Below are 120,345 nucleotides of genomic sequence, written 5' to 3'. Positions count from 1 at the left end.
AATGAGAAAATGGAGGCTCAGAGTTTAAGTAATATGTTAATCTCAGGGAGTCTGTCTTAAGTGTCTATGTTCTTTAATCACAATTATTAATGATGGCCTCAATATAATTTTCATAATCTGCTTGTTTAGATGCACACTATGGCAATTTTAAGTGGAATTGCATTAAATTATAGATTAGGTTGAGGCAAATTGACATCGTTAGAATATTGACTCTTACAATTCATGACAATGGAGTATCCTTCATTTAGATCCTCTTTAATTTATACCCACAGTGATTTATAGGTTTGCTTTGTTTTGGCTGTGCCTGTGGCATGAAGAAGTTCTCCAGGCCAGGGATTGAACCTGTACCACAGCAGCCACCTGAGCTACAGCATTGATGATACCTGGAATTGCTTAACCTGCTAAGCCACCAGATTCATACAGTTTTATATGAAGAGCTTGTCTATCTTTTGCTAGATTTCCAGGTAAGTAATTTTAAGTTTCCCTGTTGATCCTTAGCAATTGTTCTCAAAGTGTAGTTCCCCCTAGGAGTATTGGTATCACCTGGGAACTCATTAGAATACAAATTCTGTTTTGTTTTGTTTTGTTTTGTCTTTTTTTTTTTCCTTTTCTAGGGCCGCTCCCTAGGCATATGGAGGTTCCCAGGCTAGGGGTCTAATCAGAGCTGTAGCCACCGGCCTACACCAAAGCCACAGCAACGCGGGATCTGAGCCACGTCTACGACCTACACCACAGCTCACTGCAACGCTGGATCCTTAACCCACTGAGCAGGGCCAGGGATCAAACCCGCAACTTCATGGTTCCTAGTCGGATTCTTTAACCACTGAGCCACAACAGGTACTCCAGGATACAAATTCTTGAGACCCACCCCAGACCTACTGAATCAGAAACTGGAGAGATGGAATCAAGCAACCCAGGTTTTAAAATTTTTAACTAAAATTTTAGAGCAATCAATTGACAAATTGACATTTGTATTTAGCAGACATACCAAACATTCCTATTAATCCTAACTATCTATAGAAATTATTTTGATTTTGCATATATCATCTACAAATGATTTATTTCTTTATTTCTTCCTTTCCATTCCCTTCAACATTTTCTTTCTTTTTCATGCCTTCGGCACTGGTTAGGAATTCTAATAAAAGTTGAGTAGAAGCAATGTTCAGCTTTTTGCTGATCTCATTGAGAAAGTCCTCAATATTAGGTATGATGTTTGCTCAGGCATCTGGATCTTTTCCCAGGTTAAGGAAGCATGTTTCAATTCCCAAGGGATTTTTTTTCAAAAATCATGAAAGGATGCTGCATTTTATCATTTTTGTTTCTGTTTTGCATTTTACTAAGATGATCATATGGTTTTTATCATTTGGTGAGTCATATTGATTGTTATTTAGATATTAAACCAAGTTTACATTCCTAGAATGAGGCCAGCTTGATTGTGATGTATTATCTTTTTTAATGTATTGTTGGATTTTACTTACCAATATTTCATTTTGGATTTTTGCATCTATTTTCATCAGTGGGATTGGCCCATAAATTTGTTTTAAGGTCTGTTTCAGGTTTTGTTATCAAGGTTTTGGTGACCTCACAAGACAAGTAAGATTGGCGTTATTTCTTACTTAAAAAGTTTAATAGAATTTATCAGTGACCTTATTCTGATGTTTCTTTGAGGTATAGAGTTAATTTCTTTAATAGCTAGAAGAATATTCAGATTTTTTTATCTTACTATGTTTGTTTTAAAGAGTTGTGATATTCTAGGTATACATATATTTCATCTACCTTTTCAGATTTATTTTAATAAAGTAATCCATGTGTTGAGTTTATTAATCTTGAAGGATTAATAATGGTGTCCTCTTTTCAGTCTTGGTTTTGGTTACTACCTTCTCTGTTTTCTTAATTAGTCTCACTAGATGTTTTTTCAATTTTATTAGTCTTCAAAAGTCAGTTTTTGGCTTTTTTGATCCTCTGCTGTGTTTGTTTTCGTTTGTTTGTTTGCTTTTTAGGGCCACACCACGGCATATGGAGGTTCCCAGGCCAGGGGTCCAATCAGAGCTGTAGCTGCTGGCCTACACCACAGCCACAGCAATGCCAGATCTGAGCCGCGTATGTGACCTACACCACAGCTCAGGGCAATACTGGATCCTAACCCACTGAGGGAGGCCAGGGATTGAACCTGCATCCTCATGGATGCTAGTCAGATTCGTTTATGCTGAGCTACGACAGGAACTCCCCTGTTATATTTTTGTTTTCTACTCTCCTTATATCCTTATTATTTCCCTCCTTCTACTTCATTTGGATTTATTTTGCTGTTATTCTTCTTCTACAGCTTTGATACGATGGTTGCTTAGCTGATCAATTTTAGCCTTTATGATCATAATCTTTGACTTCTTAGGTTTGGATATAAATTATTTTCATCAGCATTCAATACGAAATAGTTTCTGGTTTCCATTTTGGTTTCTTTGTGACCCACTGGTTACTTAGAAGTATATTTATAAACTTCCAAATACACATGGATTTTCTCATCTTCTTGTTATTGGTTTCTAGATTGGATGGCATTCACAGAACACATCTGTATGAGTTCAGTTCTTTCAAATTTGTGGGAATTTTTTATGGCTCACAATATGATCATGTTTTTATAAATGTTTGGTGTGCATGTGAAAAACTCCCTATTTTGCAATTATTAGGTCAACTGTTTTACATATGTTCATTATATAAATTCTCCTGTGTTGTTTAAATTTATATATCTTTATTGAGTTTTTGCCCAGCATTTATGACAGATAAGTTAAAAATTTCTACTATGATTTGGATTCGCCTATTTTAGTTATGTCAATTTTTATTTTATAGAGTTTGAAGCAATATCATTAGGTGCATCCAAGTTTAGAGGTGATTTATGCCCCTGGTGGATTGAACCATTCAAAAAAATTGTTTTAAAGTGTTCTCTGTGTTTCTAATAATACATTTTGCCTTAATAGCTGCTTAATTGACAGCAATAGAGTGATGTATAGGTCAGTGTTTCGTGGTATGTTTTTTTCTTGCAACCTTTTGGAATCCTATAAATGTTTCTAATATAAATAGCATGCAGTGTTGTTTTAATCCACTCTGACAGTATTTACCTGTAATTGAAGCATTTAGTTAATTTACATTTAATGTAATTGTGAAATATATTTGCAGTTAAGTGAACCATCTTATTATAAAATTTTATTTTTCCTAGATTTTCTTTCTTTCTTTTTTTTCTGACTGTACCTACGACATGTGGAAGTTCCTGGGCCAGAGATCGAACCTGTGCCACAACAGTGACCCAAGCTGCTGCAGTGACAATGCTGGATCCTTAAGCCACTGCACTACAAGGGAACACCATAGATTTTCTTTGTTTATGTTCTTTTTTTTCCCATTATTTTCTTTCTGATTTTAATGGAATAGTGAAGTAACTTTTCCCATTAGGAGTTCCCTGGTGGCTCAGCAGGTTAAGGATTCTTAAATTGTGTTTAAGAACTCATTCACTTACGGTTGTCATTGCTGTGTCATGGGTTCAGTTCCTGGCCTGGGAACTTCTGCATGCTGAAGACATGGCCAAAAAAAAACTTTCCCCATTAATTTGGAAGTGTATACTCTTTTACCATTCTTTTATTGAATACACTAGATGACAACTTGCATAGTAAAGTTGTGCAGGTCTACTATGCATTGGTACTTTTATCATCTTCCCAGACAATGCAAGAATGTTTTGGACTCATTTTAAATCTGTCTACTTCTCTCCCAACCTATGTGCTAGTTGTTGGATTTTCATTATGTATCAATGTTAAATCTCACAGGAAAGTACTGTTTTACACAGCCACTGTTCATTTAAATATACAGTTAACCCTGTAGAACAACATGGGGATTAGGGGAGCCAACACCTCCACACTCAAAAATCTGGTTATAATTTTACAATCACTCTTCCCTATATGTGGTTCCATATTCATAGATTTAGTCAAAAGTGGATCATTTAGTACTGTAGTACATATTTATTGTAAACAAAAAGTTTATTATAAGTGGGCCTGCACAGTTCTAAACCATGTTTTCAAGGGTCAACTGTATAAACGTTTTTACCATTATCATTGCTTTTTGTCTTTTTTTCCTGCATTTTCAAGTTCTCATCTGGGATCATTTTTTTCTTAGACTAAAGAATATCCTTTCATACGTCTTTAAATTGTTCTACCCTTAATTACTTCAACTTTTGTTTGCCTGATTGAAAAATGGTAGTTTTGCTGGGTATGGAAATTTAGGTTGGTAGTTACTTATTTCAGCTCTTTGAAGGTGTTTTTCCATACCTCTTGTTTCTATCATTTCTGTTAAAAGGCCTTATTTTAATGTGTATTTTTTCTACTCACCATTTTTAAAGATTTTGTATTTGTCTTTGGTTTTTAGCCATTTTACTATGCTGTGTCAAGGGCTGGTCTTCTTTCTCTATTCTTCCTGCTTGATGTGTGCAGAGCTTTTTGATCTATATAGCTTGCTACCTTTCATCATTTGGAAAATTCTCTTCAAATCTGCTTTTGCAAATTCTCTCTCCTCTTGGAACTCCATTTATACATATTTGACCCTTAACTATGTAGTCTGTATTTATTGCTCTCTTCTCTACAATCTCTTTATATTTTTCTCCTAGATATTTTCTTACCTATTTTCTAGTTTATCATTTCTCTGACTTTATTAATTTCATTATTGCATTTTTCAGTTCCTATTTGATTCTTTTTAAATTCTGCTGTGTCTTCTTATATTTCTCTGTTCTCTATTAAATTTTCAGAGTTGTCCTTTTATTACCTTGAACATTTTAAACATATTTATGTTAAGCTTTACATCTAAGGGTTTTTTGTTTTTGTTTTTTGTTTGTTTGTTTGTTTGCTTTGGTCTTTTTAGGGCCACACCTGCAGCATATGAAAGTTCCCAGGCTAGGGGTTGAATCAGAGCTTCAGCTGCTAGCCACAGCCACAGCCACACCAGATCTGAGTCACATCTATGACCTACCTCTACAGCTCATAGCAATGCCAGATCCTTAACCCACTGGGTGGGGCCAGGGATCAAACTGTGTCCTATGGATACCAGTTGGGTTCATCACTGCTGAGCCACAACAGGAACTCCTTTTTTTTTTAATGAATTCTTAATCTGTAGACACTATATATATAGGTCTCTTTCTGTTGTTGGTTATTTCTGTTGATGCCCATTCATGTTGCTCTGTCTTGTTTGCTCAGTTATTTATTTATGCTGTATACTCACATCTAAGGTAATTCTCATTTTAAGAACAGATCAACTTTCTATTTGTTAAGTTATGGTCTTTGGTGTCCTAGCCCAAAAGGTGGGAGTTTTGTTAGAATCCTCCAAAATTGGCATTTCTGGACCCCAACCAAGTTCATCTCCCTAGCTCTGTGAGGCTGTCCAAAGTGTTGTTCAAACTTTTAACTTCCTGTTGTGGAATCAGTAAACATTCCTATGTGTTTAAATGGTTCTAAATGACCAGATCACTACTCCCGAGTTTCTGCCTCCTGCTACATTTTGACATAGAAATTCATCACTGCTTTTTTATTTTTCTGGTAACTTAAAGGAGATATGTTTTATATTTTGACCAATTTTTCAGTCATCATTACCAAGAGAATTGTCAGCATTAACCTTTTCCACCTTTATGCCTTTTTCTGATAACCCTTCACTCACTTTAATATGGCTTCTGCCTTATTTCATTGAGGCTTTTATTAATTTTGCCACCAACATCCTTGATGTTGCCAAATCTAATGGACCCTTTTCAGTTTTCATGGTTCTCATCTTCTCAGCAGCATTTGACATAATTCTTGTCTTACAGTACTTTCTATATCTTAAGGTTTGCCTTCTGTATCTTAAGATTTTCTACTATCTCAAAGACAGTCTTCAGTTTTACTAACACTTCTCTATCCAATCTGTATTTCCTCTGTGCATTTCTTATAAAAAATTTTACATAAATGTGATCATAATTGCTTCATTTTTACTAACACTTCTCTATCTAATCTGCTAAAACTTTTTTTCCCTTGAATTTGGTTGCCCCCACCCCATTGTCAACCTCATTCTCCACCCCCATTCATGTTAACCTGTTTGTAACCTTGCGTATTTCTCTCCATGCTTGTATAATCATATACAGAGAAAAAATATGTATAAAGACATAATACAGGTTACATAGAGTGTCTTTTTTTGTTTGTTTTTTTGCTTTAGCTTTTTTAAAAACAAAATTGGACTATTATGCCCATTCTTCTGCAACTTGCTTGTTTTCGTTGTTTTTTACTTTAAGTATTTTAATTTAAAAATACTTATGGACATCTATCTCTCCAGTTCATTCTTCTGAATGGTATATCATGGTATATAATAATTTATTCAGTCGTTTCTCTGTAGATGAGCATTCACAATTTCCAGGTTTCCCCCCACCCCACTATGCACAATGCTGCAGTAAACGTCTCTATAAAAATTTCCTTATGCTGATACTGATGGCTTTGTTTTTGTTTGTTTTGTCTTTTTAGGGCCATACCTGCAGCACATGGAGGTTCCCAGCCAGGGGTTGAATCGGAGCTGCAGCTGCCGGCCTATGCCACAGCCACAGCAATGCAGGATCTGAGCGGCATCTATGACCTACACCAGCACTCATGGCAGCACCAGATCCTTAACCTACTGAGCGAGGCCTGGGATCAAACCCACGTCCTCATGGATACTTGTCAGGTTTGGTACTGCTGAGCCATAGTGGAAACTCACCTGATGGCTTTGTTTTTATGGGACAGTTTCCCAGAGAGAAGAGTGTGGCATGGGTGTGGTTGTGTGTATGTGTGTGTGGGGGGGTGTTGCTTTTTAAAACTTTAAGTATGCTTTAAAATCTTGAGGAAAGTTAATCAGTCACACAGAATATAACATAAATATGTAAAAATCATATAGATATATAGCTTCATTAATTTTCAACCTCCAAAAGAGCATGCACATCAAATAGAAAGTTTCCAACATGGAAATTTCTCTCATGTTCCTAATTAATAACCCCCTCCAAAATGAACATTATGTGGACTTCTAAGACCACGTATTCGTGTCTGCCTATTTTTGAACTTATATAAATGGGATTTTTGATTTCATCAATGTCAAATGGCTATCCTAAGAACTTACATTACGTATTTTTATCACCGAAGTGTGAAAAGGTACCCTTTCTTCCACATCTCAGACAGTGCTGTCATTGCTCTTTTAAATCTTGTTTATGGTTTTCATTGCTAAGAAAAAAAATACCCTTTAACTATAAACTAATTTGAGCATTTAAAAAGTATATTTGTTGGCTATTTAGATTTCCTTTTCTGTAGGTAGGCTGTTCATATCCTCTTTCATTTTACAATTAGCCTGATTTTTCTTATCAATTTTAGGGTCTCTCTCTCTCTACACACACACACACACACACACACACACGCAATCTCCTTGGTCATCTATATTACAAGTCCTTTCCCCAAATCTATTGTTTGTATATTAGCTTTGCCCATGGTATCTTTTACCATACCACTTTACATTTCTAGATAGTCAAATATGTATGTCGTTTGTTCTATAGCTTTAGGATTTCCTAATTTAATGAAGATCTCCTTTGCTCAAACACTGTAGCCCTCTGGGGTTTAATCTTGGGCTCCCTTCTTCTTTTTTTTTTTTTTTTTTTTTTTTGTTCTCATCAACCTAGTTGATGTTATTCATTCCCATTGCATTGAATCTCCTCTAAACACTGATGATGCTCACATGTATATCCCATCCCAGACCTCTGCTTGGAGCTGTAGTTATACAAATCTCACCCCTTGCCATCTGTGAGGGCCATGCTAGGTCTTAGGGGATAGAGCAGTATGTGGTCCCTACCCTCAGAGCTGATTAGAGGAAGCAGATGCTATGTGACATGGAAGCAATGACTGGAAGCTTGCTGATGTAGTGCACATTTTGTACTGCTATCGGGGAAAGACTGCAGCCAAAGAATTACATATCTTTAGAAAATGAAAACATTTCAATGGAAAGATAGGCAAAAGATATGAAAAGGTTATTCTTGGAAAAGGAAACCTGAATAGCCAGTAAACATGTATGACACTCAACTAGTTAATTGGAGAAAATTAAAATGAGATAACCATTTTTAAAAAATGATTGTAATGGCAAAACTCTAAAATCTTAAATATCAAGTTTTAAAGATATGAAGGAAAGAATTCTGCTTGCTGATCAAAGTTTATAGTGGTACAACCACCTCTGAGAGCAATTTGGCAAAAAGGAGATGCACCTCCTTTTTCATTTAGAAGTTCCACTTCTGAGTATACCTAGACAGTGCTTCTCACTCAGTCTTTGATGCACATAAAAATCACCATGGGGTCTTGTTAAAACTCAGGTTATGATTCTGTAGGTTGGAAAGATCTGAGATTCTTAATTTCTAACAAGCTCCTAGGTGATATCATTGTTGCTGGTCCAGGGACACAGTTTAAATAGAAAGACAAGGCCTAAGAGAAACTGGAGCATATCCTCAGGGGACACACAGAGAGACACAAAGATGTTTATTACAGCTCTGATGGTATTAATGATCATCTGAAAACTACTGAGGTGAGTGGATGGCTAAATTCCTGCAGTTGAATGCAAGAGTTAAAAGGACCTGGAGTTGGGAGTTCCCCTCATGGCTCAGTGGTAACGGACCCAACTAGGATCCACGAGGATGTGGGTTCAATCCCTGACCTTGCTCAGTGGGTTAAGGACCCGGCGTTGTTGTGGTATAGGTCACAGATACAGCTTAAATCTGGCATTGCTGCAGCTGTGGCAGAGGTTGGCAGCTATAGCTCTGATTTGACCCCTAGCCTGGGAACCTTCCATGTGCCATATGGTTCCAAAAAGCAAAAAAAAAAAAAAAAAAAAAAAAGACCTGGAGTTACATGTATCAACCTGGATAAATCTCAAAACCAATATTGAATGGAAAAATAGCAAGTTGCTAGAAAACTCCATAGAATGCAACTTTTTTTTTCCCCATACCCAGGGCATGTGAAAGTTCCCAGGCCAAGGATCAAACCAGGGCCACTGCAGTTACCCAAGCTGCCGCAGTGACAATGTTGGATCCTTTACCAGCTGTGCCACAGGAGAACTCCTAGAATGTAACATTTAAAATTTAAAATAACTATTTTTCAGGGAAATATGTCTACATAGTGCATGGGAAAGATAAAAGAGTAAGTCCCTGATAGTGGTTACTTGGGCATGGGAGGGGTGTGGGAATAGGGGGGGCACATGATTCTTCAGCTGTAGGGCTTTAGTTATTAAACTGGGTGATAGGTATACCCAGCTAAAAAATACACCTTGTTATTTTCTGTTTTCTGTACATCTAAAATATCTCATTAACAAAACAAATAGCCGTATTTTTTAGGTTGGAGAAACTGAGGCTCAAGAACTTAACCTTGCATGCCAAACTTCAAACCTAGGCTGTACTCCTTCCTCATTACCATGCTGCTTTGAATGAACAAAACAAAAAACATGGGCTCACCAAGTCAAAGGCAAACTACGTTCCCAAGGCTGGATCTCCAAAAGACTTACTCAAACTGGATCCCCATGTTTGCTGAGGTACACAGTACATACTGCAAAGCACAGTTTTGACATGTAAAAGGGCCTAAAAGTAATTGCTTTGCTTGCAGACGTGGAACAAGACATTTTCGGCACCAGATAAAATATGGCCATTAAAAGAAGCCCTTTATTCAAGGAAAAAGAAAACCACAAAACCCAAACACTTGAAAGCAAACCCAAAAACAAGTTTAATAAGCCTCAGAAGAGTCCCTCTTAGTTCACTTCATGGCAGTGAAGGAAAATTTGTGGGTGGAGTTGGGAGATTAGGGGATAATTTTTGTAAAGGTGGCATGCTGACCTGCCAGTCATTAAGACTTCAGATAGGAGTTCCCATCGTGGCGCAGTGGTTAACAAATCCAACTAGGAACCATGAGGTTGCAGTTCGGTCCCTGCCCTTGCTCAGTGGGTTAACGATCTGGCGTTGCCGTGAGCTGTGGTGTAGGTTGCAGACACGGCTCGGGTCCCGTGTTGCTGTGGCTCTGGGGTAGGCTGGTGGCTACAGCTCTCATTAGACCCCTAGCCTGGGAACCTCCGTATGCTGCGGGAGCGGCCCAAAGAAATAGCAAAAAAAGACAAAAAAAAAAAAAAAAAAAGACTTCAGATAAGACAAATGCCACAGGAGGAAGTCAAAGACTTGTTTTATTTTATGTATTATGGTTGTACTCATGCGTATGGAAGCATGAGTTGAATCCGAGCTGCAGCTGTGACCTACAGCAGAGCTATGGCAACATCAAATCCTTTAACCTGTTGCTTGGGTCCTCTGCAGTGACCCAAGCTGCTGCAGTTAGATTCTTAATCCACTGCACCGCAGTAGGAACTCCCAAAGTTTGATTTTAACATGCTCACTCTGCCACCACGCCATGTTGCCTGCCTGGGCCACCTCCCCTCACTGCTCTCCTGCCACTTAGTTCCTCTGTCCTGATGTTAGAATATGGTTGTGCCTCTGATCTGTCCCAAATCTCTTAGAAATATGTGAGCAGCAGGGAGAGAGTAGTAAAGCTCATGGATTTAGTGTCAGAGAAACCTTAGTTTCAATCCTAGCTGTACCAGTACTAAACAGCTCACTAGACTTGAGACAGTGTCTCTAGGCCAGTGCGGTCCAACAGAACATGGTGTGATGATGGAAATGTTCTGTGTCTGTGCTGTCCAGGGTGGTAGCCACAGCCTCCTGTGACTGCTGAGGACCTGAAGTGAGGCTAGTATGATAGAGAAATTGATTTCTTAATTGTATTTTGTTTTAATTTAACTTGAATAGCAACATGGCTAATGGCTACCATAGTGGACAGAACAAGTCTACAAAATAGAGAATTCCTCCTCTTATGGAGGATCCCCCTGTGATAATGGACATGAAATACCCTGATAAAAGATGCTACCTTTGTGTGTGTGTGTGTGTGTGTGTGTGGCCACATCTGTGGCATGTAAAAGTTCCCAGGCCAGGGACTGAACCGGCATCACAGCGATAACAACCCTGGATCCTTTCACTGCTAGGTCACCAGGGAACTCCAGAAGGCTCTACTATTAAACTATATCCTGCCTTGAAAGACCTTCAGAGAAGAGCACCTTATATACCACCTGCTTTAAACTAGAGAGATAACCTATCTGCGTAGGTTAAAAATATACAAAGCCACCATTTTTAGAAACACTAATCAAGCCATACCAATTTTGTTTTATAGTATTTATTATAGTAAAAGTTGCTCTTGTAAAACATTAGTGATTTTGGTCCACAACTTATTTTCCATTTAACTTTAGAACATTTTACATTATTTATAAAATAAACTGCAATTCTTATGATACATAATTTTTTTTCCTGACCCTTGGAACACTACAGTTTCAAGTAATTAAAAAATAAAAACATGGCAACTAAATGTACTGAAAAGTACATACTGGACATATTTAATTACCACAGTAATTTAAAAGTCTTGATCTTTACTTCTTAAGATTAAAATTCATTAATGTGAAGTCATTAAGGAATTTCTGCGATTTCTCTATTATCCACAATGAGTGTATGAATAATCCCTTCTTTCCGCTTCCCACTACTGACGGCTTTTATGTAACAGTCATGGTTCCCAATACTGAAGTGAGTTTCAGTCCCATCATCTACAAACTCGCCCTAGGCAAACAAAAGAAGGAGGAGTTAGTGTTCCAGAAACATTTATCTCTGTCTAGAGCATTAACACCACCTAAAAAGGGTAGTATAATGAAGCACATACTAGTTCAATGTTAAGCTTTGCAAAATTAAAGTTAGATGCCTGTATTTAGATACTTTAATATCTGTGTTAAGAAATGAAAGTTTCTTACTTTGTATAACCTTCAAGAATCTTCAGTTTCAGAGGGGAAAAAAAGGACACATGGCTGTCTATAACATATTCTATGTAGACAATATAGACTTTTCAAAAGTAAAAATGATAAACCTGATAGCATTAACTGTGATTTATTCTATATGAAAATGATTTACATGCATTATTTCATTGTATCTTCATAATAAGCTGACTGCAGTATGGTTATTTATTTATTTATTTTTGCTTTTTAGGGCTGCACCCGCAGCATATGGAGGTTCCCAGGCTAGGGGTCAAATCAAAGCTGTTGCTGCCGGCCTACACCACAGCCACAGCAACACCAGATCCGAGCCGCATCTGTGACCTACACCACAGCTCACAGCAACACCGGATCCTTAACCCACTGAGCAAGGTCAGGGATCAATTCTGCAACCTAATGGTTCCCAATTGGATTCCTTTCTGCTGTTCCACAATGGGAACTCCTGACTGCAGTATGATTATTATCCACATTTTATATATGAGGAAATTGAGGCACAGAGTGGTTAAATAACTTGCTGAAGGCCCCCTTCAGTAAGGGATGTAACCATCCTGAAAATCTGATTCTCCAGGGTATAGGTTGCTTATAATAAATACCAAACACTACTAAGTCTAGACTTGCTCTGTCCAGTACAGTAGCTGCACATGGCAATTACGCATAAAACCTGGTGAATCTGAAGTGAGATATATTGTTTAAGTATAAAATAAACATTGGATTTGGAAGACTTAGAATGAAACAAAGTAAAACAAGGAGCTCCCTCTGTGGCACAGTGTGTTAAGAATCTGACTGCAGTGGCTTGGGTCACTGCAGAGGCACGGGTTTGATCCCCGGTTCTGCACAGTGGGTTAAAGATCCAACATTGCTGCAGCTGTGCTATAGGTGGCAGCTGCAGCTCGGATTCAATCCCTAGTCTGGGAACTTCCATATGCCGTGGGTGCAGCCATAAAAAAATTTTAAAGAGTGTAAATAACTAGAAACTTTATATTTATTACATGTTAAATACTATTATTACTGGTTTAAATCAAATTTTTATTAAGATAAACTTCACCTTAAAACTTTTAAAATCTGGCTACTAGAAAAGTTACATATGAAGCTCCCATCTGTGGCTCATATTATATTTCCATTGAACGATACTGATCTAAAGTAAAAAGACAGGCCAAGATAGTACAGAGAAGGAAGAACAGGAGGCTTAGATAGGGATAAAAAGAAATTATGCCAGAAAGCAAAGGAAGCACCTTCAGACCTACAACTTGGCTCTGAGCTTCCTGGCAGCCAAAGCAGACAGAGCAAGGCCTTGTAGGTAACATTTTCTAACCAAAGAAGGCACAGGAGGCGTCAGGCAAGGAATCTGGCCAACACTGAGGTGTACTGACCACCATAAGGACCGGGGGTGCTTTCCTAGAGTCCAGTGTGTTCTTTTCACCTTTTTTTTTACACTGAGCTTTGAAAAAGCCTTCAGATCATACTTCCGTCAAAATCAATTTAGAGGGGAGAGCGAGGGTTGAATAAGGCAATCCCTGTAAGTAGCTTCATAGCAATTTGACAGATATATAATCATCTTGGTCATGATGCTTTGAGATGAAAAGGAAATGGAGAAAATAAACAGTAATGCACAGGCACAATGAGCAGGTGTGCACTGTGCTGGGGAAGGCTGCCCAGATATGCAGCTGCCAAAACCACCCTGCAAACTAGGTTATAGTTACAATGAGGAGGCAACTGGCTGAGAAAGAGCTAGTGTCCAAACATTTGTGTTTCTTCATCAATTACCAAGGTGCAATGACCTTGTAAATGGATATTATTTTCAACTTATTTACAACTACATTCTTAAAATAACATTCTCTTTTCATTTGCACTGCAGAATTCCTGGAGGATGGGAAGGAATGTGATCCCAAACTGCTGAGTCTCCAGCTAGAGAATTTCAGGGTAGGAAAGAAAGCACGGGAAGGCCCACCAGGTGTGGCATTGGGCACACAGTAGGTACCCCATCCGTGTTAGTGGTAACTGAAACTGGTGAAAAGGGGCCATAAAATACTGAAGAGCTCTCCAAGCCTCTCTACATAAAAGTCTCCATGGGTGGATTTAACTCGGAGGGTGGCTTGAGCTCTGAGGATCAAGTTTGAGCAAGCCTTGGTTAAACTTCCTTTCAAAAATTAATACCAGGGAGTTCCCGTCATGGTTCAGTGGTTAATGAACCTGCTATCCCTGAGGACTCGGGTTCAATTCCTGGCCTCACTCAGTGGGTTAAGGATCCTGAATTGCCATGAGCTGCAGTGTAGGTTGCAGACACGCCTTGGATCTGGCACTGCTGTTGCTGTGGCTGTGGTGTAGGCCGGCAGCTAAAGCTCCAATTGGACTCCTAGCCTGGAAACCTCCATATGCCGTGGGTGCGGCCCTAAAAAGTCAAAAAAATTAATACAGGATTAAGAAACAGAAAAGCATTCATCTTTCTAACTTTGGATTTCTGGCTTGGGCACTTCCTTAGAAGCAGCTAGCTACAAGACCAAGAGGGTTCTCTCTAGTCTGCTGAAGAAATTCATCCTAGACCTTCCCTCCAAGCACATCTCCTGACCTTCCCAGACTCGTAACAGATAAGGGAGATTACGACAGCAACTACGTGCAAACTAGCTAAAACGTGCCAGGGAAAAAGAGCCTAGATCTCCAGCCCTGGAGTTCATGTCCAAAGCCAGCATGAGAGGAGATCCCAAGTGATGGTACACCCCCAGCTTGCCAGCTGACCTCATAAACAGGGGAGTTTCCACTCAGTGATTTCAGCTCCTAGTCCCACACCCCCTGCTGTCCAAGACTGTCTCTGCTTCACTTCCTCCCTATGCTGTGCTTCCTTCCCACTTGAAAAATTCACCCGTCTTCACCCCACCACAGTCATAGCAGTGCAAACAGTTGGCAGCTAAAGCCCAACACACTGGGGATTTCTTTGTGCTCAGCTACAGAGTGGGGGAGCCTCCTGGCACTGCTAGTCTACAAATTCCACTTGTCTTCTGGGGTTTGTGACAGTGCCCCTTCCTGTCTGTCTGGGTGTCATCTGATGTTGTGTGCATCACTTCTTTTCACCACTTTCGCTTTTAGAAAAGTACTATCTTCTTTGAGGGTATGCTGTAGAGGCTTTCTATTCAGAGGTGCAACCTGTAGACCCACAGCTCTGGCATCAGCCAAGGACATGTTAGTATATGCATTTTAACAAGATCCCAGCTGATTCTATGCAGGCAAGTTTGAGAAACAGTGGTGTATAAAGCACCACTTTCACATGGATAAACACAGGAGGATGCAACCTCTGGGGAGGAATTTTTTAAATGTGAGAACTCTTTGTAGGACAGAGCCCGGTCCAGGAGAGGAAAGGTAGAACGTGAGGTTGGTACCAGTCATGACAAACTCCCACCGCCCCAGGCACTGCCCAGGAAAGGTCTTCAGATTTTGGACAGTAACTTCATCTCTTCTTTGTTTTTAACCAAGAGGATCTTCATTAATTATAAAATCTCCATAATAAGGAAACACAGCAATGTTTCAACTCTTTTTTTTGCACGTGCGGAGAGTAAGTCAAAAGGTCAACTTACTGCCGTCTCCATTTTTTTACCATTGCACCAGACATCCATAGTGTCTTTTTCTGTAAAAGTAACAGATTGAAAAAATTACTATCTATGATTTAAAGATAAAGTTAACTCTATTATTTTAAAAGATTGAAAACTTGGATTTCGAAAATTCCATTAACTTTCATGGCTTTGAAACTCTTCTAACTTTGAAGCAATTGTGTTTATTCTTCATTCACAGACAAAATCAAAATGAAACCAGTCTTTTAAGAGAAAATTGTGATCCCAATAAAAATTTGGGTGTCATACGAGCTTTGGGTGTCATAATGGAGACAGAGAAGAGGGACCTGGGTATGCATGAGGGGTCCAGGGGTCAAATGTGCCTAGAGGTCAAGGCCGAGAAGCCTGTATGCTGACAAGCTGTCGACACCAGGAACAGGATTTTTTTCTCCCTGCACCTCGAGATGGGAGCATTATTTAGAAAGTTCAGGAGTTCCCGTCGTGGCGCAGTGGTTAACGAATCCGACTAGGAACCATGAGGTTGTGGGTTCGGTCCCTGCCCTTGTTCAGTGGGTTAATGATCCAGCGTTGCCGTGAGCTGTGGTGTAGGTTGCAGACAAGGCTCGGATCCTGCGCTGCTGTGGCTCTGGCGTAGGCCGGTGGCTACAGCTCCGATTCAACCCCTAGCCTGGGAACCTCCATATGCCGCGGGAGCGGCCCAAGAAATAGCAAAAAAGACAAAAAAAAAAAAAAAAAGTCCAGAGAGGACTTGGAGCTGAGCCAGAGGGGTCCACGTGATATGGGAGGGATCACCCCAATGGCATCCTGTCTAGGAAGCATCCTCGACCAGTTGATGGGAAACCCAGCTCATCCAGACACGATCAGGGCACACCAAGCTAAAATAAACCCCAATGGTGGTGACAAGTAGAATTCTGTTTAGTAGGCCTACTGAGCATGTATGTGCATGTACTCAGATTTTCTATAATAGCTATTATTTACATGCCTCTCAACATCATCACTAATCCAGAAGCCATAAATGAAACCACAGGCAACTGTGCAGAAGGAAGCAACAAAACAGACTAAAGAATCCCCAAACAGCAGCCCCAGTTCTAACCAAACATCTGCGGGGGGAGGGGGGGGCAGATGTGAAGAGCATCTGGACCAGAAGGGGGTTTTCCACATCCTGACAGTGGATGGAGTGTGGGAGAAGCATGGAGGGGTCTGAAAGGGCTACAGCAGTCTGGGCCCCAGGACCCCTCAGATGGAAGCAGCCAAAGCTCCCTTCCAATACATCTACATTCAACCAGTTCTGTAGAGTCAACTACCAATTTACAGGAAATATTAAAGTCAGAAAAACAGAGGAATGCAATCGATAAAATCCAGACCACAGCAAACTCAAGAAAAACTGACCCAGCTTCCTCAGTTAATAAACTATACGAGAGTTATTGGTTTCTTCTTTTTTCAACTATGTGCATTTAATACTTGATAAACATATTTCATTCTTTAAAAACATTTTTTTAAAGCTATTTGCTAGCATTCATTTAGACTGCAGACTGTCCCGACAGCCCCCAAGACTGTAGCCACTTTAAAGGCATCGGCAAAGTGTCTTTATCTGTGTATCCTCAGGTACATTAACTGCCGCTTAGGAGGCACTCAATATTATCCAAATAAATGAATCAATGAATCAACAAGATTATCTAAATAGTCTTAACTCAGTGATATGAGAAGCAGGAAATACAAGGAGTAAACCAGAAGAGAGAAAAGGTAGTAACTAGTAAATATTTGTCTTGCAAGTTTTGTAAACCCAATAGAAACAGAACACAGACCAATCTGTGACAACAGAACTTAGCCGAAAGACCAATGACCTACTTTTTATTTTATTTTATTTTTTATTTTTTTTTAGGACCACACCTGCAGAATATGGAGGTTCCCAGGCTAGGGGTTGAACTGCTGCCCACAGCCACAGCCACAGCAAGGCAGGACCCAAGCCACGTCTGTGACCTACACTGCAGCTACAGCAACACCGGATCCTTAACCCACTGAGCAAGGCCAGGGATCAAACCTGTATCCTCATGGTTATTAGTCAGATTCGTGTCCACTGCGCCACAATGGGAACTCCCTAATTTTTATTTTTGATTTACTTTATGTGGAATTTACTTTGATGATTATGATCTGCAAAGTCCTAAACCTACCGCCACCTAGAGAAAAATCCCCTTCCCAATGATGGATTTTAAATTTCCGATGGCCCTTAGACATGCTTTAAAAGAGAAATATCAAATAACAACAAATGTCTAGGTCACATTTCTTTTTTTTAACCATCCTCAAATCCACCACTATAAAAGCTGGCTTTCATATATTTTATATATTAATCAGTCGATTCAATGAATACTTCATTCCCACAGGACATATGAGAAATACACCTGCACTTACACTCTCTCCTATTCAAAGTTCCCATCAAAGGTCTGGACAGTTAGAGGAACTACTTAAATGGCCACCATAAAAAAAAGCCAATAAATTCTGCAGAAACTGCTCTTACTTACCCAACACAACTCTAAAGTCCTCATTATCCAACTGCAGTACCCAAGTGTTGGTGGTTTTTGATCTGCTCTCCATATACTTCTTGAGACTCTTCCCATTAATTTCCAGAGTATATTCATAAGCAAAACCACTGACAGCATCTATATTTATGGTTGCTTTTGTCTTTGCGGCTCCAACACAGAAGGTTTCTTTGCCCACTAATTTGAACATCCATTCTTTTCTTATCTCTTCCTAAGTAATAAAATACAAAAGTTAAAAATACACAAGTGGAAAAAATTTAATATTTAACTTTAGAAATAATATAATTAAAGGGAACAAATGATAATGCTATTTATATGTAATTTTATTACTTCATGATGCAAGGGTTTTAGAAAATAAAGGCATTTTCAAGTTTAAATATTATGTGTTACAGACTATAAATTCCATAACTATTATTAGTTTTCTTTGTACATCAAAGTGATATAGGCCAAAATATAAAAAAGATAACCACTGTAGGAGAAAAGCCTTAAATTCACATATGAAGAATCTACATTAGCAAAATCAGGCTTCTCTGTACATTACATTTACAAAGTAACATTTTTTCCCCTACCTTCCCATCTACATATACCACTCTTTTGCCTGATGTGGTCCCATGTTCAAATTCAATCTTATGAACTCCATCACTTAAAGCAACATCCCAAACGGCTACGAGATCTGTCATTTTTTCCAGGCTATAAGGAGGGCTAAGGAAATAAAATTAAGCAATTACAATAGGGCAATGCAGTAACAGAATAACCAATTAATCCTTCCAAGAAGAAAACATCAGATTTTTAAAATATTTAAGTGATATTACCTAAGAAAGTCTACTTACAATACATGTAACTATCTTCTCCATCTTACGCATTCTTCTTTTAAGATGAAATTACTATATATGGGTATGGTCGGATAATTCCAAACAAAGTCACCTTAATATTAATAGGATTAAGAATCAATTAGTTGATCCACAATAGTATTCTAAGCTAAGCCACAGAATAATGCTTGGAAAGGTCAGGAAAAGTTTCTAATTCTCCCTCCTGTCACTTATAAAATAAGTATTTAATTTTAGTTTCTCTTTTTCAGATCCAATCATTCTAAAGCAAGAATTTTCAAAACCTTTCATACTTAAACCAATAACTAGGGATTTGTTTTAACAAAAAAGGTTCTAATTTGTAATACAAAGACTGAGAAAAAGAAAAGTCATGGAAGAAATGTCCTATAATAGAGATTAAAATGTTATGGAAGATAATACACTTGTTATTATTACAAGAAATCTTATTTAAAATGTAAAGGATTTCTGTTTTGTCAAGTTTCTGGCACAATTTATATATATATAAATATATATATATATATATATATATATTTTTTTTTTTTTTCCTCCTTTTTAGGGCCGCACCTGCAGCATATGGAAGTTCCTGGGCTAGGGGTCGAATTAGAGCTGCATCTGCTGGCCTATACCACAGCCACAGCAACGCCAGATCCTAGCTGCATCTGCAAACCACACGACAGCTCATGGTGATGCTGGATCCTTAACCCACTGAGTGAAGCCAGGGATTGAACCTGCATCCTTATGGATACTAGTCAGTTTCATAACCTGCTGAGCCACAACAGGAAGTCCTAAACAATATTTTTATATGTATTTTTTTTTTTTTGGCTGCACCTTCAGCATGTAGAAGTTCCCAGAGCAGGGACTCAACCTGAATAGTAGGTGCGACCTGAGCCGTAGCTGCAGCAACACTGGATCCTTCCTTAATCCACCATATGGGAACTTCCTATATTGATATTTTCATATAAAATATATCATATATGTATCCTACATGACTCACCTATTATATATAATGCATATATAATATATAAGCAATATTTTGATATTGATAGAGATTTTTTGCTTTGGGAGAAGTAACATTTCTTACAGTAATGATCATAGCTAACGGTTATTCAGTCCTTACTGTGTGCCAGTCACTCTTCTAAGGGCTTGACACATTAACTCAAAGAATTCTCACCATGAGAGGGCTGCTATTATCATCTCTGTTTATAAATGAGGAAACTGAGGATCAGAGAGACTGTTTGTCTAAGGTCACAACGACAGTATGTGGCAGATGGGATTTACTTTATTTATTTATTTTTTTGCTTTTTAGGGCCACACCTGAGGCATATGGAAGTTCCCAGGCTAGGGGTTGAATTGGAGCTACAGCTGCCAGACTATACCACAGCCACAGCAACGCAGGTAATTGGGTTCGTTAACCAGTAAGCCATGAAAGGAACTCCAGGCAGGTGGGATTTAAACTTAGCACTCTTGGCTCCAGAGTCTGTTCTCTTCACTACATCCTACACTTCATTCACTTGAATCTCCCTTGTATGCTCTAAATCAGAGATGGGAAACAGGTTTTATATCATTTTAAAGTGACTGCCAAGAACTTTGTCCTGAGAGAGATCTGGAGACCTTATATCCAGTTCTGTGGGAAAGGATGCCAGGGTAGTGGTGACCACCAGCATGCCACCCTTGCTCAAAAATCACAGAAAAGCAAAACTATGCATTCTGCAATATTATAAAACATGTCCTTAAAAAGTAGCCAGGATAAATACTCTTCTGAAGGATTAAAACCATCTTGGAAGATTCATAAGCCAGTTTTATTGTAAAATAAAACATTTACCTTTCGTCATCTTCAAAGATAGGACTGTCATCTCCAGATGCCATGGCTGGCAAAATAGTCTTTAATCCAATTAGCGGCCAGGAAAGAAAAAAGCAGAATTGCAGCAAAGAAAGATTGAGAGCAACAAAGATGACATGTGCAAAGGATTTTTCTAACTTTGCAATCCTTTTCTTAAATTGCATGCAGTTTCTGATGAAACAGCTTTTACATACAATAGAATTGCAATCTCTAATTTTCAGGGAAAGAAGTTAAATCATGCAAATTAGCCACATTTTTCCTGTTATGGATTTATAATTTCCTAAAACTAGAGAGTAGACTCTAGTTTACTTCAAGGATCATACCACGTCAGAGCTGAAAGAGACCTAGAGCTCCTCTGGGTCCCGTGCTTCTCAAACTGAGAAGAAGCCCCAAGGGTATGAGGCAGTAGGTCAGGGAATACATAAAACTCCAAGATAAACAGAATGCATCCTCTGGAAGCATCAATGTTACAGGGTGATAACAAATTTAAAATGCAATCTTCATATTAAATTTTAGAAAGCTATATTATTGAGGAATATGTAAGTTTAAAAATTTTTTTAGGATAACTTCAGAGAAATGTTGAGCTTGCAGGAAGCAGCCAGGGATATGTTAGTTTGCTTTACGAAGCTAGTTAGCTAGAATAAACTTAATTTGCCCACTTACTCAAGCCCACTTATTTTACTATTGCCAATAATGAATCCACACAAGTTACATGGTTTGCTCAGGTCACTAGAGGTGCCCAACTAGAGTTCAAAACTCCTGTGTAATTAACTAAACAGAATCTGGGCTGTAATGCTGATTAAGTTTTACTGCAATTAGAAGCACACACAATACTCACATGCATAGGAAACCCTCCACATTTAAGAATTTGGGAGTAGCAGTTGTACCTCTGTCAAACCTATTGAAAAATAAAGTTCAAATATCTTTTGCTCCTAAGATCTACTCTCGTCTAGCCTTCGCCTTATAAATGTTCAAGGATGCTTTCTCCTTGTAAAAATGGGAGATTGTCAATTTTTTTAAACTGGAAACAGCTAGAAGCCACAAACTGCTTTTTCTTTTTGTTTTTGTTTTTTTTTAGGGCCATACCTGCAGCATATGGAAGTTCCCAGGCTGGGGGCAAACCGGAGCTGCAGCTGCCGACCTAAAGCACAGCCACAGCAATGTGGGATTCAAGCCTCGTCTGTGACCTACACCACAGCTCACAGCTATACAGCTGGCCTATGCCACAGCTACAGCAACACCAGGTCTGAGCTGTATTTGCGGCCTACACGGCAACTTGGAACAACACTGAATGTTTAACCCACTGAGCCAGACCAGGGATCAAACCCACATCCTCATGGATACTAGTCAGGTTCATAACCTGCTGAGCCACAATGGGAACTCCCACAAACTGTTTTTAAAAAGACATTAAAGAAGAGCTTAGCATCCATAAAAGCAATGCAATGGGCAAAGGAAAACTAACAATTTTAGAATTAAAACTAGGTTCAAAACACTTTGTATCTAAAATAAATCTCTTCTTTTTTTAATACCTTATATATCTGTGGATTTTTCTAGTTTTAAAAATATCTCCTAGGGTATCTCCCAGGAAAGTGGAGGGTATCCTGCAACTATAAAAGCAAAGAGAATAGACAGCAATAGAGGAAGCCAATAGCATAATATAAACTTGGATAAGCATCCTTTGCAAATCAGAGTAGACTTTGGATAATACTCAAATTTTGCTCTACAACTTTTAGAGACTCCAGGAAGTTCAGTATTTCAGCATTTAAACTTGAAAGAATTATCCAGTTTCACATTAAAAGGAACCTTAAATATTATCGTACTAAGATAAGGCATGGTACCATCTGTGTGGTTTGTTTTGTTTTGTTTTGTCTTTTTAGGACCACACTGGCGGCATATAGAGGTTCCCAGGCTAGGATTCGAATTGGAGCTGTAGCCGCTGGCCTATGACACAGCCATAGCAACACTAGATCTGAGCCATGTCTGCAACCTACGCCACAACTCATGGCAATGCCAGATCCTTAACCTACTGAGCAAGGCCAGTGACGGAACCTTCATTCTTATAGATAATAGTCAGATTTGTTTCTGCTAAGCCACGATAGGAACTCCCAGGCATGGTCCATCTTAATCATAATAATATTTCATATAAAGTATAAAACAAATTAGAAAGGAGGTTAGAAATCAAGATCATGTAAAAAAATTTTCCCCTCAACTATTAAACATTTATTCGTACATTCAACATTTATTTATGGAGTGTCAGTTTAAGGTGTTGCAAAAGTTTTGGAAATACTGGTGATTCCACATCATGAATGTACTTACTGCCACTGAATTTTACATTTAAGAATGGCAAATTTTGTCATTTATATTTTACAACTTAAACTAATATTGTAATACACAAAAACACCACAAACCACCATTAGATTGTACCCTTTAAATGGTGAATTGTATAGTATATGATTAATACCTAGACAGTTATTATTAAAAAAAAAAAAAAAAAAAAGACCCCGGTGCCGGGCTAGTAGTGTTTCCTGAAATATGATTAAACCTATAAGAGATGATCACAGCTGTCTCTGTCCCTGATTTCTACCTCAGTCATTTGAATAATGAGAAATATCTATCACACACAGATCCCCAAGTTACAAATTGGACTTAATAAACACATGTCATATTCTAGATGTATCCACCATGCTCATAGTCATCAGCTGCATACACGCCAGGCAGTGACCTGGGCACTAAGCTCAAAGTGAGAGACTCTGGAGAGACCAAAAGAAGATTACAGCACAGCCATGGGATTGTCCTTGGAAAGAGACACAGTTAAAAACACAATGGGCCCTCAGAGAAAGGATCCAAATGGGTGGGAAGGCCAGGGAAGGCCCTGCTTTACAGCTTGGGAGAAAGGAATTAAGCCACTGTCATTTTTAAACTCTTACATGTACATTTAATTATCAGGATCATGTGACCAAACTGGAAAATGATCATTACAAAGAAAAATTCCCTCTATTTCAACACGAACTTTGAAAAATGTAAATGAAAAGAATGGAAACACAAATGCCATTTATTTTCACTGATAAGGACTATGTCACTCACTTGAAACTTTGTTTCAAAGAAAGCTTTTGCTTTTTAGGTCTGCACCTGTGGCATATGGAGGTTCCCAGGCTAGGGGTCAAATCAGAGTGACAACTGCCAGCCTACACCACAGCCATAGCAATGCCAGCTCCAAGCCGTGTCTGCAAACTACACCACAGTTCACAGCAATGCCAGATCCTTAACCCATGGTTCCTAGTTGGATTAATTTCTGCTGCACCCTGACTGGAACTCCTCAAAGAAGCTTTCTGAGTGACATATCAGTGCAGTATCGAAATCCCTTCCCTAGCAACACAACATCCATGTTTCCGAGTATGACTTAAACATTAAAACATTTCCACTGTCTAACGCCAGCTTGAATTTTGCTTTAACTTAGGTTTAATCATATTGGAGACTGTAGTGGTTTATCCAAGTTAAACCTAAATCATTTTTAAAATTGCTAATGTACTCAGAGTTCCCTTCCCAGCAAAAGCTCTACATGAGGCCGCCGCAAGGCAAAACAAAGATGTGTTGAAGCTGTCCCCTTGATCCCTTGTGAGGCACTGTGAAGTCCAGCAAGGTGTGAACCACTATTCCCAAATGCAAGGCCCCCAAAGGAGAAAAACTTTTCTGAGCCACGGACAAGCATTACAAGGGATTCACTCTAAACAAATAATCATGCTCTAAACCCCTAGATGGAACTTTACTCAATGAACTGCTTTTCAAAATAGCTAAGAACTGAAAACCACCTGTATGTTGGCCATCAGGAAGATAATCCATTAAGTAAATCATGGTCCTGCCACTCGGGGCCGGGGCCAGGAGCGGTCAACCTGGCTCACACCAGGCTGTCTTGCGCGGCCAATAAAAAGGATGGAGGAAAACATTAAAAGCCACAGGCAGACGCATGGGATGTACTAGGACAAAGAAGCCTATCTGCAGCCCTTTATGATACAGGTTCTGCAAAAATACAGCCTGCTCATGTTTATAAGAGGAAAGGGACTGGAAAGAAATACACCTTAATGTTAACCCGGTGACTTCCAGGAGTGGGGACTTGGTTCCTGCACTTCCTTCCTTGTGCTTTTCGGCTCCACTTTCCCGACGGCAGGAAATATGAATTTATAGTCGGGAAGAGGCCGGAGTCGCGGTTCTCAAGGCCTGGCGAGGACCGGGCGCCCCGCCGCCTGCCCGGATCTCCCCGCCACCCACCGCGAGACGCCAGGGCCCGGGTCTCACCGCGGGATCGCACCGCCACGGAGACACCACCCACCGCTCGGCGCGCTGGCTCCCGCCGCCGCCTGGAGATGGCGACCGCCCGCGACGCAGCCGGGGCCGCGGGGGGTGCGCGCGGGGGCTTCCGGTCCGCCCGGGTCGCCCCACCTGGGCCGCGGGGCTCACCTGTGCTCCGAGGGCCGCGGGTACCCGTGGGTTTCTCCGACTCGGCCACTTAGGCCGCGGGGCTTTGTCCCTTCGCCAAGAACCCGACGCAGCCTCCGCAGAAGCGAGCGAGAGCTCGGCAGGCCAGAGTCCCGAGAGCGCCGACTCTGTCGCGCTTCAGGTCCCCGGGGGTGCCTCGCGCAGGCCGTTGCCCGCCTCCCCGCGCAGCGACCCAACCCCCGCCCGCTGGCCCCGCGGCCGGCTTAGCGCCCTCACCCTCTCCCGAGACTCAGCGGCAAGAACCAGCTGATAGCCGGCAATGGCCGGACGCTGGGGTTAGTTAACTAGGTGGGCAGAAAACAGACCCTGCCTGCTCTGAAGCCGCCGGGCTGGGAAATCTGATCATGGCATTCCCTCCTTGAAACTCAGTAAGGCTTCTGGTTACTCCTTTAAAGAGCAGAACTCCTGGCGGGTGGGGGGAATGAGGCCCTATATATGATCTTGCTCTTGCTTCACCTGGCTTCATTTAACCCCTAAATGATGCAAGGCCCTTCTCGTCCCAGGGCCTCTGCAGATGCTCTTTGCCCATTCTTGCCCGCTTCTTCCCTTAATTAACCTCCATTTTGTTGTTGAGATTGGTCTTCAAATATCGTTTCTTAAGGAAAATTGTCCTGGCCCCGAAGACTTGCAATACCTGTAATTCTCCTCAGTTCCCTTTGAGGTGTGCAAGTGTTTGTGTGATCTTTGCTAAAGGTGCAACTTAGACCTAGATCCCCGAAAGCAGGGACCATGGTCTCTCCAGCTCTTGTGCCTCCCCACATCTGCTAGAGAGTAGGCCCAGCAACAAAATAGGACATGTGAAAGGATTCTCCAGGGGTCCTGAGAGCCCTGAAGATTTGGAGGGCACAGCAGCATACAGGCCCCATTGTGTAATTTCTTCCTGCCCTTGATGTTAATGTAAAGAAGCCTAGTTTGACTTCTGGGATTGGTAGCACGGATGCTGAGCAAGTATGTCAGAGAAGAGGAGTTGAGAATAAGAAACAAATCTATTGCTTGGGTTAACTGGTCTGCAAAGTAGTAATGACTGAATTCCTGAATAGATTATGTTACAGGGATTCTGCTTACAGAGTGATTTCTTTTTTTTTTTCTTTCACTTTTTTAGGGCCACACCTGCGGCGTATGAAAGTTCCCAAGCTAGGTGGCAAATCAGAGCTGCAGCTGCCGGCCTGTGCCATAGCCACAGCATCTCGGGATCAGAACCACATCTGCAACCTATACCACAGCTCACAGAAATGCTGGATCCTTAACCCACTGAAGAAGGCTAAGGATTGAACCCTCATCCTTGTGGATACTAGTGGGGTTTGTAACCCCTCCGAGAGCACTGATTTCTTATTGGCTATCCTATGTTGAAAACTCCCCGAAGACCAAGACTTTTCATATATGTATTTTCTTCTGTGCCACTGTCCTGAAGGTTTTTCAATAAATGCTTGTCAGAAGAATGAATGAGGGGGGAAAGGTATAAGGCCTCAGAGTTGAAATTTCCAGATATGGGACAGAGCTAGTTAAAGACACCTCCCTAATTCCTTTTTCCTAGTCCTTGCTTCTTCTGAGAAACAGTTGTGAGTTTTGGGGCTAGGACCAGGAAACCCTGGTTGGGCAGCAACTCAAAATATTTTTTAATGAAGAATCATATTTTCTTGTAAAACTTTGGGACTCAGAATATCTTTTATAAGACCAATACATTGTAATTTACTGAATGCTTGCTTTTTGTTTCCTGTATCATTGCCTGTTGTTGTCGCAACAGTCCAGTGATTATACTTGCACTCTTTTTACAGGGAGACCCTAAGCCCTTCAGAAGTTACAGGGCCAGCATGCAGAGCCAGGCCTGTGGGATTTGCAAAGTTCATATTAACAGGGCCTGTTATTAGAAAAGTATTCAATATGTTTGAAGAAAAATATAGGTCCTGTCTTAAAGGCCTGGGGAGCCCCTCTGCCCAGGGGCCCCAGAGTGCAGTGGGGTTCAGCCCACTCATGAAGCGTGCCCAAGTCTGCCTCCAGAATAAGCAAGGCAGTCTGATTCCTCCACTGGCTGGTTCTGTGCCAATATATCCTCCTTGTGTATGGTTTCTGGGATTCCTGGAATTAAGGAACCTACCAATTTTGCCTATCTTTTCTGCCTACTCATTCCCTGGGCCCAGGGCACTGGAGGTAGGAATGGTCACTTGTTATCAAACAGGATTGTTATGGGAAGAAATAAAGTCTGAACAAAACATTGAAAGGTATTGAACTAAATGTAAAATGTACTCATCTGGGCTGACCCTGCTTTTGACTTTATTTCCACTCTCAGATTTTTTCCTTATTTCCCAGGAAGTACCTAGATGCTGCTCTAACCTCTTAAGCTGCCTCTCATCAACCTGCCTATAGACATTAGTGATTTATTTTAAGAAGGCAGCTAAAACTGCTTTCATTCACTATAGTTTATGGTTTCATTGGACTGTTGGAAAAGGCAATTGTTGATGAGTTGACTGATTTTCTGAACTTCTTATACATGAATGGGCATCAAAATAAAAGGGAAAAGTTACATAATCTGATACCTACCGGTTTAAAACTTTCCAGTGTCCTTCTAGCATGACCATTGGCTGTGTGTTAAAGGAAAAGGCACCAGTGCTTTTCAAATGAGCCAAGGGCCCAGGATTCTGGCTCAAAGGATTGTGTATCTGCACCAGTGCCAGAAACCACAGTCTCCTGCTGCCAGCTGGGCTACTGCTGCCTGGGCCTCTTTCCGTCAATACAGGGAGGCTCTGGCCCTAGCTACACAAACAGAAAGTGGTGAAGCAGCGAACCAAGGTGATTCTGTGGAACGTCAAATTAGAAAAGTTTGACCGTTTCAGGAGAAAACAGGTTTTGGTCTGAGTCCTCTGGAGAGTGGAGTTTGTAGATATATCCTGAATTAGAGCAGATCCTAAGGACCATTCCAAGGCACATATTCCAATTGGTTAAGACTTAAAATTTTGTATCTAGTTTATTTGGAGAAATTTTTAAAAGATGGAAAATACATAGAAAAATACCCATATTCTCACTACCCATAATTGACCATCAGTAGATACTGGCTCAATAAAAAAAAATCCCAGTAGAAGAAAACGTTGCAGATAAAGCCCTATTTGACTTTCATCCCCAACATTATTACTTTCTTTTCCTCCCCAAAAGGCCAACATTCTTATGAATTTGGTGTGTTTGCTTTCAAGTCCACCTTCTATAGCTATATAGAAACTATATATAGGAGTAAATGTTCTTGGGCTTGATATAGTTCTGCTTTTTTTTTGTCTTTTTAGGGCTGCACCCTTGGCATATGCAGGTTCCCTGGCTATGGGTTGAATCTGAGCTGCATCTGCTGGCCTACACTATAGCCACAGCCACAGCCACACCAGATCCGAGACGCGTCTGCAACCTACACCACAGCTCACGGCAATGCCAGATCCTTAACCCTCTGATCTAGGCCAGGGATTGAACGCGTGTTCTCGTGGATACTAGTCAGATTTGTTTCCACTGAGCCACAATGGGAACTCCTAGTTCTGGTTTTAGAAATTATTGGAATTCCTGTTGTGGTTCAGTGGGTTACAAAGCTGACGAGTATCCATGAGGAAGCGAGTTCGATCCCTGGCCTTGCTTAGTGGATTAAAGGATCTGGCATTGCCGTGAGCTCTGGTGTAGGTCACAGATATGGCTTGGATCTGGCATTGCTGTGGCTGTAGCGTAGGCTGGCAGCTGCAGCTGTGATTTGACCCCTAGCCTGGGAACTTCCATATGCTGCAGGTGCGGCCCTAAAAAGAAAAAAAAAATTTACACAGTACCGTAAGTGGCAACTGGGAATTTGTGTGAGAGAAGAAAGGATTCAAGGACACTCATCCTTTGGAATTCATATCACCATCATCATTACACCTATTCAGTCTTTATTTGTCATTTTTTATTTTTAAAAATTTTATGGCTGCATTCATGGCATACAGAAGTTCCCAGGCCAAGGAATGAATGTGACCTACACCGTAGCTGCATCAGTGCCTGATCCTTTAACCCACTGTGATGAGCTGGGATTGAGCCCTTGCTTCTGAGGTGACCCAAGCCACTGCAGCCGGATTCTTAACCCACTGTACCACAGCAGGAACACCTATTCAATCTTTATTGACAATCTTATATGGCATGCACAGTGTGAGGGGAGATAACAATGTTGTTTTTTTTTTTTTACATTCTAGCAGAGAAGGCAGTCACAAAAATGAGCATGGACTGAGGTAGGTTGCCTCCAAGATGGCTCCCTAAGAGCCCCACTTCCTAGTACTCAAATTCTTGCGTCATCCGAGCCCACCTTTTTGCAGGGTTGATGTGTGTGCTCAGTAGCATACAGCAGAAATAATGCTTCGTTACATCCAAGATCAGGTATAAAAAAGACCTCAGCTTCCGTCTTAGGTGCGCACACATTCTCTTTATCACTCCCCCTGTGGGAAGCTGCTGTGTGTGTGTGGAGACTCAGGCAGCCTGTGGAGAGGTCCGCTTGACAAGGAACAAATTGAGGGCTGGCCAACAACCTCATGAGTGAGTCTGGAAATGGATCCTTCAGTCCACTTGAAACTGGAGATGTCTATAGCCCTGGCAACAGGTTGACTGCATGAAAGATTCCGTCCAGACCATCCAGCTAAGCCATTCCTGTATTCCTCACCCACAGACACTTCGAGATAATAAATGTTTGCTTTAAGCTGCTGTGTGGGTAGAGGTAATTTGTTATGCATAAATAGGTAACTAATACACAGACAGATGAAATAATTGCAAATTGGAACATGTGCATATACTAGTCTTATGGTAGAGAGATGCCCATCATGAGAAGTAGTATGGGCAGTGGTTAATGGAGCCTGCATGCTGGTTTTAGATCCTGGATCCTGGCTCTGCCACATACTAGTGGTGTGACCTTAGCAAGTCTTTTTTTTTTTTTCTTAATTAAAAAAAATTTCTTTTTAGGGCTGCAACTGTGGTATATGGAAGTTCCCAGGCTAGGGATTGAATCAGAGCTGCAGCTGCCAGCTTATACCACAGTCACAGCAATGTCAGGTTCGAGCAGAGTCTGCAACCTACACCACAGCTCACAGCAACCCTGGATCTTTTAACCCACTGAGCGAGACCAGGGATGGAACCTGCATCCTTACGGATACTAGTTGGGTTTTAACTTGCTGAGCCACAACATTAACTCCAAAATGTCTATTTTCTAATTAGATCATTTGTCAAATAAAGATAATAACAGTACTTATGTTAAACTTGTGAAGAGTTGACAGGTTAGAAAATGAAAGTACTTAGCCCAGAGCCTGATAATTTTCTTTTTTAGTGGCCACACCCGTGGCATGTGGAAGTTCAATTGCTGGGGACTGAATCTGAGCCACAGCCGTGGCAATACCAGATCCTTTAACCCACTGCACCTTGCTGGGGATTGAACCCACATCTCCACAGTGACCCAAGCTACCACTGTCAGATTCTTAAGACACTGTGCCACATCAGGAACTCCCTGACACATGTTTAAGAGCTCAATGTGTATAACGATTGTTATACTGTGTGAATTATTATTATTATTATTTTTTTGTCTTTTAGGGCTGCACCCATAGCATATGGAGGTTCCCAGGCTAGGGGTCAAATCGGAGCTCTAGCCACCAGCCTACACCACAGCCACAGCAACGCCAGATCCGAGCCACGTCTGTGACTTACAGCATAGCTCACGGAAACGCCAGATCCTTAACCCACTGAGTGAGGCCAGGGATCCAATCTGCGTCCTCATGAATGCTAGTCAAATTCGTTTCCTCTGAGCCATGATGGGAACTCCCTGTATGGATTCTTAAGCATTTATTATTAATATATTTGAGCTATTGGCTTATCTTTCATACTGAAAAATGGCTACTAAAGTGAATTCCCCTATATACATCTGACTCAAATGGAGCAATACAATTCAACACTGTATTGAGCACCTATTATGTGCCACGGACTAAGCTAGGTGCTGGAAAAAGTTTAGTGAGGTATGATCCATGTCCTCCGGAGTTCAGATTCTTGTGGGAGAGGCAAAGTAAAGGTATTAGTGTAATAAAGGATTCTAAGTCTAAAAGACTTGTGAGGAGTTCCTGTTATAGTTCGGCAGTAACAAACCCAACTAGTATCGTGAGGACTCGGGTGTGATCTCTGGCCCTATTCAATGGATTAAGGATCTGGTGTTGCCGCAAGCTACAGTGTAGGTCATAGACGTGGCTCAGATTTGGTGTTGCTGTGTCTGTGGCGTGTAGGCTGACAGCTGCAGCTCTGATCGACCCCTAGCCTGGGAACTTCCATATGCCTTGGGTGTAGGCCTAAGTGGAAGAGTCTTCAAGAATTCATCACCAAATGCCATTGATATTTGGTATACTCCTTGTTGTGGGGAGACCTCAGAGTTGTATATACCCAAGAGGAAATTTGAGAATCAATTTAGAAGTTTAGAAATTAGAAGATCTGTTTTAATTGCTAAGGTAGGCTATAATTTATACTGGGAAGTCAAAACACAGAGGAAAGCAGTAAGCCAACATGAAGACAGGCTTCGGATCTCAACTTAAATGTCACTTCCTCATAGAGACTCCTGCACATACCCTGTTCTCTTCTAAGCGCTTATTGTAATTATTATTTATTTGTATTTATTCCATATTTCTCTCCTCAACTACATTATAAGCTCCATAAGGGCAGGAACCACAGCTGATTTACTCAGACTCTAAACAGTGTCTAGCTTAGTCCCTGGTTCATGACAGCTGAATAAATGTTTGTAAATGAATGACTAGTAAATGAGCGTTAGAACCATTAGAATCTTGGTGGGTAGATGAGGCCCATAGAAAACTCTTGAGACCAGTGTAGCAGGATGATGAGCTAAAGACTGAAATGTGCCTTTTTTTTTTTTTTTTTTTTTTTTTGGTGTCCTTTCGTTTTCAAGCAAAGAGAGGTGCTAGGAAGAACTTAGGGTTCATAATAAGGGACCCTTCGGAGGACAGCGCTATAAAGTTTGCTCTCTTGCTACATGCAAAACACAGGAGTGATGTCAAGGAGGCTCCATTGTTTAGAAATAGAGATAATCAGCCTTTTTGTACTTTAAGGATTGTGAAGGATACTGGATACTGGTGATTATCCATCCAGCATCCATTGTCCTCCTGCCCCTACAGGACTCCAATTTTATCCAAGTAGTCATGCTTCCACCTTGCAATCCATGTGACTCGAGTTGCACCCATCCCACCACTAATTCCAATTATGGTAACCCTTTCCATTCTGGAACCCAGGCTTAAGTCATCTGTACATCTTCCAGGCAGTTACTGACTGGAGGGAGAATATGTGCCTGTGTGACCTAATTGGCTCAAAAGAAAAACCAGAAGTAAAGATTTTAGATGGAAAGGAAAGCATGTGGTCCTGATTGCTCCTGGTAGACATCTAGAAAATCACCCTCATTTGAATTTGAAACCTACTATGTCACAGCAGAACAGAGAGAAAACTGGGTCCTTGATAACTTGTTGAGCCACTGCATCAACAAAGTCCAAAGCCTATCTTGCCTCTGGACTTATTATTATGTGAGATAATTTCCTTATTGTTTACAAAAACTTTTTTTTTTTGGTCTTTTTAGGGCTGCACCCGAAGCACATGGATATTCCCAGGCTAGGGGTCCAATTGAAGCTGTAGCTGCCTGCCTACACCATAGCTCACAGCAATGCCGGATCCTTAACCCACTGAGTGAGGCGAGGGATCAAACCTGCATCCTCAAGGATGCCAGTCAGGTTCGTTAACCACTGAGCCATGACAGGAACTCCCCAAATCATTTTGAATCTGGTTTTCTATTCTATTTGCCCCCTAAATAATTTTTTTCCCCTACACCCAAAGCATACAGAAGTTCCTGAGCGAGGGGTTGAGTCTGAGCCGCAGTAGTTACCTATGCCACAGTTGTGGCAATGCTGGATCCTTAACCCACTGCACTGGGCTGGGGATCCAACCCTTGCCTTGCAGTGACCTGAGCTGCTGCAGGGATAAGAGGGATTCTTAACCCACTGCACCACAGCAGGAACTCCAGTGAAAATAATCTTTTTTTTTTTTTTTTTTGCTTTTTAGGGCCGCACTCGCAGCATATGGAAGTTCCCCAGGCTAGGGGTCAAATTGGAGCTACAGACGCCAGCCTATGCCAGAACCACTGCAACACCAGATCCTTAACACACTGAGTGAGGCCAGGGATCGAACCTGCATTCTCATGGTTCCTAGTGGGTTCGTTAACCACTAAACCATGAAGGGAACTCCCAAAATAATCTTAATTGACCAGTGATGTTTAACCTCCAGGCCGTAATTAGGGCAGCTACACTCAGAAGAGTGAGCAAATCACTCTATTTTCCTAGAAAAGGCGAGCAGTGAGACTTTTTGTGTTCCAAGAGTTAAAAGTGAAAATCTGATAAAACTATCATATGACCCAGAAGTCCCACTTTTAGACATATATCCTGACAAAGCTTTCCTTAAAAAAAGATACATGCACCTGTATGTGCATTGTAGCACTATTCACAATAGCCAAGACATGGGAACAACCTAAATGTCCATCGACAGATGAATGGATTAAGAAGATGTGGTATATATACACAAAGGAATACTACTCAGCCATATAAAGGAACAAAATAATGCCATTTGCAGCAACCTGGATGGAAATGGAGACTTTCATACTAAGTGAAGTAAGTCAGAAAGAGAAAGACAAATGCCATATGATATCACTTATATCTGGAATCTCATTTATGGCACAAAGGAACCCTTCCCACAGAAAAGAAAATCATGGACTTGGAGAACAGACTTGTGGTTGCCAAGAGGGAGGCGGAGGGGGAGAGAGTGGGATGGACTGGGAGTTTGGGGTTAGTAGATGTAAACTATTGCATCTGGAGTGGATAAGCAATGAGATTCTGCTGTATAGCACAGGGAACTATATCTAGTCACTTGTGATGGAACATGATGTAGGATAAAGTGAGAAAAAGCGTATGTGTGACTGGGTCACTTTACTGTACAGTAGAAACGGACAGAACGCTATAAACCAACTATAATGGAAAAAATAAAAAGTATAACGATAGGAGTTCCCGTCGTGGCGAGCAGTTAACGAATCCGACTAGGAACCATGAGGTTGCGGGTTCGATCCCTGGCCTTGCTCAGTGGGTTAACGATCCCGCGTTGCCGTGAGCTGTGGTGTAGGTTGCAGACGCGGCTCGGATCCCGCGTTGCTGTGGCTCTGGCGTAGGCCAGTGGCTACAGCTCCGATTCAACCCCTAGCCTGGGAACCTCCATATGCCGCGGGAGCGGCCCAAGAAATGGCAAAAAGACAAAAAAAAAAAAAAAAAAAAAATCTAACAGCCATTGCTAGTGTGAATAACTATGGAAAAGGCAGGGGGTGGCAGTGGGGTAAGGACACATTTGCATGGGGCAAACAAACACAGGCATCAAATGCACAGTGGCTCCAGCTGCCTAGAAGCTGAGTATGGACTTGAAGTTGAATTGTAAAAGCTGCGGCCCCTAAGACCGCCTTGTAAGAGACACCTTAGCTAATGCCTTTTGTGTGAGATCCCTGTAGACCATTGTGCCACCTGCTATGCTGTAGACCTTCATCTTTTGACTATTTGGAAACTACGGGTTGTCAACAGCGACACCGTGTGGCTATAAGATGCAATGACAATGGCCGCCAGACCTTCGCCTTAGGTATGTGGCAGCTGGATTTTCCCCTGAGAATTTTTGGGTCACTTAACCAGCTATGAATTTTTGAAAATTTTGGGCAGGGGCCCTATTTGTAGATGATGAATTTATTAAAGTGATAAATAGAGGATTTAGTTGATTTCTTTTTGTGGGAAAAAAGATCAGTGATCATATTTGTGCACTGTGGAGACTTTTTTTTTTAAACCCAGTTTTGTAAATAGTTTTTACTGGTTTACTATATAACACATATATAGTTTTTACATATATATAAAACAAATTATGCATGAAAGCTGTGTTTGAAGATACCCAAATTAAACCCTTTCCATTTTATATTCCATTTGAAAATTGATCTATGTTTCCCCATCATCTCCAAGATAAAGTCCCAGCTCTTCAGCACATTTGCTAAGACCTTCCTCTTATTCTCCAATATGCAACACACTCCTCAGCTTCCTTAAGAAGCCCATTATATTTGCCAATGTTTTGGGAGCTAGGCTTTTGGGGAGGGCAGATATGACCTGTACCAAGGAGCTCAGGTTTAATTACAGAAAAAAAAAAAGTGAGATTTACTGAGCACTTGTGAGCTAGGCATTGTAATAAAGTGGTTTGGAGTTATTAATTTGCACATGAGGTTTCTCCAAATACCTTCTCCTATCTGTATTCCTGGGGAAATAATTCCAAATCATTCTTATGCATATTTCTAGGTTTGTAGTTTTCTGCCTTGGAAATCACCTATTGAAGCTGGGGTTCCGCCCTGCAGATTCTGATTTAATTTGTTTTGGGCTTGAGCATCATTTTCGAAGCTCCTCAGGTGATTCTAATATACAGCTGGGGTGAAGACTTTAGCGACGGATGTAAATAATCTTTCTTTCCCTTCCGTGCCCTGCATACCTTTCCTGATCATGTCTTATCACATTGCACCTTCTTTTCAGGGTGTATATCTAGCTCCCTAACTAGCCTCTGAATATCCCCAGTCAGCCACTTTTGCATTTCTGGAACGCGATTTATGGCCTGACATTTGGCGGAAATTTGGCAAATGCTGAATGGGAAGGTAAAATGTCCTCAAGACATACTTATTTCCGTGTGTGTGTGTGTGTGTGTGTAAAATGTCCTCAAGACATACTTATTTCCGTGTGTGTGTGTGTGTGTGTGTGTGTGTGTGTGTGTGTGGAGCGCGCCGACCGCCTCAAATATGGATTTCTGAAGTTTTCCTGGCAAACGAGGACCCAGGTAAGCGAACAGCAGTTGCGAGGAGAAGGGGTCCAGCAGCTGTGGAGCACAGACTGCAAAGCCGCAACAGCAAACCATCGCTCACTTTAATGGTAAGCCCCGCCCCCAGCAGCAGAGCCAACCAGAGGGCACGGAGCAATCCCAGCCTTCCTGGGCGGTCTGAGAAAGTCGCTAGGACTTTCAGAGCCGGAGCAGAATCGGGCTCGTCGATGAGCTCGGGCTCGATTGGCTGGCCTCCCACGGTGGAGTAACGGTCGTAGAGGCGGGGCGGGAGGCGGCGGAGCCGGCCGGGCTGGGCGAGCTGCTGTAGAGAGGCGGCAGCTGAGGAAGGTGAGCGGCCTTCGGGGTTCACAGAGGCTTTGCCTGGAACCCCTGCTTGAGCTTCCCCCGGAAATGGCCTCGTCTGCGCAATGCGAGTGGTCATACTGACCCTTACTGGGGTCCCCAGAGAGGAGCTGCCTGGGACGGGTTGGCGCCAGTTAAAAATCCCTGGATAAGGAGTTTGGGGGCGGGTGGGGGGAACCTGATCGACCTGGTCCTAGTGCTGGCTCCTCGCCCCTTGTGATCTTTGGCTCCTCATTTAACATCTCAGCGCATCAGTTTCTTCAGTTGTAGACGACAGCTGGTAAATCTTTCCTTACAAGGTGGTTGAGAAGGTTAATTGAGGTAGTGAGTGTGAAGCTTGGACGGATACCTGGCGCAGCCTGGATTCTGGATAGTTGTTGGTAGTTACTCCGTCCCCATGCGCTGGCCGGGGGGTCTCGCCCCACGTTTCAGAATCTAGGTGCCTGGGAAGGTAACTTGGCGAGTGAAGGCTCGTAGCAGAAGGTGGGGGATACACAAAGGGGTAGGTGAGTAATCCCTTCTCTGGTTTAAGTAATCTTTGCAGAGTTGGAGATTCTCTTTATGTGGAATCTAATATGATTTTATTAAGAAAATCAGTGAGATGGAAATGTTGAAATGTAGAAGGGTTTCTGTACCACTTTATTTTCTATACATAATAATGGTAAAGACTGTGCGGGCATTACCTCTTTTGGCCTCAATCTTCTTCTGCATGAGGTTTTGTTTTGTTTTTACTTTTGGTATTGTCAAGTAGACCCGGGCCTTCCCCACCTCACCTTGGGAAAAAGGTGGCTGGCTGGCTAGGGTTTTGCCCGCAGCTTCTGCTTAGTGGCCTATTCTAACCTTTTATGTAACCTCTCCTGGGGCAGGATGATTTAATCGAGGTAAGATCCGATCCTAATTCTGTTTCCTTAGATTCGCTTCTTAGGAACGTTAAACAGTGTATTGGTATATTTTTGGGATGGCGCTTTTGCATTTAACAGACAATAGAGACTTTGAAAGCATTGCACATTCCATTTATTGCAGTAAAGTGAAATATGTGCTTTTGAGAAAGCTAATTACAGGTTTTGAGGTGACTCAAAAAAGAACAGCTACCAGCCATGCTTTATTCCCAGCTTGTCCCCAAAAAAGTAGTGAAAAGCAACTACATTTTAATGTATGGGGCATGAGCCAGGGGCTCCAAACCTATAAGGGGTAAGTTACCAAAGGGCTCTTGGGAAACCTAGACAGTGCAAACAGAACTATGTTTGGCTTCTCTGTGCTTGGTTTTCTGTGGTGTGTATGAACCAACTCCTACCCCGCAACTCCTTTTCCCACAGTTTTACTTTAGGTATCTTATGACACTGCTTAAAGCAAGCCGCACCATCTGCTTTGGTCCTGGGAAGCACTGGGTCTCTTCTGGTGACTCACAGACCTGTGTCCTGGCATAGCCCGTAGTGGGGAAAATGCTGCTGCAAACTATCTGTAGCATTAATTTCACAGCATAGACCTCTGAAAAGAAGGGCTTTGTCACAGGTGAAATTGTGATAGTTGTTCTCCTTGTCTTTGTGTTTCAGTACCAGTTGTCTGAGAGTACCCTTGCCAATGAGAATATTGTTTGAATACCTTTGAAGTCAGAATCAGATTTGATGCTAGATGATAATAGAGTTGGGCTCTCAGGTATATGTTTCAACAAAACAAGAAAGACAAGGGGAGAGAAGGCAAGGGTGAAGGCACGTGGTGGTGAGCACTGGAGTCCATTAGCAGTTGATTCAGTAGATGCAGCTCCCTGTAGTCAGTCATTAACACCAAGAATACCTGCTCTGGGGATAACACAAATCATTCTTAATAGGAGATGAATGTTTAAGATGTGGGCCTGTTTATCTTTTTGAAACCTAGATGAAGATGCAGTTTCAGACGTGAGGCTCACTGGGTGATCATTTCATTCTGATCAACTTGAATGACCAGGTGAAAAGTGTAAGAGGAACGTGCTATGACTGAGGTATGTCTGACGCAATAAATAACTCCCTCTGGATGTTGAGAGGCTGTGGAAAGGATCTACTAATTATGGAATACTATGTATTTATTTCCTTTTGACCTCTTCATAATCCTATCAGATATTTTAAACCCAATCAAGGAAACTGAAGAGGTTAAGTAACTATTTAAGATAGCACAAGTAGCTGGTCACCAACTCTGATCACCACCTGTCTTGCTGTGTGCCAGGCACTGTTCCTTTTGCTTTTATTGTTATTTAACAAAATGTTTTTATTAAAAAATGACTTTTTATTATGAAATCAAACAGAAAAGAACACATATACCAAATGTATAGCTTAATGAATTATTAAAATCTGATACCACCCAGGGTAGGGTGGAGAACTATGCTAGCTAGCCATGCCAAGAATTTGCTTATCCCAATCACAACTGCTTTTGTCCTCTCATTAGTAGCCATTTTTCTGACTTTTATACTAGTCGCTTCCTTGTGTTAGTTTTTTCATAAATCCATATTCTTTGACACTATAATGTAGTCTTGCTCACTAAAATTTTTAAAAAATCTCTTGTAGATTGTTTCCCTATTCCTTTCTTTTCCTTATAATTTATCTAATGAAGAACTTGGTCATTTGACCTATATGTCCTATAGTCTGGATTTTGCAGATCGCATACTCATCTACAGTTTGTTATGTTCCTCTGCCCTGGGTAATTAATTCCTATACAGTGGTATCTGGATCCAAGACTGGATCAAAATCACATTCAATCCCTTTGGTGATTCTCCCATCCAAGTACTAACCAGGCCCGACCCTAATGCTCACTTTACGTGATCAGAGGAGATCAGGCACTTGTTCAGGGTGATATGGCTGGAGAGGATAATTCTCTAGGTGATATTTGGCAAGACCATAGGAAGGGTGGAATGTCTCTTTGTTCCTCTTTATGTTTTCAGCACTTGTTGATACTTGATGCCTATTTATGTTTATTGAAGGTTGCATGGTATTCTAATTTGATAATGTCTTTTTTACTTATTAGTTGGAATATTAGTCCCTTATCTATCATTTGTATACACAGCAGTACAATTCCTTTAAGAAAGGCAGTTTCAATATTTGATTCTTTCCATCTATATACCAATTTTTGAGAAAGTGAATTGGTTCCTTCTGAAGACAACTATGTTTTAAAATCTAATATGAGCAAGAGGTTATGAATTTAAACATTTGATGGGTTTCATTTCATTGCAGTTGTTATTATCATTATTCAATCCTGTCCTTTTGTTATGACCCAACTAGTCCTTCATAGTTTTCTTGTTGTCTGATACCTTGAAAAAATTCTATTCCAAATCTGAAATTGTCATTTCTTCAAGAAACTCTGGTTTCTTTTAGAAGGAAATGGCACTTCAAGATCATCATCTATATACTAGGGATCCTGAGTCAGTCACTGTTTGTAGGCTTTTCAGTAGACAGCTAGACATAGATTGTGTGCCTTTCTATAGGCACACACATTATAGATAAAATATCTCATGAGTTCATACGAATGCTCTCAGTTCGAATTGGGACTCCGAGTTTTTACTTACTTTCTCTATTATACCTGTAATCTCTTTTTTCCTTGTCAAAAATATTGGTTTTTATGAATTTAGGAGATGATAGAATTAGAATGTCCCATAATTACTCATTTCACTTGGTGGTTCCCCCCCACCACCATTTTAACCCTTTTAAACTTACATTTCAGAGTTCCTGTTCTTGCTTAGCAGGTTTTGAACCTGACTAGTGGTATCCATGAGAATGCAGGTTTGCTTCCTGGCCTCACTCAGTGGGTTGAGCATCCAGCATTGCCGTGAGCTGCGGTGCAGGTTGAAGATGAGGTTCGGATCCTGGGCTGCTGTGGCTGTGACCAATTTTTTGTAGGCCAGCAGCTGTAGCTCCAATTGGACCCCTAGCCTGGGAACTTCCATATGCCGCAGGTGTGGCCCTAAAAACAAACAAACAAACAAACAAAAAAAACCATAACACTTTTATAATTTGGTGTCAGTAAGTACATTCATAGTGTTGTATAACCACCACCACTATATCCAGATTGTTTTATCTCATATTACACACATCACAGTATTAGACATAAATTACCGATGTCACCGCCAATATGATTACCGAAAACATTGAACTTTTTTTTGTTTTTCCCATTCTTTCCTCCTTTAAAGAAAATCATTTTATTAGATCTATATTGTCAGAGCATATAGTCATTATATACACTGCTTTTCCTCTTAGCCTTCATTTATCCATCCTTAGTTCAACAGGTGTATGTAATGTTTACCGCCAGTGTTTATGTTGATGTCTTTCTAGGCATTTTATTTACCTGATGTGTCTGTTAGATTCGTCTGAAAAAAATATTCCCTGAATTCTTGCATGTTAATAAAAGTTTGTGCCCTTTATACATGAAAGTCACATTTGCTTATATAAAATCTTTGCTCACACTTCTTTTCCTTGAGTTTCTTAAGTGTTTTATTTTTCTTTGGTATCAAAAGCCAGATGATAATCTAATTTTTTCTCTTTATAAGTCATTTTTTCCCTTTTTTTTATAGATGACCAATTTTTTCTTTTGGGCTTGCTATTGTGGCACAGTGGAAAGGAACCTAACTAGTATCCATGAGGATGTGGGTTCGACCCCTGGAATCGCTCAGTTGTTTAAGGATCTGGCATTGCCCTAAGCTGTGGTGTAGGTCGAAGATGTTGCTTGGATCCCATGTTGCTGTGGCTGTTGTGTAGGCCAGCAGCTACAGCTCTAATTCAACCCCTAGCTTGGGAACTTCCATATGCCATTGGTGTGGCCCTAAAAAAAATTTTTTTTTCTTTTATTAAAGTTCAGTAATTTTATTAGAATGTGTCTTGGTTGTTCTGGATCAGTATTCTCCAGTACTTGATATATTCTTTCAGTTTCAGGTCTTTTTTGTTTTTTTAATTTCAGTAAAACTTTATTTATTTATTTATTTATTTGTAAATGTTTTCCTTTTTTGGCTACCCCGTGACATATGGAGTTCCTGAGCCAGGAATCAAGATCCCAGCCACAGTTTTGACCTAAGCTACCTGTGGCAATGCTCGATCCTTAACCCACTGTGTATGGCTGGGGATTGAACCTGCTGTCCCAGCGCTCCCAAGATGCCACAAATTCCATTGCCACAGTGGGAACTCCAAAGAAAGCTTTATTTTTTAAACAACTTTTTTGAGCCTATATGTGATATACAATAAATTGAACATATTTAAAATGAACTATTTGATAATTTTGGTGTACATATATACTTGTGAAACTGTTACCATATTCAAGATTGTGAACATATTCAACACTACCCAAATTTCCTTGTTCTGCTTGGTAATCCATCATTCCAGCCTCCCATTCCCCAACCACTGATCTTTCTGTCACTGTAGATTTGTTTTTTGTTTTCTATAGTTTTATATAAATGGAGTCATATAGTATGTACTCTTTGGCTTCGTTTACTTGAGTGTTTTGAGGTTCATCCATGTTGCTACATGTGTATTCCTTTTTACTGCTGAGAAATATTCTATTGTATGTGTATACCACACTTTGTGTAGCCATTCACCCACTGATGGACATTTGAGTTGTTTCCAGTTTCTGGCTATTACAAATACAGCATTCAGGAACTTTATGTACAAGTTTTTGTGTGGACATATGCTTTTGTTACTCTTGAGAACCTAGGGATGGAATGACTAGATCTTATGGTAGGTGTATTTTAAACTTTTTAAGAAATTGCCGAAGTGTTTTCCACAGTGGCTGTCCTGTACTACATTCCCATCAGCAGTGTATCAGAGTTCCAGTTCCTTTACATCCTAGACCCTTGGTCCAAGACATTCAAATAAGCATCTTTTCATGTGCTTATTTGCCATCTGTATATCTTCTTTGGTGAAATGTCTATTCAAATTTGTGCCCATTTTTAAGTTGGGTTCTTTGATTTCTTATTGTGTTTTGAGAGTTCTTTATTTTGGATATGGGTTCTTTTGAATTGCAATATTTTCTCTGTAATTTTTCTTTTCCTGCTCATAATAGTATCTTTTAAAGAACAGTTCTTATTTTTATGAAGCCCAACTTAATTTTTGAAAATTGTTTTCCTTTAACTTCTGTTTCCCTTAAGACATTACCTGTGTGTTTATTCACTTTTGTGTTCCTTCTTGCTTACTCTTCATTTCTAAAATTATTTGTTCTTTCCTGGATTCTGTCAACCTTATTTCAAAGCTTTGCTTTGCTTTGCTTGCTTGCTTGCTTTCTTTTTCGTTCTTTCTTTTCTTTATTTCTTTCCTTTTGTCTTTTAGGGCTGCACCTGTGGCATATGGAGGTTTCCAGGCTAGAAGTCCAATTGGAGCTGGAGCTGCCAGCCTACGCCATTGCAACTCGGGATTCGAGCCTCATCTATGACCTACACCACAGTTCATGGCAACGCTGGATCCTTAACCCACTGAGCAAGGCCAGGGATCGAACCCGTGTCTTCATGGATGCTAGTTGGGTTTGCTAACCACTGAACCATGATGGGAACTCCTCATTTCCAAGCTTTTCTAATTTTGACTTATATTATTCTTTCATGTCTTTATAGACTTTTCCTAATTTTATAGCTTGCTTTAAAATAACAGGCTATAGTTTGATCTCTTTGCAGGCTTATGAATCATGTTCTTCTTGTCTGTAGGGATGTTACTCTCCTTTTTTATATTAACTTTTGATGGGATTAGAACTCAATGTTTTTCTTATTTCTGTGTAAAATTAATTTTCCTGAAATCGATAGAGCAATTATATCTTTTAAAGATGTAATTCACATAACGCAGAATTCACCCATTTAAATTCAGTGGTTTTTGGTATAGCCACACATTACCACAATCAATTTTAGAGTATTTTCTTAACTGTTAAAAGAAACCCTGTACCCATTAGCCATCATTCCCCATTTCTCTCTATTTTACTCCCCACCTCTCCCAGGAAAGTACTAATCTTTCATTTATAGATTTGAGGATGTGGCTATTTCTGTAGTTGATCTACTCACACATCTTGTAAAGGACTGATATGAAATATACTATACTATGAACAAGAGAATACTCGTCTCATTGAATAAATGATTTAAATTCTGCCTCTGGGAGTTCCCATTGTGGCACAGTGGAAATGAATCTGACTAGGAACCAAGAGGTTGTGGGTTCAATCCCTGGCCTCCCTCAGTGGGTTAAGGATCTGGCATTGCTGTGAGCTGTGGTGTAGGTCACAGACATGGCTCAGATCTGGCATTGCTGCAGCTGTGGTATAGGCCAGCAGCTGTAGCTCCAATCAGACCCCTAGCCTGGGAACCTCCATATGCCACAAATGCAGCCCTTTAAAAAAAAAAAATTCTACTTCTGGTACACCCTGAACTTTTATTTTCAATAGCCATCTTCTACCAGAACCTCAGTGGAGGGAACTTCTGTCATCGTAGGTTTCCCAGGCGTAGGCATTGGCTTCAACCACTTTAAATTTCATATAAAAGCTGAAGTAACTTGTAGGTTAAGAAAAGTTAAGCCATGTCTTTCTTTTTTCCATTTCTTTTCCCTCTGTTCTTCATTTCCAGATGGCACCAGGAGTGTTGAAATGTTGCAGGACAAAAATAAATGATACTGCAGTTCTTTTGTAGATCTGTGGGTTAAGGATCCAGTGTTGTCACTGTAGTGTCTCAGTTCACTGCTGTGACATGGGTTTGATCTCTGGCCTGAGAGCTTATTCATGCCATGGGGGTGGCAAAAAAAAAATACTGTCATGGTATTTCTATTCTAAGCAGAAGCAGAAAGTGCTAAGGAATCTCATGGAAGAACCTCTTTTCAGTGATTTCACCAGAATTTTTACAGGTTCATGAGTTGGGATAGTTAAACTTTGGGTGAATGCTGCTGGGTTTTTATTCATTTATTCACTAACCCTTCAATACTTTGATGTTAAACCATCAGCATCCCCCCCCCCAATTAAAAAAATTGTGGTAAAATATACACACTTTTTTTTTTTTTTTTTTTTTTAATTTTCCCACTGTACAGCAAGGGGGTCAGGTCATCCTTAGATGTATACATTGCAGTTACAGTTTTTTCCCCCACCCTTTCTTCTGTTGCGACATGAGTATCTAGACATAGTTCTCAATGCTATTTAGCAGGATCTCCTTATAAATCTATTCTAGGTTGTGTCTGATAAGCCCAAGCTCCCGATCCCTCCCACTCCCTCCCCCTCCCATCAGGCAACCACAAGTCTCTTCTCCAAGTCCATGAGTTTCTTTTCTGAGGAGATGTTCATTTGTGCTGGATATTAGATTCCAGTTATAAGTGATATCATATGGTATTTGTCTTTGTCTTTCTGGCTCATTTCACTCAGGATGAGATTCTCTAGTTCCATCCATGTTGCTGCAAATGGCATTATGTCATCCTTTTTTATGGCTGAGTAGTATTCCATTGTGTATATATACCACATCTTCCGAATCCAATCCTCTGTCGATGGACATTTGGATTGTTTCCATGTCCTGGCTATTGTGAATAGGGCTGCAATGAATATGCGGGTGCATGTGTCTCTTTTAAGTAGAGCTTTGTCCGGATAGATGCCCAAGAGTGGGATTGCAGGGTCATATGGAAGTTCTATGAAAATATACACACTTTTAATGTCTTAACCATTTTTAAGTGTTTATATAATTCAGTGGTGTTAAATACAATCATAATATGCTACCATCCCCGCCATTTATCTATAGAACTCTTCATCTTGTAAAGCTGAAACTCTATACTCATTAAACAGTAACTCACCATTCCCCCAAGGCAACCACGATGCTGCTTTTTGTACAAGTGGAATCATACAACATTTCTCTTTTGGGGACTGGCTAATGTCCTTAGTGTAGTATCTTTAATATAAACATTTCCTTTCTGTTTAAGGCTGAATAATATTCCATTGTATAGCTATACCATATTTTGCTTATCCATTCATCTGTTGATTTCTTTCATTAGCATCTTATATTTTTCAGAGTACAGGTCTTTTGTCTCTCTAGGTAGGTTTATTCCTAAGTATTTTATTTTTTTTGATGTAATAGTAAATGGGGTTGTTTTGTTAATTTCTCTTTCTGATCTTTTGTTGTCTGTATATAGAAATGCAGTCGATTTCTGTGTATTAATTTTGTATCCTACAACTTTGCCAAATTGATGAGCTCTAACAGTTTTCTGGTAGCGTCTAGGATTTTCTAGGTATAGTATCATGTCATCTGCAAATAGTGGTAGTTTTACTTCTTCCTTTCCAATTTGGAGTCCTTTTATTTCTTTTACTTCTCTGATTGCTGTGGCTAGGACTTCCAAAACTATGTTGAATAATAGCGGTGAGAGTGGACATCCTTGTCTTGTTCCTGATCTCAGGGGGAATTCTTTCAGCTTTTCACCATTGAGAACGATGTTAGCTGTGGGTTTGTCATATGTGGCCTTTATTATGTTGAGGTAGCTTCCTCCTATGCCCACTTTCTGGAGGGTTTTTAATCAGAAATGAGTGTTGGATTTTGTCAAAGGCTTTTTCCGCATCTATTGAGAGGATCATACTGTTTTTACTCTTGAGTTTGTTAATGTGGTGTATCATACTGATTGATTTGCAGATATAGAACAATCCTTGTATCCCTGGGATAAATCCCACTTGATCATGATGTACAATCCTTTTAATGTATTGTTGGATGTGGTTTGCTAGTATTTTGTTGAGTATTTCTGCATCGATGTTCATCAGTGAAATTGGCCTGTAATTTCCTTTTTTTTGTGGCGTCTTTGTCTGGTTTTGCTATCAGGGTGATGGTGGCCTCGTAGAATGAGTTTGGGAATGTTCCTTCCTCTGCAGTTTTTTGAAGAAGTTTCATAAGGATAGGTGTTACCTCTTCTCTAAATGTTTGATAGAATTCACTTGTGGGGCCATCTGGTCCTGGACTTTTATTTTTTGGAAGTTTTTTTTTGGTCTTTTTGCCATTTCTTGGGCTGCTCCCGCGGCATATGGAGGTTCCCAGGCTAGGGGTCGAATTGGAGCTGTAGCTGCCAGCCTATGCCAGAGCCACAGCAACGCGGGATCCAAGCCGCGTCTGCAACCTACACTACAGCTCATGGCAACGCTGGATCGTTAACCCACTGAGCAAGGCCAGGAATCGAACCCGCAACCTCATGGTTCCTAGTCGGATTCGTTAACCACTGCGCCACGACGGGAACTCCATGTTTTTTGGAGGGAACTCCATATTTTTTGGAAGTTTTTTTTTTTTTTTTTTTTTTTTTTTTGGTTTTTTTGCTATTTCTTGGGCCGCCCCTGCGGCATATGGAGGTTCCCAGGCTAGGGGTTGAATCGGAGCTGTAGCCACCGGCCTACGCCAGAGCCACAGCAACACGGGATCCGAGCCGCGTCTGCAACCTACACCACAGCTCACGGCAACGCCAGATCGTTAACCCACTGAGCAAGGGCAGGGACCGAACCCGCAACCTCATGGTTCCTAGTCGGATTCCTTAACCACTGCGCCACGACGGGAACTCCATGTTTTTTGGAGGGAACTCCATATTTTTTGGAAGTTTTTTAATCACAGTTCCAATTTTAGTACTTGTGATGGGTCCATTCATCTTTTCTATTTCATCTTGGTTTAGTCTTGCAAGATTGTACTTTTCTAAGAATTTGTCCATTGCTTCTAGGTTTTCTATTTTATTGGCTTAGAGTTGGCATGTAGTAGTCTCTTATAATCCTTTGTATCTGTGACATCCATTATAACTTCTCCTTTTTCATTTCTAATTTTATTGATTTGAGTCCTCTTTTTTTCTTGTTAAGTCTGGCTAAGGGTTTATCAATTTTGTTGATCTTTTCACAGAACCAGCTTTTCGTTTCATTGATCTTCTCTATGGTTTTCTTCATTTCTATTTCATTGATTTCTGCTCTGATCTTTAGGATTTCTTCCCTTCTGCTAACTTTAGGTCGTATCTGTTCTTCTCTCTCTACTGCTTTAGATGTAAAAGGTTGTTTATTTGAGTTTTTTCTTCTTTCCTGAAGTGGGCTTGTATTGCTATAAACTTTTCTCTTAGAACTGCTTTTGCTGCATCTCATAGGTTTTGGAGTGTCGTATCTTTGTTGTCATTTCCTTCTAGGTATTTTTTAATTTCCTCTTTGATTTCTTCAGTGATCCATTGGTTGTTTAGTAGCATGTTGTTTAGTCTCCATGTGTTTGTAATTCTTGCAGTTGTTTTCTTGGTGATTTCCAGTCCTATAGTGTTGTGGTCAGAAAAGATGCTTGATATGATTTCAGTTTTCTTAAAGTTACTGAGGCTTGATTTGTGGCCCAGAATGTGATCAATCCTAGAGAATGTTCTTTGTGCACTTGAGAAGAATGTGTATTCTGCTGCTTTTGAATGGAATGTCCTATAAATATCTATTAAATCCCTCTGGTCTAATGCATCATTTACGGCCTGTGTTTCCTTGTTGATTTTCTGTCTAGATGATCTGTCCATTGCTGTAAGAGGGGTGCTAAAGTCCCCCGCTATTATTGTGTTATTGTCAATTTCTCCTTTTAAGGTTGTTAGCAGTTGTCTTATACATTGAGGTGATCCTATGTTGGGTGCATGTATATTTATAATTGTTATATCTTCTTCTTGGATTTATCCCTTGATCATTATGTAATGTCCTTCTTTGTCTCTTATACTATTCTTTATTTTAAAGGTCTATTTTGTCCGATATGAGTATCGATACTCCAGCTTTCTTTAGATCCCTGTTTGCATGAAATATTTTCTTCCATCCTCTCACTTTTAATTTGTATGTGTCCTTAGAAGTGAAGTGGGCCTCTTGAAGACAGCATATATATGGGTCTTGGTTTTTTTTAATCCATTCAGCCAGTCTGTGTCTTTTGGTTGAGACATTTAGTCCATTAACATTTAAGGTAATTATAGATATGTATTTTCTTGTTGCCATTTTATTAACTGTTTTGGATTTGCTTTTGTTGCTCTTTTTTCTTCCCTTCTCTTGTTCTCTCCTCTTGTGGTTTGAAGACTATCTTTAGCATTGTATTTGAATTGATTTTTCTTATTTGTGTGTGTATCAATTGTAGATTTTTGGTTTGCAGTTACCCTGAAGTTTTGGTATAGGAATCTATATGTTTATGAGATTGTTTTAAGTTGTTGGTCTCTTAATTGCAAGTGCATCTCCAGTGACCTGCATGTGTACCCTCCTCTTCTCACAATTTCTGATTTTGGTGCATATTTGCGCATGGATGATTTCCTACCTTTACTGTATATATTCCTTTACTGTTGAGCCTTGTCATTTGTGGTATTTTTGTTTCTAGTCTTGGTCTTTTCTGCCTAGAGAAGTTCCTTTAGTATTTGTTGTAATGCTGGTTTAGTGCTGCTGAATTCTCTTAGCTTTTGCTTCTCTGTAAAGCTTTTGATTTCTCCTTCAAATCTGAATGAGTTCCTTGCTGGGTAAAGTAATGTTGGTTGGAGGTTTTTTCCTTTCATCACTTTAAGTATATTGTGCCACTCCCTTCTGGCCTGCAGTTTTTGCTAAAATGTCTACTGATAACCTTATTGGGGTTACTTTGCATGTTATTTGTTTCTTTTCCCCAGCTGCTTTCAGTGTTTTCTTTTTGTCTTTCATTTTGGTCATTTCAATTAATATGTGTCTTGTGCTGTTCCTGCTTGGGTTTTTTTTTTTTTTTTTTTTAATATAGTACTCATTGTCTTCCTGGATTTGATTGAGTGGTTCCTTTCCCATGTTAAGGAAATTTTTGGCTATTATCTCTTCAAATATTTTTTCTGTCCCTTTGTCTCTTCTCTTCTCCTCCTGGCACCCCAATAATATGGATGTTGGTGTGTTTAACGTTGTCCCAGAGTTCTCTGAGGCTGTCTTCATTTCTTTTCAGTCTTTTTTCTCTTTTCTGTTCCACATCAGTGGTTTCCATTAGTCTGTCCTCCACCTCACTTATTCGTTCTTCTGCCTCTTGTATTTGCTTGTTGGTTGCTTCTGATGAATTTTTAATTTTAGTTATTGTATTTTGCATCTCTGCTTGCTTAAGTTTTAAATCTTGTATTTCTTTGTCCAATGTTTGCTGTAAATTGTCGATCTTTTCCTCCAGTTTGTTCCCAGTGTCTTGCATCATCTTCTGCATCATCAGTCTAAAGTCTTTTTCCTGGAAGCTGATAACCTCCAGATCACTTAGCTGTTTTTCTGGAGTTTTTTCTTTCTTTCTTATTTGAGTTATAGTTTTCTCCCTTTTCATTTTTGTAGGTTTTTGGTGTGGTCTCCTTTTTGCAGACAATAGTGTTGTAGCCTCTCTTGCTTCTGATGTCTGCCCCTCTTGTGGCTGAATTCATTAGAGGGGCTTGCTGTAGGCTTCCTGATGAGAGGGACTGGTGCCTTCCCACTGGTAGGTGGGGCCGATTCCTAACCCTTTGGTGGGTGGGGCTTTGTCTCTGGGTAAGATCAGAGGTGGCTGTGTGCCTAGGGGGTCTTGAGACAGTCTGTTTACTGATGGGTGGGGCTGTGATCCCACCTGGATTATTGTTTGGCCTGGGGCTTTTCCCTGCTAGTGGATGGGGCCAGATTTTCCCCAAAATGGCCATGCCACATCTAGAGGAAGGCAAGCTGATGAATATTCCCTAGACCTTTTCTTCTGATGTCCTTCCTCCACAATGAGCCACAGTCACCCCCTGTTTTCCCAGGAGATCCCCAAGAACTGCAGTCAGGTCCGACCCAAATTCCTATGGAGTCTCTAGTTTGCCCTGGACCCAGTGCATGTAAAAGCCTGTGTGAGCCTTTCAAGAATGGGGTCTCTATTTCCCCCAGTCCTGTGGAACTCCTGTGCACAAGCCCCACTGGCCTTCAATACCAGATGCATTGTTTAAAACTATTTTCACCCATTCCGTATGTTGTCTTTTGTTTTCTTTTTATGGTTTCCTTGGCTGTGCAAAAGGTTGTCCATTTGATTAGGGCCCTTTGGTTTATTTTTACTTTTATTTCTGTTGCCTTGGGAGACTGACCTAAGAAAACATTTGTAAGGTTGATGTCAGAGAATGTTTTGCCTATGTTCTTTTCTAGGAGTGGGATGGTGTCTTGTCTTACGTTTAAGTCTTTAAGCCATTTTGAGTTTATTTATTTATTTATTTATTTGTTTTTTTTGCCTTTTCTGAGGCTGCTTCTGTGGCATATGGAGGTTCCCAGGCTAGGGGTCTAATCGGAGCTGTAGCCACAGGCCTACGCCAGAGCCACAGCAACGCAGGATCCAAGCTGTGTCTGCGACCTACACCACAGCTCACAGCAACGCCAGATTGTTAGCCCACTGAGCAAGGCCAGGGATTGAACCTGCAACCGCATGGTTCCTAGTTGGATTCGTTAACCACTCTGCCACGACGGGACCTCCCATTTTGAGTTTATTTTTGTGCATGGTGTGAGGGTGTGTTCTAGTTTCGTTAATTTACATGCAGCTGTACAGTTTTCCCAGCAATACTTGCTGAAAAGACTGCCTTTTCCCCATTTTATATTCTTGCCTTCTTTATCGAAGATTAATTGACTGTTAGGTGTCCGGGTTTATTTCTGGGTTCTCTGTTCCGTTCCACTGGTTTATATGTCTGTTTTGGTAACAGTACCACACTGTCTTGACTACTGCACTTTCTTTTGATTATTATTTTCGTAGAGAATCTTTTACCATCTTTTTCCTTTGCTTTTTAGGGCCACACCTGCAGCATATGGAGGTTCCCAGGATAGGGGTTCAATAGGAGCTACAGCTGCCAGCCTATGCCACAGCAATGCCAGATCCCAGCCAAGTCTGTGACCTACATCACAGCTCAAGGCAATGCCAGATCTGTAACACACTGAGCAAGGCAAGGGATTGAACCCGCAACCTTATGGTTTCAAGTGAGATTTGTTTCTGTTGTGCCACAGTGGGAATTCTGCCATCCTTTTATTTTCAATGTCTTTTTATCTTTGGATATAAAGTGGGTCTGTTTTAGACACATGTAGTCATATCATATTTTAAAAAAATTCATTTTGGCTATTTGTCAAGAGTTTAATCCATTTATATTTAAAGTGATTTCTGATGGATGGGGATTATTTCTGTCATTTTGCTATTTTCCATAACATCTTACGGCTTTTTTGTTCATTTCTTGTATTACTGTCATCTTTGGTTATTTTTTTGTGTGTGAAATGTTTATAAAAATTTTCATTTTTCTTCTTTCTTTCTTGCTTTAAGTGGGCCACACTCGTGGCATATGGAGTTTCCCAGGCTAGGGTTGAATTAGAGCCCTAGCCATAGGCCTCCACCACAGCCACAGCAACACCAGTTCCAAGCTGTATCCACAACCTACACCAAAGCTTGAGGTAATGCGGGATCCTTTAACCCATTGAACAGGGCCAGGGAATCGAAGCCAAATCTTCATGGATGCTCGTCAGATTCTTTACCCACTGAGCCACAATGGTAACTCCCTTCTTATTTCTTTTTGCATGTGTTGTCACTGTTTTCTGTTTTTCTTTCTTTTTTTTTATTACCAAATGAATTTATCACATCTGTAGTTGTATAATGATCATAACAATCTGATTTCACAGGATTTCCATCCCACAGCCCAAGCACGTCCCCTCACCCCCCAAACTGTCTCCTCCGGAGACCATAAGTTTTTCAATGGCTGTGAGTCACCATCTGTTCTGCAAAGAAGTTCAGTCAGTCCTTTTTTCAGATTCCACATGTCAGTGAAAGCATTTGATGCTGGTGCCTCATTGTATGACTGACTTAGCATGATAATTTCTAGGTCCATCTATGTTGCTAAAAATGCCGGTATTTCATTCTTTTTAATGGCTGAGTCATATTCCATTGTGTATATGTACCACATCTTCTTGATCCACGCCTCTGTCGATGGACATTTAGGTTGTTTCCATGTCTTGGCTATTGTAAATAGTGCTGCGATGAACATCAGAGTACATGTGTCTTTTCGAGGCATGGTTTTCTCTGGGTATATGCCCAGGAATGGGATTGCTGGATCAAATGGTAGTTCTATTTTGAGTTTTCTGAGGCATCTCAGTACTGTTTTCCACAGTGGTTGCACCAATGTACAATCCCACCAGCAGTGTAATAGGGTTCCTTTTTCTCCACACCCTCTCCAGCACTTTTTGTTTGTAGACTTTTGGATGATGGCCATTCTGGCTGGTGTAAGATGGTACCTCAGAGTGGTTTTGATTTGCATTTCTCTAATGATGAGTGATGTTGAACATCTTTTCGTGTGTTTCTCGGCCATCTGTATGTCTTCTTTGGAGAAGTGTCTGTTTAGATCTTCAGCCCATTTTTGGATGGGGTTGTTTGTTTTTTGGGTATGGAGCTGCAGAAGGTGTTTATAAATTTTGGAGCTGAATCCCTTGTCAGTGGATTCACTTGCAAAGATTTTCTCCCATTCTGTGGGTTGTCTTTTTGTGTTGTTTAGGGTTTCCTTTGCTGTGCAGAAACTTTGAAGTTTGATGAGGTCCCATTTGTTTGTTTTTGTTTTTACATATTACTCTAAGAGGTGGATCTGAGAAGATGTTGCTGTGGTTTATGTCAGAGGGTGTTTGGCCTCTGTTTTCCTCTAGGAGTTTGATAGTGTCTGGTCTTATATCTAGGTCTTTAATCCATTTGGAGTTTATTTTTGTGTATGGTGTTAGGGAGTGTTCTAATTTCATTCTTTTCCATGTGGCTGTCCAGTTTTCCCAGCACCACTTATTGAACAAGCTGTCCTTTCTCCATTGTATATCCTTGCCTCCTTTGTCATAGATGAGTTGGCTGTAGGTGCCTTCTATCCTGTTCCACTGATCTATATGTCTGTCTTTGTGCCAGCACCATGCAGTTTTGATGACTGTTGCTTTGTAGTATAGTGTGAAGTCTGGCAGCCTGATTCCTCCAGCTCCATTTTTCTTTTTCAGGATGTCTTTGGCTATTCTGGTTCTTTTGTGCTTCCAAACAAACTTTAAAATATTTTGTTTGAGTTCTGTGAAAAATGTCCTTGGTAATTTGATAGGGGTTGCATTGAATCTGTAGATTGCCTTAGGTAGTATAGTCATTTTGATAATATTAACTCTTCCAATCCATGAGCATGGTGTGTCTTTCCATCTATTTGTGTCATCTTTGATTTCTTTCATCAGTGTTTTGCAGTTTTCAGAGTACAGGTCTTTTGTCTCTTTAGGTAGGTTTACTCCTAGGTATTTTATTCTTTTGGATGTAATGGTAAACGGGATTGCTTCCCTAATTTCTTTTTCTGCTCTTTCATTGTTAGTGTGTAGAAATGCCGTTGATTTCTGTGTATTGTATTGATTTTGTATCCTGCAACTTTGCCAAATTCATGGATGGGCTCTAACAGTTTTCCAGTGGAGTCTTTAGGATTCTCTATGTAAAGTATCCTGTCATCTGCAAATAGTGATAGTTTTACTTCTTCTTTTCCAATTTAGATTCCTTTTATTTCTTTTACTTCTCTGATTGCTGTGGCTAGGACTTCCAAAACTATATTGAAGAGTCGTGGTGTGAGTGGGCATCCTTGTCTTGTTCCTGATCTCAGGGGGAATTCTTTCAGCTTTTCACCATTGAGAATGATGTTAGCTGTGGGTTTGTCATATATGGCCTTTATTATGTTGAGGTAGGTTCCTGCTATGCCCACTTTCTGGAGGGTTTTTAATCAGAAATTGGTGTTGGATTTTGTCAAAGGCTTTTTCTGCATCTATTGAGAGGATCGTATGGTTTTTAGTCTTCAGTTAGTTAATGTGGTATATCACACTGATTGATTTGTGGATATTGAAGAATCCTTGCATCCCTGGGATAAATCCCACTTGATCATGATGTACAATCCTTTTAATGTATTGTTGGATGCGGTTTGCTAGTGTTTTGTTGAGGATTTTTGCATCGATATTCATCAGTGAAATTGGCCTGTAGTTTTCTTTTTTTGTGGTATCTTTGGCTTTGGTATCAGGGTGTTGGTGGCCTCATAGAATGAGTTTGGGAGTATCTCTTCCTCTGCAACTTCTTGGAATAGTTTCATAAGGATAGGTGTTAGCTCGTCTCTAAATGTTTAATAGAATTCACCTGTGAAGCCATCTGGTCCTGGACTTGTGTTTGTTGGAAGTTTTTTTAATCACTGTTTCAATTTCAGTTCTTGTGATGGGTCCATTCATCTCTTCTGTTTCATCTTGGTTTACTCTTGGAAGATAGTACTTTTCTAAGAATTTGTCCATTTCTTCTAGGTTTTCCGTTTTATTGGCATATAGTTGCATACAGTAGTCTCTTATGATCCTTTGTATTTCTGTGATGTCTGTTGGTACTTCTCCTTTTTCATTTCTAATTTTATTGATTTGAGTCCTCTCTCTTTTTTGCTTGATTTTAAGTCTGGCTAGGGGTTTATCAATTTTGTTGATCTTTTCACAGAACCAGCTTTTCGTTTCATTGATCTTTTCTATGGTTTTCTTTGTTTCTATTTCATTGATTTCTGCTCTGATCTTTATGATTTCTTTCCTTCTACTAACTTTAGGTCTTGTCTGTTCTCTCTTGAGCCACTTTATATGTAGAGTTAGCTTGTTTATTTCAGCTTTTTCTTGTTTCCTGAGGTAGGCATGTATTGCTATAAACTTTCCTCTTAGGCTTTTGCTGCATCCCATAGGTTTTGGAGTGTTGTATCTTTGTTGTCATTTCCTTCTAGGTATTTTTTAATTTCCTCTTTGATTTCTTCAGTGATCCATTGGTTGTTTAGTAGCATGTTGTTTAGTCTCCACGTGTTTGTGTTTTTTGCAGTTTTTTTCTTGTTTATTTGTAGTTGTATAGTGTTGTGGTCGGAAAAGATGCTTGATATGATTTCAATTTTCTTAAAGTTACCGAGGTTGGATTTGTAGCCCAGGATGTGATCAAGAGAATGTTCCATGTGCACTTGAGAAGTATGTGTATTCTGCTGCTTTTGGATGGAATGTCCTATGAATTTCTATTAAGTCCATCTGGTTTAATGCATCATTCAGGACCTGTGTTTCCTTATTGATTTTCTGTCTGGTTGATCTGTCCATCGCTGCAAGTGGGGTGTTAAAGTCCCCCACTATGATTGTGTTATTGTCGATATGTCCTTTTAAGGTTGTTAGCAGTTGCCGTATATATTGTGGTGAACCTAAGTTGGCTGCGTAGATATTTACAATTGTTATATCTTTTTCTTGGATTGATCCTTTGATCATTATGTAATGTCCTTCTTTGTCCCTTATAATAGTCTTCATTTTAAAGTCTATTTTATCTGATATGAGTATTGCTACTCCAGCTTTCTTTTGATCCCCATTTGCATGAAATATTTTCTGCCATCCTCTCACTTTCATTTTGTATGTGTCCGTAGAAGTGAAGTGGGTCTCTTGAAGACAGCATATATATGGATCTTGTTTTTTTTTTTTTTTTTTTTTTTGTCTTTTGTCTTTTTGTCTTTTGTTGTTGTTGTTGTTGCTATTTCTTGGGCTGCTCCCGCCGCATATGGAGGTTCCCAGGCTAGGGGTTGAATCGGAGCTGTAGCCACCGGCCCACGCCAGAGCCACAGCAACGCGGGATCCGAGCTGCGTCTGCAACCTACACCACAGCTCACGGCAACGCCGGATCATTAACCCACTGAGCAAGGGCAGGGACCGAACCCGCAACCTCATGGTTCCCAGTTGGATCGTTAACCACTGCGCCACGACGGGAACTCCGGATCTTGTTTTTGTATCCATTCAGCCAGTCTGTGTCTTTTGGCTGGGGCGTTTAGTCCATTCACATTTAAGGTAAGTATGTATGTTCTTATTGCCATTTTATTAATTGCTTTGGATTCGTTTTTGCTGCTCTTTTTCCTTTCCTTCTTCTCTTGTTCTTTTCTGCCTGTAGAAGTTCCTTTAGTATTTGTTGTAAAGCTGGTTTAGTGTTGCTGAATTCTCTCAGCTTTTGCTTATCTCTGAAGGTTTTGATTTCTCCTTCAAATCTTTTTTTTTTTTTTTTTTTGTCTTTTGTCTTTTTGTCTTTTGTTGTTGTTGTTGTTGCTATTTCTTGGGCTGCTCCCGCGGCATATGGAGGTTCCCAGGCTAGGGGTCAGATTGGAGCTGTAGTCACCGGCCTACGCCAGAGGCACAGCAACGCAGGATCCGAGCCGCGTCTGCAACCTACACCACAGCTCATGGCAACGCCGGATCGTTAACCCACTGAGCAAGGGCAGGGACCGAACCCGCAACCTCATGGTTCCTAGTCGGATTCGTTAACTACTGTGCCACGATGGGAACTCCTCTCCTTCAGATCTTAATGAGTGCCTTGCTGGGTAAAGTAGTCTCGGTTGGAGGGTTTTTCCTTTCATCATGTTAAGTATATCATGCCACTCCCTTCAGGCCTGCAGTTTCTGCTGAAAAATCTGCTGATAATCTTATTGGGGTTCCGTTGTATGTTATTTGCTTCTTTGCCCTAGCTGCTTTCAAGATTTTCTCTTTGTCTTTAATTGCGGTCAGTTTGATTAATATGTGTCTTGGTGTATTCTTCTTTGGGTTTATTTTATATGGTACTCGTTGTGCTTCCTGGATTTGAGTGAGTGATTCCTTTCCCATATTAGGGAAGTTTTCAGCTATTATCTCTTGGAATATTTTTTCTATCTCCTCTCTCTCTTCTCCTTCTGGCACCCCTATAATATGGATATTGGTGCGTTTCACCTTGTCCCAGAGTTCTCTGAGACTCTTCTTCATTTGTTTTCAATTTTTTTTTCTCTTTTCTGTTCTGCATCCGTAATTTCCACTAATCTGTCCTCCCCCACCCCCGCTTATTTGTTCTTCTGCCTCCTGTATTCTGCTGTTAGCTGCTTCTAGTGAATTTTGTATTTCAGTTATTGTATTTTGCATCTCTTCTTGTTTAAGTTTTATATCTTGTATCTCTTTGCTCAGTGTTTCCTATAAATTGTCCATCTCTGCCTCCAGTTTATTTCCAATGTCTTGCATCATCTTCAGCATCAACAGTCTAAAGTTTTTTTCCTGGAGGCTGAGAATCTCCTCATCACTTAGCTGATTTTCTGGGGTTTTTCCTTTCTCCCTCATCTGAGTTATAGTTCTCTGTCTTTTCATTTTTATAGGTTTTTGGTGTGGTGACCTTTTTACAGATAAGAGAGTTGTAGCCTCTCTTACTTCTGGTATCTGCCCCCCTTGTGGCTGAGGTCAGTATGGGGGCTTGCTGTAGGCTTCCTCATGAGAGAGGCTGATGCCTGCCCCCTGGTAGGTGGAGCTGATTCTAATCCCTCTGGTGGGTGGGGCTTAGTCCCTGGATGGGATTAGAGGCAGCTGTGTGCCTGAGGGGTCTTTAGGTAGTCTGTTTACTGATGGGGGGGGCTTGTGATCCTACTTGGATTGTTGTTTGCCCTCAGGCTTCTCAGCACTGACTGACAGGTGGGGCCAAATTTTCCCAAAATGGCCCCCTCCAGAGAAAGGCACAGCCGCTGAATAGTCCCGAGAGCTTTGCTTCCAATGTCCTTCCCTCACAACAAGCTATGTTCACCTCTGTTTTCCCAGGATGTCCTCCAAGAACTGCAGTCAGGTTTGACCCAGAGTCCTACGGAGACTTTGCCCTGGGACCCAGTGCACATGAAAGTCTGTGTGCGCCTTTTAAGAAAGGGGTCTCTGTTTCTCCCAGTCCCGTGGAGCTCCTGTGCACAAGCCCCACTGGCCATCAATGCCGGATGCTCCAGGGGCTCTTTCTCCCTGTGCCAGATCCCCACATGTGGGAGTTTGATGTGGGGCTCAGAGCTCTCACTCCTGTAGGTGAGTCTCTGGGAACCCGTTAGTTTCCAGTCTGTGGGGCTTCCCACCCAGGAGGTATGGGGTTGTTTATATTGCACAGTCGCCCCTCCTACCTCTTGATGTGTCTTCCTCTTTTTCTTCTGGAGTAGGGTATCTTTTTTAAGGTTTCTGGTCCATTAGGGTGAAGAGCGCTCAGTCTTTAGTTGTGAATTTTGCTGTTTTTAGGGGAGAAGTTGAGCTCTAGTCCTTCTATTCTGCCATCTTAATCCCGTCTCAGGATTAACTCGTCACTGTTTTCTTTGTGGTTACCATGGGGATTACATTTAACATAAAATTGTAACACTATAATTTGAATTTATAACAGCTTAATTTAAATAACGTATAGAAACTCTGTTCCTTTATAGCTTCATCCTCACCTTTTTCAGTTGTTGATGTTACACAATTACATCCTTTTTTTTTTCTTTTTATAGCTGTATCTGTGGCACATGGAAATTCCTGGGGTAGCAGTCAAATCAGAGCTGCAGCTGCAGGCCTATGCCATAGCCATGGCAACATGCAGATCCAAGCTACATCTGAGACCTATCCTGCAGATTGTAGGAATGCATATGCTTAACCTGCTTAGTGAAGCCACAGATCGAATGTGCAGCCTCTTGGAGTTTGGGTACTTAACCTGCTGAGCCCCAACAGGAACTCCCACAATTATATCTTTATACATGTGTGCCTCCAAACATAAATTAGTAACTACTTTAAATGAATTTAGTTTTTTTTCCTTTTTTTTAATCTTTTTAGGGCCACACCTGCGGCATATGGAGGTTCCCAGGCTAGGGGCTGAATAGGAGCTATAGCCCTCAGCCTACCCCACAGCCATAGCACCTTGGGATCTGAGCCATGTTTGCAACCTACACTGCAGTTCACTCAATGCCAGATCATTAACCCACTGAGCGGGGCCAGGGATTGAACCTGCATCCTCATGGATACTAGTCAGATTCATTTTATGCTGAGCCACAATGGGTACTCCTGAATTTTCTTAAATTAGGTGGAAACTGAGATGTGAACTTACAAACCAAAGTTAGAGTAGTTTTGGTTTTTAGATTAATAATTGTTGTTTTCTAAATTGTTTATTAAATCATGTAGAAAACACAAAATTGAGTTATAGATCTTTAATAACAGAAGGTCATATAATTGCCCATGTATTTACCATACCGTTTACCTCTTCTTAGATCTTTAGTTTTTCATATCACTTTGATTTACTGTCTAGTGTCCATTCATTTTAAACTGCAGGACTCCCTTTAACATTTCTTGTTAAAGAAATGGTCTAATGGTAATGGACTCCTTCAGTTTTTGTTTATCTGCGAATGTCTTAGTTTTTTTCTCCCTTTTGAAAGACAGTTGTGCCAGATATGGATTTTTAAAAATCTTTTTTCATATATGGGATTTTTTTTTTTTTTTTTGGTCTTTTTGTCCTTTTTTAGGGCTGTACCCACAGCATAAAGAAGTTCCCAGGCTAGAGGTCAAATCAGAGCTGCAGCTACCGGCCTACACCACAGCCATAGCAACGTGGGATCTGAGCCGCTTCTGTAACCTACACCACAGTTCATGGCAATGCCAGATCCTTAACCCACTGAGCAAGGCCAGGGATCGAACCCGCAAACTCATGGTTCCTAGTCAGATCCGTTTCTGATGTGCCACAACGGGAATTCCACATATGGGATTCTTGATTGACAGTTTTTTTCTTTTAGCACTTAATCATTTGGGCACCTTCTGTTAGTTTCTGAAGAGAAACCTGCTGGTTAAGTGATATGTCACTTTTCACTTGCTATTTTTAAGATTCTCTCTTTGTCTGGGAAGATGACAGAATAGGAAGAACGAGGAATGAATCTCCCCTGTCTGTCATCTTCCCAGAATCTTTTCCTTCTGATCTTGAAGAAATGGATGATTTCAGATTTGGAATGTAACTGGCTCAAGATATCAGACAGCAAGGAAGCTACTAATGACTAGTAGGGTCATATCAAAAGGATAGGCTTGAAAAAGTTCCTCCCAGCAAAAGATGAGACCATATGAGCTTCAATAATAATAGTATGAATAGTAATTGCAATGAACTGAAATCTATTAAATGTTTAAATTCATGACCTTATACTGATAATAGATTTTTAAAATTAGTTTAAATTTTTGATTTTTTGCTTTTTAGGGCCACACCCGTGGCATATAAAAGTTCCCAGGTTAGGGGTCAAATTGGAGCTACAGCTGCTAGCCTATGCCACAGCACAGCAATGTGGGATCTGAGCCACATCTGCAACCTACACCACAGCTCACAGCAATGCCAGATCCCTGACCTGCTAAGCAAAGTGAGGGATTGAACCTGCATCCTCATGTATACTAGTCGGATTCATTTCTGCTATGCCACATCGGGAACTCCCAATAGATTTTTTAGAAAGAATTATCTTCAGAAGATATGGAGCCAATTCATTTTCTTGAAAATTGGTAAAAAATGGAAGCACTGTTAATTTGAGATCTTCTTGAGATACTGAAATGACCCAGAGGAGAGAAAGACAGGTTTCAGTTCATGGGAGAGTTCATCTACTTCTAGTTCACCCTTATCCTGAGTTATTGCCCTTCTAGGCAACAACTTTAAATAGGGGCATGATTTTGATTTTTAGCATTCATTTTCACAGCTTTGGATTTGCCATTATGGAAACAGTTTTCATCTTCTTGATTTTTTTTCTTCCCCTCTTGGTAATTCATCATTATTTGTTAGTTGTTTAAGCCTTGTAAGAAAGAAGCATCTTTAACACATTTTATTCAGCTTTCTTCGTTGTCTTTAGAGGCAGAGTTGCCTACACTATTACCAAAAAGTAGACTAGTTAGGTTATAGAATTTAGTCTTATGTGAATGTATTCTTGTAAAATAACTTATATCACATAATTAGTTCTGTGATTTGTAGGAAAAGTCCAAGATATATATATAATGGTATGATTAGGTAAGATATATTTCATTCAGTGTACTTGTATGTGTGCATATATATATGACAATGACTACCAGTTATCTCATAAGTTTCTATGTTCCAGGTAGTTATTCTAAATACTTTCTATATGTTTTTTAACTTAATCCTATATGTTGTCTACCTATGAGATACAGGTAGTACTCTGTTTTCTCTTTTACGAAGATAGAAATCAAAGCTCAAAGATGTTAATGAGTTTGGCCATATCACACAGTTTAATAAATGATTAAGGTAATAGTCACTCAAGCCATTGGACTGTGAAGTCTAAGCCTTTATACTTTACTCTTTATAGTGCTCTTGTAAGAGCATATAACAAGAGGACCCAATCTAGTCATGGGATCAGGGGGGATTTCCCTGAAGGAAATTTAAATCGAGATCTGAAGGTCAAGTATAAGTTAACCAAGTGAAGAGGATAAGAGCGCCTAGGGCTTTGAACCTAGAGGGGGCTGACACTTTGAAGATCTGAAAGAGATCTGGTGTGGCTGTTGGGAAGATTATCAGAATATGTAGCTCCTCACACTTTGGGGATTCTCTTACATTGATATTCGCCTCCCTTATGTCTGGTCTACAGACATATTCTTCCTACTTTAAAACTCGGTGAGTCCTGATGGTGGTGCAGTAGAAAGAACACAGCATTACCTCTGAGGCATTCTTGCCAAAAAATACTGAACCTAATATAATAAAACCTCTACATGTAACCATTTTACAAGAAACATATGGGATGAAGAAGTATGTTAAATGATATGGATACAACAAGCCCAATCTGAAATGTGGCTAATTGTGTAAGACAAATGGCGTATTTTTTCAACAAATATGGCAGGTTTTTTTAAAAAAAGAGAGAGTGGAAGAAGATGAGTGAGACTGTTACAGATAAAGAGAAAATTAGGAGTGCTGTATGTGGACTTGATTTGAAAAAACAAACAAACATCAAGACTTTTTAAGACATTTGGGGGGAAAATTGAACACGGAATAGATATTAAGTGATAGTAAGGAATTATTTTAATATAGTTGGTTGTGACAATGATATTATGTTTTAAAAGAGTATATTTATTAGAGATGTATATTGAACTATGAGTGAAGAAGAAATAAGTATGGAAGAATATTGGTTATCACTGAAGTTGGATTAATGAAATACTCTTATTTCATTAAGAGGTCATTGTACTCTTTCTCTACTCCTATGTATTTTTGAAAAGTTCTGATAAAAAGTTTAAAAACTAGCCAAAAGGTAGTAAGTTGGCTGATATTTTGCAAAAGTATATTTAAAACAAAGTTTGGGGAGTTCCCGTCATGGCTCAGTGGTTAACGAATCCAACTAGGAACCATGAGGTTGTAGGTTCGATCCCTGGCCTTGCTCAGTGGGTTAAGGATCTGGCATTGCCATGAGCTGTGGTGTAGGTCGCAGACGCGGCTCAGATCCCACGTTGCTGTGGCTCTGGCGTAGGCCGGTGGCTACAGCTCCGATTTGACCCCTAGCCTGGGAACCGCCATATGCCGCGGGAGTGGCCCAAGAAATAGCTAAAAAGACAAAGGATCCGGCACTGCCGTGAGCTGTGGTGTAGGCTGCAGACGCAGCACGGACCCCACATTGCTGTGGCTCTGGCGTAGGCTGGCAGCAACAACTCTGACTAGACCCCTAGCCTGGGAACCTCCATATGCCGTGGGTGCGGCCCTTGAAAAGGCTGAAAAAAAAAAAAAGTTTGGGGGGGTGGAGAATGAAAATAGTGGGTGATTGAGTTGTTGAAGGAAGCCACAGTTTAAGGAGAGAGAGTACTCTATGATGTCAAGCAGCAAAAATGGCAGAATTTGATAATTTGTAACATGTTACTAGGTTTAGCTTAAAATGAATTATTGGTGACTAGAAAATTGTTTAGTTGGATTTCAATATCTGAAGAAGTCATAGGAGTACAGAGGATGCTTTGCAAGAAATATGGAACTGAGGCAGGGAAGCCTACTTCTAGTGAGTCCTGGGAAGATCATTTTATTTCTCTCGGTCTCAGATAGTTAAAGCACCTGATATATTGGTACAGTTCTCCCAACACTCTGTCCTGCCAGCTATGTACAGCTAGAGATTTACCAAAGTTCTTTCAAACTCTTAAGATTCCATCATGCTAATGAATGCGTATGTGATTGTACCTTTGGAAAGGAGGAATTAGATATCAAAGAATCCAAAAAAACTTTTTCCTATAGAATGGCAGAGTCTTAGGCAGCAAGAGTACTGATGAGAGGGTAGACCGAGTATAAATTTTATGTGTGCCAAACAGCATCCTCTGTTGCTAGCTTTTGATCCACTTATAAAAAGAGACCACCTAAGAATGTGGCACTTCATTTGCCCTAGATTAATCTAGTGAATTGTTAGACTGGCCTGTAACCTTGGATCAGATACAGTTCTTTTAGTTTTTTGGGAAGCAGCTTCCAAAAAAATAAGTTTATTTGTTAGCATTGCTTGCTTTTCACATTATCTATTTAAAACAGTTTTCTTTGTGTGTATGTGTAAAACTCTATGTTTTATTTCTAGAAGAGAACATTATAAAATTACAAAATTCTCTCTCTTTTTTTTTTTTTTTAGGGCCACACCTGTGGCACATGGAAGTTCCCAGGCTGGGATCCAATTGGAGCTGCAGCTGCCAGCCATAGCCACAGCCACAGCCACAGCCATGCCAGATCTGAGCCATGTCTGTGATCTACATCACAGCTCATGGCAACACTGGATCCTTAACCCACTAAGCAAGACCAGGGATTGAACCCACATCCTCATGGATACTAGTTGGATTTGTTACCACTGAGCCGCAGTGGGAACTCCATTATAAAATTCTTAAAAATCAGGTTTCTTAGAAGTTATAAGAGTTTGACACGGGAATGCTTAAATTGCCTATGAGTAGTAGGTTCTTTTCAATACCTTTTTCTTTTAATGCCCTTTTTTCTTTTTTAATTTAGGCAACTCACAATTTTTTATTGCCAGTCTTTATGTCTTTTGATTCTACAAAAGAAACTGTATCTACAGCAGCCCCTAAAGCCCAGGAATCCAGCAAATCATCAACCAGTGTCATGACTGAAAAACAGGTAAACTTGAAATATTTGAAACCAGTGTTTTTCATAGTATATGTCAAAGAATCCCACATTTACAAATGTGAAAAAAACTTAATAAAGCCTTCTTTAATAAAATCATCTTGGGAAATGATGGGTTAAAGACTATTACATGATAGCAATATTCTAAGATTTCACAATACCATCAGTCTCCAAAAGCAGGCTTTAGTATATAGTATTTCCTACTTAACACTAATCTGATGAATATTTCTGTAGACTGATGTTATGTAGCACATACTTTGGAAAATGCCATTCTCAACTACTTTCAGAATTTGGCAACAGTTATGTTATTCTTTCTATTTAAAGAGCTATCAGGGAACAATATGTGTAATTTGGTCATTCACAGTGCACAACATTATTTATAGAACATTTTGTTCTTACGAGTCATAGTAGACATCTACTTGTATATCCACACAGAGCTTTTGGCTCCTAAACATATAGCAGCAGTAATTGTAGTTGTGTGTCATTAATCTTTATGATTAGAAGATATAAATAAGGGAAAAGGTTGTTTGGCACTGTGAGTCATAGTGCTATCAAAGAGTCATCAGAATAATTTTTTAAATTGAAGTATAGTTGATTTACAGTATTATGTTAGTTTCAGGTGTACAATGTAGTGAATCCGTTTTTTTTGTTTGTTTGTTTGTCTTTTAAGCTGTGTGCACGGCATATGGAAGTTCCCAGGCTAGAGGTCCTTAGAGCTGCAGCTGCCAGCCTACACCACAGCCATAGCAACTCCAGATCCGAGCCTCATCTGTGACCTACACCACAGCTCACGGCAATGCTGGATCCTTAACCCGCTAAGCGAGGCTGGGGATTGAACCTGCATCCTTGTGGATACTAGTCAGGTTCATTACCACTGAGCCACAACGGGAACTCATGAATTAGTGTTTTTATAGATTATACTTCATTAAAAGTTATTATAAGATAATAGCTATAATTCCATTGCTATATGATGTATCCTTGTTGCTTATCTATCTTGGTACACTTTTTAATGTCTGAGGGGCATATGGATGTGGAGAGTTGTAATACTTTTATTTGTACTTTCAAGAATTATCTAAATTTTTAAACTTAAAGCTATTGTAATATTTACATACTATACACTAGTAAAAGTGTATAAAATGTATCTTTAGGCATTTAAATAGATTGAAAATTCACTCAAATTACCTTTTCACAAATGTACTTATGTTATACCTATACTACATAAGATAGTTAAGGTATTTTAAAAAGCACACAAAATACCTCACACAGTGATTTCAAAATTGAGCTTTATACTTAAAGAGCCCATTATAAAAGTATTAATATCATGGATTTAAATGTGTCATTTTATTTTATTTTTATTTATTTATTTTTTGTCTTTTTGCCTTTTTCTAGGGTTGCTCCCGCGGCATATGGAGGTTCCCAGGCTAGGGGTCTAATCGGAGCTATAGCCGCTGGCCTACGCCAGAACCACAGCAACACCAGATCCTAGCCACATCTGCGCCCTACACCACAGCTCACAGCAATACCGGATCCTTAACCCACTGAGCAAGACCAGGAATCAAACCTGCAACCTCATGGTTCCTAGTTGGATTCATTAACCACTGAGCCATGACGGGAACTCCTAAGTGTGTCATTTTAAAAAGTCATTTCTGTTTCTGTTTTCAGCTGTATATCATATTCTTATTTTTTTTCCCCATTTTTAGGTTTTTATTTACTTAATCTAGAGAGTTAGAGTTCCCCTCTCAGGTTTATGGTATAAATACACATTTAGAATCAGAAATACAAATCTTGAGTGTCTTTCAGAATGATTCTACTATAATCATTACCTAGATGGTGAGGTTCCTTTTCATAAGTTAGACCTTGTCTACTCTACAAGGAACTGTTTAAATTATTGGCTCTGACCAGTCAGTTACAGTTTGATTTTCTTGGACCCTAGTCATTGTTGAGGTGACACTTGTTTCTGAGTGACTCACCCTTCCTTTACTATTCAGTTAAACTAAAACTGCAAATTAGATTGTATTATTTTGAGTGGGGCCTGGTCTGGTTCAGTTAAGTCAAAAACCTAAGGTCTGTTCGGTTCATTGAAATTACAAGTTTTTTTGTTTAATTTATCCACTAAAGCCTATATATAAGTATTCTGGAATTACATAATGTAATTATGTGTGCTTATTTGCATCCTTTTTGTTTGCCAATTTTGTTTTAATTTTAGTCATTATATGTGTATAAATGTTCATACTAAAGCTTTTGGAGAAAAAGTCTGTTATTCTGAAAACAAAGGAAATTGTATATAAGAGAGTATTTCTTCACTTTAAGGTTGATTCATTTCTCTCTCCTTGTAATTGTAGCGGGAAGAAGAAGAATGGGAAAGCATAAATGTGCTGTTGATGACACATGGCTTGAAACCGTTATCTCTAGTTAAAAGAACAGATATGAAAGGTAATCAGATCTTAACTGTTTTTTAAGATTAAAAACATTTCTCTTTGCTTTAAAAATTTTTGATCTTAAAATTTTTTTCCTCACCTTTATTTTTACTATGTGTATTACATTTCAAAAAATGTAGATCTCATCATTTTTGACAAACAGTCATCACAAAGGATGAGAGAGAATTTAAAAACTTTGATGGAAGAAACATCACGTCAACAGAACATGATCCGGGAGCTCATAGAAACTAATACGCAGCTTAAGTAAGAAAATGGAAAAAAAAAATCTCTTGAATTGTTTCTGTTCAAGTGGTATGCATTCTAAACCCTTGAAAAGAATCTTGAAATTTAATTTTCCACTTTGGTTAAATATTAAATTAAAAAGTATTTTTAAAAGGTAAGTAGGTCTTTTACTTAGCTTAGATATGTAATGGTTCCCTATATTTCTTCTGTTGGTTTGTGTTATAAGAAATTTTATAAACTCATTATGTTGTTAGATGGATATGTTTGTTGGAATGATTTATTTTTATTACTAAGAGAAGGAATTGTTTGTCTGTTATTAGAAATGAACTTCAGCTAGAACAGAGCCGAGCAGCAGATCAGGAACAACGAGCTAATGATTTGGAACAAATTATGGAGAGTGTGAAATCAAAAATTGGTGAAATGGAGGATGAATCTCTAAATAGGGTTTGCCAGCAACAGAATAAAATAGGAGAGCTTCAGAAGGAGCATAAAGCTTTGCAGGTACTGAGTTACGCATTTTCTTACAGGATTGTGTTGAAACAGCTTGTCAAGGTCATAGATGACTTCTATGTTGCTTAATTCAGTGGTCCTTATCTTACTTGACCTATCATTGTCGTTGCCTTGAAATTCTTTCTTTGCTTGGTTTCCAGAACATCCTCTCTTCTGGTTTTCGTCTAACCTCACTGGTTATTCTTCACCTTCTTTGCTGATTCTTCTCATCTTCCTAACCTCTTAGTGTTGAGATTTCACAATTCATTCCTTAGACCTTCTCTCTTTTCTATAAATTCTAACTCCTTTGGTGATGCTCAGTCTAACTCACAGCACCTTTAAATCTATAGCCCAGACTTCTTGTCTTAATTAGACTCACATCCTTCATCATATTTGATATCTCTATTGGATGTTTAACAGGCACCTAGAACTTACATGTCTGAAACCGAGTTCCTGAATTTCCTCCTCAAACTTTCCTCTTTTGGTCTCCACTCTGGTCCAAGTCACCTTCATTTTTCTCCTATTTTGGTCTTAATACGATTTGGCATCATGTTACCTTCTGACTTTAATACTGTACCTCTTGCTTATTCTGCTCCAACCACATTGACATTCTTGCTTTTTTTTTAGCATTCTCACCTCAGGGAATTTGTGGGGTGTTTTTTTGTTTTTGTTTTTGGCTTTTGTTTTTTGCTTTTTAGGGCAGTATATGGAAGTTCCCAGGCTAGGGGTCCAATTGGAGCTGCAGCTGCCAGCCTACACTACAGCCACAGCAATGCAGGATCTGAGCCTTGTCTGCGACCTACACCACAGCTCACGGCAACACCAGATCCTTAACCCGTTGAGCAAGGCCAGGGATCAAATCTGCATCCTCATGGATCCTAGTTGGGTTTGTTACCACTGAGCTACAGTGGGAACCCCAGTGTATGCTTTTTTAACAATTACTGCATGGTTTGTAATTTCTTACTGAGGTGTTAGATCACCATCTCTCAGGGATTCCTTTTTTGACTACTCTACTTACATTTGGCACTCATATCAGCTGCATCTGTGACCTACACCACAGCTTGTGGCAACACCAGATCCTTAACCCACTGAATGAGGCCAGGGATCAAACCTGAATACTCACAGACACTATGTCAGGCTCCTAACCCACTGAGTCACAATGGGAACTCTTTTGCAGACTACTCATGTATTCCGTTCTATACCAGTCAATCTGTGCTTTCTTGAAGATGAAAGTGCTCCTGGAAAACAATTATGGTACAGCTTGAAGCATATTCTCTTTCCTTTTTTTTTTGTTTTTGTTTTTTTTTTTTGCTTTTTAGGACCATATCAGCGGCATATGGGAGGTTCCCATGCTAGGGGTCTAATCGGAGCTGTAGTCACTGGCCTATGCCAGACCCACAGCAGTGCCAGATCTGAGCCTCGTTTGCGACTTACACCACAGGTCATGGTAACTCTGGATCCTTAACCCACTGAGCGAGGCCAGGGATCGAACCTCATGGTTCCTAGTCAGATTTGTTTCCACTGAGCCACGATGGGAACTCCATATTCTTCTTTTTTTTTTTTTTTTTGGCATATGCTTCTTCCAATTTTAGAGTGGTTTAGTGCTGCATATTTTGCAGTTGAGAGAAAGGAAACATTGATTTTTGTATATATGTGGCTAAGAGATCAAGAAAAATAACATGTTTGACCATAAAAAGATTGTTATTGAGAGATTGCTGGGAAAATGCAGAAACTAAAAGACAACTTGTATTTGCAGTTTCTATGTTCTGCAGTGCAGTTTTCCTTTTTCTGTACTTAGACCAATGTGTTAATTTCTTTGGATATAGTTTGATAAACTTTTGGGCCCTCTAAAGTTCTAAGCAGCTAATTTTAGTTTTAAGTCAGTGTAATCAGATCAGAATGTCTGTCTTTCTTCTTTCTTCATAGGGAATATATGGATCAGGAAACTGATTTTTACTGTTCTTTTAGTGTTTACCTCAAATATTAAAATAAGCATTCTTTTCTTGCCAAAATCTAATGCTACTTTATAATTTTAACCTTATCCATGGCAGTGTAACAATCATAAAGTAATTCAATTCCATGTTTATTTTTATTCTTTCTCTATATATTTATTTACTATTGAAAGTTGAAATAACACAAAATATTTCCTTATTATTAAAACTTTTAAAAAGCAGGAAAAAAATTCCAGTGCTATACTCTCTGCTCTAATTATTATGTGTTATCCAAATCACCCAGGGTAAAGCCACAAAGCTCTTTTATACACTTCTCCACAAATTCTTTAGCTTCAATTTTTTTTTTTTTTTTTACTTTGCGTTGAATTCTTCTCTTGACTTTAGCTTTCCAAAATACTTGTGGAAAGAGTTCCCATAGTGACACAGAGGAAACAAATCCCACTAGGAACCATGAGGTTGCGGGTTTGATCCCTGGCCTCACTCAGTGGGTTAAGGATCCAGTGTTGCCGTGAGCTGTGGTGTAGATCGCAGACACAGTTTGGATCCCTCATTGCTATAGCTGTGGTGTAGGCCGGCAGCTGTAGCTCCGATTACACCCCTAGCCTGGGAACCTCCTTATGCTGCGGGTGCAGCCCTAAAAAGACAAAAGACCAAAAAAAAAAAAAAAAAAACAAAACAAAACAAAAAAAAACTCATGGAAAAAATGAGACTGAGTTTCTTAGGACCAAATGAGAAAATAGATCTAAAGTATATTAAAGTAAGCAAGATATTCCTAATACATGACTATCTTAGAAATAATTGATACCTAGGTGTAGGAGGAAGGAAATACAGGAAGGATGATATAGCCTATTAAATTGTTACTGGGCCTTCTCCAGATTCTTGGACAATACTATCATAGAAATGAATATCGCTCCAACAAGATTCTTAGGCAAGCAGAGATTTTTATTGACAGGATAGCTTATACACAGGGAGAAGATAGAAAAGAGTACCAAATTCTAGAGGACTTTCAGAGAAGGGGTTTGAAAGGCAGTGTAAATGAGGGGGGTGCAGGGTGCCTGGTCAGCTCAATTCTCAGATTGATTGCCATCGAGGTGAAGTTTTGAGTCTGAGTATCATCAACATTCTAATTTCAGCCAGTTTAGGGTCTACATGCTTGCATTCAGCAGCTTACATCTGGTGGGGTTCTGCTTCCTGCAAAAACAACTTAGGAATGTGTGTTAGGCCTTATCTGTATCTTTCAGGGAACTGGGAGTTCGGTGATTTTACTTTGTGGTGGATTTATGGTTCTACTGTTGTCCTTTGGAAACTATGTTCATATATCAGTGGAACAGAGATAATCTTTTATTCTTCTGGGTCCCTGGGTATTGTCTCAGAGGCCCAAGCCTTGAGACATTTTCTTTTACCAGGTCTGTCAAAGCCATTTGCTCAAGGTTGTTTCCTCACAGTCCTTTTCCAAAATGGCTATATTCTTGTCTTCCTGTATCAAAATCATTGATCATCTTTTACTCAATGTAATTATTTCAAGATTCCTTCATGTTGCTGGATGTATTAACAGTTTATTCCATTGTATGGATATACTGTAGTTTATTGATTTACTTGTTGATGGACATTTGACGTTTCCAGTTTCTGTCTATTACAAATAAAGCTCTTACAACATTTCTGTTAGTCTTTCTGTGAACATGTGCTTTCATTTTTCTTTGGTAGACTAAGACTAGAGTTGCTGAGTTGTATGATAAGTATATGTTTAACTTTTTAAATTGCTGTCACTTCATTCTCTCAGTGTCTTTCAAGGAGTTCTTAAATTTGATGAAGTTCAACTTATTTTATTTAATAGATTGTTTTTTAGATTTGTGTCTAAAAAAAAACTTTGCGTAGCCCAAGGTTACCATGCCTATTATTCCACTACTATTTGTTAAAAAGACTATGCTTTCTCCACCAGATTATCTTTGTATCTTTGGTGGAAATCCAGTTATGTATGTGTGTGAGTCTATTTCTGGACTGTCTTGTTCCATTGATATACGTATCTGCTTTTACACCAGAACTATATTGCTTCGATTACTGTTAATGTTGAAATCAGGCACTCTAAGTCTTTTACTTTTGTTCTTTTTCAATATTGTGTTAGCTTTTTTTCTTTTTGGCAGTACCCATGCCATGCAAAAGTTCCCAGGACAGGGGTCAAACCTGTGCCAGAGCAGTGACCCAAGTTGCTGCAGTGATAGTGCTAGATCCTTAACTTGCTGTGCCACAGAGAACTCCCGCTTGTTGATTTCTACCAAAAAAAAGGAAAAAAAGCCTGCTGGGATTTTATTGTATATGTAGATCCATTTGGAAAGAATTGGCATCTCAATAATATCGAATGTTCTGGTCCATGAACATGATACGTCTCTCCATTTGTTTAGGTCTTCCTTAACTTTGCTCATCAGTGTTTAATAATTGGGAGTGTACTGGTCTTCTATATGTTTTACCAGATTTACCTCTTAAGGGTTTAACATTTTTGGATGGTAGTGTAAATGTTTGTATTTCCTGTTTCATTTCAGTGGTATTAAATATATTCGCATTGTTATACAACCATTCTCACCATTCATGCAGAACTTTCTTAATCTTCTCAACTAAAACTCCATACTCATTAAACAGTAACTCTCCGTTCCTCATTCCCTATAGCTTCTGGCAACCACCATTCTACTTTGTCTCTTTTAATTTGACTACTCTACCTCATAGAAGTAGAATCATACAATATTTGTCCTTTTATGACTGGCTTATTTCATTTAGCATAATGTGTTCAAGATTCATCCATGTTGTAGCATGTGTCAGAATTTTCTTCCTTTTTAAGGGTGGATAATATTCCCTTGTATGTACAGTTGACCCTTGAACAGCATGGGTTTGAACTGTGCACATCTACTTATATGCAGATTTTTTTTAAGTAATAAATACTGCAGTACTTCATAATTGCAGTTGGTTGAATCCACAGATGTGGAGGAACTGTGGATACTGAGGGTTGACTATAAGTTATACATGAATTTCCAACTGTACTGATTATTGGTGCCTCAACTCCCAAATTATTCAGAGGTCACCTGTTTATTTTGTATATTCATTAATTCACATGTTATTTTGTTTATTCATTATAGAATAATACTAGTTGTCAATAGACACTTGGGTTGTTTCCACCTTTTGGCTATGGTGAATGTTGCTTTCAATGTGGATGTATGGATATCTGCTCAAGTCCTTGCTTTCAATTCTTTTTTGGTGTATACCCAGAAGTGGGATTGCTGGGTCATATGGTAGTTTTGTGCTTAATTTTTGGAGGAACTGCCATGCTATTTTCCAGAGAGGCTATACCATTTATATTCCCAGCAGCAATGCACAAGGATTCTAATTTCTCCAAATACTTCTTACCCATACTTGCTATTTTCTGTTCTTGTTAATAGTGCTTGTCCTAATGGTTATGAAGTGGTATCTCATTGTGGATTTTTTTTGTTTTTTGCTTTTTAGGGCTGCACCTGGGGCATATGGAAGTTTCCAGGCTAGGGGTTGGATTGGAGCTGCAGCTGCCATCCTACCCCAAAGCCAAACAGCAACGCCAGATCTGAGCCCCATTTGCAACCTACACCACAACTTGTGGCAACTCTGGATCTTTAACCCACTGAGTGAGGCCAGGGATCAAACCTACATCCTCATGGATACTAGTCGAGTTTGTAACCTGCTGAGACTCAGTGGGAACTCCCCTCATTGTGATTTTAATTTGTATTTCCCTGATGGTTAGTGATGTGCTTATTGGCCATTGTGTATCTTTTTTTAAAGAAATGTCTATTCAATGCCCATTTTATTATTTATTTATTTATTGTCTTTTTAGGGCTGCACCACGGCATGTGGAAATTCCCAGGCTAGTGGTCGAATTAGAGCTGCAGCTGCCAACCTGCACCCCAGCCACAACAACGCTGGACCCTTAACCCACTGAGCGAGGCCAGGGACAGAACCTACGTCCTCATTCATACTAGTCGGGTTCCTTACAGCTGAGCCACAATGGGGACTCCTCTTTGCCCATTTTAAAATCAGACTTATGTTTTTATTGACTTGGAGTTCTTTGTTTATTCTGGATATTGATTCCTTATCACATATATTATTTGCAAATATTTTCTCTCATTCTGTTGATTGCCATTTTGCTCTGTTAATAACATCCTATTTATTTATTTATTATTTTTGCTGGCTGCACCCATGGTGTATGGAAGTTCCTGGGCCAGGGATCAAATCTGAGTCACAGCTGCAGCAATAGCAGATCCCTAACCCACTGTTCTGGGTCAGGGATCAAACCCACTCTGCTATAGAAACAAAGCAGGATATTTAACCTGCTATGCTGCATCGGGAACTCCAATAGTATCCTTTTGATTGCACAAAAGTTTTAAATTTTTATGAAGTCAAATTTACCTATTTTTTCTTCTGTTGCTTGTGCTTTTGGTGTCATAACTAAGATATGATTGCCCAATCCAGTGTCATGAAGCTTTTGCCTTATGTTTTCTTCTAAGAGTTTTATAGTTTTAGCCTGTACATTTAGACCTTTGGTCCATTTTGTTAATTTTTGTATATGGTGTAAGATAAGGGTCCAGTTTCATTTTTTACATGTAGATACCTAGTTTTCCCACCAGCAATTGTTGGGCAAATCCTGTTCTTTCTCACACTGAATGGTCTTGACCATATATCTGCCAGATTATTTTGGGGTCTCTGTTCTACCCCATTAGTTTTTTCTGCCAGTACTACATTGTTTTGATTACTTTGGCTTTGTAGTAAACTTTGAAATCAGGGAGTGTGAGAGCTTTAACTTTGTTCTTTTTCAAGATCGTTTTGGCTATGTGGGGTCCCTCGATAGTCCATATGGAATATTCCATATTCCATTCTTTAGAATGAATCACAGCACAGTGATTCAATAATCTTATCATCTGTGAACAGAGATAATTTTACTTCTTCCTTTCCAATTTGGATGCCTTTATTTATTTATTTATTTATTTATTTATTTATTTATTGCTCTGACTCTCTGGCTAGGACCTCCAGTACTATGTGGAATAGAAATGGTGAATGCAAGCATCTTTGTCTGCTTCCTGATATTAGAGGAAAGGCTTTCAGTTTTTTAGTGTTGAGTATGATGTTCAAATAGATGGCTAATGTTATGTTGAGGTAGTTTCCTACCTAGTTTGCTGACTGTTTTTATCATGAAAGGGTGTTGGATTTTGTTAAATGCTGCCTCTGCGTTAGTTGAGATGGCTTTTTTTTTTTCCTTTTATTTTGTTAATGTAGTGTATTACATTGGTTTTTTCATATGTTGAACCATTCCTGCATTCCAGGAATAAATCCCACTTGGACATGGCATATAATCCTTTTAATTATGCTGCTCAATTTGGTTTGCTATGCTGCTAAATTTGGTTTGCTAGTAACTTGTTGAGATTTTGCATCAACGTTTAAAGGATGTTGATTTGTGGTTCTCTTTTCTTGTGTTGTCTGATTTTGGTAGTAGGGAATACTGGCCTCATAGAATGACTCAGGAGAAATACAATTGATTCCTATATCTTTTACATCTCGAAACCTTGCAAAATTTACTTATTCTAGTTTCATGGCTAATTTGTAGATAGAGGTGGAACTGGGACCTATGTCACTTGGCTGTTGAGCTACTTCCTGGCTTTCAGGGTGGGGCTGAGGCTGAGGATCAGTTCTGGGTATAGCTGGTAGTTACTGGGAGATGGTATAGGACCTGAAGCTGAGTCTCCCCTCTACCCCCCAAAGTCTCCACAAACTTGACACTTGACACAGCAGATAAACTGTGCTTAGATATGGCATCCTCTTCTGAAAGTGGTATATCTTAGTATTATTCAGGCCAGATAGGGATAGAGTTTTCTCCTGAGCTTTATAAAAAGTGTATTAATAGTAACAGTGATTGTGCTGTTGATAATGAGCTTTCAAAAGACACTGAGGGATGAAAGCTATGGAATAAAGGAAAACCAGACCAGTGATATTTCACTGAAGACAAGAGAGTATTCCAGATTTATATTCCAGAGTGCCCGTTGTGACTTAGCAGTAACAAACCCAACTATTATCCATGAGGACGTGGCTTTGGTCCCTGCCTTGCTCAGTGGGTTGAGGATCTGATGTTGCTGTGAGCTGTGGTGCAGGTTGCAGACATGGCTTGGATCCTGTGTTGCTGTGGCTGTGGTATAAGATTCAACCTCTAGTCTGGGAATTTCCATATGCCATGAGTATGGCCCTAAAAAGACAAACAAATAAAATAAAATAAAATTTATATTCCCTCATATAAATCTTGGGGAACATATTATTTATTAATAAATTATTGGTTAGGGAGTTCCTGTTGTGGCTCAGCGGGTTAAGAATCCAACTAGTAAACATGAGGAAGTAGATTCTATCCCTGGTCTCACTTAGTGGGCTAAGGATCCCATTGCTGCAAAGCTTCAGTGTAGGTCACAGATGTGGCCTGGTTCCAGCATGGCTGTGGCTATGGTAGGCTGTCAGCTGCAGTTGCATTTCATCCACTAGCCTGGGAACTTCCATGTGCCACAAGTGTGGCCATTTAAAAAACAAAAATTACTGGTTAGGGACTTACTCTGAATTTTCAGCTTCCCATAATACATGAATCCCTAAGTTGATTAAAACACCTGAGATCCTGAATGATCATTTATCACTTAATTTTAATTTTTGATTCTTTTTAACATTCCTAATATTGATCCCTTCCTGATTATTATTTTCATCTAAACCTATATATAAAATTATATCAGTTTTAGAAGTTGAGTCCTTTTACTTATTATGAAACCTTGAATGCATGCAAGTATAAGCTGTATTTTCCCATTTTTACTCTGATTTTGTTACAATTTTTGCATTTATGACTTCTCAGTGTTCTTGGAGCTGGCATCCATTTGAAACAGCCTCAGTTCTGATGTTCTTAAATGAAGCAGCTTGATAGAAACTGTGAAGATAGGTGTATACAATATTGTTAAGATAGTATGTCCTAATTGTATCTAACCATAATTTATATTTTTTGAAAAATTTCTTACAGGCAAAATGTCAGCATTATAAGAAAAAACGAATGGAGCAACAAGAGACTATTGCTTCTTTGCAAAAGGATATCTATAGATTAACAAAGGAGGAAGAAGAGCGCATTGTCACTCAAAACAGAGTGTTTTCCTATCTCTGCAAAAGAGTTCCTCATACCATCTTGGATAGACAGTAATGTTTGCTACATAAATTGATATGTAGCTAGATTCATAATTTTTTAAAAACAGATTTCGTCTTGGATGTGGTTATATCTCTTTTAAACTGGAGAAGTCTTCCTCTCCCTCTTCTCTGCATTTTTTTTTTTTTTTCTTTTCTATGTCATTAACTTGTTGAAGAAAATGGTCATTTGTCTTTGGAGAAGTACATGCTAGATTTATCTATTGCTTTCTTGCCATGTGATTAATTTATCCTTCTATATCCTGTTTTTCCTCTAAATAGGAAGTTAGAACTAAATTCAGATGCAAGTATTTTTGATGAAATATTTAAGGTGGTGATGTATGCTTCTAATTATATCAGGAGGCACATAATTTTAGGGATGCTAAGATTGTTTTAGGGATGTTAAGATTGTTGAGGGGGTTCAAATAATAATCTGATCCTTCCACTGTAAAGTTTCCCATCATTCTTTCAACTAATTGTCTCACCCATTGATGATCTTGCAAGATTGTTTTCAATTCTGCTCTTTTTTTCTCTTTTCTTTTTTCCTGGAATTCTTCCATAAGAAATAATTTTTCCTGTTGAGTAGGGCTATTTAGTTGTATTAGTTGATTTGTTACAGGGAAGGTGAGAGCAATGCTCAGTTTTTTGTTTTTGTTTTTTTGTCTTTTGTCTTTTTAGGGCTGTACCTGCGGCATATGGAGGTTCCTAGGCTAGGGGTCAAATCGGAACTATAGCTGCTGGCCTACACCACAGCCACAGCAATGTGGGATCTGAGCCACGTCTGCAACCTACACCACAGCTCATGGCAATGCCGAATCCCCAACCCCCTGAACAAGGCCAGGGATTGAACCTGCATCCTCATGGATACTAGTCAAGTTCGTTAACCACCGAGCAATGCTCAGTTCTTTTATTTTAATTTTCACTTTTTAGAGTAAGGAATTGGTGTCCTAATGATCTCTAATGATAAGTGATAAGATTTTTTATTTGTTGATCTCTTTTTTTCAAATGTTATTAACTCATGGGATTTAATAATCAGATTATTCTGTCATTGTCCAGTGGGAACTTTTTCATGTTGGTACTATATCCTTTTGACCCAGCTCCGTTAATCTGGTTAGATTTCTTATTAGGCAGAATGCACATCCTGTACGTTTTTGCTCTAAGAGTTCTTTTGAGGAATGGAGTTATGTATTTGTTAAGACTAACACTAAACGTTTTAATATCAGCTAATTTAAAGTTAATTAATTCAATATTTCTCAAAAGAGCTCTGGTTCCTTTTAGTCAGGAATGGTTTTTAGATACCACAGTTTGGGTGTTTAGGTTGCTTACCTTTATTTGTGTTGTCATTGATTTTAGGACTTTTTAGTAGCAAGTACTAGGAACTTTTCTGGGGAAAAAAGACAAACCACTAATGATTTTTTTCCAATGGAAACTGACATTACAGGACTTTTATTTAAACTCTGATTTTACATTTGTAACTCTTTTCTTCTACACTGAAAATCCTTATTCCTAAGAGTACTATCATAATTATTTGCTTTATCCTATAATATATAAAATTAGTTTCAAAATAGTAATACCAGAATTGCTACTAACAATAAGCCTACTGAATGAAATTTAAATTTATTTGCAATTATCTTTGACATTAATAATATATTCTACAGTGTTCTAAAATATCTTGAAATATTTATTTTCCATATGTTTGTTACACCAAATTAATATATAGTTACATTTATTTGTCTCAGATTGTTTTCAGCTTTTAGGGTTGGCTTTTTAAATGTATATACTTTTGAATATGTGAGACATTTATACAGTTCTAAAGTCAAAACCCTAATTACTTATATTTGAAGAAATTGTGTTTTCATTCCTGTCCTATTAACCCTACTCCTTACTTCTCCCTATAGGAAATTTAAATGCTTAGTGTTATTTTTTTAGCAAATACAGGCAGTATGAATATTACATTCATACTTCTCCTTTTTTGTATAAATGTAGCACCACCACTTTCACGTAATAGTATATACTAATTACATTTTAATTAGTCTTAATGTGTTTACATAGTAGAATTGGTGATCTTTACTAATTAGATATTCCTATTTTACTATAAAAATAAGTGAGGTCACATATAAGTTAAAAACAAGTTAAAACTATAGATTGTTTTGATAATTATTTGAGAGATATGCAACATATATACACATATATATACAATTTTTATCTTTTTGAAGGAAGAACAGGGATAAAAATATAAATAATAACAAACTATAGTTGGAAGTAAGTGTGAATGAATAGAAAAGCAAAGAAAAGGTAGGAGTACGGAAGAACAAAAAGGAGAGAGATAATTACAGTGGGAGAATAAGCGTACTAAGAGAGAGGAAAAAGAATGAAAACAAAAACAAAATAATAGCCAATTTGAGTGAGTGAGAGGGCAAGAAAGAGAGAAGTACTGAAAGAACTTACCAAGTGCCAGATGAAGTCAAGCTAATTGAGGTATGAAATTAACGGCCTATAGATTATCCACTTTACTTGGTTTTTAATAAATTTTCAGTCTGAGTAAAGAACATAAGAATTGTGAATTTAACCTTATTAGTAATGCATGAGTTACAGCCACTGCAGCTCCTGTCACAGGTTTCAAAGGCATTGGGCAAAACCTTATAGGACATACACAGATGAGTAAAGTCATGTTTTCTGTGTTTATAGATCTGATAGTCTAGTTGGGTAGATAGACACATACTTATTAGGTAAGTGAAATAAAGGACAGATTGTGGTATGTTCTGTAACAAAAAGGCAAACAGGATCAGGATACTAACTGGATGTGGCATAAGGAGAGATTAGTTTCCATTGAGGAAGATAGGGATGACCAGAAAGGCTTCATGAAAGAGGCAACTTGTAATCTAGATTATTAGGAACTGTAGAATTTTAATAAGTATTAATGAGGAAAAGGGTGTTCTAGTTAGAGAAATATGGTGGCAGGAAAACTGCATTTGGGAGTGGCAAGTAGGCCAGGTAATCCAAGAGGTCTGGAACACAGGGTGCATGAGATGATGGTATCTTAGGAGACAATATGGAAGGAAAGGTGCTGGAACTTTGAGGGGCTTCAACTCCAGGCTGAAGAGTTTAGGTTCTCCTTTCTGTGTAGCAGGATAAAAAAACCTCAGGATTTCTGAGCAAGGAAATTAAACAATGAAGGAGTTCCCATTATGGCTCCACAGTAACGAATCCTTCTAGTATCCATGAGGATGCAGGACCGATCCCCGGCCTTGCTCAATGGGCTAAGGATCCAGCATTGCTGTGAGCTGTAGTGTAGGTCACAGACATGGCTCAGATCTGGAGTGGCTGTGGCTCTGGCGTAGGCTGGCAGCTGCAGCTCTGATTTGACTCCAAGCCTGGGAACATCCATATGCCATATGTGTGGCCCTAAAAAGCAAAAAAAAAAAAAAAAAAAAAAAAAAAAGAGAGAGAGAGAAATTAAGCAATGAGGTCCTGCTGTATAGCACAGGGAACTAGATGGATAATGTGAGAAAAAGAATGTGTGTGTGTGTGTATGTATATAAATAGCTGGGTCGCTTTGCTTTACAAAGGAAATTGACAAAATATTGTAAAAAGAAGTTAAACCCAGAGACAGTTAACTTAGTAATCAGTTTTAATAATCTAGTTGGGAGATAATGAAGGTTGGTTTTAGGGCCAAAAGAAAGGAGATGGGCAGGAATTGATAGGCTGTACATGATGAAAGAAGGAGAATATCAAAGATCGTCAGATTTCAAGGTAGGATTGGGGAATGGGAAAGGAGGATGATAGATTTCTTTTACAGACATGTGCTTAAGTACCTTCTATTAGCCACGTAGAGGTATCAGACCTGCAATTAGAAGGGCCAAGCTCCAGAGAACTTCTAAATTTTAGATAAAGAGGCAGAAGATGAGTTACATTTGTGTGTCTGGCTAACCAAGAAACAAGAGTGTTTCCAGAAGAAGGTAGTGAGAGGTGTTACATGGTGCCTTCCCACTCTCTTATTTGTTCAAAATTCATGGCCTGACATACATTAAGTCCTCTGTAAAAGTTTGCTGAAGGTAACAGTCTTTCAGAATGAATAAAGTTTGCCACAAAGGAAAAAGATAGAAATGGAATGGTAGCATAGGGAGAAATAAGGGGCTTATGAAGTATATAAAAGAAATTAAAGCATATTTGAGGGATAATATGAGAACTGCTATGTGTTGGGATGGGGAAAGTTTGAAGAGAAAGGATAATTCAGAAAGTTATGGTATTTTTAAAAAACAGTTGGTTGAATTAGCTCTGAAAAAGGAGACGGGTAAGTAATTTTCCCAAGATAGGAGTTAGAAAGCAATATAAATTCTTGCTTTAAAGATAATAATATGTGAAAGTATAGTGTTATTTTTCTTTGAGGATTTTTTCAAATTACGAAAGCAATAAATTCTTAGAAAAAATTCAAACAACATAGAAGTATGTAAAGTAAAATGTTATAGACCTGCTTACCCCTCCTGATTCTCACGTCCCAGAGATAACCACTTTTAACAGTTTGGTTTATGTCCTTTTGAGTGTTTCACAATGTGAGTGCTGTTGGCTTTTTGGGTGGGACCATTCTCCATCGCATAGGGCTCTCATGTTCATTGATGAGCTTTTAGCATCCTGCCTCCTTCCCAGCTATTCATTGTGACAACCAACACTCTTCCCTAGTTAAGAACCCATAAAAGTATATGTTCTTTTCAATATGTATACAGATTTATATAGTTATTTACTTAAAAAAAAGAGTAATACTATACATTTGGCTATGCAACATTAATTTTTTTCCCTTATCAGTTTTCATTAGGATATACAAATTTACATTCTCTCTTCTGATGCATCATCATTTTCTATAGTATGGACGTGCCATTATTTATTTATTTATTTTTAGGGCCACACACTTGTGGCACATGGAAGGTTCCAGGCTAGGGGTCAAATTAGAGCTGCAGCTGCCAGCCTGCACCACAACCACAGCAACATGGGATCTGAGCCACGTCTGTGACCTACATCACAGCTCAAGGCAATGCCAGATCCTTAACCCACTGAGCAGGGCCAGGTATCGAACCCGCATCCTCATGGATACTAGTCAGATTCTTAACCCACCAAGCCACAATGGAAACTCCTAGATATGCCATTATTTATTTAATTTTTCCCTTGTTGAAGAATATTTAGGTTGTTTCTGAGTTTTCACTCATAAGTAATGGTGCATTGAACAACTTTGTTCATCTTGGGTTACAGACTTGGAAAAATATTTCTGTGGGAGTGATTGCTAGAGGTAGAATTGTTTGGATAAGAAGACTATATGTTTAATATGTTGAGATTTAACAGTTGTGGTTATTATAAAATCTATATATTAAAGTAAAAATATGTGGCATAGTATGATACTTGCTTCCACAATCATCACTTAAATTTTTAGTGAATATGCTAGATAACCTGTATGTTTATCACTAATTTGAAATTGTGTAGAGAGAATAGTAAATGTTCCAATATAGCATTTTGAAAATAATTCAATTTATCTATTTTCTAGGTTGCTTTGCCTAATTGATTACTATGAATCTAAAATTAGAAAACTTCGTAGACAAAGGTATGACTAGTCCTATATTACAGTTATTAAAGTTACTGTATAGTAATGAATTATAACAAAAGATTTTATGACCTTTTGAAACATTAAATATGCTTTGGAAATCTACCTGATATATGAATAATCTACCTAATATGTAACTACAAATTTCTTTTTTGCTATTATGCTTTTAATGGAGGGAGGTACAAAATGCATCAATGCAAAAGAATGTTTTACATACTCATTAGCATAGTGATTAATGTAAATTAGAGATACACACTGTATTAAATCTACAAAGTTTTCTGTAACCTAAAATAATGGAAAAGGCTCCTTAAGTTTTTACCCACCACTTTTAAAGTTCTAAATGGTATCTGGGGGAACTGAAAAAATAGGGGGTTCGTTTCAGCTGTGGCGCAAGAATTCTAATGAAGCTATATGGCAGTGACACTGTGACTTTGCAGTTTCCCCAAAAGGGCTTCCTGGATGACATCATAGACTTGTATTTCCAATAACAAGCTGAATTGCTTAATAATTTAAAAGCCTGGAAAGCAGCTAAAATGTCTCAGAATTTTAAAACATGGTATAGATGCCATTTCTCTCCTACAGAGAAACTCTTTAAAGCATGGACATAACTTTAAGGATACTATGGAAGTATCAATATTCTTGATACTTTAGTTTTAATAAAGCTTCAGTAAACACCTAAGACACAAGTGGACAAAATAGCACTGCATTATACTTTTAGAGGTATAGGTATCCTATTCTTGCAGTGAAGACTTTTAATTTATGCCTAGTTAAAAGCACCTGGTATCAAATTCAGCTCCCATTTACACAGGATGCACCAATAACACTGAGGATAGTGAATAGTTCAAGTACTACATTTCCAACATGTCTTGCCTTTTGCTATCTGATTAGTCAGCACTGGGACTCTTGCCTGTAGTTCTTCAGAATATTTTGAAAGAGGCTAGGACAAGCCAGAATATAGTCCTCAAGCAATATGGAGCCCTTGTGAAAGAGGTCTCTAGATACTTCAATCATATTTAGAGAAGGGAATAAATACAACTTGCAGTAGCTGAGTTTATTTCAAAAGAATAAAAATAATGTAGATCTTGCATGTAAGCTAAAGTGGTTTTGTAATTAATGCCAAAAATTGCCATTAATACATGTTCAAATTTCTTTTTTATAAAGCTCTTCGAGATTTTTTTTTACTACTTATGTTAAAACATATTGTTGCAGAGTTCCTATCATGGCTCAGTGGTTAACGAACCCAACTAGTATCCATGAGGATGCGGGTTCGATTCCTGGCCTAGCTCAGTGGGTTAAGGATCCAGCGTTGCTGTGAGCTGTGGTACATGTTGCAGACATGGCTCGGATCCCATGTTGCTATGGCTGTGGTGTAGGTTGGCAGCTGCAGCTCTGATTCAACCCCTAGCCTGGGAACTTCCATATGCGTGGGTGTAGCCCTAATAAAAACAAAATTTAAAAAAAATGAATCAAGTGTTGGTCTTTGACTAACCAAAAATAGCTGAGAGATATCCAAGGCCAAATAATCTAAACTGCTTGAATATAAGGTCATTAAAACAGTGGCTGTTTGTTTTCATTGTTTATAAATGAAATGAAACAGTTCTTTGAAGAAATATTTATTTGAGCACCTATTTCCAGACATGTTCTTTTTAAGGTACTAAACAGATAGAATAGGTAAACTAGAATAAAGCAGATAAATTCTTTGCTTTTATCAAGCATACATTGTCTAGTACTCTTGCCCCAAGAATAATGACTTTCCACAAACCAGTAGGACTAATGGCAGATCTGTGCTGGTTGCTGATTCCTTCTAGAACCTTGGAGACCCTTAAAAAAAAAAAAAGCAGGATGGAGGGAAGAGGGGGAAGAAAGAAGTGAAAAAGGGAGGGAGGGAAGACAAGAAAAGAACAACTAATGATAGAGCAACTCCTTGCTTCTTTCTGTTCATAAAACGTTATATCAGATAACTCAGGGACCTTCTGATTTCCAAATGAAGCTGTCTATTAGATGGTAGGCATGGTGTTGGATTCTGCAGAGATAAGACCGTTTTGGACATGGTTCTTAACCTTCTAGGAACTTGCAGTCTAGTAAGGGAGATTAAATGTAAACATGTTAATAATTGAGAAAAATAGGAGACTTAAAAGCCTCTAATACATAATGTCACAATAGAGTAATTACTAAAAAACTATACAAATAGTAAGTAAGACAGGAGTTGATAACAGGAGTGAATTTGTTGTGGATGGTGTAGCCAGGGAAGCCTTTACAAAGCAGATGGGGTTTGTGCTTAAGCTTTGAAAATTAGTAAATTTTGGGAAAGCAGTAAGGCCAAAAAAGGTAAAGCAATTTTAGACTGCTTATCTGTGAGTAAAAGTTCATAGATACAAAAGAGTGGAATTTTTTATGGCACTGTAATTAAACCATTTTGGTTGGACTTCAAGGGATTTGTTAATTATGTTCATGGAGGTAGTAACTTATGGAGAGCAATCATTCAAGAGTAAGCTATAATAAATGACATCATTTGCCTTAGAAAGAATAAAGGTGCTTTTTCCTTTGATACAGAAAAGCTGGGCGATGGGGCTGTTGGTATGTATATTAGGGTTCTACAGAGAAACATAACCAATAGAATGTACATTTTTATATAGAGAGAGATTTAAAGGAATTGGTTCATGTGATTGTGAGGCTGGTGAGTCTGAAATCTGTGAGGCTGGCATGTAGGCCAGATACCCAGGGAAGAGTTAATTTTGAAGTGTTGGGGCTGAAGGCACTCTGGAGGCAGAAAACCTCACTTCTTGGATGTCTGTCTTTGCTCCTAAGACCTTTAACTAATTGCATGAGGCACATCTACCCACATTATGAAGGATGATATGCTTTACTAAAGTCTATTGATTTGAATGTTAGTCACATCTAAAAAAATACCTCATGGCAATATCTAGACTGGTGTTTGACCAAGTAGCTAGGCACCATAGCCTAACCAAGTTGACATTAAACAATCACAGTATATAAGGGTAAAGAGAAAGGCAATGAAGAATTACATGGCTTGAGAGGTTGCAAACTGTTATGCTTACAAAATCAGGAAAATAATGAAAATGAGTGAAGCAGATTAGATGGGAACTTGGGCAAACTGGAGAACTGTGTACCATCTGTCTTAAGGGGGCAACTACTGTACGCTTCAGCCAGGTGATGCCATTCAGGAATGTGAGCCTATTAAGGCTAAATCTGTTTTTTTTGAGAACCTAGAAGGTTAGATTTAGAAATAAAATCAGGTTTTTAATGTTTGTAATTAAAACTCAATGCTCTAAAAATATTTTATGGTCCAGATCTTTGGTCTGTTTCTTTAGTAATTGCTGACTAGGTTCAGGATTTGGTTGACTTTTTAAAGAGCCAGGGAGTATATATTTTAGGTATTTTAGTCTATGTAGTATTTTTGCAGCTACTCTTCTCTACTGTTGAGCACAAAATCAGCCATAGACTGTCAATGTCAATGAATTGATATGACTGTATTCCATAAAACATTAGTTGCAAAAACCCTGCTAGATGCTACCAGCAGTTTGCTGACAACTGATTTTGATGATGAAGAGAGAGAATTTGGGATTTGTAATAAGACTAGAGAAGATTTACCATAGCCGTCATTGAAAGTTTTCATGTAGAATATGCTGTGAGAAGTTCCCTCTGAGGTTGTGCAAACTGGGGTCCTCTGACTAAATGTAGTAAAAGGATTGAGGCTTTTGGGGGTGGTGGTATCGACTTTGTCATAAATTTGTAGTGAAAATCTGAGATTGGGGAGCAAGAATCTTGGGGGAAAGGAATTACTTTTTTGCTTAGCATTCCTGTTAGCACTGGTCTAGCTGAATTGAAATACTTTGGCCTGTACAAATTATGCTCAGGTCAGATACTTGGATTGACAGCCTCTCATTAAGGGAGGATGTAGGAAGAAAATAGGAGCTGCATTATACATAATGTTCCCATAGATGAGAAACTAGAAGGCATTTATACTTTGCAGTCTGTCCTAAGTAGGGAATTTTTCATGGTTCGTTGACTGAGCTGAGTTTATCCATCTCTAAGAGTAAATACTAACTTGATAGAGCAATTATAGCCACTTCAAGGTAAATTTTGAGATCTGCAAATTAGTATCACCTGAAGAAACAGTAGTACTTAAAAGAAGGGTGTAATAATTAACTGACACATATATTACTAAAAAAAAAAGGAGATGGAAGAGTTGAAAGATGAAAGAGGTGAAAGAGAAAAAGAAGGAAGATGGGCTACAATTTGGAGGCCTAAGTGTGATAAACAGGAAGCTCAGGAAAAGGACGTATGTACCCAAGGAGCTAGCAGAGCAAGACAGATGGGACATGGGCCTCTTGCAGAGGTAGAATCCCTCTACTTGACACCCATTTTTTAAGGGCAGCATTGTCCCAAGTTTATTTCATCATGAAACACAGGAAGTGATGTTTGTATACCACACTGGCTGAAAACCTCTGGCCAGTTGTCCTGAGGGCTGAGGGAGATGAATATCTTGGCACAGCACACCTGTGGCACACCATCTGGGGCCTGTATTTTAGGGTGCAGGCTTGAGAAATCCTTCAGAGAGACTTGTAAAGGGCAATTTCTCAATACTATGGACTGGTATTTCTTTTCTGTCTCTGTACATGAGAAAACTCAGGGAATGCAAAGGAAGCAGCAATCAAGGCAGTAGAAATTTGAATACAAGTCAAGCAATTGGAAGTCTTAGAAAACTGCAGACATGAGGGAAAGTAAGTTTTAAAATGATAGGCTCTCAGATGTGTTACTTTACCTACTTTTTCCCTTTACCCAGTGTTAGTATATCAGTATAGATTACATGGGATATATTGCTAGATTTTCTTATTAATATTTCCCTGGCTACCTTGATAGGTAGGATTAAGCAGCCAAGGAAAGTAACATAGGAATAAAACCTCCAAGGCTTGGATTGAATTTCTTCTGAGATGCCAGAGACATTTGGAGTTACCTCAGGGAAAGTATTTTTATAGTGAATTAGTAAAGGAAAGTCCCCTTGTCTAATTCCATCTTTCTCTTTAGATAGAAATTTTTAAAACCATCTTGGAAAATGGAAGCAGGTGGCTTTAAGGTTCACCTCTGATCAGACATGATTTGGACTAGGGAAGAAAATGAAACACGGGATTTCTCTATTTTTGCTCTTTTCTTTATTTTTACCCTTTTCTCTTTACTCCTAAAAAGCACGATCTTTAACACTTGGTCCCTCCTAAGGCTTCTGGAAGCCATTGGAGAAGGGGTGGGGAGGAATTTGACTGTGGGGATCCCAAGTTCAAATGAGAGTTTGTGGATGCTTAGAAATTTTTTACTTCAGGAAAACCACAAAATCTGTCAATGCTAAATAAAGGACTATATTCTTTACTGAAACTCATTTCCCTTTAGGTCTGCATACATTTAAAAGTGGTCTCTTCTACTATATTCATATATTAGGTTTCCCTTGAGAACTAGTATAGGCATAATGGCAGGTATTTTAGAGTATATATAGGGAATGATGTGAGTGCATAGGCTTTGAAGCCAGAGAGATTTTGAATAACTTCTCTAAGCATTGCTTCCTCACTTGTTAAGTGTGAAATAGTTTGTATAAAACATCTATCTTATTACTTGTTATAGAGAAGCTACTCAGTCATCCTCATCATTGTTGTCTTTCCTAAAATAGTCATTTAAAACTATCATGTGTTTTAGAAGATCTAAGCCTTATGTTAGTACAGCTCTCTCAAATAGAAATGTAATGCAAGCCACATATATAATTTCGCATTTCCCAGAGTTCCCGTCGTGGCTCAGCAGTTAACGAATTTGACTAGCATCCGTGAGGACGTAGGTTCAATCCCTAGCTTTGCTCAGTGGCTTAAGGATCCAGTGTTGCCGTGAGCTGTGGGGTAGGTTGCAGACATGGCTCAGATCCAGCGTTGCTGTGGCTGTGGTGTAGGCCAACAGCTACAGCTCTGATTTGACTCCTAGCCTGGGACCCTCCATATGCCATGCGTGCGGCCCTAAAAAGACAAAAAAAGATGACCAGTTTTATAAACATGAATACAAATATTAAAGGAAAAAAAATTTTAAAGGCTAGGGGTCAAATCGGAGCTGTAGCCTCTGGTCACAGACACAGCCACAGCAACACCAGATCCGAGCCACTTCTGCGACCCACACCACAGCTCATGACAACACCAGATCCTTAACCCACTGAGTGAGGCCAGGAATCAAACCCACATCCTCATGGATACTAGTCAGATGGACACAGTTTTTGCTGAGCCGTGATGGCAACTCTTCATCTTTTTTATTTATTTTATTTTTCTTTTTAGGCCTGCACCTGCAGCATATGGAAGTTTCTGGGCTAGAGGTTGAATTGGAGCTGCAGCTGCAGGCCTACTCCACAGCCATGGCAATGTCAGGTCCAAGCTGCATCTGCAACCTAGGCCTAAACTTGTGGCAGTGCTGGATCCTTAACCCACTGAGCAAGGCCGGGGATTGAACCTGCATCCTCAGAGACAATGTTGGGTCCTTATTAACCCACTGAGCCACAATGGGAACTCCCAGGTTTGAGATATTATATATAATTCTCTTTTTAAGGCCTCAAATTGTCAGCATTTCTTAGTAAATCTTAAAGTCCTCTGAGACAAAACCTCCATGTGTTAATTGGGCATATGATTCATCCAAAGATAAAGTACTTGCAATTTTTCAAATTAAATCAATTGACTTTTGATATTATAAGGTCTTATATTCTCCAGGCAGTTGTTTGTAGGCTTAATTGAAGATCTTAAACTTTTTATAAAATAATCTGTTTTTGTTGTTTCTCATAATTTCCCAACACAATTTCCATAACAATTTATTTTACCATCTTTACATGTAAGGATAGTTTCTGTTTTTGTGCAAGACTTCAAAATGATTTATAGCTTGTCAAAGCTAAAGGCTCAGATTCTACTAAAAATTTATTTTAAAAGTTTTTTTTTTTTTTTCTTTTGCAATATATGGAAGTTCCTGGGCTAGGGATTGAATCTGAGCCTCAGCTACTATCTGCAGTACAGCTGTGATAATGTGGGATCCTTTAACCCACTGCCCTGGGACAGGGATCAAATGCATGCCTCTGCAGTGACCTGAGCCGCTATACTTGGATTCTTAACCCAATGCAGCATAGCAGGAACTCCTAAAAGTTTTTGTTGTATGGATAATTTTTAGTTCAGTAACTACTTTTTTTTTTTTTTTTTGGACCATGTCTATGGCATGTGGAAGTTCCTGGCCAGGCATCATACCTGTGCCGCAGCAGTGACACTGCTGGATCCTTAACCCACTGAGCTGCAAGGGAACTCTGATTTCTATTCTTTCTTGACTGTTAAGAGGAAACATTATATTCCTTACGTATTTGCTGAAAATGCTTCTTTCATTACCTACTTTATTATCTTAAAAGATTTTTTTTATATAAGAATTTTTTTGGTAGTTCCCAGGCTAGGAGTCAAATCAGAGCTGTAGCTGCTGGCCTGTGACACAGCCACAGCAACCGTGGATCTTTAACCCACTGAGTGAGGCCAGGGATGGAACCCACATCCTCATGGATACTAGTCAGGTTCGTTATCACTGAGCCACAGTGGGAACCCCCTGTAACAACTTTTTAATAACAGCTTTATTGAGATATAATTCACTTGCCATAAAATTTACCATTTTAAACCACCATTCAGTGGTTTTAGGATATTTACAAAATTGTGTCACCGTCTTCAGTCAATTTTAGAACATACTTATCACCCCACCAGGAAACCTCATACCCATTAGCAGCCACTCTCTGTCTTGAGCCCCTACTCCACTGCAACCCAACATCACAAAACACACAATTCCATTTACACAGAATGTCCAGAATATGCAAATCCATAAAGACAGAAAGTAGATGAATGCTTACCTAGGGGTTGAATTGCAGTGGAGAAGGGGCTCAGAGCAGAGAGGAGGTCGGGAGTGATTGCTAATGGTTATGAGGTTTCTCAGTGGGGTGATGAGTGTGTTCTAAAATTGACAGTGGAGGAGTTCCTGTTGTGGCACATTGGAAACGAATCCAACTAGTATCCATGAGGATGTGGGTTCCATCCCTGGCCTTGCTTAGTGGGTCGGGGATCTGGCATTGGCATGAGCTGTGGTGTAGGTGGCAGACATGGCTCAGATGCCTCTTTGCTGTGGCTGTGGTGTAGGCCAGCAGCTGTAGCTCTGATTCGACCCCTAGCCTGGGAACCTCCATATGGCATGGGTACAGCCCTAAAGAGCAAAAAAAGAAAGTTGTGGGGGGAATAAAATTAACAGTGGAGGTGGTAACACAACTTTGTGAATACTGTAAAGTGGTATTTCATTGTAGTTTTGATTTGTGTTTCTTGAAGGACTAATGATGAGTATCTTTTTATTTGTTTATTGTCTATTTGCGTATCTGTTTTAGAGAACTACCTATTCAGGTCCTTCTCCCCCCACACCACCCCATTTTTTTTTGGCTTCATCCATGGCATATGGGAGTTCCCAGGACAGGGATCTGAATCTGAGCTCGAGATCCTTAACCCACTACAAGGGGCTGGGGATCAAACCTCTATGGTGCGGAGACAATGCCGGATCCTTGATCTCCTGTGCCAACAGGGGCGACTACCCTTTGCCCATTTTTAAATTGAGTTTTTTGTCTTTTTATTTTTGAATAATAGTTCTTTATTAATTCTGGATACAAGTTTTTCATCAGATTTGCAAATATTTTCTCCCATTGCATTCTGGGCGGTGAGATACAGTGGTGAACAAGACAGAGTTCTGTCTGTTTGGATCTTACATTCCAATTAAGGCATTAATGAACAAGTGTATACTGTAGTGCCAGCTAGTAAGTAGTATGTTCTAATACCATTTTCTGTGAGAATAAATAGGAAATTTGGCTCAAGTTTTAGCTCATGTTTAGGTTATCAGACTCTTATTGATTTAATTTTTGTAAGCTAGATTCTTTCTTTGAAGATAAAATTTTTCACGCATGTATCTTTTCATAGGCAATATAAAGATGATGAAAGTCAGTCAGAAGATGACTACATAAGTCTGAGTGCCTCACCCACTTATAAAGGTCTTCTAATGGTATGGGGACTATATGACTATACTATAGATGCCATATGGCTATATGACTATAATATACTCTATGGCTACTTACTTTTTTATAAAGTAAAATAATAATCTAAATAATCCCCTAGGGAAGTTAACTGTTTTTCTATGAAATATGTTGCAGTCGTTACAGAATCAACTCAGGGAATCGAAATGTAAGATAGATGCACTTTTAAGTGAAAAGCTGAATCTCCAGCAAGATTTAGAAACCAGGTGAGAGAAACTTTTCTTCTTCTTCTTCTTTTTTTTTTTTTTTCTTTTTACAGCCACACCTGTGGCATATGGAAGTTCCGGGCAAGGGGTTGAATTGGAGCTGCAGCTGCTGGCCTACACCACAGCCCCAGCAATATGGGATCTGAGCCACATCTGCAAGCTGTGCTACAGCTTTGTGGCAATGCTGGATCCTTAACCCATTGAGCGAGGCCAGGCTAGGGGTCTAATCGGAGCTGCAGCTGCTGGCCTACGCCAGAGCCACAGCAACGCCAGATCCGAGCCACGTTTTCCACCTGCACCACAGCCCACAGCAACACCAGATCTTTAACCCACTGAGCAAGGCCAGGAATCAAACCCACAACCTCATGGTTCCTAGTCGGATTAGTTAACTACTGCACCACAATGGAAACCCCTACATTGGGTTCTTAACCCACTGAACCACAATGGGAACTCCCTTTTTTTTCTCTTTATTTTAATTTAACTTTTATTTAAGCATGTACTGGAATTTTGAATGTTAAATCATTCTATCTCCATTTACTCTAAAACTAATGTTGGGAACCTCATACTCTTACACTTATTTTAGTCAATTGTCTCTCATGATGAAAATAACAAAAACACATATGTAGGTAGGTAAAGAAAGTGGTAAAATAGGAAGAAGGTAAAACTGGGCAGGAACTTGGAATAGATTGTCTTATGACAGCAGGTTTCCCATTCCTAAATCACTTTATTTTTTTTCCAAGCTACTTTAGAATGTCTTATTATTTTATCATATGCCTGTATTGTGGGAAGAGAGAAAAATTTTAAAGTTTAAATGGCGTACAACAGAAAGGTTATCTACATACAGAATACTACCACAAAGGGATGTCACTCTACACATTGACAGAAAGTAAGGAGAAATACACATTGTTGACACTTTTTACATTCAACACGTATTTGTTGAATATGTATTTTAAGTTAGAAACAGTCTAAAGTTCTGTGTGTAATATATTATATATACAATGACCAAATATATATATATAATGACCAAAACAAATACTTTGTTCTTTTAAAGCTTTTATTTTAATGGAGAGGAGACTGATTTATACAGTATAAACCATTTATGTAAAGTTTAAAAACCTTTAAAGAACAGTGAATTTAGGATGGTAATTACCTGTGGTATGGGAAGGAGAGCAATGACAGTAATAAGAGACACAGACACATGGAGTTTCAAGTACATGTATAATGTTTTAGTTAAAAGAAACAATTTGAAACAAATTACTTTCAACTTTGATAAAGCTTGAGGAGTGGACAGACCACTGTTTTATTGTTCTCTCTTCTTGTCTGTATTTTTGAGATAACTCATTATAAAAGCAAGTAATAGATTAATAACAATAAAAATGTTTAGAAAGTTTTGAACAGGGAATACACAGAAGAAGAAATCAAATGGCCAATAAATACATCATTAGTGGGAGTTCCTACTGTGGCACAGAGGGTTAAGGATCTGGCCTTGCTGCAGCTGTGGTGTAGGTCACAGCTCTGGCCTGGCAAGTCCCATAGGCCACAGGGACGGCCACAAAGTAAGTAAATAAATAAATACCTTGTTAGCAGTCATGAAATATTTTAAGAATTTTTAAGCTTATTTGTGACAAGTAGCAGGATATACTCTATTGTTTATTATTAAGCACATTTATAGTTAATAAATTGAATGCTTTCAACATGATTTATTTTCTACAGGCCCACACAGCATGAATTAAGACTTTATAAACAACAGGTGAAGAAGCTGGAGAAAGCTCTTAAGAAAAACATCAAGTAATTATAGTTTACTAAAGTTAAGAATTTATTAGTATTTTATGTCTTATAATTTATTCTTATTACCTGTCAGCTTATGTCAAGGTGGCCTTGGCTTAAAATTAATAGGGGGAAAATAACATTAAAAAGGGACATTTCTGGTTCCATAGTTTTAAAAGTTTCTACTGTATTGGATTTTACTATATATTCATCTTAAATAAGAACAAGGGAAATTTAATTGCCTGATATAATAAAAGCCAAAGATTTTAATTAGAAAACTATCTTTGGAAGTCATGGAGGAATTCTAAGAGAATCAGTGAAATTAGTATTAGTCATGACCTGAATAATACATAGCCTTATCATACTTTAAAACTAAAGGTACCAGGGTGGATACAGTGAGCCATTCATATCCCCTACTTTTATCTTTTATGACTTTGAAAGGCACGTACTCAGAGGAGTTTACAAAAGTTGGTCCTCAAATAGTAATAGTATTTTCTGAAGATTAGCTATGTGTATTCTTTGATTTGAGGAAATGGGACTTGAAGCAGTGAGGTAAGCATTGGGATGAAATATTTTTAAAATGGCATGAGTTAATATGTGCATTAAATGTATTAAATCAGTTAAATTAGCATATGTTGATTGAATTTTCAGTGACAGCTATGTTTTTTCCTTCTTATGGCAACACATGCCACAGAGAAAGGTAAGTATTCTGGCCATCCAGGGATTTTTGAGTTCATAGTAGGGTAGGGAAACTAAAAAAAGAAAGAGAAGTGGAAGGTTTGAAAATGTTGCATTCATTCATTCAATTACTGTTTTTGTCCTTCCTCCTATTGCTTGACATTTTGGATATCTATAGTACCTCTTCTCTCTGCTTGGCATTCTGGATACCGAAATTACAGTGGTAAAAATGTCCCTGCTCTCAGGGAGGTTACATGAAGGGGGAAAGGCAATGAAAAAAGAAGATAATTGTGATATAGCATAAGTACCAAAGGTAAAATAGCATGAGAGTTGCTATTGTGTGAGTTTGGACAAGAGGTGGTGGTAACATGGTCAAAGGTGGCAGTAGTGGATGTGGTAAGAAGTGTTTGGGATGTTGGAGGACATGGTGTTATGATAGGACTTGGTGATGGATTTGGGGATATAGGCAGCTGAGGGGGTGGAAAAGTCAAGATGCCTAAATTTTAGGCCCGAATAACTAGGTAATTATTGGAGTGTTAACTGAGATAGGAAAATTGTTCACAAGCAACTCAGAAAAGGAGGATGTAAGGGAGTTAAAAAGTCAGAGGAGAAGGTGTAGGAGGGGGAAACTTCTCAGCCCTCTTAGGATATCTGGTTGGACCTGAAAAACTGACAAGGACAGATTAATGTGAGAAAAGTTTATAAATTTATTTAATCTAAGTTTTACATGACATGAGAAGAAATGAAGACTCAAAGAAACAGTTAAGCCTGAGCATTTTAATACTAGATTTGATGAAGAGTGGAAAGTTTTGAGAAAATGTGATAGTACAAAAAGGTATAAGCTAAGGATAATAAACTGGGGAAAACTCGGATTCCTTTTGGTGCTCCTCTGTCTTCAGAGATAAAGATGCTTCTTTCCTCTGAGTACAGGAAGGGCTCCTGTCACGTGGTCTTACAGCCTACTTTAGGGGAGAAGAGGGAGGTCAGAGGCTCCTTCCTGCACCTGCCATTTCTCAAATTCTTTCAGTTTAAAATATTTCTTATGTCAAAGTGACATATTTTTAGAGTGGCATATCCTAATCCCCTTCAAAGGGATCTTATTGGCTTCAGTGTAAATGTGTCGGTGAAGATACACACATAAATACTTATTATATTCATAGAGATGTCTATTATATTATAGAGATGTCTAGTCATTCCTCATTATTGACAGATTGTGTATTTGTGAATTTGCCTACCTACTAAAATTTGTTTTTAATCTCCAAATCATTAGTTGTGGCACTTTAATAATCATTCTTGGACATGCACAATACACTATTTCCAGGTGTTGAATAAGATCATGCTCTGCTCTCCTGTTTCAGCTTTCATAATGTAAACAGTCATTCTTGTTGTCATATGCCACTTTTATTTTTTCATTTTATGCTTTTTGTTGATGATTTCTCCAAGATGGTCCCTAAGCATAATGTTGAAGTGCTAGTGTTCTGCACGTAAGAAGGCTGTGAGGTACCTTACAGAGAATATACATGTGTTAAAGAAACTTCGTTTAGGGAGTTCTTATTGTGGCGCAGTATAAACGAATTATACCAGTATCCATGAGGATGTGGGTTCAATCCATGGCCTCACTCAGTGGGTTGTGGATCCAGCATTACTGTGAGTTGGGGTATAGGTTGCAGACACAGTTTGGATCCTGAGTTGCTGTGGCTGTGGTGTAGGCCAGCAGCTGCAGCTCCAATTCAACCCCTAGCCTGGGAACTTCCATATGCCATGGATGAGGCCCTTAAAAAGCAAAAAGAAAAGAGAAAAAAAAGAAACTTCATTTAGGCATGTGATATGGTGCTGTTAGCCATAAGTCCAGTGTTAATGAAACAATGATATTAAATAAGATGTCTTAAAACATTATCACACATAAAACAAGGGTTATATGTTGATCAATTGAGGAAAATGTGACCAGAGGTGCACAGGAACCTGACCCTGTAGCAGTGGTTCAGTCTTTACTAATTCAGTGTATATGACCACTTTATAGAATATAACTATCATGAATAATGAGAATAATTAATGAATAATTGGCTGTATATATTTTTTATTGTTCAATTGGGCTCTGTGTTTTTTTTTTCTTGGGCCAGGGGTTGAATTGGAGCTGCAGCTGAGACCTCCACCATAGCTATGGCAACAGTGGATCTGAGCCAAATCTGCAGTGTACATCACAGCTTGTAGCAGTGCCATATACTTAAGCCACTGAGTGAGGCCAGGGATTGAACCCACATCCTCACGGAAAAAATGTTGGGTCCTTGATCCACTGAGCCACAGTGGGAACTCCTGGGCTTTGGTTTTTGGAGTGACTTTTCACTATTAGACTTTAAAATGTTGATTTAGAACCAATCCTTGATATGTTTTTCTGCTGAATTTTGAAGACATTATTTGTGTTTCGAAGAAATGATTTGTGTTTTTGGAAACTTACATTTGGAATTTATTTTTATTTATTTATTTTTTTTTATTATTATTTTTTTTGTCTTTTTGTCTTTTGTTGTTGTTGTTGTTGTTGTTGCTATTTCTTGGGCCGCTCCTGCGCATATGGAGGTTCCCAGGCTAGGGGTTGAATCGGAGCTGTAGCCACCGGCCTACGCCAGAGGCACAGCAACGCAGGATCCGAGCCGCAACCTACACCACAGCTCACGGCAACGCGGGATCGTTAACCCACTGAGCAAGGGCAGGGACCGAACCCGCAACCTCATGTTTCCTAGTCGGATTCGTTAACCACTGCGCCACGACGGGAACTCCTACATTTGGAATTTAGATGTAGAGCAAGTCTATCGTTAATTTGTTTTTAAGTTTGGAACTTTTGTAGTATTTTGATGTGAGACAGAGAATTAGGACTGTTAGATAACTTGCCCATATTGCACAGGTGGTACGTGGAAGATCTTGGAAAGAAATCAGAACCATACCCAAGCATTTGGACTCTCAAGTGCACACTCTTAACTACCACACTAATAATTAGAACCAAACAAAACACCCAGTGAAAAAAACTTTTTCAATATAATACTTTTCAAATTTTTATTTTCTGCAGAGGCAGAGGTAGAATATTTTTTTTCAAAGAACTACTGATGTTAGGGAAATAATCAAAGATAAAAATAAAATTCTGTCAACCCAGTGAGTCCTCTCCACATTCTAGGGAAAAAAAATTAACAGTTTTATGTAACAGTTGGAATAAACATCTAACTAGATTGCAGTGTTCATTAGAGTCAATCTGCTAAAGAGATTGAAAAGACAGAAAGAAACCTCACCCTTTGATATAAGATACAGTACATTACAGGCAGATACAGTCCATTACATACATGTTAATTGTCTTTTTCCAAAGGAAAAATAAAACTTTTTGTATCTTCATGACAAAGAGGAAGTTACAACTTAGAGTCAGGAGCCTAGGCTAAACTCCAACAGGGAAAAGGAGACAAGGCACCCTTGTCTCTGATGCCCACATTTCAGAGAGATAGTTCTAAGGCTCTCAAATCATTGCTAAGATATAAAATTGGCAGGAGGCTCACCTTCTTAGAGAAAGGATTTACAACTACAAGTTTTCCAAAGGAAATGCTACAAGAAAAGGTCAGGAAAGTTTTTCCCTTTTATAAGCAGAGAAAATTAAATTTTTTCCTTCAAATCTGCAGTTACCTTTTCACTAACCAATCTTTAGTATCAAATGAGGCTATTAATTTAACATGGGAAAACCTCTTGTTTGAGTTAATATTACAAACAAGTTGGTTATAAAATTTTCTTGCTAGAAAATGATCCAGTAGGTCTGGCAGTGAAAGGTAACCAGTGGTACTACTCTTAATTCTGTTAAATTTTTCAGTACTATTTGTATTTTGCTAGAAGAAAACAAAATCAGAATATCATCACCCTAGTGTTGAGCTGACAGGAGTTGAGGTGGTTATTTAAGACAATGAGGCAAACTGAAAAATAAACAATCAAGGCTTTATTTACTTACTACAATAATATAAGGAAGAGACCAAAAAAGAAAAGGGCTAGCTAGCTCCTCGGTTTCCCATTTTTCCCTATGGAATGGCACCAGGCAGAGGTCAGTGATATGCTGCACAGATGACTCCTGTTGTTTCATGGGCCTAGGGGAAGGGCCAGAAGTGGAAAAATACTGAGTCAGAATGGAAGAAGAGTTTTAGTTAAGCCCTACCGCGCCCCCACGACTTATAGAGAACTCTGTAATGGGAGTCACCATGAGATGGAAAAGCTTGAACAGACAGTTAAAAGTTGTGAAGTGTCTGTACGTAGAAACTTATCTTATGAAGATGGCTATAGAAAACAGGAGATATAACACAGTGTTTTAAGCTGGAAGTGCATTTTTCTGGATTTCCCAGATCCCACAAAGAAACACAGCTCTTGCTGCCGGCTACAAGGAATTGATATCTGCTAAGTATGTAAAGAATTCCTTAGCCATTTTAGGGGATTTTTATGGCTTTCAGGCTCTGCTTACTCCTCTGGAGACTATGAAATCACCCTGATATATTTCTCAGCACAGCATATTCTGTTCAGACACAAGTTTCTTAAACACCAATTGAATCATATACAATTGGAAAATAAGGGAATGATTAATAGTATAGAAATTGATATTATTTACATGCACTTTTTACTTAGGTATAAGGATTTAGAAGGGCAGTATACTATACTTTGGGGAGGGAGTAAGTTTTACTTGTACACAGGCAATTGCCCTTTCAGTTCAGTTTCAAGAAAATTTAAAATGAGAAACTGCACCTAGGCGTCCCTTTCTGAGCCTCAGCATTAGACAGACTGTAGGCTGTGGGAAAGTTGCATTTCTTCCCCCACCTAAGTTAACCTTAGCTTCTTTGGCCAGGAGCTCTGCTTCCATCTTCATAGTCTTAGCATCCTCAAGCCAGCATTTCTGCTCTGTTGGATAAGAGTTTTGTAATAGTCAACCTCCAGAAATACTTAAACTAACTCACCTTCTGAAGCACCAATTATTATTTTTGTTACTTGGCTAGTTACAAATCTTCATCAGTTTTAAAATGGTCTGGTTTCTGATTTTACTTTTCTCCTGAACCCTGTTATTTTTTCATGAGTAATTTTATGGAATACAAAGGTTTTCAGGATATTATGCTATGGCAAATATTTACTGTGAGACTAGGTGATGATCTAAAGGTCAATTTCCCATGAGTCCTTAGTTTTTACAAATCTTCTACAAATTTAGAAAAGCAGTGGGGTTAAATAAATTAATACATGTGAAGTGCTTAGAAGAAGATTCTATAAATACTAATTATTATCATCACCAGGCTGCAAGTGTATGATGTTGTCATTATTAAATAAAAGTATCTCTTTATTCATTAGTTAATTGAATCGCATTTCATTTCCTAGAGTGACTGTAGCTAGTACATGCAATGATATGTTTAAGTAACTATACTGGTAGCTATAATGTTAAATATCCATTGTATAATATTTATTAATCAGACTTGCATTTTCACCTGAATGAAAGAATAACTAACATTTAAATTCAGATGTATCAGTTTACTTGTAGTCCTATTAGAGAGTACATTGGCTTCTTTATGTCGCTTTTGTATACTAGGCTATATGCTCCTGGCAGTACCTCTAGGCAAAACTGTTAAGTATGTGAATATAGTAAATAGGTGGGAAGTCAAGTGGAAGATAGATTCTGAGGTCTTTGCATCTACTAGAGGAAGGAGGATGACCTTTTTTCTAGAGCTATTTTGTTTCTGGTATATGCTCACCAGAAAGCAGAGAAAGGCTTGATAGAAGATCAAGAGGAATACGTGTGAGTGGAGGAGATAATTGTAGGGTAAGAGATGAGTTAAGAAGGGAGTTGGGAGGAATAGTGGGTTAGGATTAACAGCATGGAAAAATTCAACTGCTAATCCAAGGAGATTATATTTAGTTCACAAAGAAGTGAGAAGCCTTTGTTTTTTTAGTAGGCAAATAACATGATTCCAGTATTGCTTTTCTGTTTTATAAATAACAAGTCAAGCTTATTAATGAGTCATGAAATCAGTTTAATGGGTTAGGGTTTCACAAGAAACTAAAAGGACAACTCAAATTTAAGATGGTTGATTTGAAGTGGGTTGAATAAGGGATTTCTTTCAAAGGCATGATGGGTAGGAGAGAAGTGTCTACCACAGCTGACTTTAGAGATGTTTGGAGAAGGGCAAGCATTTGCTTCTAGGTGAATACGCCCATGTGTGTTAGGTTTCTGGGCAAAGAGACTCTCCCCCAGAGTTCTAGTAGCGACCTGGGAAATGAGTTTTCATGCCATCTTGCTTGGCCCAGGTATTATTGTTGTCTGCTCTTTGACACAAGTAGAGTATGAAGAAGGAAGGACCAAACTGCCTAGCTCTTGCTGCTGTAGTGCCCAAACCATTTGCCCTACCCATTGTTTCTTGCTCCCCTTATTAAAGCATCTAATCTTGGAGCACCTTGGAAGTTGCTTTCGTCTTTTACTATAGTTCTTTCCTCTTCTATTTTTTTGCAAGTGGTGGGGAATGGTTAGAACTTTGTTCATTAGTCAGATTCTTTTTTTTTTCCAGGAATTCCATCTAATTTGTGTTGACTGAGAGGGACTTCTTGTTCTGTAGGGACAGTATGGCTTAAAATTAAAAAAAAAATTGTGTATGAGTATATGCATGTGTGTGCATGAACATACACACGTATGTGTAAAATGACATAAAGCTTTTGGGAGGGTAGCTGGATTACTGGCTCATTTTGTTATCTTAATCCAATGTCTGGTAAAAACATTTTGTTTTATCTTGGTATTTTCCCCCTTTAGATTACAAGATATTATCAGTCAAAAAAAGGCTGAGGACAAAGAGGAAAAAGATGAGCCCAGCAGAGATAAACAGCATCAGGCTCTAATGGACCAGAGATACTTTCAGGTATTGACAAAAAGACTGGTGTTTACAGTGAACTTCGGTTTCAATTATAGTGTAACAAATTATCATTTGGTAAGAAATACTAAAAAAAAAAAAAAAGAAAGAAAGCAAAAGAAATACTTGTACCCTGTGTTTGTGTGCTTAGCCTGTCCTGTCTTGCCATGATATGCCTACTTGGCTAAAAGTTGTCTTACCCTTGAAAAGAGACTTAGGCCTAGTTCAGAGCAGGATGAGTAAATCTATTTCTTAAGGTCCTTGTATGCTTTTTAAAATTTAGATATTTAGCTCATCTGAAATTTAATTTTGTGGTTGATGTGATATAGTGATATAACTCCTTGATTTATAGACCATTTATTATCAAATAAATGAGTAATTAAGCCTGGTAGTTTATTGACTGAACTGGGCCTGCAGTCATGTTTATTGGGCCCATGTAGGGTTTTTTAAACTTTGAATTAATTGCTAATTTTTTATTTAAGAAATTTTATTTAAGTCCTTATTTCTACTAGTTTTTCTTAAAAAAGCCAGGAAATCTGGCAACAGATTCTCATATAGTCATTATCATGCAGAATTAGGCTTTTTTCCTGCCACAGTCCCAACCCATCCTTGCTTCACCCATTTATGCTCTTTTTTTTTTGTCTTTTGTCTTTTGTTGTTGTTGCTATTTCTTGGGCCGCTCCCACAGCATATGGAGGTTCCCAGGCTAGGGGTCGAATCGGAGCTGTAGCCACCGGCCTACGCCAGAGCCACAGCAACGCGGGATCCGAGCCGCATCTGCAACCTACACCACAGCTCACGGCAACGCCAGATCGTTAACCCACTGAGCAAGGGCAGGGACCAAACCCGCAACCTCATGGTTCCTAGTCGGATTCGTTAACCACTGCGCCACGACGGGAACTCCCCATTTATGCTCTTACCTGGATTCTACAGGCATTTGAGTTTGCAGTTTCTTTCTTTCTTTCTTTTTTTTTTTTTGTCTTTTTTTTTGCTATTTCTTGGGCCGCTCCCACGGCATATGGAGGTTCCCAGGCTAGGGGTCCAATCGGAGCTATAGCCACCGGCCTATGCCAGAGCCACAGCAACTCGGGATCCGAGCCACGTCTGCAACCTACACCACAGCTCACAGCAACGCCGGATCGTCAACCCACTGAGCAAGGGCAGGGACCGAACCGCAACTTCATGGTTCCTAGTCGGATTCGTTAATCACTGCGCCACAAAGGGAACTCCTGAGTTTACAGTTTCTAATAGACCATTTTTTCTCTACTTTATTGAAACGAAACCTTTATCATGTACCATTTTCCCTTAGACACATAGGTTTTTTCCTTAGACTTTCGAGTGTCTTCCATTTCTGTACTAATTTCTATAGTTTTATAGTAGGTTTTAATGCATTTTAGGGTTACTATCTTGTTATTGTTCTTTTATTTATTTATTTAGTCTTTTTTGTCTTTTTAGGGCCACACCCACAGCATATGGAGGTTCCCAGGCTAGGGGTCCAATCAGAGCTGTAGCCACCGGCCTACGCCAGAGCCACAGCAACGCGGGATCCGAGCCGCATCTGCAACCTACACCACAGCTCACGGCAACGCCGGATCGTTAACCCACTGAGCAAGGGCAGGGACCGAACCCGCAACCTCATGTTTCCTAGTCGGATTCGTTAACCACTGCGCCACGACGGGAACTCCCCCATACATTTTCTAATTGATTATTGTTGGCTTTTCATATATCTCTGTGTGCATTTTATGTCTAGGCACCTTTATGAAAGCTGTCTTGTTTTAGATAACTCTCTTTTATCCAGTATCTAACTGAATTTCATTTTGTTTCTTAGGTTTACTTTGAGAGGCTTTGTTCTTTTTAATGGGGATTATACCATTCGTGGACATACCTGGTTTTTTTTTCCTGATGTCTTACTTTCAGTTTTCTGTTTACATGGTTTCTTGTTCTGTTCTTTTCTTTTCCTGACATTTGCTAGGTTTGAGATGTCCTTGCTCTTTTTTTCCTCAAGTACTTAGGACAGTCATCATCTTAATTCTTTCCTTTTCTTGTAATGATTGCCCTTACAAATGTATTTTTTTTACCCATACCAAGAGCTTGTCGAAAAAGAAAGGAAAAAAAATATTTTGTCAGTACCTATAAACTCTTTCTAAATAAGATAAGATCTATATTATGATCTTTCTTTTTTAAATTCTAGTCTCTCCGGAAATTATTTTTCCATTTGTTCATTTAAAAAAATATTTTTTTTCTTGGCCACACCCATGGGATGTGGCTGTTCCCCAGATCAGGGATGAAACCCATGCCACAGCAGCCACCTGAGCCACAACAGTGACAGTGCCCGATCTTTCACCTGCTGAGCAACAAGGGAACTCCCATTTATTCCTTGTTAATACATCTTTTGCTGCCAGTCAGCCGAGTATGGTTAAATCATAAAGGAGAATATACTCTGTTATCAATAATAATTCAGTGGAGGGGAATTAATTTTTCCATTAAAAGAATGTGTTTAAATATGAGAAGTGAAATGTTGAATGTTACATTCTTTTGAACTAAAAAAAAAGCTACGCAATAAACATCTTAAGTCATATTACCAGGAGACTGTGAGTTATAAGCTTGAAGTATGAGTAGGGACGAAGATTCAATATCAAAATAGTACCTTGTCTTTATACTTGTATAACTATTTATCATCTGGGCTTGATGGTGGAAAATAGGGAAACGGCTTTACTGTCTCTCTCTAAGCTGGCTGTTTTGGGTTTCCCTTTCCTCTCCTTGAATAATATATAGAACTCATAGCTTTAAGCAGGGGATTTATACAGACATATACATATATATATATGTTTACATTTTTGTCTTTTGTCTTTTTACGGCTATACCTGTGGCATATGGAGGTTCCCAGGCTAGGGGTTGAATCAGAGCTGCAGCTGCTGGCCTATGCCACAACCACAGCAATGCCAGATCCAAGCCATGTCTGCAACCTACACCATAGCTCACAGCAATGTTGGATCCTTAACCCACTGAGCAAGGCCAGGGATTGAACCCACATCCTCCTGGATAATAGTAGAGTTTGTTAACCACTGAACCACGATGGGAACTCCAAGACACATACATATTAAGAGATTTAAAATTCAGCCCAGGCATTGATGATACTAAGGAATTATTTTTAATTTCATTTTTAATTGAAATATAGTTGTTTTACAACGTTATATTAGTTTCTGGTGTACAGCAAAGTGATACAGCTTTATACATATGTGTGTGTACTTTTTCATTATAGGTTATTATAAGATATTGAATCTAATTCCCTATGCAAAGTAGGACTTTGTTATTTTATATATAGTAGTTTGTATCTGCTAATCCCCAACTCCTGACTTATCTCTCCCTTTGGTAACCATAAGTTTGTTTTCTATGTCTGTGGGTCTATTTCTGTTTTGTAAACAAGTTCATTTGTATCATATTTTAGATTCCACATATAATTGATATCATAACATATTAGTCTTTTTCTGTCTGACTTACTTCACTTAGTATTTTTGTTTTATTTGGTTTGGTTTTGTCTTTTTTAGGACCACAGCCGTGAAATACAGAAGTTCCCAGGTTAGGGGTTAAATCTGAGCTGTAGCTCCCAGCATATGCCACAGCCACAGTAATGCCAGATCTGAGCTGCATCTCTGACCTACACTGCAGCTTTACAGCCATGATGGATCCTTAACCCAAGGTCAAGGATTGAACCCACATTCTCATGGATGCTTGCCAGGTTCTTAACCTGCCGAACCACAGTGGGAACTCCTATGCTTCACTTAGTATGATAATCTCTAGTTCCATCCCCATGTCCAAATGGCATTATTTCATTATTTTTTATGGCTGAATAATATTCCAGATTGTGTGTATATGTGTTTGTGTGTACATATATATACATATATGTAAATATATATATATATACAGCACATCTTCTTTATCCATTCCTCTGTTGATGGACTTTTAGGTTGCCTCCATGTCTTGGCTATTATAAATAGTGCTGCTATGAACTTGGGGTACATGTATCTTTTTGAATTAGAGTTTTCATCTTTTTCCAGATATTCCAGATATATCCCAGGAAGTGGGATTGCTGGACTGTATGGTAACTCTGTTTTTAGTTTAAGGAACCGCCGTACTATTTTGCATGGTGGCTGCACCAATTTACATTCCCAAAAACAATGTAGAAGGCTTTCCTTTCTCCACACCCTCTGTAGCATTTATTGTTTGTGAACTTTTTAATGATGGCTACTCTGACCAGTGTGAGGTGATACTTCATTGTAGTTTTGATTTACATTTCACTAATAAGTAGCAATGTTGAACATCTCTTCATGTGCCTATTGGCCATCTGTGTGTCATCTTTGGAGCAATGTCTGTTTAGGTCTTCTGCCCATTTTTGTTTGGGTTGTTTGCTTTTTTGTTACTGAGTTGTATGAGCTGTTTGTATATTTTGGAAATTAAGCCCCTGTTGGTTGCATTGTTTGCAAATATTTTCTCCCAGTACATAGGTTGTCTTTTTGTTTTGTTTATGGTTTTCTTTGCTGTGGAAAAAAAAAAGCTTATAAATTTGATGAGGTCACATTTGTTTATTTTTTTGCTTTTATTTCTTTTGTCTTCGTATAGCTTTGAAGACTGACCTAAGAAATTAAAATTAATCATCTACTGAGGGATCTGAATGTATCTTTATGTATCAACTTATCTAGGCCAGAAGATGCCCAGATATTTGATTAAACATTGTTCTGGGTGTGTCTGCGAGGGTGTTTCTGGATGAGATTAACATTTAACCTTTGAATTGGTAGACTTGGTAAAGCAGATTGCCCTCCCTACCATGAATGGGCCTCATCCAATCAGTTGAAGGCCTGAGTTCAACAAAAAGGCAGAGGAAGAAGGAACTTTTTCCCTGCTTAACTTCCTTTGATCTGGGACATCAGTTTTGTTCCTTGCCTTCAAATGTTGAACTGAACCATTCGCTCTTTCTGGGTCTCCAGGATTGCTGATTGCAGATCTCGAGACTTAGCAGCTTCCATAGTTGCGTGAGCCAATTCCTTATAATAAATACACTCACATATTCACATACAAGCATACTGTTGGTTCTCTTTCTCTGGAGAACACTGACAGGTATAGTATTTATTGTTTATATTTTTATTTTCTGTATGTTTCAACATTTTCTTGATGAACAATTGGGAGAAAAAGCCGTTTAAATCTCAATCAAAACTTCAGTCTTGGAGTTGCTGTTGTGGCGCGGCAGAAACGAAACCAACTAGGAACCATGAGGTTGTAGGTTCGATCCCTGGCCTCGCTCAGTGGGTTAAAGGATCTGGCATTGCTGTGGCTGTGGCGTAGGCTGGCGGCTACAGCTCCAATTGACCCCTAGCCTGGGAACCTCCGTATGCCACGGATGCAGCCCTAGCAAGACAAAAAGACAAAAACCCCAAAAAACAAAAAAACTTCAGTCTCTCATCTAGTATAAAGCTCCTACCTATGCTTATTTTATCTCATGCCTGACCTATACTTCTCCAAATAAGCAGTGTGGCAAGGGAATGTGGTCTGTTTCTTTATTCTTACTTCTCCCCTTCTCTTCTAGTCTTCTGCTGTATCTGGCTTCTTCTGAGTTGGCAGTTAGGGTGAATGTTGAGTGAGAACAGAGAGCAGAATGGTAGGATCTTTCTTTCTTTTTTTTTGGTCTTTTTGCCTTTTCTAGAGCCGCTCCTGCAGCATATGGAGGTTCCCAGGCTAGGGGTCGAATTGGAGCTGCAGCCTCTGGCCTATACCACAGCCACAGCAACAAGGGATCGGAGCTGCATATGCAACCTACACCACAGCTCACAGCAACGCTGGATCCTTAACCCACTGAGCAAGGCCAGAGATCAGACCTGCCATGTCATGGTTCCTAGTCGGATTCGTTAACCACTGCGCCACCATGGGAACTCCTGGTAGGATCTTTCTTGACTGGTCCTGCCATAGTCTAGCATTGGTGCCCTTTGTGTGGTTGATGACCAAATACTACCTGTTTTTCTCTTTCATGAAATGAGTGTGCATGTGTGTGTGTGCACACGTACGTGTGCACTTATTTCCTCCCTACCAACTAGGGACCTTGGCAATGTACCATTCATTCTGTGGGTCATATATTTTGCAACTGATATCTTATAGATCCCTTTCCTCCTCTTATTCAAATAACACTCTCCTAGGCTCCTCCAGCCATAGATAGTTTTTTTTCCTTCGTGAAAGCAAAGCTTGACTGTCTTATAAAATGTCCGCTAGTTCACAAGGTATTTTCTGACCCTACCATAATGTAAAAGGGCAGACTTCTCATGTTGCTGCCTCTTCTCCTGCTCTGTTCCATCTTTGTCTTTATATGTGTATTTATTTTTACTGTGTAACAAACCCTCCTAAAACTTAGTGACTTAAAATAACAACCCTTTAATATTACTGTGCTTGGGCAGTTCTGTTGATTGTGGCTGGACTCCCTCATGCATCTGCCATCAGATACAAATCAGCCAAGTGACTCTGGAGTTGGATGAATATCAGAGTGATTGGAATGACAGGGCCATGTGTCTTTGACCATTCACCATCTAGCCTGGGCTCGTCCATGTGGCAGCAGAGCTAATGTGAGAGAGTAGAAGTAATCAAGGCCCTTTGAATCTTGGGCTTCAAGCTGGCATATCATTGCTTCCTTTTCTATTGGCCAATGCAAGACCCAAGATCACCCCAGATTCAAGGAGTAGAAAATAGATTCTACTTCCCTTTCTCCCTTCCTCCCTCCTTCCTCCTCCCTCCCTTCCCCCTTCCTTCCTTCCTTTTTTTTTTCCCAATTGAGGCCACAGCATGCAGAAGTTACTGGGCCAGGAGTTGAACCTGCCACAGCTGTATCTAAAGCCACATCAGTGACAACATCAGATCCTTAACCTCCTGAATCACGAGGAAACTCCTAGACTCTACTTCTTTATGGGAGAACCAACAGAAATAATTGTAATAATTTTTGCAAACAATCAACTACAAAGTATGAATAGATACTCTAGACATATATGTAATCTCCCTTGGTTCACCACCACCTTCATATGATAGAAATGTGCTATGAACTTCTGAAGCTCAGCTAATATCAGCTCCCTGATCTCTTTTAGGAGTTCTACTACCCTGCTTAGATGTAAGGCATGAGGAGAAGGAATACCTGTTTTTATTAATAATTTAACAGAGGAGGATTAATGTTTTTTTCCATTAAAATGGTATTCAAAGTAGAGTTTAACCATAATAGAAGTGATACACTGAAATGCTTCTTTTTTTTTTTTTTTTTTTTTGCTTTTTAGGGCCATACCCGTGGCATTTGCAAGTTCCCAGGCTAGGGGTTGAATCAGAGCTACAGCTGCTGGCCTATGCAACAGTCACAGCAATGTGGGCTCTGAGCCGTGTCTGTGACCTACATCACAGCTCACAGAAACGCCAGATCCTTAACCCACTGAAGGAGGCCTGGGATCGAACCCACATCCTCATGGATACTAGTCAGATTCGCTTCTGCTGTGCCACAGTGGAAACTCCCAAAATGTATGTTCTAAACTAAACAATAACAAAACATCTTGTAAAAAAGCATCAGAAATCAAATTCTCAGGGAACCTGTAGCTTTCTATAGGGAGAAAAGAAAAATGACACAACATTTTTCACTCACTTGTTCTATACCACCCTTTGAAAGACACTTGTCTTGGTGAATCCTCTCCAGTGATAGGCTGGTCACTATCCAGGATCAGTTGGATCATCTGTTAGTAAGATTTGCATGATGGTTCTCTTTAGAATGTATTGGGAGTTTCGGGTGTGGCACAGCAGAAACAAATCTGACTAGGAACCGTGAGGTTGCAGGTTCGATCCCTGGCCTTGCTCAGTGGGTTAAGGATCCAGCATTGCCATGAGCTGTGGTGTAGGTTGCACATGAGGCTCAGATCTAGCATTGCTGTGGCTGTGGCGTAGGCTGGAGGCTACAGCTCCAATTCGACCCCTAGCCTGGGAACCTCCATATGCTGCAGGTGTGGCTCTAAAAAGCAAAAAAAAAGAATGTGTTGGACTTTCATTCATTGTCCCTTCTTTGAACTTTAACTGCATCTATGAAACAACAGGAAATGCCAGTTAACATCTGATTTAGCTTAAATGTAAGGAAAGAGGGAAATGTGGGACTCTAGCTAGGGCTGTCTGGATGATTATTCTTCCTTATGAGGATTGAAATAGGCCATTCATAATGACTTTCAAATCTAAATCACTTAAAAATACATTTTTGGATGTTCTCACTGTGGTGCAGTGGGTTAAGGATCCAGCATTGTCTCTGAAGTGGTGCGGGTTTGATCCCTGGCACAGTGGGTTAAGGATCATGTGTTGCCACACCTGTGGCTTAGGTTGCAGCTGCAACCCAGATTCAGTCCCAGGCCCAGGAACTTCCATATGTTGTGGGTGTGGCCAAAAAAGAACAAAAACACATTTTTTTTTTTTTTCTGTGAAGTTGGTGGTTCTTGCCCCCCTTGCCCGGCCTTACCCATGGCATGAGGAAGTTCCCCAGGGATCAAACCTGGGCCACAGCAGCAACCCAAGCCACTGCAGTGACAATGCTGGATCCTTAACCCTCTGTGCCACATGGGAACTCCCAAGTCTGTGGTTCTTATTTAAGCATGTTGATGATTGTATTTTCAAAACATTACTTGTGTCAGTCTTAACTAAAGACCGTCTTAATGCCTAAAATTAACTCAGAAAATGATGTTTCATTTATAAAGTAAAACTCTCCTTTAACGCATGTCACTTTGTTAGGACCATGATGAACATTTCAACTAAAAACACTTGCTTTTTTCTTTAAAGGTATTGAGTAGTATCAATTCAATAATTCACAATCCAAGAGCTCCAGTAACAATTTATAAACAGAGCAAAGGTGGAGCCCAACATTTTAGTAAAGATATTGTTCAAGATTGTGGATTTGAGCATCTTGTTCCTATCATAGAAATGTGGGCAGATCAACTGACTTCCTTAAAGGTAAGGGGTTGAATATTCTTTACATGCTTTGAAAATCTCTTGAAGTCTATGGGCTTCATTAATAGGACTAGCCTTAATTTTTTGTTTGCTTATTAAAAAGGCTTAGTTTATCTCAAACTTGAATCTTGCTACTTATTCATCTTTGCCTCCTATAAAGTTCTACCGAACAAGACATTTTTTAGGCCTATTGCCATGTTGGAAATCTGTAGTGGATCCACTTTGTATTTCTTTCTTTTTTTTTTTTTTTTTTTTTCTTTTTGCCTTTTCTGGGACCGCTCCCACGGCATATGGAGGTTCTCAGGCTAGGGGTCTAATTGGAGCTGTAGCTGCCGGCCTACACCAGAGCCACAGCAACGCAGGATCTGAGCTGCGTCTGTGACCTACACCACAGCTCAGGGCAACGCCAGATCCTTAACCCACTGAGCAAGGCCAGGTATTGAACCCGCAACCTCATGGTTCCTAGTTGGGTTCGTTAACCACTGCACCAAGATGGGAACTCCCCACTTTGTATTTCTAGGCCTTTCCCAGTTCTCCCTCCATCTCCCTCTCTTTGGTATCCCTGTACTACAGATTCTCCTGGCTCTTAGTCCTCTTCACATATGATATCTTATCCTTTATTTCATTTTATTTGAGAATGTTTTCTCTCTCTTCATATTTTAAATTATTTTCCTTCTCTCAAAACTGAGCTTATCTCCACCTCTATCTGTTCTCTAGAGCAGATATCTACTATTACTGTCTATCCATGGAAGATTAACATTTCTTCACTTTACAGAGATATTCTGTATTCTTGATTATATAACTAGGTTTTTTTTTTCCAGTTTTTGTTAAGTAGTTCATGGATAAGTTAATTGATAAAGGCAGCAGCATTTAATTTCTGCTTATTTAAGTAAAAATATTTTGATATATTGAATCAAATATATTAAAATTAATGTCACCTGTTTCTTGTTACTTATTTTTTTGGCTGCTCCTGTGGCATACAAACATTCCCAGACTTCCATAGCTTCTCAGGTTGTGGCCAGGTATCAAACCTGGTCCACAGCTGTAACCAGAGCCATAGCAGTGACAACACTAGATCCTTAACCCACCAAGCCACAAGGGAACTCCTCTTTTTACTTTTTAAAATGTGGCTACTAGACAATATTACTGTGACATACATTTCTTTTGGACAAAATTGTTCTAAAGGACCAAACAGTGTACCATGTGCATAGTTGATGCTCTATAAATATTTATTGATTGTCTATTCTTTTTTTTTTTTTTTTTTTTTTTTTTGTCTTTTTGCCATTTCTTGGGCCGCTTCCACGGCATATGGAGGTTCCCAGGCTAGGGGTCGAATCGGAGCTGTAGCCACAGGCCTACGCCAGAGCCACAGCAACGCGGGATCCAAGCCGCGTCTGCAACCTACACCACAGCTCACGGCAACGCCGGATCGTTAACCCACTGAGCAAGGGCACGGATCGAACCCGCAACCGCATGGTTCTTAGTCGGATTCGTCAACCACTGCGCCACGACGGGAACTCCCTGATTGTCTATTCTTAGACTTCCACACTTTTAGGAGCCTTGCTTGTGCAGTTTTAAATAGGACAAAATGGCTAGGCCAAGAAAACTAAGTAGGCTGTCATGAAGATTAAGTAGAATTATTTTAGGCCTCCTCTTGAATTAAAAACTTTCCTGGAGATACATGGATGGATCTTGAAAATATTATCCTAAGTGAAAGAAGCCAGTCACAAAAGGCCACTTACTGTATGATTCTATTTTTTTTTTTTTTTTAAGTAAAATCCTCAGAATAGGTAAATCCATAGAAACAGAAGTAGATTAGTAGTTACCCAGGGGCTGGGAACAGAAGAGAATAGCTGCTCATGGATACAGGGTTTTTTCTCTTTTTTTTTTTGGAGTGATGGAAATGTTCTAGAATTAGTTACTGGTGATGGTTGCACATCTCTGTAAATAAGTAAAAACTGCTGAATTGAACCCTTAAAGAGGATGAATTTTATGGTATGTGAATTACATCTCAATAAATCTGTTATTTAAAAAAAATCAAGGACATGGGTATTCCCACTGTGGTGCAGTGGGTTAATGATCCAGCCTGTCTCTGTGGCACTGCCGGTTCAATCTCCAGCTTAGAGCAGTGGGTTAAGGATACATCATTGCCACAGCTGTAGTGCAGGCTGAAATGTGGCTTGGATTTGATCCCTGGCCTGGGAGCATCCATAGGCCATGGGTGCATCCAAAAAAGGGAAAAATAAATAAATAAATGAATGAATAAATAAATAAATAAATAAATATCGAGCACAGAATAGAAAGCATAAGCTTATTTTTTGTCAATAATTCAGAATAATTAAATATCTGCTACTAATAAATAACATGTAATTGCTTTAAGCATCTGGATTCTAAACTGGTAATGGTGGAGTTCCTGCTGTGGTGTAGTGGGTTGAGATTTGACTGCAGCAGCTCAGGTCGGTGCAGAAATGTGAGTTCAATCCCTGGCCTGGTGCAGTGGGTCAGAGGAGCTGGTACTGCCAGAGCTGCCATGTAGGCTGCAGCTATGGCTTGGATTCAGTCCTTGGCTCAGGAACGTCTCTATGCCACAGGTGCAGCCATCTAAACAAAACAAAACAAAACAAGACAAACCTGGTAATGGTACTTAAAAAACAACAACAACTGATGATGGTTTATATATATAAAACCTGCCTGGATAATTATATTTCATTAGTGTTATTATGGAAACTTTAAAAATCAATAATAGCATATCTTTTTTTTTTTATGAAGGATTTGTATAAGTCCTTGAAAATACTATCAGCAGAACTGGTGCCTTGGCATAATTTAAAGAAGCAGGATGAAAATGAAGGTATCAAAGTTGAAGATCTGTTGTTTATGGTAGATACCATGTTAGAAGAACTTGAAAATAAAGAAAAGGTAAAACTTATATAAATGTTCACATTTTAATGTACTGTTATCTTGGAAACTGATAATAATGAGAAAGATACTCTGTTAGACCTCTGTTTCTCTTTTTAAAGTTTTTATTAAAGATTTGGAATAATTTAAAGATGTAAGCTATCTTTCTTTTTTTTCTTCTCTTTTGGGCAGGACAGTAATATGCCAGACTTTCAAATTTTGCAAGCAATTGTTTCTCACTTCCAAAAATTATTTGATGTGCCTTCTTTAACTGGAGTGTATCCACGAATGAATGAAGTTTATACTAGGCTTGGAGAAATGAACAATGCTGTGAGAAACCTCCAAGAACTCTTAGAACTAGGTGATGACCTTTTGTCATTCTTGGCCCCCTAAGAATTATTATTAATAAATCAAGAAAAAGTAGGTTAAAAATTGAGGCTATTTGAAGCATAAAATATTTGATTTAATGATTTTAAAAATTCTTTTTAAAAATATTCTATCCTTTTATTTCTCTTTTGCAGATAGTTCATCCTCATTGTGTGTACTGGTGAGCACAGTTGGAAAATTGTGTAGGCTGATTAATGAAGATGTGACTGAAAAGGTTATGCAGGTATTGGGACCTGAAGACCTCCAAAGGTATTTATTTAAAAAAAAGGTTGCAAAATATGATCCAGAATATTTGGAGTGGTGAAATTAAAAACTTCATAAATTATTTACCTTTCCTTTTGGAGCAGCATTTTTTAAGTAACTTGACAATCTAAAATAATCTCAAGACCTTTGTGATGGGGGGAATGTCAGGTGTTTTCAAGATAAAAATAGATTCTAGGGCCTGTAAGTTTACATTGGGTGGGTCAGGACTCCAGCATTATTGCTATAAGCTTGTTCCCAAGGGAAATTTTATATATATATATGGAGAAATTCAAACCTTGTTAGCAACTTCATGAGTACAGAATATATGAGCAAGTCCAATTTTTAGTACATTACCGTAATTTTTAGTACATTAATAAAAACTTTAATAAGAGAAACAGAGGTCTAATAGAGTATCTGTGAATAATCACAAACAGTATGTGTATTATTTGATTAGAAGGAGTAGGGATTAAGGATTTTTTTTTTTAAAGCTAGGCATCTCTAATTTAAAACCTGATTTAAAAAAAATAATAAAACATTATAGCTCTACTCTTCCTCTGCCTCCTCCCCGAGATTCTATACTGCAGCATATGGGAAGGGAATGCATACATATAACACTTATTACAAACATGCTGCATATTTTCCACAAAGAACCCTTACCAAATCTGAAACTTGAATTTTCTGATACTTGATGCTTTTTAAAGGAACTGTTGGTCTTTTTCTCCTTCCTGCGATTTTGCTTATTACTGATACTTATTCTTAATATTTAATAGAATATTGGATATAAAAGCCAGTTATTTTTAGAAAATATTATAAAAGCATGGTCTCTTAAGAATCCTCAAGCTAAATAGAAAGTTCCTATATTAGAAATGTTGTATAGATTTAACGTTGGAACAGATAATTACACTGATAATAGAAATTTTTTAGAAAATTGTTACTAGATGAACAAAGAGCTCAAAAAGGAAGGATTGCAGTAAATGATCATTAAACTTATATTTAAATTAGCAGGACACTTTCTTTTCATCTTGAAATGTTCTATGTTCAATCTGATGCAAGAACCCTAAGAAAATTCAGTGTAAACTGTGCATTTTTTTTTTTAAGCATTATCAACAAATTGGAAGAACATGAGGAATTTTTCCCAGCATTTCAGGCATTTACTAATGATCTTCTTGAAATCTTAGGTAAGCTTGGTGGTGGTGGTGGTTAAATTTTGAGTCTCAAGATGTCAGTGGGTTTGAGGAAAGAGTATTTCTTAGTCACTGGATTAGTGTTTTACCTTGAGTGGTAGAAAGTGCCCGGAAACCACTAACAGTTCTGGAAACAAACTTCTAACTTGCAGTTTAAGTTGGTTGGGGTTAGTTTACAAAACAGAGAAGCACATAATCCTTTAAGGAGCTGGAGGCTGTCTTCGTTTTAGGACTTAAATAAGAAATGGCCTTACCCCGGCTAGGTGCAATTTAACCCTGAATCTGTCATTGCCTAATGAGAAATGTACACAGAATTTATGATCTTGGAAGCTATGTGGTTTTTTTTTTTGCTTCTTCCTCCTCCTCCTTTTTCTTCTTCTTCTTCTTCTTTTTTTTTTTTTTTTTGTCTTTTTTTGCCATTTCTTGGGCCGCTCCCTTGGCATATGGAGGTTCCCAGGCTAGGGGTCAAATCGGAGCTATAGTCACCCAGCCTACACCAGAGCCACAGCAACATAGGATCCGAGCCGAGCATCTGCAACCTTCACCACAGCTCAGGGCAACGCCGGATCCTTAACCCACTGAGCAAGGCCAGGGATCAAACCGCAGCCTCATGGTTCCTAGTCGGATTCATTAACCACTGCACCACTGCACCACGACGGGAACTCCCTACCTTGTTTTTTAAATATACAAATTAACTTTTCTTCTCTGGTAATGAAAAGTAATATAAAGTAAATATCTGTAGAGAGGAGGAGATAAATTTATAAATCTGTAGAAGGAAAGAGATACATTTACACTCTTGGTCAGGTTGAGGGCTTTATTAATAGTAATATCTCTTAAAGGGGAAAAAAGGTAATTTGCTTAGGAATCATAGGCAAAATAGAGACCGAGGTCCTTACTTTAAATGTGGTTATATATGACTAACGGTAATTTATCTTACTGTTAAGACTTCTTTTTTTTAAAAAAAAGTTTAAATTGATTTATTCATTAATGAATTCAGGTTTTTCTTTTTCTTTTGAATAGCCCATTTGAAATTGAAAGTTTTGGAGTTCCCTTTATGGCTCATTGGTAACGAACCCAACTAGTATCCATGAGGATGCGGGTTCAATCCCTGACCCTACTCAGTGGGTTAAGGATCTGGCCTTGAGCTGCTGTGTAGGTCACAGATGTAGCTTGGATCTGGCATTGCTGTAGCTGTGGCGTAGGCTGGAAGCTCCGATTTGACCCCTAGCCTCAGAACTTCCATATGCTATGTGTGTGATCCTAAGAGGAAAAAAAAAAAAAAAAGAAATTGGAAGTTTGTTTTTTTTTTTTAAGAATGTTTCCTTGACTTACAAGATTAAATTAGAATAGGAGATGAGGTTTAGTAGAAGATAAAGAAATGAGTACATTAAAATTTGGTAAGAGGATGAATAAATGAAATAAGTATCTGACTGGAGTATGTAGCCAGGTTGAACATAAATTTTTGTGGCCAATTTTATGTAGACTGAAAGCGAGAGAGACAGTGGGTGAATATGTTTTAGCTATGCTGATATATTTGAAAAGATCATGCAAGGGACAATGTAATTTGAAAGTTTAACTTGAGATGTGAAATTGTAGAAATGTGTTGCCTTGTATCTCAAAGAGCCTTGTTTCATGCAGTAATGTGATTTTACTTGCTTTAGAGTAGCAACTAACTTAATGTGTTTCTTGTCATTAATGAATATTTTAATAGGTATGCTGGTAACACTTATTTCAGCATCTTTCTGTAGAAACTTTGTCTCAGATAAGATTCTGAGCAAGGTTCATGTGGAATCATTTGCTTCAATGTAGAGAGTTCATCTACACTATCCACCAGATAACTCTGTATATTGGTCACAGTTGAAATTCTGGAGTAAATATTTTATTTAACATTGGAAAGATAAATCTGTTTTGGCAACCATGGCTATTTTTATTATTACTAGATGTCATATTAAGCATCTAGAACTCCAGAGTGGTGTTCAGATATAGAGAAGGACTTTCTTTTTTCTCATGTAAGTGGTATGATCAGCTGAGAAAATTCTCGTATCAGACAAGATCCTTCTCTGTGAGGTTCATTTATAAGGCAGATTTCTCATTTAGTGAAAAAACAGGTGTGATTTTTAGAATAGAGGTCAGGAAATAACATGATCTCGTACCTTACCACAATATACAGTGTGAACCAAATTCTCTGTTGTAGTTTTGTTTATATTTTTTTCCTTTCCTATATTTTTATGCTTTATAAGTAGATTCAGATAGGAATTCTGACTGAAGTCAGGAGCTTAAACAGCATGGGTCGTGTGTTTAGGCTAGAGGAAGAACAACCAAAATCCAGCTAAACACAGAGGAAGAGAGATAGAATCTAAGGAAGCATGTTTTTATGTTAAAGAATTGAGTTTACGAACGGTGACCTAGCAGAATAATCTAGAAAAAAGTAGGTGAGCATTTGGAGAACCTGCCACAGAGACTTACCTTAAGTAGGGCTGGAGTCTGGATAAAGAGAGGAAGGACCTTCCTTCCTCAGTGGTCAGAAGCTTTTGGACAGTGATTTCTAACATAGTCTGGTTGGAAGAAGATAGTTTTAGGAAGAGAAATCAAATTCAGAAAGAACCCGAACTATCTGGTAAGCTGGACGAGGCTAAGCTCTATGATACATTGCATCTGAGATCTGTACTCTGAGACACTCCACACCTTACATTAGGTAGATAGGTTTCATCCTAAAAAGTAGACCTAAGAGCTATCCTACTAAGGTGAAATCTTTGTCAGAAGTAGGATAGGACTGTGTTCCAAGAGGAGAAATCCCTGCATCTTTAGATGGGGGCTCAGGAGAGAGATGGCCTCTGTTGGGGATTTCACCATGTGGGCTCACCCATGTAATTAGAGAGGCAGTAGCGTAATATCATAAATGTGGCTAGTAGGATCTGTTAATAAGAGCACATTGCTAATATCAGAGTCAGAGGGTGCTTTTGTAGGTATGTGGTAGCTTTTACAAATAGGTGCCCTGTGAAGAAGCATCTGTACCTGAATTAGTGATACTGCTATCAACACTATTGGAGAAAAATTTCACATTCATGAAAGCACTAGTGTTGTTGCCTTTGTGTTTGAGGTTTACCTTTGCATAGAGATTTTCATTTCATCTAAGCCTAACACTGGATAAAGCTACTTTCATTATTCTTGTTTTTTTTTTTTTTTTTGTTACAGAAATTGATGACTTGGATGCCATTGTACCTGCAGTAAGGAAATTAAAAATACTTTCATACTGAAAACAAATCAAATCATTTTACTGTGTAAATTGCATTCTTAACATTCCAAGTATTTTATAAGGTTGATCTTACTTTCAGACAAGGGTTATAAAATGTATTTACTCTCAGAATTCACCCCCTTGTTTGGATTGGATCCTTCTTCATCCATACAATTTTTAACTCTGAGATTCTTTTATAGGAAACAGTAGCTAAGTTTAAGTAGTAAATTAACTTTAGATCCTTTAATCATTCCTTAAGCAATTCTTCAGTGCTTACAATTTAAGATTGTTTTAAAGTACAGTGTGTGAATAAGAGAGAAACTCAGGGAGTGATAGTGCAAGTATAGAAAGGTTGCATTTAAGTTCTGAGATTAGTAATCTTTTTGGTTCTGGGAGCAAGGAATGCCAATGGCTCTCTGTAGTCCAGCCAGCAGGAAGCTATTGCTTTCCTGGAAAGGAAATGGCACTTTTTATTTAGATATCTCTCATAACACTTGCCCTTTCAGAGCAGAAGGAAGAAAAGGAAGAAGGAAAAAGTGTTTGATTGTGTTAGGGTAGGAAATGAATTATGAGATAAAATAGATGAGTAGGTAGAAGTCTCTCATTAAAAAAGTATCTTTTTTGCTATCTTGATGTGATGTACTTTTTATAAAGGCATGAGATCTTAAATAAAATTTTTGTAAAGAATTTCCAAGCATAAGTGTTCTCAGTGATTTATTTGTATTCTTCACAAATGAGTCATGTTCTCTTACTAGGCTGAGACCTCCTTGGGCAACGTGTTCACCCTTGATGCATTTTTCATAAGAATAGTTTTCCTGTTGCTTTCTACTTACTCTCTATTCTCAATATTCATTCTGATTTTTTTTCTTTCTATCTTTTTAGGACCACGCCCATGGCATATGGAAGTTCCTGGTTAGGGGTCGAATCAGAGATGTAGCTGCTGGCCTGTATCGCTGCCACAGCAACATAGCATCAGAATTGCTGGCCTACACCACAGCCACAGCAACATAGGATCGGAATTGAGTCTGCAACCTACACCACAGCTCCCCACACTGCTGGATCCTTAACCCACTGAGCAAGGCCAACTTTTGAACCCATGTCCTCATGCATACTAGTTGGGTTACTGCTGAGCCACGACAGGAACTCCCATTCTGATTTTCTTAAAGGTCAAGTGTTCTGCTTCACATCCATGAGAACAGCCCTCTTTGGGTTACTGCCACTTCCTCACGCTTTACCCCCACTTTTATAAGTAGCAAGCCTAGGAAGACTTCTCCCTTCTTCCTTATTCTTATTCATTGTCTTGTAGACTATTGTAAATAATTTCTAGGAAGCAGCATAGTGGAATGTCAGTAAATAAGATCCAGATCCTAAGTATGGTGACCTTTGAGGGATAAGACATAAGGTAGTATCTTAAGTTCCTTCTAGATGATTTAAAATTGTTTTATTTGCCTGCAATTACATTTCTAAACACTAGCCTACAATTTATGAAAGAACCTGTGTCTTTGAGGGTTGGTTAGAAAAAGTTTTGCATATTCAATTATATAAATACTCTTAGTTGATTAGATTATTCCAAGAAATTATTATGAGCCAGTTTGGAAATCCAACAGTTTTTGAAAGGAAGAAATACAATTTTTTAAAATTGAAGTATAGTTGATTTACAGTATTGTTTCTGGTGTACAGAAAATTGGTTCAGTTATACATATGTACATATTCTTTTTCATATTCTTTTCTTTTCTTTTTTTTTTGTCTTTTTGCCTTTTCTAGGGCCGCTCCTGCGGCATATGGAGGTTCCCAGGCTAGGGGTCTAATTGGAGCTGTAGTCACCCAGCCTACGCCAGAGCCATAGCAACACGGGATCCGAGCTGCGTCTGCAACCTACACCACAGCTCAGGGCAACGCTGGATCCTTAACCCCCTGAGCAAGGCCAGGGACCGAACCCGCAACCTCATGGTTCCCAGTCAGATTTGTTAACCACTGCGCCACAATGGTAACTCCTCATATTCTTTTCCATTATGGTTTATTATAGGACATTGTATATAGTTCCCTGTGCTATACAGTAGACCTTGTTTATCTATTTTATATATTGTAGTTTGTCTCTGCTAATCCCAAACTCCCCGATTTATCCCTCCCCGATTCTCTTTCCCCTTTGGTAAGCATAAGTTTTTTTTTTTTTTAATTTTACTGAAGTATCGTTGATTTGCAATGTTGTGTTAATTTCTGCTATACAGCAAAGTTAATCAGTTATAATATATATGTTATTTTTCATATTCTTTTCCATTATGGTTTATTACAGAACATTGAATGTAATTCCCTGTGCTGTACAGTAGGACTTTGTTTATCATGCTATATATAATAGTTCGCATCTCCTAATCCCAGACTCCCAATCCATCCCTCCCTGCCTCCTTGGCAATCACAAGTCTCTTCTCTATATCTGTGAGTCTGTTTCTGTTGCATAGGTAAGTTCATTTATGTCATATTTTAGATTCTGTGTAAAGGTGATATCATATGATATTTGTCTTTTTGTGTCTGACTTCACCTAGTTATGATAATCTCTGGGTCCATCCATGTTGCTGCAAATGGCATTATTTCATTCTTTTTTATTTCTGAGTAGTATTGAGTATATATATCACATCTTTTTTATCCATTCATCTGTCAATGGACATTTAGGTTGTTTCCATGTCTTGGTTATTGTGAATAGTGCCG

The 120,345-nt window shown here is 39.0% G+C and overlaps 2 protein-coding genes and 1 long non-coding RNA gene across 19 annotated transcripts; 2 read left to right on the top strand and 1 right to left on the bottom strand.

The window, feature by feature from the left end:
- Positions 1-11,233: 11,233 nt before the first annotated feature.
- FAIM (Fas apoptotic inhibitory molecule) lies at positions 11,234-25,247 on the bottom strand. 14 transcript variants are annotated; one of them, XM_084986841.1, is made up of 7 exons: positions 25,109-25,247; positions 20,636-20,694; positions 18,817-18,910; positions 18,556-18,688; positions 17,969-18,197; positions 15,456-15,505; positions 11,234-11,683 (listed from the first exon to the last, which is right to left on the bottom strand). In XM_084986841.1, the coding sequence occupies exons 4-7, from the start codon at positions 18,664-18,666 to the stop codon at positions 11,537-11,539; spliced, it is 537 nt and encodes a 178-aa protein (XP_084842967.1). In that variant the 5' UTR covers positions 18,667-18,688; positions 18,817-18,910; positions 20,636-20,694; positions 25,109-25,247; the 3' UTR covers positions 11,234-11,536.
- Positions 25,248-25,381: 134 nt separating this feature from the next.
- Positions 25,382-27,673, top strand: LOC146397473 (uncharacterized). The gene is made up of 2 exons (XR_014824026.1): positions 25,382-25,515; positions 26,250-27,673. It is a non-coding gene; the product is annotated as an uncharacterized LOC146397473 (long non-coding RNA).
- Positions 27,674-36,305: 8,632 nt separating this feature from the next.
- Positions 36,306-118,339, top strand: CEP70 (centrosomal protein 70). Of its 4 annotated transcripts, none has more exons than XR_014824021.1 (18): positions 36,306-36,379; positions 38,270-38,372; positions 64,011-64,136; positions 66,485-66,575; positions 66,700-66,823; positions 67,123-67,303; positions 76,295-76,464; positions 81,983-82,039; positions 91,051-91,132; positions 91,281-91,369; positions 93,083-93,836; positions 100,608-100,713; positions 109,531-109,701; positions 112,468-112,614; positions 112,786-112,954; positions 113,115-113,229; positions 114,322-114,401; positions 117,603-118,339. XR_014824021.1 is itself a non-coding variant. In XM_003358572.6 (18 exons), the coding sequence occupies exons 2-18, from the start codon at positions 38,364-38,366 to the stop codon at positions 117,662-117,664; spliced, it is 1,854 nt and encodes a 617-aa protein (XP_003358620.3). In that variant the 5' UTR covers positions 36,306-36,379; positions 38,270-38,363; the 3' UTR covers positions 117,665-118,339. The 4 variants fall into 4 exon arrangements, 3 of the variants coding, with proteins under 3 accessions (XP_003358620.3, XP_013837516.3, XP_003358621.3); XM_003358572.6 differs by having other exon boundaries at positions 93,083-93,157; XM_013982062.3 differs by lacking the exon at positions 93,083-93,836.
- The last annotated feature ends 2,006 nt before the right edge of the window (positions 118,340-120,345 follow it).

Source organism: Sus scrofa, chromosome 13 (genome assembly GCF_054392235.1).
Source record: "Sus scrofa isolate SSC_HxYL_T2T_F1_AM1 chromosome 13, Sscrofa_HxYL_maternal_Yorkshire_Landrace_v2.0, whole genome shotgun sequence".
NCBI lineage: Eukaryota > Metazoa > Chordata > Mammalia > Artiodactyla > Suidae > Sus > Sus scrofa.
This window is presented reverse-complemented; position numbering and strand designations above follow the sequence as displayed.

Excerpts from the sequence above, each read along its gene's own strand:
- FAIM (XM_084986839.1), bottom strand. Across the intron at positions 18,198-18,555 it reads TGGTATATGTAGATGGGAAG|GAAGAGATAAGAAAAGAATG; the intron begins GTAGGGGAAAAA and ends TTTATTACTTAG. Across the intron at positions 15,506-17,968 it reads GGACTTTAGAGTTGTGTTGG|AAAAAGACACTATGGATGTC; the intron begins GTAAGTAAGAGC and ends TTACTTTTACAG.
- CEP70 (XM_003358572.6), top strand. Across the intron at positions 66,824-67,122 it reads GAAACTAATACGCAGCTTAA|AAATGAACTTCAGCTAGAAC; the intron begins GTAAGAAAATGG and ends GTCTGTTATTAG. Across the intron at positions 112,615-112,785 it reads AACTTGAAAATAAAGAAAAG|GACAGTAATATGCCAGACTT; the intron begins GTAAAACTTATA and ends TCTTTTGGGCAG.